Genomic DNA, 138,260 nt, shown 5'->3' with positions numbered 1-138,260 from the left:
ATAGTGTTTAGACTTGGCTGCCGATACGAAAAACCAAACGGCTAATATGCCACTCTTATGGGAAATTGCCTTGACGGAGATTTTGTGACAAACACTAAATAGCGTTTTTCTCGGAATACTTGATTTGGCATTATAGCCGAATTTTCAATTATGGGCAGAAATGCTGTATCAAGTAGGCGAAAACTTGTTTTACCCCTAATCCGACAAAATTCTAAATAATATTTTAATTAATTCTAAATGGCATTTTTTCCAATCAAAATTCAAAATTCCAACACCTCAATCTAATGTAAAATTTTCTGAGGATACCGAATAAGTCAAAATTGAGACCAAAAAGTGCCGCTATGGAGGCCTACAGGGCAAAAACTAACGTTGTAAAATGTTTGTTCTAGAAAAATCGTAAAACTATGAGAAAAACTGCGATTGGCCAAAAAGTTAATACCGTAGGCTTATAGTCCATGAAATTCCCTAACTTTTGACCTATAGGAGTATAGGTGTTGGAGGCTGTTGCAAAAAGATATTAAGGTTTTAAAAAATCTATTTTTGACAGTAATTTGCAAAAGCTAAGAGAAAAAGTCAAACCAATCCTGGATGTCTATAGCACATTTTGAAGGGCTTCAAAAGACCTTTCAAATGCATCTGAGAGAGTTGGAATTGATGAAGTTTTACGGAAATGCGAGCAATTTTAAGATTTTTCATGTGTTTTGGACCTCAAACTTCAATGCCCGTTTTACCCCACTTCCCTTTGTCGTAGAGGGCTCATATTTGGCATAAGTTCATCTCATATATAGACAAACAAACCCTGAAAGTTTCATCCAAATCGGAGCACCTCGATACGACCTCTAGAACAAACCGAGCAGAATCTACAAATACTGCCTCTTAAGCTGCTAGTTTTATTAAGGAACTATTCATCAAGGTTGTTAATCGATAAAATTATCGTCTGACGATAACGATAATGGTTATCGTTATGGTCGCCACGATAACGATAATCTTTCGTTATCGTTATTTCGATAATTCTATCGGCGAATATGTTATCGGCAATAATGGACGATAACTCATTTTTAAAATCTGTCTAAAATCAATTAATTCAACCATATCATATATTTTTTGAAAATTGAATAAGTTTCAAAGTAAAATATGTACTCAAAATTGATCACAAAATACCGTATTTATTCGAAAGTACTTAAATTTTCATAATTTGCAATATGGGTATCAAACAGAAGCAAAATTTTGTATGCTTTTTCAATTTATTAGATTTTTTTAAAAAACTAAAGTTTTTACAAATTACCGAATTTTTATCTAAAATACTCAAATTTTCAAAATTAGCAATATGGATATCAAACGAAGCGAAATTTTTCAATGCTTTTTCACTGCATCAGAGTTTTTTGAATTCCAAAATTTTCACAAAATACCGTATTTTTCAAAAGTTCTCAAATTTTCATGATTTGCAATGCAAACGAATTGAAATTTCTTATGATTTTTTTTATTTATCAGATTTTTTTTAAATACTAAATCTATAACAAATTTCTGTATTTTTTCGAAATCACTCAAATTTTCGTAGCGAAATTTTGCATGCTTCATACATACAATCAAATTGTGAAAGCTTCATCTAAAATGTTGCGTCGTTTGCAATTTTTTTTGTATTTTCGAAAAATAGTATTTTGTTTAAAAATAGTATTTAACAAAAAAAACTCTAATAAAGTAAAAAAGTAAACCAAATTTCGCTTCGTTCGATACCGTTATTGCATATTTTGAAAATTTTAGTACTTTAGAAAAATTTGGTATTTTGTGAAAATGTTTGTGCTTAAACAAAAACTTATGTGAAAACGCAATCCAAATTTTGCTTCGTTTGATACCCATTCGCATATTTTGAATATTGGAGTATTTTCGAAAAAAATACGGCATTTTGTGATTTTAAAAATTTTCCAAAAAAAGCTTTAAAAAAGTGAAAAAAAAATACAAAATATCGCTGCCTATAAAACTAATATTGTTTTAGTATTTTCGTAAAAATTTTAGTAATTTACAAAAAACTCTAATAAAGTGAAAAAAGCATGCAAACTTTCGATTCGTTCAATATCCATATTGCAAATTATAAAAATTTGAGTATTTTCGAAAAAATACGATAATTTGTGAAAATTTCAGTATTTAAAAAAAACTAATAAATAGTAAAAACATACAAAATTTTGCTTCGTTTGATACACATTGCAAGTTTTGTAAATTTGAGTACATTCGAAAAACCTGTATTTTGTGAAAAATTTTGAGAACATATTTGACTTTGAAACTTACTCGACTTTGGACGAGATTCCCTGTCAAAATATTATCGAATCTGAAAAATCAAGTAATAAAAATGGTCCATACCACCATAAATTGCAATGTCATTTTCAACATATCAATTTTAAAAATAATATTTGGTGTCAATTATTTTTTTAATTGGCTCGAATTAAAAATTATTTCATAGAAAAAAATACAAAATTAATATCGAAAATTCTGTAATTTTTCGTTACTCAACTGTAAACAAAATGACACATGTAATTTTATATGAAATTCAATATACTTTTTGAAGCTGCAATTACCCAGAAGGGTATTTTTTTCATTTAGAACAATTTTTTTTAGACAATCACCAAATTTGTAATTGATGTATTAATATAAGGGGTTTGCTTGTACCCATCACGTGTATCGTGATTTTACGAAAACACAACTTTGAACAACATGGTTACACTCTAAAAAATAACCCTATAAGTCAGAAAATCACGAAATTATTGCAAAGTATTGAAAACTATTGTCTTTTTTCAAATGTAAAAAAAAATATTTAGATTAAAGATTACGAAAAAAAAAGTTTTGCGGTGAGTAATTTTGAGGTGGACTGGTAATCTACTGTTAACCTGGTAATCTAAGCTGGAGATTACTCGTTTCATTCAAAAGACAATCATCTCATCTTTCACCATTCAAAACTACTATTACTAATCATCCAGGAATTCAAAGACATTGTCACACCGGCCTAACCCATCCCCATCATCTTCGGCACAGGTGAACGACGCACACTCGCACATTTTGTTGGCTTTGCTCATTGTTGATTCAAATCACGCAAACGGTGACCTACATCGGAACTCAATTATAATGGAACACATCGCACTGACTACCTCGCACCACCACCATCAGCGAAACGATAATGTGCGAAATATCACAGCCTGCTGCTTTGTAGTAAGTGTTGGCAGTTTGAGTTTAGGCCGAAAATTGCGTCACCTTTCTTTCTTTTGCCTATTTTCTGAGAGAAAGAAAAAAGAAAAGCAGGCCGGGGTTTATCGTTTGTTTTTTAAGGTCGTAAGTTTGCTTCTTTTTGACGTAGACTTACGTCTTTGTCGAAGGTACTGGGGTGTCATTCCAAAAAACCCGGGCCGAAGGCCCTGGATTACTGCGTCATCCGTCAAACGCTTATATCTTCCTTCCCTCTAATCGAATCGACACGATTTATGTGCCATTCGATTCGAAAATTATTCAGCAATTTGCTATAAAACTTTCATTGTTGGCAAAATAGTTTAACTATTGAAACAATTGAATGTTTTAAAATGTTTTCAAAATGCACAGATTTTGCAAGCAAAATGAGCGCTTCCCACTCACGGACGGGAATGTCAAGTACCTATTTTGAGGGGAAAATCATCCGAGCAACGCGACCGAGTGTCGGTCGCGAAAAAGGAGGGGAAGTAGCGGACCGAAAGGCCATACAAGAACGCGCGCCAGAGCCCATTCTATCATTCACGTCTCAGACGTCGGACCGGCAGCAGCAGCAGCAGCAGGAAAGCTCAGCCCAGAGCAGCAGCCCAGAGCAGCAGCAGCAGCAGGAGAAACCAGAGCAGCAGCAGCAGGAGAGAGGGACCAGAACTGGAAAAGAAGCGCGCATCGCCTTCTCGACGTCACCGTCAGCCAGTTGCCTCTCGATGGCCGGACCGTTTGGATCTTTCGTGGTTGCTGTGGTTCGGAGTTGCCTCACTCCCCGTCCCTCGTCCCACCCGGGACGAGGCATCAACGAGATGAGGCGCGCGCCTGCTGCCTTCCGCTGAAGAGCCTCTCGTGGGTCAAGCCGTGGTTGTGAAACAACAACTAGCTCGTCGCATTCGCGGCGAGCGTTTCTGAAAGAATTGCGTCGTGTCCAATTCCAAACTGTTGAAAGAGTTGCCCTCATCCCTCGTTCCACCCGGGACGAGGCAGCGAGCTAATTTGAATTTAAATTTCAGGAACAAATTTTGGTCTGGGGGGGCGACGGAATGCACAGCTTTCTGAGGCTGCTCTCGCCCCCAACCCCTCCCCCCATTCGGCTCGCTAAAATTCCTTCGTCTCTTTCTTTTCTCTCTTTGCCGTTCGAATGGGTGTTCCGTCCAATTAGGGGTCGGCACGGGTCTTGGCACTAAGGGTGTGTAAGTTCTGTTGGGTTGGGGAGTTTGGCTCTAAGAGCAAGAGATCAACCCAGATTTAAAACCAGCAAGTTTGCAAGAGTAACAAATCTGGGAAGATCTCTTGCTCTTAGGCTTGGCTCCCTCAGCGTTCGCCAGTCTGTCGTGTTCGGGGTTTCAGCGTTTGAAATTCGGTTGTGCGTCTTGAAGGGTCGTCCAAAAGCGCAAATTCAAAAGTAAGTTGGTAGAGTAGTCGTCCATAAACGTTTGGGTGGGTTGAAAGTGGTCTAAGGATGTTGTCAACTTGGGATTGTAAGTTGTCTATAAATGATTTCCTCCCGGGTTGCAAGTTGTCTAAGGATTTTGTCGCCTTGGGTTTGTAAGTTGTCTATAAATGGTTTCCTCCAGTGTTGTAAGTCGTCCAAGGCGTTTGTTTTCTTGGGATGCCAGGGCGTAGAACTTTATAACCATTCATAACTTAATCTTCTTTTCAGAAATTCAATAATCTTCAACTTTTCTTTCAGAAATTTGATCCTTTTTAGGACCACCCAAAACAATCACGAAAGAGTTAGCCTTGATCAATTCTGAACACTTAATCCTAATCAGGGGAACATAAATTCTATCATGCCAAGCAGTGCAACACACCTCGAATGGTGGATCTGAGGACGGAACAGCAAAGGCTGAATAATCACCAACTTGTAACGCACAGCGATATTTTGGAGGAGTTTCTGGATTCGACGGACCATAGCTCCAGTCTTATCAGTTTCAACGTTGAAAGTTTAAACGCTCATCATTTGGATGTTTCGACTGATTTCTTGCTCACCAAAGTCGATTTCCTGGCATTGAGTGAAACTTGGTTGAACAATTGTTCTAATGTGGGCATTGAGGGGTACCATTGTATCGCTGAGTTTAAACGTGCCAATGTAAGGGCCGGGGGGGTTGCAATTTTCCATAAAAATTCGTCTTCTTCGACGGCCATGCCTCACGATCTTGAGCAGTTAAGTGAGGAACATGATCCAATTTTACTCGAGGCTGATTCGTTTGGGGATATTTGTGCCACAAAAGTTTCAGAAAATGGGATTCAAACACTGTTTGTTGTTGTGTATATTTCGCCAAGTGCAACATACAAACAGAAAATTTCTTTCTTGATCCGGAATTTGTTCTGGTATGCAAAGCAGGACATCCGGATTGTTGTGTCTGGGGATTTTAACATTGATATCCTCAAACCGGAAAATTTGTAATTTGTTGATTTTATGAAAGAATACCTCAAGCTTGATCTGCTTTCCGATCCTTTACAGACAACGACATTTGGGCGCACATGCCTTGACCTTGTTTTTGGTAGAAATGTTCTAACACAGTCACGAAGGTATGTTTCGTATTTTAGTTATCATCGGCCGATTTTGACTTTGGTTGATACACCAGCAATAAAAAAAGGTGCAGGTGGTTATGTTACACATGACCAGTATGACAAAGAACTTTGCTAGATGATTGTTGAAATTTTCGATTAGAACGTCCGATCCAAATTTCCCCATGATTCCCTTATAATTACACAAGACAACTCTTTTGTGGTCTATTTCGTGGCTCTGAAACAGGCTGTTTGATTTGTAAAGTTTTAAGGCATAATATCAACGTCCTATCGAACTAAGGGGATGAAAATTGCAAGTGGAGCTGAACTGCCCTATTCAGGGCTCTAATTGATTACGAAATAGTTATTCTAAATTTCCAGAAACAGATTTCAGAAGTTTAACAGTCATTTTTCCCCAACTCTTATGGTTTGGCAAATGTCCCCCCATCGGAACATCCCCGGGGCGTCCGGCCACTCCGGATTGTGGCCACTACTGCTGAAATATCAAATTTCATGTCCAGTATCAAAATCCATAAAGTTTGATACCCATATTGTACCAACTCTTATGGTTCGGCAAATGTCCCCCTATCGGAACATCCCCGGGGCCTCCGGCCACTCCGGATTGTGGCCACTACTGCCGAAATGTCAAATTTCATGTGCAGTATCAAAAACCCTACAGTTTGATACCCATATTGCCCCAACTCTTATGGTTCGGCAAATGTCCCCCCATCGGAACATCCGCGGGGCCTCCGGCCACTCCGGATTGTGGTCACTACTGCCGAAATGTCAAATTTCATATCCAGTATCAAAAACCCTAAAGTTTGATACCCATATTGCCCCAACTCTTATGGTTCGGCAAATGTCCCCCCATCGGAACATCCCCGGGGCCTCCGGCCACTCCAGGTGGTGGCCACTACTGCCGAAATGTCAAATTTTATGTCCAGTATCAAAAACCCTACAGTTTGATACCCATATTGCCCCAACTCTTATGGTTCCGCAAATGTCCCCCCATCGGAACATCCGCGGGGCCCTCCGGATTGTGGCCACTACTGCCGAAATGTCAAATTTCATGTCCAGTATCAAAAACCCTACAGTTTGATACCCATATTGCCCCAACTCTTATGGTTCGGCAAATGTCCCCCCATCGGAACATCCGCGGGGCCCTCCGGATTGTGGCCACTACTGCCGAAATGTCAAATTTCATGTTCAGTATCAAAAACCTTAAAGTTTGATACCCATATTGCCCCAACTCTTATGGTTCGGCAAATGTCCCCCCATCGGAACATCCCCGGGGCCTCCGGCCACTCCAGGTGGTGGCCACTACTGCCAAAATGTCAAATTTTATGTCCAGTATCAAAAACCCTAAAGTTTGATACCCATATTGCCCCAACTCTTATGGTTCCGCAAATGTCCCCCCATCGGAACATCCGCGGGGCCCTCCGGATTGTGGCCACTACTGCCGAAATGTCAAATTTCATGTCCAGTATCAAAAACCCTACAGTTTGATACCCATATTGCCCCAACTCTTATGGTTCGGCAAATGTCCCCCCATCGGAACATCCGCGGGGCCCTCCGGATTGTGGCCACTACTGCCGAAATGTCAAATTTCATGTTCAGTATCAAAAACCTTAAAGTTTGATACCCATATTGCCCCAACTCTTATGGTTCGGCAAATGTCCCCCCATCGGAACATCCCCGGGGCCTCCGGCCACTCCAGGTGGTGGCCACTACTGCCAAAATGTCAAATTTTATGTCCAGTATCAAAAACCCTAAAGTTTGATACCCATATTGCCCCAACTCTTATGGTTCCGCAAATGTCCCCCCATCGGAACATCCCCGGGGCCTCCGGCCACTCCAGGTGGTGGCCACTACTGCCGAAATGTCAAATTTTATGTCCAGTATCAAAAACCCTAAAGTTTGATACCCATATTGCCCCAACTCTTATGGTTCCGCAAATGTCCCCCCATCGGAAAATCCGCGGGGCCCTCCGGATTGTGGCCACTACTGCTGAAATGTCAAATTTCATGTTCAGTATCAAAAACCTTAAAGTTTGATACCCATATTGCCCCAACTCTTATGGTTCGGCAAATGTCCCCCTATCGGAAAATCCCCGGGGCCTCCGGCCACTCCAGGTGGAGGCCACTACTGACAAAATGTCAAATTTCATATCCAGTATCAAAAACCCTACAGTTTGATACCCATATTGCCCCAACTCTTATGGTTCCGCAAATGTCCCCCCATCGGAACATCCGCGGGGCCCTCCGGATTGTGGCCACTACTGCTGAAATGTCAAATTTCATGTTCAGTATCAAAAACCTTAAAGTTTGATACCCATATTGCCCCAACTCTTATGGTTCCGCAAATGTCCCCCCATCGGAACATCCCCGGGGCCTCCGGCCACTCCAGGTGGTGGCCACTACTGCCGAAATGTGGTGGCCAATTCCAATTCCCGCTCATGCCGGCTGGCATGTCTTGGCGTGTCCATGCCTCCAGGCTATCTGCTCCCGGGCCTCCAGGCCATCTGCAAACGGGCCACCAGGCCATCTGCTCCTGATGTGGTCTCGTCGACGGCCCGCAACAGACTGAATTTTCGGGACCGACCGAGCCGAGTTTTGTTAATTTAGATCGGGGACGTATGCCCCGCCTTTTTGCACCCATTCTCCTACATCTCCTTATTCGCTTTTTGCCGCGTCGACGATCCGAAAATTATGAGGTAGAGTGGGGGTGATTTTAGATACATCAATCTCACGTCTCTACATTGACTGATTGGGAAACGTTTGTTCAACCAACCAGCGTGCACCAAAAAGAGGGGAAATTTGCCGAGAGGGGAATTCGTCACGTAACGTTTTCGCTTCGCGAAAATTTTGGATTGACACCCCGTATAGAAACCTTAGGACAAAGTTCTTTGTCAAAAAAATCAAATTTCGCACCACAATCATTCGCAAATACTACACGCTTTCCTAAACAACTTTGTCGGTTTCGCATCCATCAACAACGCTAGCACCTGCAGCATCCACCGCGGCCTATCACCCATCTGGACAGAACATCTCCCGGTTGCAGCCTGATGCCAAGACCGAGCCTTGCGACCAACGCCACCATCCAACTCTAATCGGTCCTTTTTAGGGCCACCAATTTTCTCACGAAAGAGTTCTGCTTGTTCATCATTCCCACCAAACACTACATACAATTTGAAAGAAAACCACCCCGAAATAACGCCCTTAGCTGAATTACATCTCCCATTCATGATCATATTCCGTAAATCTATTTAAAGAATATAGCTAATTCTTCAAATTAATATATGGAAAACCCACATGTCCACATATCTAAATTTTACGTAAGTCTACGCCATTCCGGTTATGTCTGTGACATAACTACTTTGACTTTTTTTAAAGAGGAGTAATGTACCAGCCAGCTATGGAAAGTGTGAGGCCTAAAAGCCTACAGCGATCATTTTCACGAGTATGTTTTGCATAAAACACCTCAATTTTAGAGAAAACTTGTGTTACACATACATACGATGACCACCCGCTGTGTACCCTTTTAAAAATTGCCGATTGATAAATTGCGCGAAATTTAACCGAAAGAAAAGCGAAATTGAATTAATTTTCCCTTTTTCGCGGCTACTGAACAATCAACAACAAAAAAAGGTAAGAAAACACAACAACAATAAAAAAAAACACAAACAATAGCACACCACTCTCACACACGTGCTCAACCGGCCTTTTCTTCATCTTATTTTTTAGTTTAAATTTATCGTAATCGAAATCGGAAGTCGGTTATAAAATCAAGAAAATCGAAAGTGGTAAGTTTCCGAGAGTAGGCCTTGAGCACGTCGCTCGGTTGGTTGTGTAGGTCCAAAATCGATCCGACATGGCGATATAATCAAGCGGAACGATTTTGTCTGTGTTTTGTTGCCTCCTCTTTTATAGTGCATAAGTTTGGCGTTGATGAAATTTCCTGTTGCTCCGCGTCAGAGTCAGATCACTTTTCACCTTTGCTGCTGTCGTCCGGGTTGGGAAAGCCTTTAAATGGGATTGTCTGTGTGTGCTTTATGGTTTCGAAGCATCATCTTCTGGCGGGGCTGATTGGAAAATGAGGAAATTTCCGATCGGTTTCATCTGCCGAGTGACCTTCAGGCGAGGGTTAAAGACCTTTTTGGTTTGATTTAATTACGTATAAATGTAGCATTTCTGAGAGGAAATTGTATGGAGAAATCATTATGCAACTATTTATCAGTGGTTTTAAACCTATTTCGTTCCATTACCCCCTAGGCTGATTTGCAAGAACTCCATTTCCCCCTCCCCAGTTTGAACCTATTGATGTCAATGCACAAATGTAACAATTTATTAAAAGATTGGGGATTCCATAACAAACATAAATAAACCATACAAAACAGAACAAACTTTGTAAGTCAAAAAATACATTATTTTGAAGTCCCAATTTTTCAAACGGGTGTTGTGTAAACGAAATGCAAAACCTTCAAAATATATTTTTTACCGTTACTTAAATAATAAAGTCCGTCAGTGGGGGTGACATTGGGTCTGGGGGGTGAGATTGGGTCAAAGTGATTTTTTACGGATTTTACAATTTCTCAGGTTCTTCTCAATGAAAATGAATTCTTTTGAAAGGGTTGTGTAGGGGACATCTTAAGATGACTTCGCTGAAAAAATCTCGTTCCTAGAACAAATCCTGTTATTTTGGCAGATGTCTAAAGTTGGGGTACGTTTTTGGCCAAAAATGACCTCTCGAAAAATCATTTTTCTAATATTTTTGTAAGAATTGCTCGAAAACTACCCAAATGTTTGAAAATCTCCACTTCAAACATTGTAGCGTGTCAATACGATTCCCTCGAACAAGAAACGCTGTTGGATGACTTGTTTTTACCATATCGTTGTATTTGAGCATCATTTTAGTTTCATTTGACCCAATGTCACCCCCTCTAAGGGGTGAGATTGGGTCAATTTTCAAACAATTGGCATTTAAGGTAGTGTTCATCAAAATCCACCGTATTTTGGGAAAATGTTAGTAAACTATCTAAGAACAAATCTACGTTGAAAGATTTTCAATGTTATTTAAATTGTTTTTGTTATTAAGAAAATACGAGAGGTGTATCGTTTTTTGACCCATAGTCACCCCCACTGACGGTATTAAAGAGCTGTTCCTATTTGATAGATCGCAAAACCCTAGAGTTTTATTTTATAAATAAAATGTTTTTCAAACTGCTCTTGATGTAACAGCACAATCAATCCTGAATTTGCAATGCTTAAAAAAATAAAAACAGAATATTTCAAAATCGCTCTGGTAAAGTCGTGCTTGCCATTTCATTAGGGCACATAACATTTTTAAGCAAGAGTGTATCCCTTTCACACCTTATGGAAACTGACAATTGAGTGAAAGGGATACACTATTGTTTACAAAAGTTATGTGCCCTTTTGAAATGTTAGGCTCCAAGTAACGAACACACGAGACTCGCAGAAATTAATAACAACATGTTTTTAAAAATGCACTTGTCATGATCGAACTAATTTCAAGAAATCGAGAAAATTATTTGGCCAATCAATTCAAGTGCTAAACAATCTCTGGAACAGTTCGTGTATGAAATAATTAAAAATAGTGATTTTTCACGGCAGAAAAAGTAAAATTACGCGGCATGCCTATTACAAAACATTTAAATTTCACGGTACTCTAACAACTGCTCAAAATTAACGTAAAAATGTCTTCTTTTAGCAAAATTACTAACGAAAAGGTGTCTTAAAAGTTAGCAGTAGTTATTTATTTGACATAAATTATTTATTTGAAAAAAAGGAGTATTGGATAAATCTTGAGAAACTTTGAAGGATTTCCGTCAGTGAAAATTACAAAATGGTTGTCAAATCTGATTTCAATAGGTATTATTTTACTATTCAATTGAATTAAAACACATTATTGATAATCAAAATATTTAAATGCAATTTGTTCAACGTTGTTAAATATCGTAAATAAATCAAAATAAATTTTACAAAAATTAAATAAAAACAAATTTTTACGTTTTCTTTCAAAGTAGTGTTGGTTGAAGTTCTTTAAAAATCTTTTTGGAATTTTGTGGACTATCTGCATTTTGTTGTATATTCTAATGAACAAATCCTTCAAAAAATATTTGTAGATCTGATATGAAATATTTTTTATTTGTAAACTACTTTTAAAATGTCTGAATAAAAAAACAAAGCTTAAATGCAATGTGTAGCGATTTATCAATTGAATATTTCAGATTTCGCGGCATTTCGCGGTATTTCCCAAATTTCACGCACAGGCGCGAATTTCATGGATTACGTGGCTTCCGTGAAATCGCGAAAAATCACTAGCTATAGAAATAATGTTAAAACTTGTCAAAATGGCATTGTTTAAATAATAGCTGCTTATTTAAAAAAAACACACAGAAAATAATTAACGAAATCCATATTTCTTTTAAATTAAACTGGTCATGTAAAAATTTGCAAAAAAACAACATTGGAAAAATATCTGAAGATCTTTAATCTGTTCTAAACTTCTAAACAAAATAAACATCAACATTTACGATTTAACAGTTTTGACAACTATAATTCTCTGCGAAATAGGCCGATTTTGTTTTTTTTTGTTTTTTTTATGGCTTTATGGCTTTTTTGTATTTTTTAATAAACTTTACTCTATGACCAAAAAAGCCATTTTAATTGTAATTGGTTCACCCATACAAGTTTCCATACAGTTTTGGCTGCTGTCCATACAAAAATGGTACGTAAATATTCGACAATCTGTAACTTTTGAAAGAATTTTCTGATCGATTTGGTGTCTTGGGCAAAATCGTAGGTTTTGATGAGGACTATTCTGAAAAAAAAGAGTACACGGAAAGTATTAAGTTTGTTGAATTAACCTTTTTCACAAAAAATCAACTTCTCAAAATCCACTTTTTTATTTTTTTATTTTATTGATATGTTTTAGGGGACAAAAAACAGCAACTTTTGTGCCATAGAGAAGTGTGGACAAAAAGTGTGCCACCAAGATATGATTTTTTGAAAAAAAAATGTATTTTGGAAAAAAAACTAAATTTTTTGCGTCAACATCTTTTGACATCAGTTTTTGATCAAAATCAAATTTGCAATCGAAAAGAACTTTGCTGATTTTTTGATAAAGTGCACCGTTTTCAAGACATACTGAAAGTTAAATTTTAACTGAAAAACCAAAAAAAAAAATTAATTCCCAAAAATCTCTGGACGTAATATTTGAACAAAACCGATTTTTTTATGAAAAAAAAAAAATTTCAAAAATCGGCATTTTTTCCGTGTACCTATTTTTCCAGAAACTTTGTCGAAGACATCAAATCGATCAGGAAATTCGTTCTAAAGACACAGATTTTCGAAAATTTACGTACCGTTTTTGTATGGACAGCTGTCAAAATTGCTTGGAGGCTTCACATAAAATGGCTTCCTAGATCAAAGGGAAAGCATCCCACAAAGTTTGAACCTAAACAAAGAATATCAATAAAATCAATTTCTGGTTTTGGTGGAGAATTGCTCAACACTTCAAAAATATTATAAACAAATGGCTTCTTAAAAAAACATATTTGAGCAATTCTCTGAGATTTCGGTCATTCGATTTTGTTTTGTATTTTTTGATCCGGCTAAAACTTTTTTGGTGCCTTCGGTATGCCCAAAGAAGCCATTTTGCATCATTAGTGAGTCCACATAATTTTCCAAACAAATTTGGCAGTTGTCCATACAAAAATGATATATGAAAATTCAAAAATCTGTATCTTTTGATGGAATTTTTTGATCGATTTGGTGTCTTCGGCAAAGTTGTAGGTATGAATATGGACTACACTGAAAAAAAATGATACACGGTAAAATGTTTTTTTTTTGTGATTTTTAATTTCATTTTTTGTCACTAAAACTTGATTTGCGTTTTCAAATTAACCATTTTTAGTTAACTTTTTTGAAAATAGTCACAGTTATTTATTTTTATAAAATTAGTGCTTTTGTCTAATCAACAAAGTTCAAAAAAGCAAAATATAGAGAATTTTCTCAGCCATTCAAAAATATTTGTTTCAAGAGTGGGCAAACTCTTGAAACAAATATTTTTGAATGGTTGAGAAAATTCTCTATATTTTACTTATTTGAACTTTGTTGATAAGACCCTTAGTTGCTGAGATATTACCATGCAAAGATTTTAAAACAGGAAAATTAATGTTTTCTAAGTCTCACCCATAACACACTCCATTTTCTAATGTCGATATCTCAGTTGATTTTTAAACATTAAAACATTAAAATTTATACTTAAAACCTTTGCCGAAAACATGTTTGATAAATTTGTTATTTTTATGCATTGATTTCAATTCTCTAACTCAATAGCAATACTTGAAATAGTCAATTTTTTTTAATTATTCTATTTGCTTAAAAAAGTCTAAATTGTGTTGTATGGATTATTTTAAGGATGTCAATATGTATTGTTTTTTTTTTTTTTTTTTTTTCAAAGGAAAACTGAACAGTTTAGTAATTATCAATGTATTAATGTTTGGCTTGATTGCCAAATTTTAAATAACCTTAGCTCATTACCATGCACTCAAAATCGTTCTCACATTAGCAAAAAATTCTATAATTGTTCGCTTGAAACTAGGTTGAACAGCTCTCATCGCGAAAACCCCGCAAAATAGTTCTCACAAGTTTCGATTAATTGGAAGAATTTCCTCATCAAAACAGTTTTCCCTTCTTCCTACACACTTTCGGTTAAGAATTTTACCCACCCCCCTTTCACCCCCTCATTTCCAAAACAATCGCGGCATCCTCCCTCCGGCAGCGATTTACTGTTGTATGTGCTAATAGTTGGCATAACCGTTTTTTTTTACTCTTTCGATCTCCGCGCACCGCGATTCTTTTTCGGCTCAAAACAAACCTGCCAACATGCGCTAGAGAGTGAGAAGTGTGAGGTGTGAGATCCGACCTGCTGAAACTGAGGCTGGCGCGTGAAATCAAAGACCAGGTGATTAACCGTTGCCGCGCTGCATTGAATGATGATGAATGATGGGGGATGATTATGATGACGATTTAATGATGCCGTGGATGCTGGCCATGTTTGCGATCGAATCGGACGTTTATTTTTCATGTAAGGTGTGTGAGTGTGTGTTTTTTCCACCCCACGGGTGCATTTGGATTTTGTTGATTTTCACAGCAATTTTTGCCGTCAGTTTTGTTTTCCAGAAACAACCTAAACAATCGTGTTTCGTTTTTGTAGTGTATTATTATGTAATCTCTAGTAGTTTTGAACCAACTAATCAACAAAATATTTAATTTGGATTTTCTGTCCAATTTGATGAATTTAAGTGCCATAAAGGGTGTTAACCTGAAGGTTATTGTATTAAACTATCTTTAAAATCTCATATTAGAAAAAAAATCACTATAAAAAATCAAACAATTGCACTTTAGCAAAAGCATTACGCGGCCTGTAGGTTCAGCTAGCAGCACTATGTGCATAAGGAAACGAAACCAAACAACTTTGCCTATGCAATTGTTTCACTTTTGTCGTTAATCATTACATCACAATGCCACTAAACGACCTGGTGTGTCTCTTTTTTTTTTTCAAACAACAAAGTCATTGGGTGAAAAAAAAGCTAGCTACACGTGGAATGAGCGTTTGCATGCTTCGACTCCGAGGCATTTTTTCAACTTTTTTTTTTGTGTTGCTGAAGAATCTAACGTCCACCTTAAGGGGGGTAGCTTCGTTCGTAACGTGTGCCCCGTACGAACAATCCAACAATTCCCCCCCGGGCGGGAGGTCCATAACCGACCCAGCAACGACAACAACAGCTCTACGATGTGTATAATACCAATGCCCAGCGGAGCTAATTGGAATTTAATTTGTACTATTATTGTCACTTTCGCTTATTTCTCTCTCCGGCAGCATCGTCATCGTCGACTTTTGTGGAGTCTCGGTTGCGTTGCGTTGCGATTCCAAGCCCCGATGAATCACTGCATCTTCTTCCTTTACGCGCATAGTCTGAAGTCTCCACGTTGAGCTGCTGAGCCCTGACGAACCGGCTGAGATGATCCAGCAAGGTACGGATTTTAGCGCTGTTTGCTAATAGCTCGTGTTCGATCGATCGACTCTGCTGATGTAAGGGCTTTTTGCTGTAACGTAAGACGTGCGATTTAGACCATTTGATGCTGCGAGGTTTTAAGTCGGGAATAAGATCCATTTTATTCGTGGTGGTCGTGGACCAGCACGAAATTCAAAAAGTGCAACGTGGATAGTGGGTGAATTATATATTAGTTAACTTTGGCACAAATGCACTTGCTCTTAAGTAACTTGAGGATAAATCAATTACACCTAAAATATAGAACAATTAAAAATCGTCTTGGAGAGCACGTTTTTCAGCATATTTTTTCTGAACGATTTGGTGTCTTCAGGAAACATGTAGGCTATGATTATGACTATTCAGAAATGATTTTTTTTTAATATCAAACGTAACCTCAGCATAACCCAATTCTGATACAAACTAATAATATAATTTCGTTGCCGGTTAGCGTGTATATAAATCTATCGAACGTATCGTCCCATAAAATTTGAAAAAAACATTTAACCATCAAATTTTTACCATTTTTACCATCAAAATGATGTTAATTTTTTTTCGAAAAGCATTTTTTCATGAAGCATTATTTCATGAAAACCTTTAAAAAATATGTTCAAAAGGTTGAGCAAACTTCCTACCATTACTCTTGAATACTAAGTTGAATAGACTTAGTTTAAACTTTCCAAAAAAGAGTTTCTTCTCAATGTAACCTCTAAATAAAACGTAATTGTGCTTTTCTGCCTTTTTCAATCAATGATCTTTGTATTTTTTAGGAAAGTTGCTCCATCCTGCATTTTTCGTAAGGCTTTTTTATGTTTTTTAAACCCTTCAAAATTTACTTTTAAACTTTAAAGTCAAAACATATCAAAGAAAAAGCGTGTATTTTTTCAGGAAACTCGACAAATTTCCTACAAGTTTGTCTTTGACTAATTTTTAAATAAATCGGCTTTTTTACAAACGCCTCAAACGCTATTTTCGAGTGCAATTGGCTCAATAAAAACAAAAATCACTTATATGAGCCAAGGATGATATGTTTACAAAGTTTCATTGTTTCTTTCTTTTTTTATGTTTTGATTTCATTCAAAATAATAAAACGTTTATAAAATCATAAAAGGAAAAGATATTTTATTAATTTTCAATACTAATTTCATTTTTCGACAGTTAATTCGTTGTAATTGTGTCTTAGATATTTAATAATATTTTATGGTTCAAAATCTCTCAAACGAACCTTTTTTTTTTATTTCATAAAGTTTGTCTTTTTCAGAATTTCGAGTGATAATCTTTTTAAACAGCGATTCCACGTCAAACAGGAAGTCTCCAAATCAAAAGAGCTCCATTTGGCTCAAATTTGGCATAAAAGTTCTTTAGCCAAATTAATAAGACCAGTATTTTTTTTGTTTGCTGATTAGCGTGATCCTATCCGAAATAGGGTGGTCCAAAAAATTGCGTTTTTCGTCGATTTTCGATTTTCATATCTCCGGAACGGCAGAACCAACTTTAGAGTGAGATCGAGATTCTAAACGAGAAAAAATCAACAAAATGCAGTTTTTTAATATTTCATCGCCGCCCATTTGACCGCCATCTATGATTTAAAAATTCTCAATCACTTTAGCAAAGTGAGAAAATGAGAAAACGAAAAAAATGTGCTTCGTTTATCCAAAGTGACATTTTTCCAAGGCCTTCCAAGAGCACTTTCCTGACATTTTGCGAGGTGGATCGATATATTTCGTCTGAGTCATTAAAGCAACCTCTTTTTGATTTTTTTTATTTTATTGTATATTCTTCAGAAAAATCGCTGAAAACCGATGGATTCATTTCCATCAAACTTCTTATGAGACTCTAAATTACATATTTGACCTCCCACAAAATGTTTCCGAACCGAAATTACGAAATTTCTATTTTTGTTGCGAATTATTGTTTTACTGCACCGCACATTGGCATTTTAATAAAATTCTAATTTGATTAAAAGGAACCCAAAAATGCTAAATTAGGTTGGGCTCGTTTTTAAATAATTAGAATATTCTTAAAATTGTAATGTGTTGTAATGTAAATTTGATTTGGAAACTAAACAAACTATAATTAAGACAGGAAAATTAATTTTAAATTAAGTTCATTTGATTGGACTATTTAGAATTTTCAAGTTTTAAACAAAATATTTTGTGTCCCTTATTTTTCGAGAACAGCAAGATTTTTGAAAAATATTTGTAATTTATTTTCTAGGTACCGTAAACTGGGGGACTTTGAAAGGTTTGATATTTTTCCGCCAAATGAAGAGTACAAATTAAGTTCGTACGGAATGGTATGGAATCATACTGACCGTGGTAGAGAAGTGTTCAAAGTACTTCTAGAAGAAGTTTTCATTATATTTTGAATTGTTCAAAAAGTTAGTTAACTATAATTAGGAAACGTTGATGAAAAGCATTATTTTATTATTCTCAAAGTGATTTTTTCAATGAACATGATTTTAAATCGGAAAACGGAATGCATTTTCGGATTCTTTGGACAATTTTCCACTAAGAAAAGGTAAAACATTACTAACTTAATAAATATGATGTGTTTTTGAAACATAATTAAATAAAATCTTCAAATTTGCAGGCATTTTAATAAGGAAAAATTTAATTGAAAATGTGAAAACTTTTCAATTCGTTCTTCGAATTCAGTTTGAAATGCAATATAAATCGATAAATTTATAAACAAAACTAGTTTTAACAATTTCAGGCAAAATTTTGACTTTTAAGCAATTTTACCTAAAATTCATATATATTTTTTTCTTAAAAACAATATCAGCAACAATAAGGTAGTAGTTTTTTTTTTTGTTAAAATCAGATTTGACAATTGACGTAAAAAAAACTATGACTGTCAAAGTCACCCCGGAGTTCAAAATAAGAATTTTCAACGCAACTATTTTTGTAAGCACCATGTTTTTTCTTTTCAAAAATAGTGCATGGACCTTGTGTGGTCTACCCCAGTAAATGCTTTAAAAATAAACAACAATGACAAAAACCATAACAGTGGGAAAAAAAATCCAAAAATAAATAGAAATCCTATCAATAATCATCCCGGTTTACGGTACATATCAATTTTAAATTTTTAATGCTTTAAAGCAAAGTTAACTTGACCCTCTACAACTTAACCACGCCTCTATACGGCCTTCGGTTTAAAAAAAATAGCCAAAATCCCATTTTTCAGCCAATTTTCGATCTTTACAAAAAAATAGATAGGCATTATGTCATGAGGTGGTAGAATAGGCCAAATACAACCAAAAACAAACACAAACTAAACAAGAGAAATGCAAATTAAAATTCTAAAAATGAAACAAGAAAAACATAAAACAAGAGAAGTAAAGTTTTTCGTAGAAAAAAAGATGCTCAAAATGACCTCCTCCTAAACACGGGAAAAATAAAAAAAAATCCGAAAAAATGGGCAGTAGAGGGTTAAGAACGAGTTTTTCACCGATGTGAAACAGGTCGTATCGAGGTGCTCCGATTTGGATGAAACTTTCAGCGTTTGTTTGTCTATGCATAAGATGAACTCATGCCAAATATGAGCCCTCTACGACAAAGGGAAAAGGGGTAAAACGGGCATTGAAGTTTGAGGTCCAAAACACATGAAAAATCTAAAAATTGCTCGCATTTCCGTAAAACTTCATCAATTCCAACTCTCTTAGATGCATTCGAAAGGTCTTTTGAAGCCCTTCAAAATGTGCTATAGACATCCAGGATTGGTTTGACTTTTTCTCATAGCTTTTGCAAATTACTGTTAAAAATGGATTTTTTTAAAACCTTTATAACTTTTGGCAACAGCCTCCAACACCCATACTCCCATAGGTCAAAAGTTAGGGAATTTCATGGACTATAAGCCTACAGTATTAACTTTTTGGCCAATCGCAGTTTTTCTCATAGTTTTTCGATTTTTCTATAACAAACATTTTACAACGTTAGTTTTTGCTCTGTAGGCCTCCATAGCGGCACTTTTTGGTCTCAATTTTGACATATTTGGAATCCTCAGAAAATTTTACATTAGATTGAGGTGTTGGAATTTTGAATTTGATTGGAAAAAATGCCATTTAGAATTAATTAAAATATTATTTAGAATTTTGTCGGATTAGGGGTAAACAAGTTTTCGCCTACTTGATACAGCATTTGACGTATTGATCATAGGGTAAATAAGATCTATTTCTTTTTTCAAAAATGTTTTATTTAATTATTTTTTAAATCAAAATTACAACTCCAATACTTCTAACTTACGTGAAATTGACCGAGGATTCCGAATATGACAAAATTGAGACCAAAAAGTGCCGTCTTCTTGGCCTACAGAGCAAAAACTAACGTTGTAAAATGTTTGTTCTAGAAAAATCGAAAAACTATGAGAAAAACTGCGATTGGCCAAAAAGTTAATACCGTAGGCTTATAGTCCATGAAATTCCCTAACTTTTGACCTATGGGAGTATGGGTGTTGGAAGCTGTTGCAAAAAGATATTAAGGTATTAAAAAAATCCATTTTTAACATTAATTTGCAAAAGCTATGAGAAAAAGTTAAACCAATCCTGGATGTCTATAGCACATTTTGAAGGGCTTCGAAAGACCATTTGAATGCATCTTAGAGAGTTGGAATTGATGAAGTTTTACGGAAATGCGAGCAATTTTAAGATTTTTCATGTGTTTTGGACCTCAAACATCAATGCCCGTTTTACCCCACTTCCCTTTGTCGTAGAGGGCTTATATTTGGCATGAGTTCATCTCATGCATAGACAAACAAACGCTGATAGTTTCATCCAAATCGGAGCACCTCGATACGACCTCTAGAACAAACCGAGCAGAATCTACAAATACTGCCTCTTAAATAGTTAAAAATTCAGAATGCAAAACAAGTGCTCACATTTGCAACATTTTTTTATTTTTATTATTATTATCATCAGCTCTATTATATTGTTGTTGATTCTATATTTTGGGCAGCATTAACCGATGCGGTCATTCGCAGTCATAATGATAAATCTGTTTAATTCGAAGGCACAATTTTCTACTAAACAGTTTCACCGGTCCAAGCCCCGCTCCAAATACCGATCATCAATCCAAATGTTATCGTTCCACCACACATGCCCTCGACGCTGCCCTCGGAATTTGTCCAACCATGTCAACCTGCAGCCATCAATCCTCCCAACGAGCCTCATTAAACCAAGCAAGGCCTCCTCCTTCTCCTCCTCCCCCCAGAAAAGATCGATCAATTGTTGACGATCCCTGAACAACAAAAACAACAACAATTCCTAAATATACTGCCCATCGACGAGCCCATGCCGATCCCACTGTGTGAAGCAAAGCTGTGTGGTGCTGGCCAAAAAGCCATTCACAGAAGAAGAAAGCATAACCACCTCTTTCTCTTCACTTTACTACCAGCACAACACACGATCACGATCACGAAGTCGGTTCGTTTCTTTTCGCCAAGTCGCCGCCGAGTCCGGGGTCGCTGTTTCTTCCACGACGACGGCGGCTCAAGTCAGTTTGCTTTTGCCCGTCGGAGAAATCGGATCTGCCAGTTGGAGTTGCTGCCGGTCGCCATTCCCGAAGCCGGTTGTCGTCGGATCGTAGTGTGCGTTGCTTTCCCGCGAGCGATCGCAGCCGAACAGACGTGGAATGAAGGAACAGTAAATAAATTCCTGTAAATTTACACACGCACACACATCACTGCAAAAGCGCTCGGCGTGTGATCGTGAAAGAGGAAAATATTTTCACCTGAAGTGCCGAAGAGAGTTTGGATGGAAGTGTAAAAAGTCGTCGGCGAAAAGAGAAAGATGAGCGGAACAAGATCGCCGACGTAAGTCGGTGACGAAGCATATACGTGTCAGGTTGAAGTGAAAACATCATCTTAATAAAGAGAAGCAAAGCGAAAAAATCAAGTGTGGAAAATCCGGGAAGAAATCAAATCGAGGAAAAATCTTCTGAGTGAAAACGAGAGAAAAGAGTGAACGATCGCGATCGCGATCAAGAGTGAGAGTGAGAATTCTTCTTTTCCTCAAATGATGCTGCCGCCGCGGTGAATGTTTTGTGGTTGTATTTATGCAAATTAGGGAGTTTTATTCCCCATCCCACCCCGACATCGGCTAGTTTCCCAACATTGTGGTGACCGAAAGTGAAAGAAACATAACACAAACGACAGCTGAGAAGAAAGAAGAGAAAAAAAAGAAGCAGAAGGGATGCTGAGAAGAGAACGCGAGAGATCAACGACGACGACGATCTTGAAGTAAAAGTGAAACTCGAGTGAAGGAATTTTCGAGTTGAGACGAAGTCGTAACAGCAGCCGCAACAACAACAAAAAGCTCAAAGAGGAGAGCGCAAAAAAGGAGCTTTTTTTGGAGTTTTGGGAAGAGAACAGGTACGGCGCGCGCAGCTTGCTCAAATGAAAACGAGGCAAATTTATGATTATTTATAGGTCAGAAAACGTGCCGCAGCCAAGTGCCAGTGCGCATTTATCATTATTTGTGAAAACGAGCTTTTTATCGCCATGATTGTGGCGAGGTGGTTTTCAAGTTGTTCATTTGAGGGAATGCTCTCGCGCTGAAGGAGTTGCGCAGCGTGAAAAACCTACGGAACGACTTCAAAAGCTCGAGTCCGAAGTGTGAAGAAAACTTGTGGCACATTTGTTGTGTTTACAGTGGTGTTGGTATTGTGAGACATGTAATAGGGAAAAACTATCAATCTTTGGGAGGTTAAAAGGAATAAGTAAAAAAAATTATGGGTAGGAATTGAAAATCTGTCAGTTGTACAAAATTTTCCTTTTTATTAAGAATCAAGAAACATAAAAAATGGGAATTAAAATTTAAATTTCTTTTTGTATTTATAAACAAATTTTAATAATGTTTGAAATATAATTTAAAATATACAATCTCAAAAGCATTAAATATAAAAAAACATGGTACATCGTTTATAATTCATTATTTAAAATAACTCCAAATTGTATTTTTCCAATCCTCTAATCAAATTTTTATTTTGAAATCTAAAACATTTAACTATGTTTGGCTGATGGGTTTTGATCAAAAGTGTCCTTTCCATGGAAAATATCATTTAAAAAAAAAAAACATTACAAACTAGCATTTTAAAATACTAGGGGTAACATAATTCTTCTTCAACATTTTCAAGAAATCTTTAGCAATATTATTATTATTCATTCAATTTAATGAATTTCTGTAAGTTACCGCAATTTATCATAAAACCTGTACGGTTGAGTTCAAGATATAACAAGTTCAATTTGAAAAAAAATGTTCCAGCAGTAAGTCATCTTCAACTTAGCTGAAGGATTTTTTTCGAAACACTAAACTGATAAATTAAACTTTGGACATGTTTCATTTAAAAAAATCAGGGATAAAGTACGATTTATTCATTTTTTTTTGTATTTGATACCAAAAATACTAGAAAGATAAATAGACATGAAGTCCGTAAACGTTTTGTAGTTGATAAGATTGTCGAACAATTCATGCATAAAAATAATAATATTCGATAAATTTTAATTGTTTTCCTTGTTGTATGGAAAAGATTTCTTGGAGATTTTTTGCATTACTTTCTAGTAAAATGTGTGAAACTAAATTCGATTTTTGTTATTTATCTTTGTATTCTACAGTTTCCATTATCTTCCCAATTGAAAAAAGAATAAAAACAGTTCTATGATAGTGAGAATGCAAAAAAAAACAATATTACAAAAATAAAAAAATAAAACTATTTTTTAACCTAATTTTAAGACAAAAAATAAGTAAAATTATATCAAATTGAAGCCCCGATTATCCAAACTTCGATTTCAGTCATTTCAGTCAAATGGTGGAATGGTTGATTGCAAGTTGATTGTCTTAAAAAAACGACTAAATGCATTTTTGCAATATTTCATCACCGCCATTCTGGCCGCCATCTTGGATTCAAAATTCTAAATCACTTAAGAGTAGTTAAGTGTGTGTGTGGTTTATGGGAATGTTCATGAATCACGTAATGAACGAAATTGATGATTTTTTGACTTTCAAAAAAATAAATTGATTTATGACAAAAAAAAATATTTGCATTAAAAATAATTTATCATGAGTAATAACTTATAAATTTTAGTTTTGGAAGAATAACAAGACCAAAAATATTAAATAAATTTTGGTGTTGACAAAATCGAGAATATTTGAAGAAATTGTTGCCAAAAACAAGACAGCACTTTAATAATGAATTAATAAAAAATATTGGTGTTCCTTGAATTTCGCGCCTTTTTTCCGAACTGTGGTCTCGAAATTAAAAATTTTGTAAAAAGTTCAAAACACCTTGAAAATCGTCATTAAACGTTATGCATTGTGTTTTAAATAGTTAACAATAACTTTTACAATTTTTTTTCAATAACTAAAATGTTTAAGCTTTTTTTTTTTTTGCTCTCATTGAACAAAAACTTAAAATAAAATTGGCATTGGCCTTATCTGAATAATAAAAATATTTTATCTGAAAAAATTGAAAATGTATTTTTTTTGGCTTAAATTTTTTTTTTGAGTTATACAGCTAATATTGGTCCAATCATCAATATTTTGAAGCAAATTAATGGATATTTTCGGAACTCTACGAAATATATTTATATATATTTTTAAAAAATCAATTTAAATAAAAAAATTTAAGTCAATTTGTTTCGCCTTTGTAATGAGATTTTGAAAAAATCACATGAGGCCAGTGTGGGAGTTCCGGAAGACAGCTCTTGATCCGGGGGTTATCAGAGCAGTAAAAGTAAATTTAGTAGTTACAAAAAGTTTATTTCTATTTTTCAAAAACATCGAAATATCAAAATAAAAAAATAGTTTCAAAATCAAATTATTCGCTCTACAGCATTGCCTTGGCGTTCTCGATTGCGAGATTCCTACTCGAAACTAGGTGTCCGAAGGCTTGATTGTTGAGGCAATTGCAAACCTCTTTTCACACCTTAGCTTCCATCCACCCTGGGATTCGAACTGACGACTTTTGGATTGTTAGTCCAACTGCCTATCAGCGACTCCACCGAGACAGGACCCAGGGAGACGACTCCTACACCTGGACTGAGCTAACGACCTAACCTTTTGGTTAGTCCGGGGCCAACATTTACTTTCCGTCCGACGGAAGGCGTGATCAGACAAATCTCGTCTCGAAAAATGCCACCGGGACCGTCTGGGATCGAACCCAGGCCGACTGGGTGAGATGCAATCACGCTTACCCCTACACCACGGTCCCGATTTACATTGCTCAATTTGATTCTTTTGTGTGTAAAAACTGAAATGAAAAAACAGGTATTTTTTCTGACTGCCCCTCACCACTAGTGTTCCAAGATCCTCTACGAAGGTGGGGCAACAATATGAGCGTTTTTAATAAAAATCGTCGCTTATGGACACCGCCAGACCAATTTTAGAACAAATTTCAGATGATGGTGGGGCAATTGCAGCATGTTGCCCTATTCTGTGCACATACATACATCACATACATACCAACATCTTTGGCGGAGACATCAAATCGATCTGAAAATTGGTTTTATTTAACTACAAAAGGTTTAAATAATTTTTATATAACGTTTAAAATTGTGTACACTAGGATATAACAAAAACGACTTATTGGTGGTCATTCAGTAGCATAAAAAATAAGAGTATACAAATTTAAATAACAAGCGAAAAAAAAAAATAACAAGCCTTGATTTCAATATTTCAATAAAAAATAGTGTTTTATAATGCATTATACACCTGTCCTATTGTTTGTGATGCTGTGATGCCGAAAATTCAAAATATTGTGTAATGAGCTCAAAAATGCTAAATAATTTATAAATGCAAACAAAATAATCTTAGATTGTTTTCAGTTCATTAGACTTCTATTTCATGAAAAAAAAGAAGTTTTAAAAAAAAATCCCCCTGATTATCAGACCAAATTTGAAGCGAGGAGGAGAATTTGAGGGGAAAACATAAAATTTGAAAATATTTGCAACTGCCTTATTGTTTAAGGGGTTACATACATGTAAAAAATCTCAAAAAATCATATTTCCGATTATTTATTAGATCCTTTCAAAAGATTATTTCCAATCACTCCTGAAAGTTTCATTAAGATATTACTTGATTTAAGTGAGTCGAAGACGATTTAAGTTTAAAGTTTTGCCATGCGCAAATCGAACCGTCAAACTTTGTGAGCGTTTTTCTCAAAACACCGAGTTGATTTGCGGGTGCCACGATATCTCTAGATGGGATGGACCAAATTAGCTGAAAGTGAGGACTCTCAAGACATATCCCGTGTGCATGACGAAGCCTGATTTTGAAATTTAGGTTTTTTAAAAATTACAAAAATCAAAAACTGTTATTTTTATCTTTTTTTAAAATAAACTTTTTGAGAATCGGCCTTCGTCATGCACACGGGACCCATTTAGTGAGTCTTCACCAAAATTTTGAGCCGATTTGGTAAACGCAGTATTGAGATATCGTGGCACCCGTTTTTTGAAACTGCTAACTTAAAATAGCTATATCTAGGCAATGGTACATCCAAATGTCTTCATATTTATTTTGTTAATAGATAAAATAGTAGTTTATGCAACAAGTTGCAAAAAGAGGATTTTTTCAGCACGAGTCGTACATTTATCCAACGAGGTTCACCGAGTTGGATAAATACGACGAGTGCTGAAAAAATCATGTTTTGCAACGAGTTCCATACAACATTTTTTGCAATTTCGAAAAACACCCATTGAGTGAAATTTTAAGTCGAATTTTCATGTATTTTGTCAATAAATCGTTTAAATCAAAAAAATGTTGAAAAGTGTTACTTTTCGAAACAAGTGCTGAAAAGTTCAACTTTTAAGCACCCATTTCAGTGCTGAAAAGTGTTACTTTTCAGCATTTATTTTGAAAAGTGTTGCTATTCGATTCTGTTATTTTTGGTACAGAAAAGTATGCTATTTCGTCGTTCAAGAATGACAGGAAAAGTAAGTAGTTTTGTGTGGTAGCAAACCCTATTTATGTTATGCGACCAGTCCCTAGCCCACCCCTGGTTGACAGTGACAGATCGAGCCTGTTCGGCTGATCTGTCAATGACAGCTCAAGCCTGTTCGGGCGCGTGAGAGCAGCCATCCCTGTCTCGTCCTCTTTCTTGTGTGATCCTTCGAGGAGGTAGGTTGGTTGCTGCTGCGGTCTTCCCTCGGCGGACGATTTGTTGGATCCAATATGGAGGCCACACATTGGCGACCGTGGCAGAAGTTTAGTTTATTCTTTTCTGCAGCAAAACAAGATTCAGCAAATCGTTCGCTGAGGGAGGAAATTCGTGTTATAAAAGTGATTCATTTTCTTTATGACGGAGGAGTTTTGAGGACAGTCCGCGGCTAAGTGAAAAAAACAAAATGGCGGTTACGAGCGCAAGACAATCATGCGAGGCACGCCGGAAAGGGAGCATTAAAGGCTGCGATTACCGTTTTTGTGTATTTTTTTTTTTGAATCGCGAGGGGCACGGTAGGCCTAACCGGCCTACCGTGGAAAATAGCCTGGAAGGCCGCGATAATCGGAGAGTTTGTTTTGTCGCGTGAGGCACGGTAGGTCGAAAGGGCCTGCCGTGGAAAGTAGCCTGGAAGGCCGCGATGATCAAACATTTGTTTAAACGCGTGAGGCACGGTGGGTCACTTCGACCTACCGTGGAAAATAGTCTGGAAGGCCGCGTTACTTTGAAAGTTGTTTGTTTTGTCGCGTGAGGCACGGTAGGTCGAAAGGGCCTGCCGTGGAAAGTAGCCTGGAAGGCCGCGATGATCAAACATTTGTTTAAACGCGTGGGGCACGGTGGGTCACTTCGACCTACCGTGGAAAATAGTCTGGAAGACCGCGTTACTTTGAAAGTTGTTTGTTTTGTCGCGTGAGGCACGGTAGGTCGAAAGGGCCTGCCGTGGAAAGTAGCCTGGAAGGCCGCGATGATCTAACATTTGTTTAAACGCGTGAGGCGCGGTGGGTCACTTCGACCTACCGTGGAAAATAGTCTGGAAGGCCGCGTTACTTTGAAAGTTGTTTGTTTTGTCGCGTGAGGCACGGTGGGTCGAAACGGCCTGCCGTGGAAAGTAGCCTGGAAGGCCGCGATGATCAAACATTTGTTTAGACGCGAGGGGCACGGTGGGTCACTTCGACCTACCGTGGAAAATAGTCTGGAAGACCGCGTTACCTTGAAAGTTGTTTGTTTTGTCGCGTGAGGCACGGTGGGTCGAAACGGCCTGCCGTGGAAAGTAGCCTGGAAGGCCGCGATGATCAAACATTTGTTTAAACGCGTGAGGCACGGTGGGTCACTTCGACCTACCGTGGAAAATAGTCTGGAAGGCCGCGTTACTTTGAAAGTTGTTTGTTTTGTCGCGTGAGGCACGGTGGGTCGAAACGGCCTGCCGTGGAAAGTAGCCTGGAAGGCCGCGATGATCAAACATTTGTTTAGACGCGAGGGGCACGGTGGGTCACTTCGACCTACCGTGGAAAATAGTCTGGAAGACCGCGTTACTTTGAAAGTAGTTTGTTTTGTCGCGTGAGGCACGGTGGGTCGAAACGGCCTGCCGTGGAAAGTAGCCTGGAAGGCCGCGATAATCAAACATTTGTTTAAACGCGTGAGGCACGGTGGGTCACTTCGACCTACCGTGGAAAATAGTCTGGAAGGCCGCGTTACTTTGAAAGTAGTTTGTTTTGTCGCGTGAGGCACGGTGGGTCGAAACGGCCTACCGTGGAAAGTAGCCTGGAAGGCCGCGATAATCAAACATTTGTTTAAACGCGTGAGGCACGGTGGGTCACTTCGGCCTACCGTGGGAATGGAATAATGTGTCTACATCGACTGCGAACTTGTTTTTTTCCTCTCCCTATTTTCGCAGAATTGCAACAATGCATTCAAAGCGTCGGTTCGTTCTCGCTCCCCGCCGCGGGAGTTACAGCTCCGACGGTTCAGACTACGAAAACTCGGTGATCAACCACTCAGGGAGATGGTTCGAAGACGACCTTGACTCGTTGGACGTTGCCGCAACGGAGGTTGTGGAAACGGCGGACAAGGCTCCGGATGTTGAAAGTCGGCTCGATCGGATTGAAGCTCTCTTCGCGGAGTTTGCCAATGACAAGTCTGGGGCCACGGAGCACCCTGTCGGCACCGTGAATAGACAGGCCGCTATCTCAACGCCTGCAGCGCCAGTCGCTGGAAACGGGGCGTTGGCCCATGTCAGCGGAAGCTGGGAGAGTCACGCAGCAGGACCGTCGCGTGGTAGTGGGAGAACATCGGTCGCGGCTATTCGTGTTGAACGAATGCCGACATTTCCATCAAATGTACCACCGGGAATGATGTGGGAGGCGTGGCAACGTTTCGTAGGGAACTTTAACATCGCTGCCGATCTAGCCCAGATTGACGACCCGACGAGCCGGTGTCAGCTCATCTTCCTGCACATGAGCGATGAGCTCCAGTCCATCGTGCAGGCCGCCGATCTTAGGCCTCCGCTAGGGAGACTGGACTGCTACGATCAGTTTCTACAGAACGTAGACAACCACTTAAGGACTGATTCGAACGCGGAACATCGGGCTTTCATGCGGATGGAACAAGCGGAAGGAGAGTCTACGTGGACGTTTCACGCCAGGCTGACGGAGAAAGTACGACTGTGTGACTACTCCCCCAGCGACCAGAAGAGATTTGTGTTGGCACAATTGCTCGACGGAATGAGAGATCAGAAGATGGCGGAGATGGCAAGGCTGATGAAGCTTGATGCTAATGCGGTGGTGAAGGCAGCCAACCTGGCGGAAACAGGTCCCAAGAAGCCTGGTTTTACCAAGGACGAGCCAAGACGCATCGAAGAAACGAGCGCGGGCGTTCCGGTGTCGGTGCAGCGGGTCGTGGCGAAGCGTAGCGGCGAGAATCAGCAAGCTGGAGGCTTTCGTAGACGACACAAGCCAGGAGATAATTTGAACCACGCCGTCAAGAAGTGCTGGAGATGCCGCCGTCCGGAACATGAGACTGGAGAGTTCTGTCCGGCATACTATCGGCGGTGCAATAACTGCGGGGAGACTGGCCACTTCGCTGTTGCTTGCCAGAAGAAAAAACGCGCCAACGCCATGTTCGACGAGGACCAGGACGACCGTCCGAGGAAGGTCAAAAAGGACCAGGTATAAACTGATGTTCAGTTTTATTGTTGTTGACCAATAAACGGGAACGAATCCCCCATCTTGTTAAGGGACTAGTCGTTTCATTCATCTCCTAATGTTTCCAGGCTGTAAACTCCATCTCGCGAAGTGACACGTTAATCGAGTGCCGGCTTGGATCATCAAGTCCGATCAGGTTCCTCATAGATTCCGGATCGGACGTAAACGTGCTGGGGGGGGCGGACTTTGACAGACTCGAGCAGGAGTTCTTGAACGGCTTGGCTGAACTCCGTTTCGTAGACCAGCGGACTAAAAGTCTACGGGCGTACGCTGCAGACGATCCCATGCGAGTCCGTTGCGTTTTCCGGGCGGTAATCGAGGTTGTCGGTGCGGAAAAGCCTCGGGTCCAAGCAGAGTTCTTCGTTGTTCCTCAGGGTCGCCAGTCTCTGTTGGGGCGATCAACGGCAAATGAGATCAAACTGCTCGAAGTTGGCCTTGCTGTCAACAATTGTGAAAACACTGAGCAGCACACAACTTTCCCGAAAATGCCAGGAGTAAAAATCAAATTTGCCATCGATCGATCTGTTCCTCCGATCAGAAACGCCTACTACAATGTCCCTGCGGCGTACCGCGAGGCTGCCAAGAAACGCTTGAAAGAGATGGAGTCACTCGGAATCATTGAGAGGGTCGAATCTGCTCCCGAGTGGATAAGTGGCCTCTCGGCCGTCCCGAAAGGAAAGAATGATTTCCGCTTGGTTGTCAACATGCGGGGCCCCAACAAGGCAATCAAAAGGGAGTACTTCCGGTTGCCACTGCTCGATGAACTGAAGGTGAAACTTCACGGGGCCGTTTACTTCACAAAGCTGGATCTGAAAAGCGCGTTTTACCACTTGGAGTTGAGTAAGGAGTCGAGAGAGTTAACCACATTTCTTTCGGAGGATGGCATGTACCGTTTCACGCGCCTTCTTTTCGGCGTGAACTGCGCGCCGGAGGCGTTCCAGAAGGAGATGTGCAGGCTTTTCGCGGGAATGGACAACGTGATCATCTACATAGATGATATCCTCATCTTCTCAAACAACATCGAAGATCTCCGGCTAGTCACGGCCCGCGTCCTCCACATTTTAAGAACCAACAATTTAACTCTCAACACCGACAAGTGCGAGTATGAGATGACACACATCACTTTCCTCGGTCACGAACTGGACCGTGAGGGCTTCCACGTGGACGAAGCGAAGGTTAAGGACATCCGCACTTTCCGGCATCCGGAGACGGCTTCTGAGCTACGCAGCTTCTTGGGGCTGGCGTCGTTTATGAGTCCTTACATCGAAAACTTTGCAGACATGAGCAGCCCTCTCTGGGCCGTATCCACCAAACCCACGTGGAAGTGGGGTCCCACCCAGGAGACAGCGTTCCAGAGGATTAAGGAACGGATCGCGAACTGTACGACTACGCTGGGGTACTTTTCGGATAGCGATGAAACGATCTTGTACACCGATGCTTCGCCCAATGCGTTGGGTACGTAAATGATCGGGAGATTATAAATAGCTTAGCTTAATGTTTTCATAAATATTTAAATCACAATCGATTACAGGTGCTGTCCTTGTGCAGCAGGCTGCTGGGGAACATCCCAGAGTTATCAGCTTCGCGTCAAAGGCCCTTACCAGCACTGAGAAGATGTATGCCCAGAATCAGCGCGAAGCTCTGGCTGCTGTTTGGGCAGTCGAACATTTTTCATTTTTTCTGCTGGGTAGGCATTTCACCCTTCGTACGGATGCCAGAGGGATCACATTCATTCTGGACAGGTGCAGAGAATACTCGAAGAGGGCGTTGACACGAGCCGATGGTTGGGCACTCAGGCTTACCCCATATCGCTACCAGGCGGAGTTTATACGAGGTACGGAGAACATCGCTGACCCATCTTCGCGCCTGCACGTTGGAGCCGATGACCCGTTCGACGAACAGCGAAGTCCTTGGGAAATTGCGGCACTGGAAGCGGGCCCTGTGGGATTCCTAACCGAGCAGGAAATTAAAGCAGCAACGGCAAAGGATGAGCATCTACAGCATGTGATTGACGCCCTGGAAACCGGAGTTTGGCCAAAGCATCTGACCAGGTTTGAGAGCGTCGCGGATGACCTTTCTGTTGAAGATGGAATCCTCGTTAAAACGGGGTGCGCAGTCGTTCCCTTCGACCTTCGATCAAAGACGCTGGAATTGGCCCATGACGGGCACCCGATGGCGGCTAAAATGAAGAGTATTCTGCGTGCGCGATGTTGGTGGCCAGGAATGCCGGCGGAGGTCGATAAGTGGGTGAGCTCTTGCAAGACATGTGCCATCAGTGGTCCCCCGGAGAAAACTACCCCGATGCGGCGTGCCAAGGTCCCTGAGGTTGTTTGGGAAGCCTTGGCCCTGGACTTCAACGGCCCCTACGCGAAGCTGAACGGGATTTCTATCTTAGTCATCATTGACTATCGTTCCCGATACCTCATTGCACGACCGGTGAGGTCAACGAGCTTCGAGGAGATGAAAACTCTCTTGGAGGAGCTGTTTGACAGGGAAGGTTTCCCGAAATACCTACGCTCGGACAATGGCCCACCTTTTAACGGGGAGGAGTACAAAAGGTATTGCTCCGAAAGAGGGATCAAGCCGGAGTTTTCGACTCCTCTGTTTCCCCAGCAAAACGGCTTGGCCGAAAGCAGTATGAAACTGGTCAACAAGGCGATGTCGAGTGCTTTGTCAAATGGGAAGAACTACAAGGAGGAGTTACGATCAGCGATCAATGCGTACAACGCGGCAGCTCACTCGGTCACGGGTGTAGCCCCTGAAGAGGTCATGCGTGGGCGCAAAATCCGGAGACGGCTACCGTTACTACACCCGGGAAAAGCTGAAATTGACGAAAAACGCTTCGAGGGAAAGGACAAGCGGACTAAAATGGCAGCAAAGCGTCGTGAAGACTCTCGTAGAGGTGCGCGAGACTGTCGCGTGAAACCGGGAGATTTCGTAGTTGTCGAGCGACACGTTCGCGCGAAGGGCGATACACGATTCGACCCTCAGCGATTCACTGTAATGAAGGAAGACAATGGAAGCCTTACTCTTTGCAACGAGGAAGGGCAAACCATTCGCCGCCATGTTACCCAGACCAGGAAGGTACATGAATGGCGTGACGAGAATCGCACGCCTGGCAGAGACGAAAGTCATCCACGTGACAGGGCCGAGAGCCATCCACGTGACGAGGACGTGAGCCGTTCGCGTGACAAGAATACTGGAGAAGACCGGGAGGTGTCGCGTCGTCCGACAAGGGAAAAGAGAGCCCCCGCCCACCTGAAAGATTTCGTTCAGGAAGTTCGGGAAAACTGAGTTGGAGTTAATTAAGACGGTTAAGAGTGTTGTATCAGCAAATAAACAACATGAAGTTCGTTCAACTTTTTTTTCTCTTAGAGAAGAGGGAAGATGTGTGGTAGCAAACCCTATTTATGTTATGCGACCAGTCCCTAGCCCACCCCTGGTTGACAGTGACAGATCGAGCCTGTTCGGCTGATCTGTCAATGACAGCTCAAGCCTGTTCGGGCGCGTGAGAGCAGCCATCCCTGTCTCGTCCTCTTTCTTGTGTGATCCTTCGAGGAGGTAGGTTGGTTGCTGCTGCGGTCTTCCCTCGGCGGACGATTTGTTGGATCCAATATGGAGGCCACACAAGTTTCACGACGGAATTGCAAAAATGTATATTTTAATGCCCTGAAAACAAATTAAAAAAAAATTGTGTGTGCTCATACCAACCCTTGACATTTTTGCCAATTTACATGTATGTAACCCCTTAATCAAAAAAATAATATAAATAATTGGAAATAGTTAAGACAACACTTTTGGATTCGATGTTATTTTTTATGATATATTTCAGAATACTCATGATTTTCTAATTCAATTTGTTTTTAATTTTTCTTAAAAAAAATGAATTATGAAGCTTTTCCATTTAAATTAGACAAGATTTGTGGATATTAATTTGGGTTAAGGTAATGATTTGGTAAATCTTCTAAAAGTAAATCAAATTAAAACTGTGCAAATGCTAATTACTTTTTTAGTTGAATGACACAATCAAGGTAACAATTTTTGTGGTAATTATTTTGATTAATTAAATAACAACATTTTATTAACACACGATTTAAATCCCCCTCCAAAGTCACAAAACATAACACTGACTGTACCTCATCCACAACTGCATGCAAACCCATACCCGGTCCGGTACCGTAATCTCGCGAGCCAGCGAAAGCAAAAACAGTAAGGCACATTTTCCACCAGCCTAGGCCCGCCTGACCGTGGCCATGGCCTGTGTCCAAGTCCAGCTCAGTGGCCAGTTATCACTTTATCGTTTTGACCACGAATCACTCTTCTTCTTCGTCGTCGTTTTTCGTCATCACCAACCGTCATCTTCTATCCAGCGAGGCGAGCCGTTTTCTATGCCAGTCAAAAAACCCAACCGCGAAAAATCGCAAACCAGCATCACCGGGCTTAGAGACTCTTGCTGTAACCAGCTGGAGATTGCGCCACCTCGCTGGGGGTGATGACGATTACCACCGTGCCACGCCATCCCAAGACCGTCAGGTTATCCGAAAATGTCGAAAAGTGAAAGGCCTCTTCTTCTGGTGGAGCAGCACTATTTTTTTTTTTTTTTTTTTGCTCAACTGCGTTTTTTTCCACCATGTGTTGATGGTCTGGTGGGTCAACAACGCTCGATTGACTCGATGTTTAACAAAAGAAAAAAAAAACGGGGAAAATTATGAAGAATGGTCGAGGCACAAGAACCACGTGGGGGCCATTTTCCATCATTCGAAAAAAAAAGAGTAACAAATGGACCGTTGATTGATATGCAAATTTTTGGGACCGTTTTCGACTGGGTGAGAATCGATCGATGATAAATCTAACGGATTTGAGCGAATCATTGCCGGAGTTGTTGATTTATTGGCAAGTTTCAGAGTTTGGTCACGTTTTGCAAATGATGAGTAATGGTGATTTGTTTTGATTGCCATTTATAGCGATTTGCATAATTTGGAAACAATTTATTTAACTGGTTATGCTAACGATTTCAATTTCAATTGCATTTGATAACAGAACAGAACGAATTCAGGCATATACCGGTTTTAATTTAGTTTAAGCGATATTTTGATTTCTGAATAAAAATATTAGGCTGGATCACTTGTTCAGATATTTATTAATTAAAAATAATAAAACACAAAACCAAAACAATGATTACTCAATCCTGTAGGCAACTTCCACAACCAAAAATCATTCAATTGTGCGTGACAAACCATTACCCGCATCATCGTCACCGTAAAATTGTTCGTCACACACACACGTCATTCAGGTATTAACTCATCGATGTGTGCAAGTGGCAAACAATTTGGCAGCCCCCAACCCATTGACACATCCATTCGCGTAGGAGCAATTAAACCGTCACAATGAAAGAGCAACTCACACACCAAAAATGAAAAAAAATAACAGAATAGGTGTACGAAACGTGAGCCACGTGACATTCCGCGCAATGGTTGTGTAACGAAATTCGGCTGAAAATAACCATTTGACAGCGACAGGCAGAAAGGGCGACAACAATTGTCATCACAGCAAGCTGGGAAGTTCCCAATTAGGATTGGATTTTTTTTTCGTGTGCGGATGTGCAAAATGTGGGCCAATTGTGATGAAAATAAGCTTTTTGCAATTCCATTGTGAAACTGTCAAATTTTCCAGTCCTTCTGGAGAAACGAAACGGCCTACTTTTCCCTACCAAAAATAACAGAATGGAAAATTAATACCTTTCAATAACAGTGCTGAAAACTAGAACTGAAATGGGTGCTGAAAAGATGAACTTTTCAACACTAGTATTGAAAAGTAAAATTTTTCAATATATTTTTCTGTTTTGAACTGTGAATTCACTAAACACATGAATGTTTAAAATAAAATTCTATTCAAGAAGCGTTTTTCGGAATTGCAAATAATGTTATAAGCAACTCGTTGCAAAACTTGATTTCGGTAAACCTCGTTGAATAAATGTACAACTCGTGATGAAAAAATAAACTTGTTGCATAAACTACTAGTGTGATTTCTGATTTCCAAAATTTCAATGGTGTGTTGACCTGCAACATTATTAGTTCTAAAAATGTTCAATCTGTGACAAAGATTATTTGAAATTTAAAAAAAATCACGCTTTTGCGTTAATTGATAACACAGTTCAACAAAAAATCAAATGTTTCTTGTCTCTGAGACGAGAATATGTGTTCCTAGTAGATTTTTGCCTGCTGAATCCGAATCCGGGTCCAGAATTGCTCCAAATGGTCCCAATTTTGAGATACGCCCGTTTGAAATGTTAGTTTAGGCCAAAATTAGCTACTTTGTCGACTATTTTACAAAAGAACTATTGAATAAACAACTAAACCAATACATGTATCTTAAAGTTCACGTTTACCCCTTTCTGAAACACCCCTGGTTTTTTTTTAAATTTGATTGTTCTACGCATATTTAAAGCCATTTTAATATTAGAATTTGACTAGCATGCAAGTTGGAAAAACTTGAATGAGAACCAACTGAAAATATAATTTTCAGATGGCTATAAATATGCGTAGAAACGATCAAATTTAAAAAATCAGGGGTGTTTCAGAATGGGAAAAACGTGAACTTTAAGATACATGTATTGGTTTAGTTGTTTATTCAATAGTTCTTTTGTAAAATAGTCAACAAAGTAGCTAGTTTTGGCCTAAACTAACATTTCAAACGGGTGTATCTCAAAATTGGGACCATTTGGAGCAATTCTGGACCCGGATTTGGATTCAGCAGGCAAAATTCTACTAAGAACACATATACTCGTCTCAGAGACAAAATCTTGTTGGACTGTGTAATTAAACAAGTTTTAATATATTTGCATTTTTGAAAAATTAAGATAATTTTACGATTTTTTTTAATTAAAAGTCAAATCATAAGTTTTTCCAAATTAAAATAAAGTAAAAGAGTACCGTAATCTGAAGTGAATCGGGACTACAGTCTGAATAGGGACAGCAGTTTCTAGAGCACTTAAAGCTTTTAAATTTGGAAATGGATGTACACATTTTGTTGGCCTGAGTCTGCTCTAACCGAAACCAACCAGAAAAATCAAAATATTGTGCTCCAACATACCGTACCGATTGACCCCAGTTTACGGTAGTTCGATTGGTGTGTTGTGCAATGGTGTAGGATATGATAAGGAACATTTTTTATAAAACAGGGTACACGGAAAAGGTATTACAGTGGATTCTCTCGTTGTCGATATTGAAGGGACCGTCGAGAGCGGGAGTTATCAAATTATAGAACGGAAAATCAAAGCAATCTATTTGAAGGGACTGAAAAATTTATTGACAGCTGGAGCAATATTGATATCGAGAAGATCGACAGCCAGAGAGTCCACTGTATCTTACTTAACTTTTTATAGCTAAAGGTTCAATTCTCAAAATACTTATTTGATATGTTTTAGGGGATTCAAAAAAACATCTTCTGAGCAATGGTGCAAAATCTTGTTTAAGAGATATGAATCTTTAGTAAAAGTTGTTTTTTTTTGCAAATATCAAAAACCTGGCAAAAAAATCATAAAAAAAAATAACAGCAAATTCGATTTTGCAATTCAAAAGTACTTAACATTTGTTAAATTTGTTTAAAAATAAAATTATTTACCGTTTCCAAGTTATAGCTTCTTTTTAGTATAAATTTTCGATTTCCTTTCGTTTTTTTTTTTTTTGCATTTTTAAATACTTGTGGAAAGCAATGCTGAGAAATTTGGCTACAATTTACTCTCCTGGATCTTTGTAAATCGTGCACTTAGTTTCTAAGATACAAACATTTCGAATAGATGAAAATGATTTTTGCTCGGTGTCACCTTATAAGCCTGTTATTTTTAACTGACGATGATATCTCGTAAACTATTGGCCGGATTTTTTATATTAAAATATGAAACTTATGAAAATTAAAATATTTCAAAAAATATATAATTTGGTCATTGAAACTTAATACAATTCTCCATTGCCCAAATCTAAACCACAACATTCCATTTGACGTATTTTCGTCGCAGATTTATTGCGCCATTTATCCCGCAACGTCAACCTCACAAGCCTCAACGACGAACAGGGATGCCAGATACACAGATTTGTCTGTGTTTCACAGACATTTGAGCTCATGTCAGACATTTTTTGAGGTGCACAGACTTTTTAAAAACTTCATTAAATTGTTATTTTGTAAAAATATCAATCGAAACTTATTTCGTTAGTCTTCAAATGCTTAAAAACACAATTTTTGATGGATTTCTATAACCGTAGATTGATATATTTGAATTTTAGACAAAGGCACAGACATACACAGACTTTTTCACAGACATTTCAAAAAATCATGTGGCATCCCTGACGACGAATTTACTCTGACTCAACTTTTCCGTCATCGGCCACGGTCAGCGTTATATAAGATCCGTCTCTTGGGCAAGCACGACCTTCCCCGGGCCAGCAGCAGCAGCAGGATGTGGTACAGTCAGTCCATTCTTCTATACTCTGCCGAGTCCAATCGCCGCCCCCAAACACTCTGGCCCACAGTACTGCTGGCCCGTTCGACATCGATTTGTTCGTGGCCACCACGTCGATGAGTTACGGTTTGAACAAAAAAAAACCTCTGAAAGTAAACCTTCCCATAGCGAATTTATTCTCTTTTTTTTGGTTGCGTTTCCTAAAATTGCAAGGTACTACTCCCTCCTCTCAGGTGGGCAGCAAAAAGCGCTAACACAATTACCCTCCCTTCTCCCCTTTTAAAACACCTCTTTGCAGGTTTTATTCTAAAGTGAGTTATATAAGCTCCACTTTCTTTTACTCCCGAGGGTATTGAAATCATTTGTTGAACACCTCGATTATTGCGAACGTCCGCTCGATTCGCGTAAGAAGCTCTAATCGAAGAATACACCGCGGGCATTAGGGTGGTACATTTTCTTGAACAATCTATCTGTTTTTTGATAATTATAAATTATAACAAAATAACTATTTCATTTTTAGTTTCAATAAACATTTTTTTTAAATAAGGAAATTCGCTATGAACTATCCTAAATAGATAATTCCCAGTGTGGCTTTCCCCCTCTCTTTCGGTCAACCGCTAGACTCCGCGGCAAGCGTTGATGGTTCTTCCTCTCTCCTCGTCCAAAAACTGGAAGTCTTTCCGTTCCATTCCTCCAAGATTCCCGGTAGAGTAAACTCGGGAGCTGCCCTCCCCCTTCTACCCCTCCCCCTCCCCAAATCTCCAATCGATCGATTCTGTGCTTTTGTTTTGCTTTCTCCTTAAGTTACGGTATCTCAAGTTTTGTGTTTTCTGCGCTACTTTAAGCGTTCAAGGAACGCCGATTAGATTGGATTCTTGGTTTCTAGATGGCTCGCTGCTCTCCTGCTTGTTCAACACGTTGCCACTTTGGTTGTTAACTCGAGTAGGGCTCTTTTTGCTACGCGATGCGATGCGATGTGAGAAGTTTTGGCAAAAGGGGAAAGGAATTAGAAACGAAATGTCTGGGGAATTATGAAGGTGTAAATTGGTTTATGATGGTTGGCGGAAGTCGCACATCATCTATTAGTGGATGATTGGATCATTAATGATTTATTAGGATTATTTGAGGAAAATTTGCATATTTGCCTTTAAAAAGACGGAAAATTATTATTTAAGCAGATTTAACAAATTACCAATTTAAGAAGAAGAAGAAAAGATAAAATTTTAAATCTTATCAGAATTTTATTGCAAAATTTCTAAGATTTTACCAATCTGTAATCCAAAGTTTAACTGGTTCAGTCAAGTTTGACCAGCTTCCAACCCAACACAAAAATAGTGATTTCAGGTAATTTTGTTTTCAGAAAAATGTGAGCTTTTCGCTAGCTTTAGCGAACTTTATTGCGTTTTGGCGATGTTTCCCATTTCCACATTCATTTTCATGATTTTTGTGATAATCAATTTGATTCTAGCTTCGATAAAACTATAGGCAGGTCGTAGACAAAACTTAAACTCGAAATATCTTAACGAATATTATTTGAAAAAAAAAATTATATATCCTGTTAGTTTTTTTTTTAAATGCACAAAACCTCTAATGGACAGTTATGCTTTGCTGGGAAGTTAAATAATACTGGAACCAATTTGTTGCTGATAAAAGCGTTTAATGACTTAACGAAAGTCACTAGAGGAGTATTTTTTTTTTAATAAAGCTTGTAGGATTAAAAATATATGTGAAAAGTGCATTTGAACAAACTTTTTTTTTACAAATATAAAAAAAAATCGTTTTTAAGTACCTGAATCAATACAAATAACGTTTACGGTTCTATTTTAAAGCAAATAAATAAATAACAAAATATTTCAAAAATAAAAACCTTTAACCGGGGTGACATTCATAGGATTTCATTTTATTTTAGGAATATTTTTCATCTGATAAGGTTTTTCTCAAGATTATTATTTTTAAAACATGTAGGGGAAAGTGGGGCAAGTGTAACAAGCTAAGGAAATGCTCGTTATAACCCATCAAAAACGTCAAAAAATCTGTCGGATTTTTTTATAATCATCTTATTCCAGGTCTTGACTAAGACTTTGATTGAACAAGTTTTTTAAAAATTCTGTTTTTAATGAAAAAAATTGATATTAAAAGAAATGATTTTCCGCACGTTCTTCTCAACTAGTGGGGCAAGACGAACAGCCCGTTGGGGCAAGAGGAACAATGCATGAAACAACATTTTAATTTGCTAACAATTAAACTTTTATCACTCAGATACATCAGATTAGAATGTATTTGAAACGATTCTTTAATTTTTAGATTAAATAATAATATTTTACCTAAAAATTTGACCGTTTTTACGAAAAAAAATTATTACTTTGATGAAAAAAAGGAAATTTGCATAATATCACTATATTTGCATGGACAATTTTTTTAACAATTGTTTTCCAGTTTTTAAGTACTTTCATGTATTTATTTCACAATAAAATATGTTGTTGCAGCAATTCGTATTTTTTTCCATACTAAAAATCCAAATGGTACACTTGCCCCACCTGAACAAGATTTTTTAAAAGCTCTCAGCAAAAATAACCAAAATTTAAATCATACTTTATAATAGATGCAAGTCATTGGTAGGGACACTACTAATCCAGGAAAAATAGCATTTTGATAAAATGAGCCTTAAAACGAACCCTAAGCCTTATTTTGTACTATCCAAATATTATATGAAAACAAAGGTTTTGAAAAAGCTTCATTAAATCTTATGCCCCGTGGCGTTTACGTCGTTTTGGCGGTTATGTGGTAGTAGAATCAGCTAATTGTATTGCTAGCAACAATTCCTCATACTAGAAATAATCAAAATTGTAAAAATTACGGCCGTACGAGCGATTGTTCTTCTTGCCCCATATGGTCATCTTGCCCCACCTTCCCCTACTGGGGTCGTGGTCGTGGGCAGCTCCCGAGTTTACTCTACCGGGAATCTTGGTGGAATGGAACGGAAAGACTTCCAGTTTTTGGACGAGGACTGGGGGGAGAACCATCAACGCTTGCCGCGGAGTCTAGCGGTTGACCGAAAGAGAGGGGGAATGCCCCACTAGGAATTATCATTTTAGGATAGTTCATAACGAATTTCTTATTTAAAAAAAAAATATTTATTGAAACTAAAAATGAAATAGTTATTTTGTTATAATTTATAATCATCAAAAAAACAGATAGATTGTTCAAGAAAATGTACCACCCTAATGCCCACGGTGTTTTCTTCGATTAGAGCTTCTTACGCGAATCGAGCGAACGTTCGCAATAATCGAGGTGTTCAACAAATGATTGCAATACCCTCGGGAGTAAGCCTCACAAATTCTATGCATTATTTTTGAAAAAAGTTTTTTCAATAGTGTTTAAAAAAATAGTTGCGATGAAAACTCTTATTTTGAATTCCGGGGTGACTTTGATAGTCATTGTTTTTCTTCTGAAAATTAGATTTAACTTTATTTTTTCGTCAAATGTACCATTACTAAGTTTGCTGATAGTTTTTTAAGAAAAAACTCAATGTTTATATTTATTTAACTAAGTTTACAAGCTTTTTAACAAAATATATATAATACAATTTTAGGTACAATTGTTAAAAAGTCATAACTTTGCATGAAATTCGTTTAAAACTAGTTTGGTTTATAAAATTATCGATTTATATTGCATTTTAAACTGAATTCGAAACACGAATCAAAAGTTTTCACATTTAGATGAAATTTGTTCATGCCTAGAAATTTGGAGATTTTTTTAAATTATGTTCCAAAAACACATATTATTAATTATTCACAAACTTATTATAACACACTAGCGACAAAATGAAGCCAATGTTCATAAATGATTCGCCTTCATACAAATTTAGCAACAATTTGTAAGGTTAATTTCAAAAAAAAATATTTTATTATTTTTAACACAGTGTTAATAGAGTCCAATTAGGCTGGTACAAATATTTTTAAAAGTTTTTGTCACCCCCCCCCCCCCCCCCTTCATAATTGGCCCGAAAAATCAGGGGGCAAAAAAAATATTTTTAAAATAAACTTCAAAATTTTAGTGAAAATTCAAGTGCAACCAGCTGAAATCAAATTAAAATACATTCTCCTGCGTTTAAAATCATTTTTAGCATGTTTGGGTTTATTAAAAAAATCTTAAGATTTTTTGAAATTTTCGATGCAAAATCTTTTTTTTCGATACAATTTTTTTTTGTCAGATCTTAGATTTTTTTAAAACTTATGATTGCAAAACAACTGAACTAGTGTAAAATGCATTTTAAAACACTTTTTTTATTTAAATGTGAAGAGTATGGCTTGTTATTTAAATTTTTATATTTTTTTATTTTTTTGCCCCCCCCCCCCCCCCCCCCTTTACCTCGGCCAGGGCCGAGGGACAAAAACTTTTTTAAATATTTGCATCGGCCTTATGAAAAAAAAATTAAATAGCTGAGAAAATTCACTATAAAACTTCTATTTAGACGCGAAAAAACGGACAAATAGTGCAAAAAATAGAAATTCAGAATTAGCACATACATTTTCAATTTGTTTTCCCAGAAGTCTTCATTTTTTAACTGAAAATAGCTCAGGAACTATCGTTCAGATTTTAGCAACTGCATTATTTCAGTATAAGTATTTAGGACTATCGGTCTGACTACCAATGCAAAAATCGAAGCAATATTTTCCAAGCTATCGTGAGTGAAAAAAGGTTTGATAGGAAAACACATTCTTATTTTAATTTCAATTTAATTTTTTATCAATTATTTAGCTCACCCCTTCTCTCTCCAAAAGCACCCAAAACATAAGGAGGCAAAACAATTTTTTCTCAAATAAAATTTTGATTAAAAAAAATTTGTTCAATTGATTGTCAACTTTATTAATACATTGCAAAAACATATTTCTAGATGTTTAATCAGATGGGGCACATTTAGACTTATTGATAGCATTGAAAATTTTGAGACCACAATTATTTTTGTTGAAAATTTCACTACAATTGTTCTTAATATTGCAGCTTTTTAGCAGTTTATAACAGCAATCTGCAAAATTTTTTTACAAAATAAATAACATGAACATTATCAAAAACTAGAAACACACAAAATGGATGTTTCGAAAAAAATAAAATTGTAGGGCTTAGTTTTTTTTTTTTTTGCAAACCGTAACATATTTTTAATTATTTAATTTCCATTGCATTTTCTCCTAAGAATGGGCAAATTATCTCCCAGAGGGAAATCCCTTGAGCAACAGAATTTTAAACTCCATTCTGGAGCTTAGGATATTAACTAATTTTTAATCATATTTAATGAAACTGTTATTGAACAAAATTACTGCGAATCTTTCTTAATTTATAGCCGTTAATTAAGTTTAATCAACAAAACATTAAAACCACTCATAGATAGGCAATACCCATAAACTGTTAAACCCAGCATAAATTAAAAAGAACTTTGAACTCGTTCGTCCAATCAATAAAATTCAACAGCTTCCGTTTGAACCACCATTCACAACCCGCGCCAATATAGTAATACTTAACTCTCACCATTTCGCACACTACTGCATGCGCCACAGCATCAGCAGGAGTTATCAAGCGACTGTAATCACACAGCCCGTTTGCCACGGTGCAACAGAGAGTGAATAATAGAAAAAAAAAACTTATTTTTTACTTTTCTTTTTTTTCAAAACTCACCACCACAGCAGCATTTTTTTTTCTTGTGCGCGGGCGACTTTGAAAAACAAAAATTATCTCACATTTATAAGAAGGCGAAACAGACGGGTTGGTGCTTAGAGGAGTTGGAGTGTGTTTGTGTAGATTGAAACAGACAGACAGACAGACAAACGAATGGTAGAAAGTTTTTTTGCCTCTCTCCTTTTTCGCTTCTTTCTTCGTCCAGTCCATTGAACGCGCGTAGTTGTACGGAGAAGGTGGTCATCATTCATCACCTTGAAGTTGGAATCGTTGCCGAGATTGACAGTCGTAACTCACTTTGAAGCTGATTTTTTTTTTATATTTGATTTTTTTAATATAAAGAATCCATTTAAAACTAAAAATATTCCGTTTCACTTTGAAAAACCTTCAAAATCTTCAAAATTGAAAATAAAATTTCAAATCTGTCTAAACATTGTGCACAAAATTTGATTTGATGTCTTGCCTGGCGAGACGCTCGAATTCACCATCACTCGATCACTCACTCACTCGTTCGCCGATGCAATTTGCTGCGCTTTGGAATGGAACAACGTGGAACGTTCGTTCGCGCACACAAACACGCACACACCAAAATGTGAAAGTGATGCAATTTTGGAGGGCGAAACCGCGTGTGCAGCCGGAGACGTTAGATTTTTCAAGCAAGATTAACGGGGCCACGTGTGAAACAATGGGTTTTGTACCAAGTGCATTCGCGAGTTTTTCCCGGAAGTGTTGTGAGGAGAAAAATTGAGCCATTTCAGGCAATTTTGCGCGAAAATTGTGTGAAATTAAAAATTGACGATAACATTTCCGAACTACAATATATTTCAGACAATTATTTAAACTGTAAAAGAAAAGTTAAAATAATTTTAAAAAAATCTTTCACGCCACACAGAATTCAATTCTATTTCATAAAAATCAACCTACAATTTGTTTTAATGATTTAGCAATTTATCGAACATTTTCTTAGGAACACGATGGTCAGATAAAAACTTATTTTTAAACATGCCAGTAGAGCGTCCAATTTCCCGTCCCGGGAAAAAAATTCCCGGGAATTCCCGGGATTTCCCGAAAAAAAATATTTCCCGTTTCCCGGGAAATTTGTAAATTTCCCGGGAATTCCCGAAATTCAAGCGAATGTATACATTTTCTTAAATTTTTGGAACTATTTTTTGAAAATGATCTGAAAAATAATAAATGAACAAACTCAACATGATTTTGTTCAATTAAATGTATTGTTTGGTTTATATTTAATTAATCAGATTATCAGAAATAATGATATCAGAATTATTTCTGATAATATTAATTTTTGAAGCAACTAGGAATAGATCTTGCTTAATGAGTATTAAATTATTACAATTAGGTAATTTATTAATAGATTGATGTTATTTCATCAACACAATGTTAAATCCTTACCTCCAAATTAAAATTGAGATTTTTTTACGTTTTTGTTTACCATGATCAAATGAGATGAAAATCGAATTTGTGCAAAAAGAATTAATACAATTGGTTGAGTACCTAGTACTAAAGAAATTACAGTTTGAAGTAAAAGAACTATGGAGCACTGGTGCAACTACAGGTGTTAGAGGGTTAAATGTGAAAAAATATAAGACTTTTTATGGAATGATGTTAATTTATCCTATAATTTAAATCATGTTGCGTAATAATACAAAAAAAATCATTGAAAAATTACTTTCTATTGTTTGATCTCAAAAAATGCAAAAATATATTCAAAGCTCGCTTCAAATATTTGAAAACATTGGGTTGTTTAGAGTAAAACCAACACTAAAAAGCTTTACCATTTGTTCAAGAGCTGAAACCAGTATTTGTCATGAAAAACATAATTTCTGCACGTTATGATTGTGGATTTTGCAATTTTATGATTGTGGATTTTGGATTAATTTTACTCACAGTAAAAAATATTTCTCATCAAAAAATACCAAAATGCATTTTCTTGTAGTCGAATGATTTTTTACATGCAGTCAAGCTGCTAATTGATCTTCACACTTATTTAATCCATTAATGTTGATGTCCTATACAATTTTGTTGCATAATATTAATTAAAACCAAGATCATAACAATTTTCAATAAATTTAAAATTTCCCGGGATTTCCCGGGAAATTTGCTGAAAATTTCCCGTTTCCCGGGAAATTAGTAACCCCGGGATATTGGACGCTCTACATGCCAGTTAAAATTAAGCAACATCTTTAAAATGAATCCTGGATCAACGTACCGTGATTTGTGGTTCCCGAGTTATCGCAGTTTGAAATCTTTCGGTTTCTCAATTTTTAAGAAAAAGGCGAAATTTTGGGTTGGTTCCAAATAGGAGGAGGGGACTATTGCTTTATGCATCAAATTTGAGAAAAGTTGATATCAAGAGCTGACATGTTTGTGGTGGAATGTTACTGTTTATTAAATTGAGTTGCCATTAATAAACCACAACATTCCACCTCGAACGTATCAGGTGGAAAGAAATTTTCGTTTCTTTGCTGGATTTTTTTTATTTCGTATTCTTAAAATTTATTGAATTCTTTAAAAAAAATATTTTTAGTTATTTTGTAATTCCCATCAAAATTGGTCCGGAAAATCATCCAAAAAATTTTATTTCGTAAAACTTGAAATTTTCAATAGAAATAGAAATCTAATCAACTGAAAACAATATAAAATGCCCTATTCTGCATTTTTGGGCTCGTTTGAAAATATTTTGAGCTGTTATGAAATTCCAATGTACATCACCGCAAAAACTTTGTTTTCTCGCAAAAATAAATTTTCGTCAATGATTTGAAATTTTGGAAACTTATCGACTTTGATCAGAGTTGAGGAACATAAACTTCAAAAAATATTTGCAACGGCCTAATTATGTTGTGAATCCGTTTAGTACAAATGTTACTAATTAATCTAGTTAGCAATCGATTGTAAATGAGAAAACTGCTTTTTGTAGACTAATGTACATTTTATTTCAATTTGTTACCATACCATCAAAATTTCCCCCAATAAGTTGCTGGGCAAACAAAATACTTGAAAAAAACTTTCATTCAAAATATGGTCAAATTGTATATAAACTATTTAAATTGCAAAACGTTTGGTTTAGCAAACAGCTGGTACAAATTATATTCAAATTTGTTGTCCCTTGAGCTCGACCAGTGGGGCAAAAAACTGATTTAAAATTACAGCCTTAAAAAAACTTTTTTTTTATTTTGAAACAAAAAGCTTCATTACAATTATAGTGCTTTCGAAAATTGCTCCAAAATTCAAAATTTGTAAAAATAGTTATTATTCTATTTAAAATGGAAACAATATATTGTGAATAAATTATATAAATAGAATTTTAGAAGTTTTTTCAATGAAACATTCAATGTTATTCAATATATACATTTTTAATCTCTTCGCAAATATTGATTTTTTGGACAACAGATCCAAATAAGACGAGAATCTTTAAGAATTTTTTTTTTTCATAGTTTCATTGATATTTGCAAATTTGTGACAGCAGCATAACAGTAAAAATTTAGGCATTTTGTGATACTTTTTGTTCTCTTTTATTTTAAATAAGACTTGAAATAAAAAAAAAATAGTTTTCTATGTTTAACGTCATGCCATGTTGAACAAATTATTTTAAAAAAAACTGAAGATATAACTTTAGTGAGGACTTTCTTAACATGAAACATCAAAAATATCTAGAAATTCATGCAAATTATTGTTTTATCAAGTGAAAATTTAAATAATTATTAATTATAACGTTGAAAATAATTAAACGGCTAATCTAAAAAAATATTTATCTAGTTTGTGAATAAAGTTTGAAAAATAACAAAAAACGAAAATGTTTAAGTAATTTTCAATATAAAATAACATTTAAGACTTCATCATCCCGGTACGAGAATCAAACTCACGACCTCTGGATAAGAAACTCAATGCGCCGCAAATCGACACAGTATGATTTTTTGTTGGGCTGCGTTTTATGCCTTTCACAAAAATCAATCCAAAGTGCTGAAATTCCATTCAAAAAAGCACTTGTTTCCCTTAGCATCTCATCAAACAATTTAAAATGCCCCAAATATGTTATCCAACAATCTAAATGTTTGCAAATTGCTCTTAACCACACTAACTCTATTGCCAATCAACACATGGAAATCAAACTCAAACTCAAAACTAATAAACCAAAATCACCTGTCGATCGATTGGCAGTGATTGTGCCTCATCATCATCACTCAACTAAGTACCAGCTCGTCCAAAACTTCGATTTGTACCATCGACCGATTATTACGGCACCAACCCACCAACCAAACTAGCAATTGTTGATTAGGGGAGGCCCCCCCTTCTCCCCCCCCCCTCTGATTCAATCCCGATCCCGACCGCGTCTAAATTTGCCCTATTTTTCCACCTGGCGCTGAAACCGACTTACCCACTTATTTCGCTGCTGGCAGGCGCAAGTTGCTGCTGCTGATCTGATAAGAAAAGCCTCAAACCGACACGAAACTAAAAAACAGCAAAACCGGGAGCCAGAGCAAAAATGTGGAAATTCTAACGGTGGAATCCTCCCGGGGTCTAGGCCAAGTCTCTCTCTCTCTCTTGCTGGTTGAAGATCTGGTTATTGGATCTTGTTTTTATTTTCGCGCTAACCTCCAGGTTTTGCGAACAAACTAAGTAGCACTTTAGCGGTGCACTGTCAGCGGCAGAAGCGATGCGTTCGAACGCGTGTGCTTAACCCTTGGGTGCCGGTTGATTGTTTGAACAAATATTGCAGAATTTTAACTAATCTTGAATTCTTTTGTTGAATCAAAAAGTCATTGAAATTTGGTCAAAATTATCCATGGTAGTTTAAGGGTTAACCCCTCCAAGTTTGGTGTCATGTTACTGGTCGCCGCGTCGTTTTACTCTAACCTAGCCGTAAACTTGCACATGTTTGGCCCCCTTTTCTCCTCAGCCAAGCTCCGTGTGCGCAAGCAACTGCAATTGCAATTCGAGAAGATGTACTTACTGCAAGCAAAAGGAAACAAGCAGAAGAAGAACAGGATGCACAGTTGTGCAAAAAGTAGGACCAACTAGACAAACAGACCTAGTTTTCTCAAGGTAGTCAACGGGAGGTGTCGACGTCTTCAAGAGCCGGTTTGACGCTCCGAGAGAAAGGAAATGTGGTTATTTGATTACAGGGTGGAATGTTCACACAGGCTGTCTATGAGTGACAGGTTTTATGCATGCACGCACTCGTTTGTTTAATAGTTATCGATGAATTAATAGGGTCGGTTTCAGATCGGTCGGGAAGTGCAGTAATTGAGATAGGAAGCGTTCGTCGCTTGGACGTTGAAGTCTCCCGGAGGAAATTGTTTATCAACGGTTGTTTATGATTTATGTATGGAAAGATATGTCAAGATGAGCAGATGAACAAAAGAACGCTGTTCTGAGTTGAGACGAAAAGATTTAGTTTTAAAGATTTAGATTTAGATAAAAATAAAATTAAAATGAAATCGTTCAGTTAGAAAATCACATTGAAATTTGAAAATAGTGTAAATTTGATGTAGTTTTGCTTAGAATCGGTCAAATAATCAACCTTATTCAGAACAGCTGTGTTCATTTTGCATATGTTTAACAAAAAGTTATATAATGTTATTTACAACAGGTTATTTCCAGTTGCCAAATCGGATTTTTTTATTTGGTTTTCAAGGTAGGTATTTCTAACCTGAGTACCATACTTAAATCATCGTACTTTTCTTTAAATAATTTCTTGAAAGTTTTAAATTCAAAATAATGATTGTTATCGAAAAACTGTTGTTTTTATATCTACACATTTTCTGAAATTTATTTTGAGAAGGACTAGTAATTTTTGGCAATATGACAGAAATCGTGAAATCCTTGAAACCTGGTCTGAAAGAAATTGGGTAAATACAGTGAAATCAATCAACAAATTTTATTCAATTTTTGTGTCCTCTGCCCTGGTCAAGGAAGCCCTATAAAAAAAAAACAAAAAAATCACAAGATGTATTATTAACTTGCCACTGTCTAATAATTTTCAAAGTTTATGTTTTGAAATATTTAATATTTCTGATAGAATAGTATATTTATAGTTTTAAGAGATTCTCTCTCTATGAAAATACATTAATTGTGAAGTGTCTGCTTAAAAAAAAGCGATGAGAACGTGATTGATATTGGAAATTGGAGAATTATAAATTTAAATCAATACTATTGAAAAGAGAAGAAAATTACATTTTGTTTTTAATTTAACATTGAAAATCGAACCAATAGTTTCCGAGATACCGCGAGTAAAAAAATAAGGCCTGTTCAACTGGCTCTGAAAAACTATTTTTCACAAAATATTAACATTAAGAGGCTGTTTCTCAGCAACCCGATCAACAGAGTCTAAAAGAGAAAATTGTAGAAAATTTTCTCAAGTTTTCAAAAATATTTTTCACATTTAAAAAAAATATTTCCGGTAACAGATTTTGCACCATCCCTAACTCTATCACAAACAAATCCCTTTTTTGTCCCCAAAAACCCTTAAAAAAAATCTAAAATTAAAAAATATATATTTTAAGAATTTAACTGTTAATAATGAAACGTCAAATAAAAGAAATCGAGATTTTCTCCGTGTGCTTTTTTTCTGTTAAATTTTCATGCCCATTTTGTATGACCAGCCGCAAAATAGCATGGAGCCTTGTATGGAAAAACTTGTGATGCATAATGGCTTCTTTTAACATAGGGGATGCAGTTCATAAAAAAAATATATAAAAATTTTAAATAAACATACCACAATTTCAACATTTTAATGAAACAGGCATGAAAAATGCACTAAATAGAAAAACAGTCGGTCTAAGTTTTAACGAAAATATTTTTTTGTTGAATAAAAACTTTGCGGTAGTGCACAATGAGAATTTACTAAAACTGACTTTTTTTTAAATCAACTCAAACATGTTAAAAATGATTATAAACGCAAGGGATTCTAAATTGTTTCAGTTATTACACTGAAAATTACGATAAAATTTTGATTTTTTATGAAAAATAGCCTTCTGATTTTTCGAATCGTTCTTGAAGCAGGAAGGGAGGGGGGACAAACACTTTAAAATATATTTGCAACAGCCTCTAGACCGATATAAATATCATTATATATTTTTAAACATGCCAAAAATGATTTCAAACTCAAATGAATGTATTTTGCACCAAAGTTTTAATTGAAAATTTGAACATTTTTGAAAAAATATTGTTGTTGCTCTCTGATTTTTCAAGCCGACGTTAAGGGGGGTTTAAACTTTACATAAAATTTGTATCAGCCTAATTAATTACAGAACATTTAATAGGTATGATTAACTAACAAATTAATATTACAATTAACATTAAAATTATTTTAAAAAACAATTTTTGAAAACGTGGCTTAAAATTTAACAATATTCACTTTATTTTCCTTGAGTCTTAAAAAAAAACAAAAAATTTAAAGCATTCAAGAATCAAATAAAAATTTCAAAAAATTCAATCAACGAACCTTTTTCAGATTGTAATGTTTGTAACTTGTAGTTAGATAGAAAAACTGAAATGCGACAAAATGTGTGACTTTTTTTTAGAATATGATTAGCTTTCTCGAAAAAGGTTATTATTCTACTTAAAAATAAACTTTTTTATAAATCGTCGTAGAGCTACCTTTATATATACCTTGCATTCAAGTCTCATGTTATGATTAGAAATTTATAAAATTGTTCAAAATTTATATTTAAAGAGTTTTTAAATTAAAAAAAAAATGGATCTGTGGGGAAGGCACCAACCACATAGTTAAGCTAATTTTTTAAACTTTCTATAATCAAGCTGAACAATCAATATTATTATCAAGGCGTATGAAAAATAAAAAAATATATATTAGGAAAAAACATGATTTGTTTGAATAACAAAATGCAAAGCATAAGGCTACCTCAAATCTAAAAGTTATTAAAAAGAAAACTAAAATCAACCGAAGACGAAACAATGCACTCACAAATTAAGTGAAAGACACATCCGCAAACGAGCTATTAAAAAAAACTTGTACATAAAATAGAGGAGGAAAGCCAACGCAGCCCTATCTCTTTTGCTTTGCCGTTTGATCATTCGTTATGGATGCATTTCTAAATTTATGGTCTGCAGCGCTTTTAATTTTAAAGTCTTGAGTTGAGTTTAGTACAGAAAGCTTAGTTACAAATGTACTTGACAAAAAAAATAACCAAAAAAAGATTTTTAAAGAAAACTAATTCAAAATTATCACTCAAAAGTTAGTCAAAAGTTGGATAAATCGTAACCAATTTTAATGACCAATTTTAAACATTCCATCACCTGATAAACATGAAAAGTAACATAACTTTCAATTGCTGCCATTACCTACAAGATGTCAGATAACATTATATTACCTCACAACTAGCTGCAGCAGCAACAGCTCGATTATCTCCTCCCGGGGCCCCAATCTAGCCCGAATCATCCGATTGTGGCAACACGATTCGCCACAATTTTAAACCCCTCGAGACTTGCATCCGCAAAGACTCACAATTTGGAGGAAAAACCGCGTGACTAAACGCATTAATGCACGGCGTCGTCGTCGCGACTTCAAGTCTTGGGTTGTTGTTGCAGGGTTTCGTAACGAGCCCAGGCATGCATTCATCATCAAGACTTTCTGCGCAAAATTGCGAAAAAAAAAGTTTGACGAAGGAGGTTGCTGATGCATGAAGTAGGCTTTGGATTGGTGTGAAATGGGAGGTGGTGACTCAGATGCGGTTTGAAGGTCTAATCCGGATCTGAATCAACTAAACAGAAGTCCGGGTTTTGTGGCATTTGGTGTGATGAACTTGATAAGTTGGTGGAGCAAATAATCTCTCAATTTAAATTTCATGAACAAACCAGCTTCAAATTGGGCCAGTTTCCGACCTTTTTTTCCGGAGGGCGTAAGCCAAGTCACGTGCAGCTTATGAGGAAACCTTCACAAATTTTGAATTTTAAATTCTATCACGCAAAAGCTCAATGTCACCCCAGCAAAACAATGGCAGTCGCATAAATTTATGTATGAGCAAAACGAGACAACCCCGCTGCTGGAACGAACCGACTCTTTTTCAGGAAGTGGAGTAAAACGTAACAAAGAGAAACCCCCTGGGCAGAAACCTCGGGCACGAGGAGAGTGAAATCCGTAATCTGGTTTGAAGAAAATAAATAAAGAGACGAAATAACCCAAAGGGGCGCACACACCACAAACCTGTGCGTGAGGGTTTGCGTACATGTATTGTAATGTTGTTGTTACAGTTGTTGATACCACCTCTTTGAAAGTTGCACATTCCTCACACGTCAGCGCGTCGAAATGACTTGGGCAATTTAATGTGTGAACTAATTCCGGTGTCACGCGGTCAAGCGCGGTCGGTTTCCTTTTTTTCTTCGGGAACTTTCGGTTTTCGTTTTTTTTAAGGGGAAGGTAATCGATCTTTTCCTTTTTTTTTGGATTCACTGCATGGAAGAATGGACAGCTGTGAAATCGGAGGAATTCATGATTATTAAAGGGTTGGAGATTAACGAAAAAAGGTTCGTCGTCTAATGCTGTTTAAGTCACCTACCAAAGAAACCTGATTTGAGCTTTATTGACAGCATAAGATGATACATAATACATTTTATTACATATTTTTAAACAGCAATAAACATTTTAATTTGTATGACAACAGTATCGCAAGATTATACAAAACAAACACGGTGAAAAATCAGCCCTTTTAAGATGTTCTCATCCGATTTTCAATAAGATTGTTTATCTATACAATTTTAGTATTTCAAAGAATATGCAATTCGAGATAATGATGTTTTTTGCTTCATTCAAGTATCTCTAGGCTAAGTTTCAGAAAGTTTGCTGATGTAGTTCTCGAGATACAGCCATTTTAAAATGTTATTTCCGACTATTTCAAAGAAAATCTATAAAATCATCACAATTTCAGCACTTTAAAGAATATGCATTTCGTGATAATGATGTTTTTTGCTTCATATGACTGTCAAGTATCTCTGGGCAAAGTTTCAGAAAGTTTGCTGATGTAGTTCTAGAGATACACCCATTTAAAAATGTTATTTTCGACTTTCTCTAAGGAAATCTATAAAATCAATTCAATTTCAGAACTTTAAAGAATATACATTTCGAGATAATGATGTTGTTTGCTTCATATAACTGTCAAATATCTCTGGGTAAAGTTTCAGTAAGTTTGCTGATGTAGTTTTCGAGATACAGCCATTTTATAATATTATGTCCAACTTTTTCGAAGAAAATCAATATATCGAATTCAATGACAAGTTTATTTCTAGAGTTTTTTTTTTAAAGGTCCTATAAACAAAATTTTCAATTTTTGCTTTTTGGGTGTTTTTAGAACTGCCTTGAGTCAGGGGTATTCAAAAACACCCAAAAAGCAAAAAGTGAAAATTTTGTTTATAGGACCTTTTCAAAAAAAACTCGAGATTTGTTCAGAGCCGATAGTTTACAGTCGTAAATAATATTTTAAAATGGCTGTTCCGCATATACTCAACAGTTATCAGAAGCAAATGGCATAATTATCTCGAAATGCATATTCTTTAAAGTGCTGAAATTTTAATGATCTATATATATATAAAATTTCGACGGTTTTGTTCGAACGCGAATCAGTTCAATACGGAGTGTCGGATCGAGGTGCTCTTTGTTGCGTTGGGTTCGTATAAGTCCAAGGAAGGTTCTTACACCAAAAAGTTACAACTTTGGCCACTCTGGAACTGATTCCAGAAAATCTGTAGATTGTATGGGAAAAGTTACGCAAAATTAAATTTTGATCAGAGGAAGCTGAATAAGCTAAAAAGTTAAAAACGTCAACAAACGAAAAAAAGGCAGAACGAAGTTTGTCGGGTAAGGCTTGTATATCTATATATATAAAAAATTTCGACGGTTTTGTTCGAACGCGAATCAGTTCAATACGGAGCGTCGGATCGAGGTGCTCTTTGTTGCGTTGGGTTCGTATAAGCCCAAGGAAGGTTTATATGCTAAAAAAATGCCACTTTGGCCACTCTGGGACCGATTCCGGAGCATCTGCAGATTGTATAGGAAAAGTTGCGTAAAATCAAATTTTGATCACAGGAGGCTGAATAAGCAAACAAGCTATACGTCAAGAAACAAAAAAAGACAAGACGAAGTTTGTCGGGTTAGGCTTGTATATATATAAAAAATTTCGACGGTTTTGTTCGAACGCGAATCAATTCAACACGGAACGTCGGATCGAGGTGCTCTTTGTTGCGTTGGGTTCGTATAAGTTCAAGGAAGGTTCTTACGCAAAAAAGTTACAACTTTGGCCACTCTGGAACCGATTCCGGAAATAATGCAGATTGTATGGGAAAAGTTACGTAAAATCAAATCTTGATCACAGGAGGCTGAATAAGCACAAAATAAAACAACGTCAAAAAACTACAAAAAGGCAGAACGAAGTTTGACGGGTAAGGCTTGTGATTTTATAGATTTTCTTTGAAAAAGTCGGAAATAAAATTTTAAAATGGCTGTATCTCGAGAACTACATCACCAAACTTTCTAAAATTTGGCCCAGAGATACTTGACTTTCAAATGAAGCCAATGTTAATATTTGATTACATGAAATCGTTACAGATTGTGTTTAGTTAATCATAATTGCATAATTATAGCATTTGTCTGCTACAGATTAAATCCTGTGAGATTTTAGCTGAGATTTCTATCGATTCGATGTTCCCATGCTAGAAAAAGAACCATTTAAGCCATGTTGGTCCAACGATCGAGATAATTGAACCCAAATTGTTCGGGAACAATCAAATTAAGCCAGAACTCCTCTTCCATGCCAAGACGAATCCCACCATCGATGGCATTTAGAACAAGTCCTAAACCAGAAATTCAACCACATCAGGACATAATCAGGCATAAAACTGGTCTTCTCGGCCTCTTCTTCCAGCTTCACTTCAACATCGTCCCAAGTCAAAACCCATTAAACATTCCTGTTTTTTTCTCTGCTTCTCTCCATTCTCTTCTTTCCAGGGAATCACCTGCCTTCGAATTTCATCAGTGTGTGTGTGATTACGTTCTGTCGTCCAACTCAATGAAGTCCTCGGAAGATGATCATCCGGCATCCTGGACCGCCGATGCCGCCCAAAAGCAGTTGTCGAACGCGCCGTCATCGTCGACCTCCGCCGCCAGTGATCGGTGAACGTCGCCGCTGAGGAGGACAAAGAGTCGTGTTTGCGCGAACGTGAGCTCAAAGAGTAAAGATTGCCATCAAGCCAAAAAGATTTATAAGATTGTTTAGTTATTAACTGCGCGCGGTTGAGCGCCAAACGAAAACGAAACTTCGTTGAAAGTGAAGCAAGCCAGAATGTCATCGAAGCGACGACTTGGCAGTGTGGCGATGAAGATCGCGCGGCAGGCGTACGTGTACGGCCTGATCGGGCTGTTGGCCGCGTCCCAGGTGGCGCAGGCCTGCAGCAGCAACTCACAAGACTGTCAGAACAAGTCGAAACGGTCGGCGTCGCCGATTTTGAACGACCCCGGGAAAGGTAAGGACTTTCTGAGTTTTGACAGTACGAACGCCGTTGATGTGGACCCGGGGAAGCCGGCGAGTCGGCAACGGAGCGGGAAGGACCTGCTCGACGAGTCGTTCCAGTTCAGCAAGAACCAGGCGATGAACTTGACGGGTCAGTCCCCGAACAATCTGAGTGGTAGGCAGAGCGCCAACCCGGACATTCAAGACATCATCACCGGGATCGTGAAGCTGCTGAACGGTAACGTGAATGTCCACGCGAACACGCAGCCCACGAGGAGACATTCCGCGACGCGGATCAACAATCGGGGACCTCCGCGGATCTCCGAGGCACAACCCGTGCCGAATGAGTTTGAGGGAGAACTCACGCCACCGACTTCGGTGAAACCTCCGTACAATTTTGAACGGCCAGACACCCCGGTACGACCATTCCTAACTGGAGTACCGATCCCGGAGCAGATCGTGCCCTCGATGCAGCAGAACTACCGGCCAGGGTTCGTGTCCCAAAATCGGCCACCGTGGCAGCGGCCCAAACCACGACCTCCAATATCTCCAAATCGGCGTCCAATGCCACCGTACAAACCATTCCCTACCAACGTAGACTTTGGTCGACCCGACGTCGATCGTCCAGCGACTACGACGACCTCCAGCGAGAGCAACTCGATCAGCGAAACCACCGAAAAGTCATCCCCGATGACGACGACCACCGAAAACGAACCCCACGAAACCACCACGGACACCTCGTACGAAGTCAAGGAGGAGAAACCGATCGTCGATCTCCCGAACCACAAGATGACCGAGGTGCAGTACACGATCGAATCTGCGCCAACTGAAACTACAGTTGACCCAACCCCAACCACTTCGGAACCCTTCCACACCGAAGTCCCGAGCGTGTTCGAGATCAACTCGATCGAGTACCTCCCATCGTCGACTTCGGAACCCCCAACCGCAAGTTACCCACTGGAACCGTCCACCAGTGAACCGACGACCTCCCAGGAGACCATCACCCCAACCCCTACCAGCACGATCTCAACCACTTCTTCGACCTCCGTCGTAGCCACCAACCATCGACTGGAAGAACCCGTGGTAACGTCAACCCCCTCAACGACCAGCTCATCAACACCAACTCCAGCCCTCCCAACATCAACCACCACCAGCACCGACTACCGCTTCCACCCCCGCCCCGGTCTCGTCCTCGACGACCCCGACTTCAAACCCGGCGGTGGCGGCCCCAAACGCACCCAGAACCTGTACATCTCCAAGCCGGAGATCCACTCCTCAACGGGCGTCAACCTGCCCAACTACGGCGAGATCTTCGACGTGACGCTGTCCGCCATCCAAGGCCCGGCTGGTTCCGGCTCGCAGCAAACCGTCAAACTGAACCCCTACGGACGGCGACCCGCCCCAATTCAAGACCCGGACGACGCCAGCATCATCCTCACTGCCAGCGGCAGCGAAGGCTTCGTCTCGATCGACGGCAAGCGCTCGTACATCGACCTGTTTGGCGACTCCAAAACCCAACCCCCGCAACCCGTGCCAACCACCACCGAGCAGATCCAACCGACCAAGGTCCACTCCGCACCCCCGGGCATCATCGGAACCGGCTACGCCGTCGCCGAAACGGAGTCACCCCCTCCAAAGCCCCCACAAGCACCCCCCTCCACCGCCCAATCCCCACCCCAACAACAACAACCCCAGCAGCACCGTCCCCCACAACTCCATCGGCCCAAATACCCCCCACCCCCGGTCCGGATCGACACCTGCATCGTTGGGGACGACTCGACCTGCGATCAAGCCCAAAACGAACGCTGCAAAACCGAGAGCGGAGTGTCGAGTTGTCACTGCAGGCCGGGTTACGCCCGGCGCAAGCACCGCGAACCTTGTCGGAGGATCGTCTCGTTGATGCTGTCGATGCGGGTGGACAAGATCTACGAGCGGAGGATCCAGTGGGACCAGGTGCTCGCCAACAGGGACAGTGAAAAGTACCAGCAGCTGAGCTACGAGGCGGTTAGGGCGGTGAGTAACGATCTCTAAAACCCCCAGAAACCTGGATTACTTTTTAAGCATACCCCATTAATCTAAAGCCAAATCTTCATCGTTAACCCGCGTAATTACTAACCAAAAAACGTTACTTAATCCACCCTTAGGTGGTTGGTGCCTTCCTCACATTAAGAGGGTAATGCTATCCAAAATAGATACAAAAGGGCGGACATTTCAGTGTTCTATCAACTTGATTCATTATTCATACCGTCAGATTGGGTATAGTCAGATCTTCATAATTCAGGGCTCTTATGTGCTTATAACTTTTGATAGGGTTGTCAGATCTGCAATCTATAAAACTCGTTGGAAAGGTCTTTTGATTACCTATCCAACGACCTGTCGCATGATAGATCCGGACAACGTTTTCAACAATATATATGAGATCCGGCCTGAAAAAAGTTCATAAATAACACTTAAGTGCGTATAACTTTTGATAGGGTTGTCAGATCTGCAATCTTTTGAACACGTTGCAAAGGGATTTTAATTACCTATCCAACGACAGGTCGCATGATAAATCCGGACAACGTTTTCATCGAAATATATCAGATCCGGCCTCTAAAAGGTTCATAAATAACACTTAAATGCTTTTGATAGGGTTGTCAGATCTTCAATGTCTTGGACGCGTTGGAAAGTTCTTTTGATTACCTATCCAACGATAGGTCGCATGAGAGATCCGGACAACGTTTTCATCGAAATATTCGAGATCCGGCCTCCAAAAAGTGCATAAATAACACTTAAGTGCTTATAACTTTTGATAGGGTTGTCAGATCTTAAATGTTTTTGACGCATTGGAAAGGTCTTTTTATTACCTTTCTAAAAATGTATAGCATGACGGGTTTTCTTACAAAAACCACCCTTTTTACAATCTTCCGGACTTTTGTTAAAATCGTTTTTTTAGCATAACTTTTGAAGTACTTTACTAAACTTCATAATTTTCAATAGGGACTTATGGAACCCCAAGACGAATCGAATGAGACCAAAACGGTCCAAATCGGTTAAGCCAGTGCTGAGATAATCGAGTGCATATTTTTTGGTGCACAGACCCACATCCCTACACACACACACACACAGACATTTGCTCAGAATTTGATTCTGAGTCGATACGTATACATGAAGGTGGGTCTAGGAGGTAAAACTAAGAAGTTCGTTTTCTGAGTGATTTTATAGCCTTTCCTCAGTAAGGTGAGGAAGGCAAAAAGCAAGTGCACCGAGCAAAAAAATAAATTGAAATCTACGGGTGGTACGCGGAGAGATATCGCCAAATTGGCATTGGCCGTGGAAAATTTCGAAGTGGCGCAGATAATTGCAAGCGCGCGCGCCGTAGGTGATCTATATATTTTCCATTTGGCGATTTTCACGCAGTTTCAATCTACAGTGCCGGTTGAATGATTTTGGATATCATGATTGAGAAGCTCAAAATCACTAACATTTGATTTCATCAAATGTTCAGGTTGATTTGAAAATTTTAAAAAACATTAAAACTTCAAAAAATGACCACATGGGTCAAATATGACCCGAAAATCAAAATTTCCAAAGCTAGGCTTTAATTTTAATTTGGTCATTAGAATTATTTTCCAATCATTAACTAAAAAAAGGGTTTTTCAAAATTTTAAGATTTTCAAAATCTAGTGTATTTTTTAAAGGTCCTAAGGCGTCTTTCATATGTTCAAAAAAATTAAATTTCTAAATCATAAATTCTAAAACTCAAAAATAATAAAATTTTAAAAACTAAGAAAAATATAAATTAAAAAATACGAAAATTAAAAATCTACACTCGGTGCAAGCTTGTAAAATTTAAATACGGATTTTAATCGATTGTTCGGACTCTCGCCAACATTTCACTTACGAATTATTTTACTTTTTTTTATTTAACAGTCTGGATCCGAAGCCTGATCATCCTGTTACATTCTTATTGGAATTCCATATAAACTATAACGGGGATTGCAGGCACCGGGTCCTGACTTTTAATAAGGCGGCAAAAAACTGCAACATTGGAGAATTACTGAAGTTCATGTTTCCGAAATTCTGAATTTCTGAATTTCTGAATTTCTAAATTTCTGAATTTCTGAATTTCTGAATTTCTGAATTTCTGAATTTCTGAATTTCTGAATTTCTGAATTACTGAATTACTGAATTTCTGAATTTCTGAATTTCTGAATTTCTGAATTTCTGAATTTCTGATTTTCTGAATTTCTGAATTTCTGAATTTATGAATTTCAGAATTTCAGAATTTCAGAATTTCTGAATTTCTGAATTTCTGAATTTCTGAATTTCTGAATTTCTGAATTTCTGAATTTCTGAATTTCTGAATTTATAAATTTCTGAATTTCTGAATTTATGAATTTCTGAATTTATGAATTTCTGAATTTCTGAATTTCTGAATTTCTGAATTTCTGAATTTCTGAATTTCTGAATTTCTGAATTTCTGAATTTCTGAATTTCTGAATTTCTTAATTTCTGAATTTCTGAATTTCTGAATTTCTGAATTTCTGAATTTCTGAATTTCTGAATTTCTGAATTTCTGAATTTCTGAATTTCTGAATTTCTGAATTTCTGAATTTCTGAATTTCTGAATTTCTGAATTTCTGAATTTCTGAATTTCTGAATTTCTGAATTTCTGAATTTCTGAATTTCTGAATTTCTGAATTTCTGAATTTCTGAATTTCTGAATTTCTGAATTTCTGAATTTCTGAATTTCTGAATTTCTGAATTTCTGAATTTCTGAATTTCTGAATTTCATTCTCAATTTTAGAATTTTTGATATAAAATTTCAGATTTCAGAATTTAAGAATTTCAGAATTTCCGATTTCAGAATTTCAGAATGTCTGAATTTTTGAAATTCAAAAATTCAGAATTTTAAGAAATTCATAAATTAAAAATTTTCGATTTTTAGAATTTTTTTTAACTTTAGAACTTCAGAAATTCGAAATTCCTGAATTTTAGAATTTAAAAAATTCAAAATTTCAGAATTTCAGAATTGCAGAATTTCAAAATTCATGAATTTAATAACTTAAGACTTGAGCAATTTCAGAAGCAAAGAAAATAAGATTTTCGACCACATCAAATATTAGAGTTGATTTGAAAAATGAAAAAAATATTTGAAATAGGGCATAGGAGCTTCAAAAATTTAAATATTCAATAATTCAAAGATTTTAAATCGTTTCATTTTAAAGGAGTAAAAAATCTCAATTTTAAGAATAAAGAAATTTTTAAATTAAAAAAGAAATCTGAAATACAAAAAAAAAGAAACGAGTCTACAAAAATGCTCAACTAGGCCTAACTAGAAAAGCTTAAAAATATTTTGTGTATGTCTTTAATGCTGTCAAAAACACAAAATAATAATTTTGAAGGTTGTTGCTGATTATGTATTGACATTCTTTTTGATCAATTACAAACTATAGTAATCAACTGGTCCACTATTTTCACAACCAAATTTGAATTTCCAAACTAAAATTGGTTTTTTTTTTCAATTTCGGTAAATCGGGACAAAATAAAAATGGAAAAATGCCGGAATGGACTCACTGATTCGATAGATCTGAATATTTATCGATAGTTTAAATTTTTGTCGAATAAAAAAAATGGGTATATTTGATTAAGGCATAATTTTGGTGTAACTATTATTTCTGAGAAATCCAAAATAATACCTTATATTTTGCTCAATATTTTGCTGTGTTGACTTAATTGTATGAAGAACATCGTTTTGGTTATAAGTACATACAAAGTTTCACTCAAATCAAATGATGATTGTTGTCCGAAACATTAAAAAGTTTCATTTAAACCTTTTTCTTGACACTTGCTGTAACGATAATTGCATCAAAGAAATAACATACATTGAAACTTGTTAGTTACTTATGCTTGTTGTGACTTGAAACAAGTAATAACCATCTTTCAACCATCAATGTACCCGATCGATACCATATCATTCGAAATCTACCAGCACCAGGCAACATCAAAGAGTACCCCCATTTCACGCACTAACTCTCACTCCAACCATGCTGCGCCAGTCCATATCGAGCGAAACCGGAGAAAAATATATAAATAATTGTACTTTACTCGCTTTTTCCCCCTCTCCCCCTCCCACAGATGGACTCGGCTATGTCGATGACACCATTTTCGGACGAGTTCATGGAAGCCCGGGTCAACGGAATCTACACCACGAATCCGGCCTCGCAAGGTCTGAAGGGTGTGTTTGTGAACTACACCGTGAGTTTGGACGAAAACGCCGAAACGCTGCGGCCCCAGCTCAAGGGGGACATTCAGCGGCACCTGCTGGGGGTCATCCATCGGCGGAACAACAACATCGGCAATTCGGCCCTGTACGTGGACAGTCCAACGGGGGCGGTGTCCAGTGTGCAGGACGTGGACGAGTGCACCTCGGACGAGCTGAACGACTGCGACAATGAGGCCAACTGTACGAACATGTTCGGGACGTTCCGGTGCGAGTGCGGGTTCGGGTTCCGGGATCCGTGGGCGGACCAGCCGATGCGATCTGGGCGCGAGTGCCTGTCGTGTCCGGATTCGTACTGCAACAACCGGGGAACGTGCCTGTACGACAATGCCAACGGGGGCAAACAGGTGTGCAACTGCATGGGCAGTTATTATGGGACGCAGTGCGAGATCGACGGGGAGGTGCTGGGGGTGGCTGTGGGAGCGTCCGTGGCCGCCGTCGTCATCATCGTGCTGACGCTGATCTGTTTGATCATGTGGAGGTGAGTTTGGTTGATAATAGGACTGATTTAGAGACGTTTACACTCACTTTGAGCAAGCATATGAAAAATACGTTTTACAAATTTAAAGTCGCAAAAAAACGAATCCAAAATTTCAAGCATGATTTTCAGCATTATTAATAAATGCTCAAGATTTTTTTAAATAAATACTATAAATCGACAACTGACTTATTTTAAATTCAAATATAAATGTTTCAAAGTATCAATCAATCGATTTAACAAGTTCTTTGTTTGAAAATTTTATTTGATTGCAACGTTGTTTGATCCCCTAAAGAATATTTTGCGAAGGGTGAAAAAAGAAAGGTAACTTGCTTCTTACAAAAGCAATATCTAGCTCAAAACACTTTTATTTGTATCGAAATTTTGCAGTTATAAAAATCCTTTGATTCTTTTTTTTTTTTTTTTTGTATGGGTGACATTAACTTCGAGAAATATTTTTAATGACCTAATAACCTACGATTAAAAATAAATTACTTTGAATTATTGTTTTTTTAATAGTTCATAATTCAAATCTAACTTAACTTTTAAAAAGTCTATAAATGGATATTTTTTTCTAATTTCATAGTTAAGACCAAATTATATTCTTTTTAATATTTGAAAAATTTCACAAAAGTTTCCGAGATATCGTCAGTTGAAAATTACAGGCCAATTAGGTGACGTGACACATAGAAAAGTTCATTTCCATCGATTCTAAATCAATTTTCAGAGTTCCAGAGAGAAAATTGTAAGAAATTTTCTCAGCTTTTCCAAAATATTTTCCAGGGGTGCTTTTCTTTCAAGATTTTTTTAATGCAAAAAAACGAAGAGAAATCGAAAATGTATACCTAAAAGTAGCAATACTTTGAAAATAAGGTGCTCTTCAGATTCAATTCTTTTGTTTTTTTTTTACAAATTCTTTTCTTAACAAGATTTTGCACTATCACGGCTCAGAAATTGCCTTTTTAGTCCGTATAAAAAAAAATATTTTGGGAATTGAAGATTTAGTAATTTAAATTTAAATATAAAATCATATTTTATCCGTATACCTAATTTTCTGCAAAGTCCTTATCAAAACCGACAACTTTGCCTAAGACACCAAATCGATCAGAAAATCCTTCAAATAAAAAAAATTAAAATTAAAAAATAGCAAAAAAATACGAAATTGTAGAGAACTACTATTAGGGGAAATTCTCGTATGTTTGGCAGGTTAAGCACTCGCTCCTAACTCTATCCAATTTGCTGATTTTCACTATTGAAACAAACTAATTTTGCAAAACTTTTGATAGAAACTTGCTTGCTCACTTCTTATTGAGCTATTTATAACTCGATTTCAGTCGAAAACGCTTTTACGCTGCCAACATTAGAGGCACGCTGGAATTAGATGCTGTTTCCCTACGTGAAATTAACCAAATTTTAAATTCAAGCATTGCATTTTAAAGGGTAAAAAAATCAAAATTTCAAGATTGATTTTCAAAATTTGAAGTGAAAAAGTATAACAATATGCTTTATACATCTTTATAGTTATGCTACTATCAAAACTTGGCAGTAATGAAAAAAAAATCATAAACATCTACTTCTTCAACCGATCTATGGTCCCAAAATTCATAAATTGTAAAAAGATTACAAAATCATTCATTGCTAAATTGTTCATAATCGATTTAAATTTTTTTTTAATGATTTCAATGCTGGTCTTTAATTTTTTCTTAGCTTAGAAATTTTGAAGGGATGGGACGGGTGGGGGTAGGGGGTGAACAAAACCCCGAAAAAAATGTAATGGCCTTATTATAAAGGGTTTTAGCCTATTTTTTACAATTCCAATCTCCTCAGAAAATGTGGTCCAGGAACCCATTTGGTATTTTTATTGGTGGTTTTATTGGTTATCCGAAGGTTTGTATATTTGTTAGGATGTAACAAATTTCCGATTTTTCGAAAAAAATGTCAAACTTTGAAGGTCTGTACCGAGCCCCGGGGTGCTCCAAACTTCAATGTTATATATACCAAAAGATGCGCAAGGATCTGGCCTACACGCTAGTGATGTTTTTGGTAAACGCATTGGTGGAAACGGGGCCTCAAAATTAGACATTTTAAAAAAAAAAGTGTTTTTACGGGTTAAATCCCATTTAAAATTGAAGGGCGGAGTTCCTGTTACGTCCAATCAAGCTCATATTTGGGATTTGGGCTCAGTATGCCCACCGGAACAAACCCCTGAATGCCCGCCAAAAACTCAATTTTGTTACACTCTAATATTTGTACAATCGAATAATGACAAAAAAAATCATTTTTTTTATTTTCTAGCTTGTAACATCGAATTCGAGTTGTGTAGCCCCATTTTAGTCAAATTTATATATTTGATTGCTTTTTAAAATAGTAGTTTATGCAACATGTTGCAAAAAGAAGATTTTTTCAGCACGAGTCGTACATTTATCCAACGAGGTTCACCGAGTTGGATAAATACGACGAGTGATGAAAAAATCAAGTTTTGAAACAAGTTCCATACAACGTTTTTTGCAATTCCGAAAAACACCCTTTGAACAAAAATTATAAGACAAATGCCCATGCATTGAGTCAATGCATCATTAAATCAAAAAAATGTTGAAAAGTATAACTTTTCCTAACAAGTGCTGAAAAGTTCAACTTTTCAGCATCCATTTTAGTGCTGAAAAGTAGAACTTTTCAGCATTTATTTTGAAAAGGGTTACTGTTCGATTCTGTTATTTTTGGTACAGAAAAGTAGGCTGTTTCGTCGCTCAAGAATGACAGGAAAAGTAAATAGTTTCACGACGGAATTGCAAAAAAGACTTTTTCACTATGATATCACCGCCATTTTGGCCGCCATCTTGGATTTAATTTTGTTTTAATCATTTTAGAGTAGTTTATCGGTCATACTGAGGCTCGACGATCAAAAATAAAACAACGAAAAAAATATATTTTAGTGATTCGATTATCCAAAGTGAAATTTTTATTTTATATACACGGAAAAAAAATCCTGACATTTATAAGACTTTTTACATTCTTTTTAATATATTATTTTTTGAGAAAATCTAAAAAACCTTCCTAAAAAATTTAAAATTCATGTTTACATGTAAAATAAAAATTGCAAATGAAAATAACTTTACAAAACTTTCTGATCCACATTTTAACAAAATTTTATTTAAAATATCTATTTTCAGCCGCAAGTGGCAACGCGAGCACAAGAACGCCATGGGCAGCCCCGTGTTCGGCTACATGGGCGGCGGCCAGGTCAAGACCCCGGTCATGGGCCAGGCCCCGTACCAGGTGACGCTGGAAGATCGCATGCGGTGGGCCCAGATTGCTGATGTGATGGCTCAGGCAAATCACTATGCGGTAAATGTATCAAAATTTCTTAAATTTTCAATCGAATTTAAGCATAACTAAACCTTTTCACTCTTTTTAGGCTGAACCAATCGCTCCCCCGCGGCCAGCTTCGGCCATGTACGGCTACCCGAATCTCCAGCAACTGGGCAACATGACCACGCTGAGCATGCACGGAACATTGCCACCGATGCATCACACAGGAACGCTGCCGCCGGTTCCACTGCCCAGGTAGGTCGCACGAAAAAATCAACTCAAAAAATGTCAATATTTCATCTCATTTATTCACCAAATCACACGTCACACGTCATTTATGCATGCGCCACCCACCCCCATCGAACATGTTAACGTGTTGTGATCACGCCAGCAGCGCTTTCTTCAACAGGGGTCTGGGCCTGAACAGGAACGGCATGCGGACTCTGGAGAACAGCAGCTCGAGCGAGGAGGAGGACCGGGCGGACCTGCTCGGACGGAACTTTAACAACGTGCCGCGGCCGAAGAGCCGGAGCAACGCCAGTGTCACGGTGGGTTTTTGGTTTTTTGATTTTTAAATTTATTTAAATTCATTTGATTTCATTTGAATTCATTTGAAATTCATTTGAAATTCATTTGAAATTCATTTGAAATTCATTTGAAATTCATTTGAAATTCATTTGAAATTCATTTGAAATTCATTTGAAATTCATTTGAAATTCATTTGAAATTCATTTGAAATTCATTTGAAATTCATTTGAAATTATTGTGGTCTTCATTGAAAATTCATCTCAAATTCATTTAAAATTCGCTATTATTTCGAAATCCCTCCAGTCCGGAATCTACTACGACGTGGACTACGCCCCAACCGGCACCGAGCAGCAGCTGTACGGCATCACGAGCAGCCTGGCCGGGGGCGCAACGCCGATCCCGACCTCGAAGGCCCAGCAGAGCAACATACCAATGAGCACGTACACGTCCAGCGGCCGGCCCCCGGTCCAGACGACGTACTACAAGTGAGGGGAAGTGAGACAGCAAAAAGAATAACAAGTCGCAAGTGTTCATCAGAAGAAGAAGAAAAGTGAAAAAATGGACTGAATAATTTATTGCAAAAAATAAGAAAGAAAATTACTAACAAGAATCTCACAAACGGAAAGAGATCGATTTCTTTACTGTCGAGAAAAAAAGGAAAAATAAAACTATTGTAAAAAGAAAGATAAAACAACAAAACATTCCTCTAATGCGTTTTAGTTTTATACGTTGTTGTTGTATAATCACTAAAAATCAACTGAACAAATTTCGGCAAGAAACAAAATTATGAGATTTTTTTAAAGGAAAATCAGATGTGAATTGAAAACTAATGCAAAAGTGCATCAAACAGAGTGTCAGTGTGAACAATTAGAAGATATAATTAAAAGTGAAGAAGAGAAGCAGGAAAACGTCTTAAAAGTGACAAAAGTGAAAAAGGAAGAATAAAAATAAAGAATTTTCCCTGAAATTGTATACTAGTAGTGAACGTGCTTTTTTTCCTTAGCGAATAGTGATCGAACAAGATATTGAAGCAAGTATTAATAAATAAAAGTTTAAGACTCGTGTTGAAAATGTAAAAAAGATTACCGGTTTAAAAACTGTTTCTTTTGTGAAGAAAAATATCACATCCATTTCGCAAATGTTTTCGGTGTTTTATCTTATTAAAAAGATGTTTGGATTTCCAATCCAAACCATCGAGGTTTCAAGTAGGAATCTTGCATAGAGACCGCCAAGGCCATACTGAAGATGTTTTTTTCATATTCTAAAAAAAACTTCAATAAAAAATTTATTTTATTTTTGACAAAAAATATGATGTTTATTCTTAATCTTCAGAAAAATTAACCAACAAAAACCCAAAATATAACCAAAAAGAATATTTGACATTTTGAGCCAATTCTAAGGGAAGATAAAAAATCTGCGAGCTTTCCTTAACAATTAGACAGTTTTAAAAGAAGATATCTCGTGTTTAAACAAACAATCCTCTAAGATTTGTCCAGCGTTTGTTATTTTGTTATTTTGTTATTTTGTTATATTGTTATATTGTTATTTTGTTATATTGTTATTTTGTTATTTTGTTATTTTGTTATTTTGTTATTTTGTTATTTTGTTATTTTGTTATTTTGTTATTTTGTTATTTTGTTATTTTGTTATTTTGTTATTTTGTTATTTTGTTATTTTGTTATTTTGTTATTTTGTTATTTTGTTATTTTGTTATTTTGTTATTTTGTTATTTTGTTATTTTGTTATTTTGTTATTTTGTTATTTTGTTATTTTGTTATTTTGTTATTTTGTTATTTTGTTATTTTGTTATTTTGTTATTTTGTTATTTTGTTATTTTGTTATTTTGTTATTTTGTTATTTTGTTATTTTGTTATTTTGTTATTTTGTTATTTTGTTATTTTGTTATTTTGTTATTTTGTTATTTTGTTATTTTGTTATTTTGTTATTTTGTTATTTTGTTATTTTGTTATTTTGTTATTTTGTTATTTTGTTATTTTGTTATTTTGTTATTTTGTTTTATTGTTATTTTGTTATTTTGTTATTTTGTTATTTTGTTATTTTGTTATTTTGTTATTTTGTTATTTTGTTATTTTGTTATTTTGTTATTTTGTTATTTTGTTATTTTGTTATTTTGTTATTTTGTTATTTTGTTATTTTGTTATTTTGTTATTTTGTTATTTTGTTATTTTGTTATTTTGTTATTTTGTTATTTTGTTATTTTGTTATTTTGTTATTTTGTTATTTTGTTATTTTGTTATTTTGTTATTTTGTTATTTTGTTATTTTGTTATTTTGTTATTTTGTTATTTTGTTATTTTGTTATTTTGTTATTTTGTTATTTTGTTATTTTGTTATTTTGTTATTTTGTTATTTTGTTATTTTGTTATTTTGTTATTTTGTTATTTTGTTATTTTGTTATTTTGTTATTTTGTTATTTTGTTATTTTGTTATTTTGTTATTTTGTTATTTTGTTATTTTGTTATTTTGTTATTTTGTTATTTTGTTTTTTTGTTATTTTGTTATTTTGTTATTTTGTTATTTTGTTATTTTGTTATTTTGTTATTTTGTTATTTTTTTTATTTTGTTATTTTGTTATTTTGTTATTTTGTTATTTTGTTATTTTGTTATTTTGTTATTTTGTTATTTTGTTATTTTGTTATTTTGTTATTTTGTTATTTTGTTATTTTGTTATTTTGTTATTTTGTTATTTTGTTATTTTGTTATTTTGTTATTTTGTTATTTTGTTATTTTGTTATTTTGTTATTTTGTTATTTTGTTATTTTGTTATTTTGTTATTTTGTTATTTTGTTATTTTGTTATTTTGTTATTTTGTTATTTTGTTATTTTGTTATTTTGTTATTTTGTTATTTTGTTATTTTGTTATTTTGTTATTTTGTTATTTTGTTATTTTGTTATTTTGTTATTTTGTTATTTTGTTATTTTGTTATTTTGTTATTTTGTTATTTTGTTATTTTGTTATTTTGTTATTTTGTTATTTTGTTATTTTGTTATTTTGTTATTTTGTTATTTTGTTATTTTGTTATTTTGTTTTATTGTATCGTTCAAATTTTTAGTTTTCTTTTAAGTTATTAGGTTATTAAGTTATTAAGTTATTAAGTTATTAAGTTATTAAGTTATTAAGTTATTAAGTTATTAAGTTATTAAGTTATTAAGTTATTAAGTCATTAAGTTATTAAGTTATTAAGTTATTAAGTTATTAAGTTATTAAGTTATTAAGTTATTAAGTTATTAAGTTATTAATTCATTAAGTTATTAAGTTATTAAGTTATTAAGTTATTAAGTTATTAAGTTATTAAGTTATTAAGTTATTAAGTAATTAAGTAATTAAGTAATTAAGTTATTAAGTTATTAAGTTATTAAGTTATTAAGTTATTAAGTTATTAAGTTATTAAGTTATTAAGTTATTAAGTTATTAAGTTATTAAGTTATTAAGTTATTAAGTTATTAAGTTATTAAGTTATTAAGTTTTTAATTAGTTTTTTAGTTTTTTAGTTTTTTAGTTTTTTAGTTTTTTAGTTTTTTAGTTTTTTAGTTTTTTAGTTTTTCAGTTTTTTAGTTTTTTAGTTTTTTAGTTATTTAGTTTTTCAGTTTTTTAGTTTTTTAATTTTTTAATTTTTTATTTTTTTAGTTTTTTAGTTTTTTAGTTTTTTAGTTTTTTAGTTTTTTAGTTTTTTAGTTTTTTAATTTTTTAATTTTTTATTTTTTTAGTTTTTTAGTTTTTTAGTTTTTTAGTTTTTTAGTTTTTTAGTTTTTTAGTTTTTTAGTTTTTTAGTTTTTTAGTTTTTTAGTTTTTTAGTTTTTTAGTTTTTTAGTTTTTTAGTTTTTTAGTTTTTTAGTTTTTTAGTTTTTTAGTTTTTTAGTTTTTTAGTTTTTTAGTTTTTTAGTTTTTTAGTTTTTTTATTTTTTTGTTTTTTTGTTTTTTAGTTTTTTAGTTTTTTAGTTTTTTAGTTTTTTAGTTTTTTAGTTTTTTAATTTTTTTGTTTTTTAGTTTTTTAATTTTCTTGTTTTTTAGTTTTTTAGTTTTTTAGTTTTGTAGTTTTTTAGTTTTTCAGTTTTTTAGTTTTTTAGTTTTTTAGTTTTTTAGTTTTTTAGTTTTTTAGTTTTTTAGTTTTTTAGTTTTTTAGTTTTTTGTTTTTTTGTTGTTTTTATACTTTTTAGATTATTATTTTTTAGTTTTAATTGTTTAGTTTGTTTAGTCTTTACATTTTTTTCTGTTTTTTTTTTCTTTTTTTTTTCTTTTTTGTTTTATGTGGTTTTAATAACATCTGAAGTTTTGTTCCCAGACAGCAAAAAAAAGAAAATGTCAGCAGCAACTTATTCCATATCACTATTTGTGGTAGCCGACTCTATTACATTGCAGCAACGCACACAAGACTGGTTTACTTTTCCCACCGCACATACAGATATGGTCTGTTATCGGCGAAGTTGCTCGCCTGCTGCTAGTGTATTGGTTGCGTTTGAACCGCGTTGAACCCATTTCTGTCTTATGTTGATTTATTAGTAATTTATTATATATTGTTTGAATTTTGAGCCTTAAATGAGTTCCTATGAACATATTTTTTTAATTTACTTTGATTTAAAAATAGACATAAAATTTCTATAAATATAAATGTTCAACAATGCAATCTTTTAATAAAAAAAACACAAGTACAATAAAAACAAGTAATAAAAGTTCATATTTGAACATAAAAAAATGGAGAAAACCCAGAAACAAAATATAATTTAAGTGAATAAATTGTGAGAAATAAATAAAATATAGAGAAACAAATAAAAAAAATAAAAATAATGATAATAAAAAGATAAAGCTAATAAATTGAAAAATTCAAAAAAAGTAAAAACAGAAAATGGATAAAAATTTAAAAAAAGAAGTAATAAAAAAAGGTTAAATTCACAAAAGTCTTCCAAATGTACAAATGAGACACTCTTCCAACCACAACCGTGTTTATTTTCTCTATCCCCAAAATCCGGCCCACTCCTCTCATTGCGGTCGTCTTTGTATGTCACTGTCACAGCCAGTCGTCCCGAACCGGTCAGTCATCAACGGACCGTGCCCATAAGTGGACCTGCCTTTATCTCGTGTTGCATTTACCAACTTCCAGTCCGCTCAGACTTATCAATTGTTTTTGTGATAAAAGTGTTCAAAATGGCCAGCGAACTTCCAACAGTTCTGAAGACCCTCTTCAGGTAATTTAACTCCTCTCTTTGAAAATTATTCCCCCAAATTAAACTAGTTCTTTCCCCCGGGCAGCCACATCGACGCCAACAAGGCCAAATACATCGCGGCCCTGGCGGAGACGGTGGCCATCAAGTCGGTGTCCGCCTGGCCCGAGTCCCGGCCGGAGATCTTCCGCATGGTCAACTGGGTCGCGGACCGGCTACGCACCCTGGGCGCAACCATCGAGCTGGCGGACGTCGGCAAGCAGACGCTGCCGGACGGCCGTGTCATCGATCTGCCCAACGTCATCCTGGGAACGCTCGGCAATGTAAGTTTGTTATCATTTTTTTCGAGGGGGGATTATTCCGACATGGCATACTTTGATTGATTGGGCTATTGAAATGCGATTCGAGTGGATTATGGACTCATCAGATACAATGGGAGCAAGTGAATCGTAGCAACCCTTTGGAGTACTTTTAAAGTTTCGAATGGTCACTATCGCAAATTCAAGGCCTACTTATCTGTATCTGTGGCAAATGGTTAATGGACCATGAAAACCGCATATTTTGACGTTATCACAACCGCACTTCTTGGAACAAAATAAAGTCTGCGGCTTAAGTCACGTTGGTATAGAAATATGAGAAAGTCAGACATTGTTCATTCATTGAGTCATTCAGTCTGTTTACGACCGGGGGCTTGCAATTTGATGCGCACTTACTACCGACTTGTGTGTAACAAAGTGTACGACCAGCATAACTTCGTTCAAGTGCAAGGTTTTTGTGTCGAATTGATCAAATTTCAATTGGACACAACGAGCAAGTTTTGGAAATACGACACTTTGTCCCTTCTTTTGTTTGCACTTTTAATCAGCTGATAGCTTATGCAAAGTGGACAACAAATCATTTTCTTTGAACAATAGGTCTATTCCCGTACTTGCAGAATTGCAGAATTTCTGCAGCTTCTGCAGAATTCTGCAACCCGCATAAGTCACTTTTTTGCAGCACGTTCCCGTACTTTTCAACTCGCTCTCTTCATCTCTCTCTTTTGCAGAAGTTCTGCAAGGAGAGAAGCAGCAAAAATTTTGCCTGGGTAGCGCGTTCCAGTACTTTTTCTGCAATATTGTACACAGTTGAGTGGATTTACTCAAATTGGGTATTAAAGTTATTTAATGATTTCAAAAAATTAAAATAGAGGGATTGACGAGGGGATTGAGAAAAATAGTAATTGAAAGGAGTTTGCCTCTAGAACGGGGGCATTATTTTTTTATTCAACTTTATATTTTATTTAAAAGCATGCACCATTTATTAGGTAACTAGAAATTAATTATGCTTAGGTAGAAATTATACATTAAAAATGATTCAAAACTTTTACATTAGGTAAAAAATAGTGAGGGTTGCAGGTACGTTTTACAAAAATAATTAAAAAATGACAAACAAAGGTACCATAAATACACGTTTTAATAGCAAAATGTTTGAAATATTATTCAGGAAAACATAAATAAATTATAAATGGATGTCACATGGAAGAACAACGGTGACGCAGCGAAATTGACAAATTTAAAAAAAATAAGTGAATCACAAACTCATAAATTTAGAAATCTAGACATTTAGAAATTCATGATTAAAAATATTTACAAAAAAAACTTATATTTTCAAATTGAGAAACTTAAAAAAATTCTGATATTTGAGAAATTTAAAAATGCAAATATTTATATCAGAAAAAAATAAATAAAACACAAATTCAAAGCCTCGTTCAAAGCTTGAAAAATACAAATAATTAAAAATAAAATATATCAAAATGTTCAAAATATCAAAAAAATCATAGATATATCAAAATGTTCAAAATATCAAAAAAATCATAATTTTAAAAATTCAAAATAAACTTAAAAGTTCCTAAACTTAAAAATTCTTATATTTTGAAATTCTGAATAAAAAAATCAAAAGCTTGAATATTTCAGAGTCCAGAACACCAAAAATTCAAAAGCTACAATAAAAAAAATAAAGCTGCTAAAAAATTTCAAAAATAAGTAATGTTTTAAAATTCTGTGAATCAAAAATTTTAAAATTCAGATATTAAAAAAATAGAAACAGATAGTACTCTATTTTCCGAAGAACTTGTCAAAATTTCCAACCTCTAAAACCTCTAATCTGAGCTTCTAACCTAAAATATGACTCCAATAAAAATTGTACTTTTTATGATTCAAGATGGCGGCATTTAAAAATTTCCGAATTTTAGAATTTAAATTTCTTAAAATAGAAGAATTCGACAAAACTACATCAAATTTTTTTGGTTCATATAAGAATACGAATTGGTAGCACCGTTAAAGGTACAATGTATTATTTGCCAATTAAATTTACCTATTATTTAAACACACATATTTAGTCTTTTCACAAACAATTGAAGATCAAAAATTATTTCTAAACAAATATTTATTTGAAATTATTAAACACAAAAGAAATGTGTCTTTAAAAGATTTTTAAAACAATCTGTTATTATAATATTTTTTTTTGTTGAGGTATTAGCCGTGCTGTAATACTGACTTTAGTTATCTTTTTTTGTCAGGTTAAAATATTAACACTAAAAAAATCGCTATATCATAATGTAGTTCAGCCTGAAACCCATTTCAATAAAAACAGACATTAAAAAAACTACCCCAAAAATCCATTAATTCAAAATATACAAACTTCCCTTCAAAAAGACTACTTCAATTTAGTCAATAAAACATAAAGTTTATTGCAACTAATAATTAAATTGATGATTTCACCCAACTTGCAAATTTTACGTAAGCGTGTACTCAACGTCCATCACACCAAATTGCAGTAACTTTTCAACAAGAAAGAGAAGAGAGAGCTTGCAGAAAAGTACGGGAACGGTTTTGCTGCAACTTCTACCTCTCTCACTGCAGAAGTTCTACCTGAGAGAAAAGTTACTTTTGTTGCAGAAAAGTACGGAAACGCTCTGCTGCCGTTTTTGTGCAGAATTGCAGAATTCTGCAGTACGGGAATAGACCTAATGATTCAACACAATTTACAGCTGCGCTTGGACGCAGTTTTGTTTGGACTGCGATATGCCACCCACCATTCGTCCGAGTCTCGATCGTGTCTCTTTGGGGCGTCATTTTAAGTTGCGGGTTCAGTGAACTCGCGTTCGCGCGAAATTTTGGCTTGCACTTTTGTCGCATGTGTTTGTTTGGCTTGTCTGCTTGACGGGAGCGTTCTTTTATTACGTAACGCAGTTAGGGGGGGAGGGGGTGTCGGTGTCTGTTACGAAATGTTACGAAAATTTGGGGAGGGGGGGGGTGTGCTGAAAAATTCTGTTACGTAACGCAAAATTTTCATTTAAGCACTCATAAAAATTTGCAAAAAGACCTTGCGTTACGCGTTACAGGGGGGGTAGGGGGGATGGCTCATCTGTTACGATTTGTTACAAAGGGGGGGGAGGGGGGTCAAAAATCCAAAATTTTGCGTTACGTAATAAAAGAACGCTCCCATTGAGTGGGTGCATTTAAGAGCCGCGAAGAAAGTGGGCAGAAAAATGCGTTTTAATCATTTTTGATAAAATGGTGATGTGGAAGTGAATCTTGTACATTTTATTGGTTTATAAAATTTAAAATAAACATGAAAACTTTTTCATACATTACCATCATCGATACACGAATCTTCCAATCTACGATAATCCTCTGAAATTACTTGATTAACGAGTTTATTGAAACAAAACCTCTCAGAATATGAAAACTTGTATGTACTGAAGTCTTTTTTTTTTGTAATATAGAAAATTAGAAGTAAAAGTTAAAAAAACTTTTTTATGTCCAATAAACCAAATCTTCAGTTTTTGCTTTTGGGGGTTTTTTAATACCCCTGACTCAAGGCAGTTTCAAAACACCCAAAAAGCAAAAACTGGAAACTCCAGAAATGCACAATACTCATCAATAAGTTCCTTCGTGGTTCTTTCATTCATGAACAATATTCACGATTTCGGGAATTGATTTTTTTCTGTGTTTTCGTCTAGTAATCTAATCATAATATTTACCTTTTTGACAGTATTAGGTCGTGGACCCACGAAATAATTCTATAGAATTTAAAAAAAAATCAAGATTTTTTATTTGTTTTTTTCAATTGGATGAAATTTTTCTATGTTACAAGAAGCCATTTTTCATCATTAGCTTTTTCCATTCAGGGCTCCATACAATTATGCGGGCTGGTTAACAGAAAGGGCTTTGCAGGGTGGCCACTTGCGTCAGGAAATCGGGAATAAGGTGGATTTCGTGATTTTTGTCAAAAAGTCGAGAAAAGTCTGGAATCCCAAGCATACTCTTTGGAAAATCATTTTCTTCCTTTTGAATAATTTTAACAATTTTTAAAAAATTTGATCAATTCGTTTTAAGCACAAAACAATAAATGTAAGTTTTCTTTGGTTATTTCAATCTATGAATATTGGTTTTGTTGACTTGAATTTTGAATCAAATGATGTTCAATTGATTGGAGCATTTTTGAACAAAACTGTTGGATTTTTTTTATTTAAATGATGAAGAAAACCTTAAACTTAAAAAATCAGCTGATAAATGTATATTTACAACTGAAATAACGTAAACTATTTTTTTAAGTGAGCTTTTTTCACAATTGGCCTACAAGCTCATGTGAGCCGCTCATGTTGGCCCGTCCGATAGAGGTTGATTTTGATTTATCAGAAAAACATGACTACCTATCAAATGAAATCCAAACGTTTCTCGTGTTTAATGAAATACAATTGAAGAACTTTTTTGCTTTTTCAAAATATGAAAAAAATGAAATTGATAAAAATTAATTTAGACCATAGACGAATCCAGTTTGAAATGGCCGCTAGGTGACCAATGGTGTTAGAAATGACAGCTTCCATGAATATGGAAGCTCAGGAAAACTCAATTTTTAAGCAATAAAATTTATGATAAAAGTATTGATTGATTAGGTGTACAAAATGTGTCTAGAATGATATTAAAATAAAAAATGTTCGAAAAATTAGCAATCGAAATAAGTACACCATTCGATTCAGCAGGAATTTGTGTGCACCAAAAATATATAGTTTTCATATGTTAAGTATTTTACTTTAAAAGAAAATTAACAAAAAGTATGAATATCGAGACATTTAGTATGGGAGCTGTCAAATCTCTCACCATCAAAAAGCAGCGTTGAGCTTTCGCTGGATTTGTCTACCTTAAATATGTCTAGACTACATTCTTAAAAAAACACAAAAGTAAGAGATAAAGCATGAGTTTTTATGATTTTTTTTTCGATCAAAATTGAAAACATCAAAGTGCTGACAAATCAATAAATCCACATGGATTTATAAAGTTAAATATCAATGCACACAATTAAAGAGGTACCAAAACAAACATGTCCTTTTTTACAAAACAAACATAATTTTTTGCTCTTCGATATTTTAATTTTTTAAGGAATAAAGCTGTCTTCAGGCGTTTCCAGAAAAAAAATTAATGATGAAATTTTAGGTTTAGTTATTTTAAAGTTTTTCCCATTTCCCTTTTCTAGAGTTCCAAGTTCTAGAAAAGTTGGGAATTCGAAAATGAGATTTGAGTGGCCACCCTGATCGAAAATCTGTATCTTGAGAAGGAATATTTTTATCGATTTGGTGCCTTCGGCAAAGTTGTCGATTATGATTAGGTATCTGAGGGAAAAAAGAAACTCTGAGGAAAAAATATGTGTACATCAGAAAAACTTTTCCCATTTTTTTTATTTGACTTTTTATCACTGAAAAGGTAATTCCCGAAATAAGTATTTTTGAATTTCATTGATTTGATTAATTTGATTTTTCTTGTGATTTTTGAAAAAAAAATCCTAAATACTTTCAAACAAAACATCAAAAATCATTATGCAAAATCAAATTTTCCAATTGAAAATTACTTCAATAAAAAGCACCAATTTCAAGTTATATAGACATATTAGGTCATTTTTTCTCAAAAATTGTTCAGTTTTTTCAACTGAAAAATACTGCATCAAGGAAAAGCACCTCTTCCAAAAATATTTTCGAAAAGCTGGGAAATTTGCTGCTTTTTTTGACTTTCGATTTTCAATGTCAAAAATTAAACTTCTGCTCTTTTCAACACATTTTTTATCAATTGTAACCTTTTTAATGGCTAAAAATACTTATTTTAAACATTTTCAAATGTCAAGGTAAATCTCTAAATTATTTTTGATGGAAAGCAGAAAAAAAAATATTTGTTTGACATTGAAAATCAAATCAAAAGTTTTCGAGACATCGCCATTTAAAAAAATAAAGGTAGATGACTAGATGACTATAAGATAAACTCATTTTTTTACATAATTTATACTTTAAGAACTGTAACCTTAGCAACTATCAGTCCGATTTACAAAGTCAAAAAAGATTTTTTTTCAGACTTTCGAAAAAATGCCGGGGTGCTTTTCATTTTCTTCTTTTTTTGTGTCAGTCGGAGCAAGTTTTTGGAGACATTTCAAAACAAAAAGATTTTTTTCTATGTAAAATACAGCAAAAAACACACACAAATTATGAAATTTTAGAAAAGCTAAAATTGTTGTTATGTTGAAAAATATGTTTAAAAGCAATCGCACATTTTCATTTTTTAAAGATTTTTTTGTATTTTTGGAAATGATATAATTTTTTTTAACACAAGGCTTGTTTTAAAATTGGACCAAATACTTCAAAATTCGACTGGCTAATTATAATAGTAGTTTTTCCCAGCTCATTTTTTAAGCTCAAGGATGTATAAGACGGGGATGCTTCGGCTGTCATCTGCATACAATGTCACTGAAGCCTAAAAAGTACCAAAGTTTTGGTGTCTAGTGTCAAAATTATGGGGAGTAACATGACGACAAGGGCGCAAAATCGAAAGGACGAAAATAATTTTTTTTTTCTTTATTTTTGTTTCGTTAGTTAAAATGAAATTAAATGTGTACCATTATCCGAGGCAAATCGAGACACATGGGGTGAATTGAGAAGTGATTTTAGCAATGTTTTTGCACAATATTTGAATATTTTTTTATTGGTTTCAGTTAGAATAGACACAAAACAACAAAATTAGTTTCTAAATTTGAACTTTTATGTCTAAAAACAGCTGTTCATAGAAGGCTTTCTTGTCGAAAATTCACCAACACATTCAAACCACGGGGTACCATAGAAATTGGTTTGTTTGACTCAAAAACATGCTTTCTTTTAAACGCAAATGTGGTAAAATGTACCATGCTTCCTCGAAACTGTATGGTAGTGAATACTAAATCATGTTTATCTTTTCTTTATTGGTTTTCTGTGTGTGCCTCAATTCAACTCCACAATATGGTAGCAAAAACCACGATTGGGCTTTCAATGCATGATGATTTGAGTGTTATCTAGCTTTAAACTTAATGTTACGATGAATTGTTTCAGGTGGAAGCTTTTGCTCAGATATCCCATTTTTTGGAGATGGATTTATCAAATTCGAGTTCTTGCCAATTTCAGAACAACATGTTTTAAAATGTTTATATTTATCCATTTATACTCTTTACTAAACTAAAATTTAAAGAAATCACCGATTCACATTTATTGGAAACTAGGTTCATATCCAACAATACGAAATGTCAACCGACAAGAGTAGATTCTTATTTTTTTTACTTTAATTTTTAAAGAGTAGGCATAAATAGGTGGGAAAAGTTATCCCGGAGATGGTTATCCCGGGAATAATTTATAGCGCTATGGCGGCCATCTTTATGGCATGCAGGATAACTTGTCATGGTTATCCCAGGAACAATTTTTAAGAAAGATTCCAAAACTTAAAAAACGAACAATTAACATTACCTGGACATGTTTCTTGGCAAAATTTATTGCCCTACATTCCTGGAGTATGAAAATTTGGATGTGAATGAAAAAAATTCCAGAAATATTTGAACTTCAAATATTTTAATTCAAAAATTCAATAAATTTGAAATCCTTCTAGGATGGGACTCTGGGTCATTTCCTGGACATGTATTTAGGCAAAACTTGTTGCCCTATATTCCTTGAGCATAAAAATACAACTTGGCATGAGGCCATGTGGAGGAAAAAAATTTCAGAAATATTTGAACTTCAAATATTTTAATTCAAAAATTCAATAAATTTGAAAATCCTTCTAGGATGGGACTCTGGGTCATTTCCTGGGCATGTATTTAGGCAAAACTTGTTGCCCTATATTCCTTGAGCATAAAAATACAACTTGGCATGAGGCCATGTGGAGGAAAAAAATTTCAGAAATATTTGAACTTCAAATATTTTAATTCAAAAATTCAATAAATTTGAAAATCCTTCTAGGATGGGACTCTGGGTCATTTCCTGGGCATGTATTTAGGCAAAACTTGTTGCCCTATATTCCTTGAGCATAAAAATACAACTTGGCATGAGGCCATGTGGAGGAAAAAAATTTCAGAAATACTGAACTTCAAATATTTTAATTCAAAAATTCAATAAATTTGAAAATCCTTCTAGGATGGGACTCTGGGTCATTTCCTGGACATGTATTTAGGCAAAAAATGTTGCCCTATATTCCTTGAGCATAAAAATACAACTTGGCATGAGGCCATGTGGAGGAAAAAAAATTCAGAAATATTTGTACTTCAAATATTTTAATTCAAAAATTCAATAAATTTGAAATCCTTCTAGGATGGGACTCTGGGTCATTTCCTGGGCATGTATTTAGGCAAAACTTGTTGCCCTATATTCCTTGAGCATAAAAATACAACTTGGCATGAGGCCATGTGGAGGAAAAAAATTTCAGAAATATTTGAACTTCAAATATTTTAATTCAAAAATTCAATAAATTTGAAATCCTTCTAGGATGGGACTCTGGGTCATTTCCTGGGCATGTATTTAGGCAAAACTTGTTGCCCTATATTCCTTGAGCATAAAAATACAACTTGGCATGAGGCCATGTGGAGGAAAAAAATTTCAGAAATACTGAACTTCAAATATTTTAATTCAAAAATTCAATAAATTTGAAAATCCTTCTAGGATGGGACTCTGGGTCATTTCCTGGACATGTATTTAGGCAAAAAATGTTGCCCTATATTCCTTGAGCATAAAAATACAACTTGGCATGAGGCCATGTGGAGGAAAAAAAATTCAGAAATATTTGTACTTCAAATATTTTAATTCAAAAATTCAATAAATTTGAAATCCTTCTAGGATGGGACTCTGGGTCATTTCCTGGGCATGTATTTAGGCAAAACTTGTTGCCCTATATTCCTTGAGCATAAAAATACAACTTGGCATGAGGCCATGTGGAGGAAAAAAATTTCAGAAATATTTGAACTTCAAATATTTTAATTCAAAAATTCAATAAATTTGAAATCCTTCTAGGATGGGACTCTGGGTCATTTCCTGGGCATGTATTTAGGCAAAACTTGTTGCCCTATATTCCTTGAGCATAAAAATACAACTTGGCATGAGGCCATGTGGAGGAAAAAAATTTCAGAAATATTTGAACTTCAAATATTTTAATTCAAAAATTCAACAAATTTGAAAATCCTTCTAGGATGGGACTCTGGGTCATTTCCTGGGCATGTATTTAGGCTAAACTTGTTGCCCTATATTCCTTGAGCATAAAAATACAACTTGGCATGAGGCCATGTGGAGGAAAAAAATTTCAGAAATATTTGAACTTCAAATATTTTAATTCAAAAATTCAATAAATTTGAAAATCCTTCTAGGATGGGACTCTGGGTCATTTCCTGGACATGTATTTAGGCAAAACTTGTTGCCCTATATTCCTGGAGCATAAAAATACAACTTGGCATGAGGCCATGTGGAGGAAAAAAAATTCAGAAATACTGAACTTCAAATATTTTAATTCAAAAATTCAATAAATTTGAAAATCCTTCTAGGATGGGACTCTGGGTCATTTCCTGGGCATGTATTTAGGCAAAACTTGTTGCCCTATATTCCTGGAGCATAAAAATACAACTTGGCATAAGGCCATGTGGATGAAAAAAATTCCAGAAATATTTAAACATTAGTTATTTTAATTCAAATATTTAATAAATTTAAAAATCCTTCTAGGATAGGACTCTGGGTCATTTCCTGGACATGTATTTAGGCAAAACTTGTTGCCCTATATTCCTTGAGCATAAAAATACAACTTGGCATGAGGCCATGTGGAGGAAAAAAAATTCAGAAATACTGAACTTCAAATATTTTAATTCAAAAATTCAATAAATTTGAAAATCCTTCTAGGATGGGACTCTGGGTCATTTCCTGGGCATGTATTTAGGCAAAACTTGTTGCCCTATATTCCTTGAGCATAAAAATACAACTTGGCATGAGGCCATGTGGAGGAAAAAAATTTCAGAAATACTGAACTTCAAATATTTTAATTCAAAAATTCAATAAATTTGAAAATCCTTCTAGGATGGGACTCTGGGTCATTTCCTGGACATGTATTTAGGCAAAACTTGTTGCCCTACATTCCTGGAGCATAAAAATACAACTTGGCATAAGGCCATGTGGATGAAAAAAATTCCAGAAATATTTAAACATTAGTTATTTTAATTCAAATATTTGATAAATTTAAAAATCCTTCTAGGATGGGACTCTGAGTCATTTCCTGGACATGTATTTAGGCAAAACATGTTGCCCTACATTCCTGGAGCATAAAAAAATAACTTGGCATGAGGCCATGTGGAGGAAAAAAATTTCAGAAATATTTGAACTTCAAATATTTTAATTCAAAAATTCAATAAATTTGAAAATCCTTCTAGGATGGGACTCTGGGTCATTTCCTGGGCATGTATTTAGGCAAAACTTGTTGCCCTATATTCCTAAAGCATAAAAATACAACTTGGCATAAGGCCATGTGGATGAAAAAAATTCCAGAAATATTTAAACATTGGTTATTTTAATTCAAATATTTAATAAATTTAAAAATCCTTCTAGGATAGGACTCTGGGTCATTTCCTGGGCATGTATTTAGGCAAAACTTGTTGCCCTATATTCCTTGAGCATAAAAATACAACTTGGCATGAGGCCATGTGGAGGAAAAAAATTTCAGAAATATTTGAACTTCAAATATTTTAATTCAAAAATTCAATAAATTTGAAAATCCTTCTAGGATGGGACTCTGGGTCATTTCCTGGGCATGTATTTAGGCAAAACTTGTTGCCCTATATTCCTTGAGCATAAAAATACAACTTGGCATGAGGCCATGTGGAGGAAAAAAATTTCAGAAATACTGAACTTCAAATATTTTAATTCAAAAATTCAATAAATTTGAAAATCCTTCTAGGATGGGACTCTGGGTCATTTCCTGGACATGTATTTAGGCAAAACTTGTTGCCCTACATTCCTGGAGCATAAAAATACAACTTGGCATAAGGCCATGTGGATGAAAAAAAATCCAGAAATATTTAAACATTAGTTATTTTAATTCAAATATTTGATAAATTTAAAAATCCTTCTAGGATGGGACTCTGAGTCATTTCCTGGACATGTATTTAGGCAAAACATGTTGCCCTACATTCCTGGAGCATAAAAAAATAACTTGGCATGAGGCCATGTGGAGGAAAAAAATTTCAGAAATATTTGAACTTCAAATATTTTAATTCAAAAATTCAATAAATTTGAAAATCCTTCTAGGATGGGACTCTGGGTCATTTCCTGGGCATGTATTTAGGCAAAACTTGTTGCCCTATATTCCTTGAGCATAAAAATACAACTTGGCATGAGGCCATGTGGAGGAAAAAAATTTCAGAAATACTGAACTTCAAATATTTTAATTCAAAAATTCAATAAATTTGAAAATCCTTCTAGGATGGGACTCTGGGTCATTTCCTGGGCATGTATTTAGGCAAAACTTGTTGCCCTATATTCCTTGAGCATAAAAATACAACTTGGCATGAGGCCATGTGGAGGAAAAAAATTCCAGAAATATTTAAACATTAGTTATTTTAATTCAAATATTTGATAAATTTAAAAATCCTTCTAGGATGGGACTCTGGGTCATTTCCTGGGCATGTATTTAGGCAAAACTTGTTGCCCTATATTCCTTGAGCATAAAAATACAACTTGGCATGAGGCCATGTGGAGGAAAAAAAATTCAGAAATACTGAACTTCAAATATTTTAATTCAAAAATTCAATAAATTTGAAAATCCTTCTAGGATGGGACTCTGGGTCATTTCCTGGGCATGTATTTAGGCAAAACTTGTTGCCCTATATTCCTTGAGCATAAAAATACAACTTGGCATGAGGCCATGTGGAGGAAAAAAATTTCAGAAATACTGAACTTCAAATATTTTAATTCAAAAATTCAATAAATTTGAAAATCCTTCTAGGATGGGACTCTGGGTCATTTCCTGGACATGTATTTAGACAAAAAATGTTGCCCTATATTCCTTGAGCATAAAAATACAACTTGGCATGAGGCCATGTGGAGGAAAAAAAATTCAGAAATATTTGTACTTCAAATATTTTAATTCAAAAATTCAATAAATTTGAAATCCTTCTAGGATGGGACTCTGGGTCATTTCCTGGGCATGTATTTAGGCAAAACTTGTTGCCCTATATTCCTTGAGCATAAAAATACAACTTGGCATGAGGCCATGTGGAGGAAAAAAATTTCAGAAATATTTGAACTTCAAATATTTTAATTCAAAAATTCAATAAATTTGAAATCCTTCTAGGATGGGACTCTGGGTCATTTCCTGGGCATGTATTTAGGCAAAACTTGTTGCCCTATATTCCTTGAGCATAAAAATACAACTTGGCATGAGGCCATGTGGAGGAAAAAAATTTCAGAAATATTTGAACTTCAAATATTTTAATTCAAAAATTCAATAAATTTGAAAATCCTTCTAGGATGGGACTCTGGGTCATTTCCTGGGCATGTATTTAGGCAAAAAATGTTGCCCTATATTCCTTGAGCATAAAAATACAACTTGGCATGAGGCCATGTGGAGGAAAAAAATTTCAGAAATACTGAACTTCAAATATTTTAATTCAAAAATTCAATAAATTTGAAAATCCTTCTAGGATGGGACTCTGGGTCATTTCCTGGGCATGTATTTAGGCAAAAAATGTTGCCCTATATTCCTTGAGCATAAAAATACAACTTGGCATGAGGCCATGTGGAGGAAAAAAATTTCAGAAATACTGAACTTCAAATATTTTAATTCAAAAATTCAATAAATTTGAAAATCCTTCTAGGATGGGACTCTGGGTCATTTCCTGGACATGTATTTAGGCAAAAAATGTTGCCCTATATTCCTTGAGCATAAAAATACAACTTGGCATGAGGCCATGTGGAGGAAAAAAAATTCAGAAATATTTGTACTTCAAATATTTTAATTCAAAAATTCAATAAATTTGAAATCCTTCTAGGATGGGACTCTGGGTCATTTCCTGGGCATGTATTTAGGCAAAAAATGTTGCCCTATATTCCTTGAGCATAAAAATACAACTTGGCATGAGGCCATGTGGAGGAAAAAAAATTCAGAAATATTTGTACTTCAAATATTTTAATTCAAAAATTCAATAAATTTGAAATCCTTCTAGGATGGGACTCTGGGTCATTTCCTGGGCATGTATTTAGGCAAAACTTGTTGCCCTATATTCCTTGAGCATAAAAATACAACTTGGCATGAGGCCATGTGGAGGAAAAAAATTTCAGAAATACTGAACTTCAAATATTTTAATTCAAAAATTCAATAAATTTGAAAATCCTTCTAGGATGGGACTCTGGGTCATTTCCTGGGCATGTATTTAGGCAAAAAATGTTGCCCTATATTCCTTGAGCATAAAAATACAACTTGGCATGAGGCCATGTGGAGGAAAAAAATTTCAGAAATACTGAACTTCAAATATTTTAATTCAAAAATTCAATAAATTTGAAAATCCTTCTAGGATGGGACTCTGGGTCATTTCCTGGACATGTATTTAGGCAAAAAATGTTGCCCTATATTCCTTGAGCATAAAAATACAACTTGGCATGAGGCCATGTGGAGGAAAAAAATTTCAGAAATATTTGAACTTCAAATATTTTAATTCAAAAATTCAATAAATTTGAAATCCTTCTAGGATGGGACTCTGGGTCATTTCCTGGGCATGTATTTAGGCAAAACTTGTTGCCCTATATTCCTTGAGCATAAAAATACAACTTGGCATGAGGCCATGTGGAGGAAAAAAATTTCAGAAATACTGAACTTCAAATATTTTAATTCAAAAATTCAATAAATTTGAATATCCTTCTAGGATGGGACTCTGGGTCATTTCCTGGACATGTATTTAGGCAAAAAATGTTGCCCTATATTCCTTGAGCATAAAAATACAACTTGGCATGAGGCCATGTGGAGGAAAAAAAATTCAGAAATATTTGTACTTCAAATATTTTAATTCAAAAATTCAATAAATTTGAAATCCTTCTAGGATGGGACTCTGGGTCATTTCCTGGGCATGTATTTAGGCAAAACTTGTTGCCCTATATTCCTTGAGCATAAAAATACAACTTGGCATGAGGCCATGTGGAGGAAAAAAATTTCAGAAATATTTGAACTTCAAATATTTTAATTCAAAAATTCAACAAATTTGAAAATCCTTCTAGGATGGGACTCTGGGTCATTTCCTGGGCATGTATTTAGGCAAAACTTGTTGCCCTATATTCCTTGAGCATAAAAATACAACTTGGCATGAGGCCATGTGGAGGAAAAAAATTTCAGAAATACTGAACTTCAAATATTTTAATTCAAAAATTCAATAAATTTGAAAATCCTTCTAGGATGGGACTCTGGGTCATTTCCTGGACATGTATTTAGGCAAAAAATGTTGCCCTATATTCCTGGAGCATAAAAATACAACTTGGCATGAGGCCATGTGGAGGAAAAAAATTTCAGAAATATTTGAACTTCAAATATTTTAATTCAAAAATTCAATAAATTTGAAATCCTTCTAGGATGGGACTCTGGGTCATTTCCTGGGCATGTATTTAGGCAAAACTTGTTGCCCTATATTCCTTGAGCATAAAAATACAACTTGGCATGAGGCCATGTGGAGGAAAAAAATTTCAGAAATACTGAACTTCAAATATTTTAATTCAAAAATTCAATAAATTTGAAAATCCTTCTAGGATGGGACTCTGGGTCATTTCCTGGACATGTATTTAGGCAAAAAATGTTGCCCTATATTCCTTGAGCATAAAAATACAACTTGGCATGAGGCCATGTGGAGGAAAAAAAATTCAGAAATATTTGTACTTCAAATATTTTAATTCAAAAATTCAATAAATTTGAAATCCTTCTAGGATGGGACTCTGGGTCATTTCCTGGGCATGTATTTAGGCAAAACTTGTTGCCCTATATTCCTTGAGCATAAAAATACAACTTGGCATGAGGCCATGTGGAGGAAAAAAATTTCAGAAATACTGAACTTCAAATATTTTAATTCAAAAATTCAATAAATTTGAAAATCCTTCTAGGATGGGACTCTGGGTCATTTCCTGGACATGTATTTAGGCAAAAAATGTTGCCCTATATTCCTTGAGCATAAAAATACAACTTGGCATGAGGCCATGTGGAGGAAAAAAAATTCAGAAATATTTGTACTTCAAATATTTTAATTCAAAAATTCAATAAATTTGAAATCCTTCTAGGATGGGACTCTGGGTCATTTCCTGGGCATGTATTTAGGCAAAACTTGTTGCCCTATATTCCTTGAGCATAAAAATACAACTTGGCATGAGGCCATGTGGAGGAAAAAAATTTCAGAAATATTTGAACTTCAAATATTTTAATTCAAAAATTCAACAAATTTGAAAATCCTTCTAGGATGGGACTCTGGGTCATTTCCTGGGCATGTATTTAGGCAAAACTTGTTGCCCTATATTCCTTGAGCATAAAAATACAACTTGGCATGAGGCCATGTGGAGGAAAAAAATTTCAGAAATACTGAACTTCAAATATTTTAATTCAAAAATTCAATAAATTTGAAAATCCTTCTAGGATGGGACTCTGGGTCATTTCCTGGACATGTATTTAGGCAAAAAATGTTGCCCTATATTCCTTGAGCATAAAAATACAACTTGGCATGAGGCCATGTGGAGGAAAAAAATTTCAGAAATATTTGAACTTCAAATATTTTAATTCAAAAATTCAATAAATTTGAAATCCTTCTAGGATGGGACTCTGGGTCATTTCCTGGGCATGTATTTAGGCAAAACTTGTTGCCCTATATTCCTTGAGCATAAAAATACAACTTGGCATGAGGCCATGTGGAGGAAAAAAATTTCAGAAATACTGAACTTCAAATATTTTAATTCAAAAATTCAATAAATTTGAAAATCCTTCTAGGATGGGACTCTGGGTCATTTCCTGGACATGTATTTAGGCAAAAAATGTTGCCCTATATTCCTTGAGCATAAAAATACAACTTGGCATGAGGCCATGTGGAGGAAAAAAAATTCAGAAATATTTGTACTTCAAATATTTTAATTCAAAAATTCAATAAATTTGAAATCCTTCTAGGATGGGACTCTGGGTCATTTCCTGGGCATGTATTTAGGCAAAACTTGTTGCCCTATATTCCTTGAGCATAAAAATACAACTTGGCATGAGGCCATGTGGAGGAAAAAAATTTCAGAAATACTGAACTTCAAATATTTTAATTCAAAAATTCAATAAATTTGAAAATCCTTCTAGGATGGGACTCTGGGTCATTTCCTGGACATGTATTTAGGCAAAAAATGTTGCCCTATATTCCTTGAGCATAAAAATACAACTTGGCATGAGGCCATGTGGAGGAAAAAAAATTCAGAAATATTTGTACTTCAAATATTTTAATTCAAAAATTCAATAAATTTGAAATCCTTCTAGGATGGGACTCTGGGTCATTTCCTGGGCATGTATTTAGGCAAAACTTGTTGCCCTATATTCCTTGAGCATAAAAATACAACTTGGCATGAGGCCATGTGGAGGAAAAAAATTTCAGAAATACTGAACTTCAAATATTTTAATTCAAAAATTCAATAAATTTGAAAATCCTTCTAGGATGGGACTCTGGGTCACTTCCTGGACATGTATTTAGGCAAAACTTGTTGCCCTATATTCCTGGAGCATAAAAATACAACTTGGCATAAGGCCATGTGGATGAAAAAAATTCCAGAAATATTTAAACATTAGTTATTTTAATTCAAATATTTAATAAATTTAAAAATCCTTCTAGGATGGGACTCTGAGTCACTTCCTGGACATGTATTTAGCAATCATGTAAACTACCAGAAAAACATATCAAATTTGGTACCTACTTTGTTCTAGAAGACCGGAAAAAAATCACTTTTTCGTGAAGTTTTAACACGTAGCCTTATGGGCGGGACAAATTTGACATGCGCTTTTCTCGGCTTGCTGTTTTTAAATATGGGACAGACCCGATTAAAGCGGCAGTGTGATGTAACGATTCTAATGCAATGGTGTACTATAAATGTTAATAAATGACAAGAAGAAAGTTAGACGTCATCTAACCTAAGGCTTTCTCCGGGATCCCTTCAAAAAAATGTCTGCGTTAAGGTTTGATTGGATTGGAATAAGAACCACGGGTTTGATTTGTCTGGAATCTTTTATCCTTTTTCGATCTATGTTTTCAGGTACAAACTTATGTGATATTTGTATAAAAGATCTTAAACTATGTGAATTCAACATTTCCTTTAACTGCGTGATGAACACTTGTCTAAACATATCGTAAGAATAATTGATTCGAATCATGATAAAAAAAAAACACACTTTCAATCCTGCTTAGCTGCAGCGCAGACGACACGTGCCTGCAGTTTTAGCGCACTTAATGCACGTCCTTAAACGGCATGTTTGACAGCGTTGTGCGTCGATTTCAAGACCGCAAAAGCTGCATATTTCGCGTTGCTTGCAATCTTTGATCACGGAACGCACGTATTCCGCTCGCTTCACGTCGACATTCACGCGTCCTGTGAATAAAGCAGATCCAGTTGCAATCTTTTCAGCAAAATTTAATGCGAAAATTCCGCAGCTGATGCCATCTGTCTGTTGGGCACATGGAGTATTTTTATGCTTAAGGAATATAGGGCAACAAGTTTTACCTAAATACATGCCCAGGAAATGACCCAGAGTCCCATCCTAGAAGGATTTTCAATATTATTGAATTTTTGAATTAAAATATTTGAAGTTTTTTCCTCCACATGGCCTCATGCCAAGTTGTATTTTTATGCTCCAGGAATATAGGGCAACAAGTTTTGCCTAAATACATGTCCAGGAAATGACTCAGAGTCCCATCCTAGAAGGATTTTTGAATTTATCAAATATTTGAATTAAAATAACTAATGTTTAAATATTTCTGGAATTTTTTTCATCCACATGGCCTCATGCCAAGTTGTATTTTTATGCTCCAGGAATATAGGGCAACATTTTTTGCCTAAATACATGCCCAGGAAATGACCCAGAGTCCCATCCTAGAAGGATTTTCAAATTTATTGAATTTTTGAATTAAAATATTTGAAGTTCAGTATTTCTGAAATTTTTTTCCTCCACATGGCCTCATGCCAAGTTGTATTTTTATGCTCAAGGAATATAGGGCAACAAGTTTTGCCTAGATACATGTCCAGGAAATGACTCAGAGTCCCATCCTAGAAGGATTTTTGAATTTATCAAATATTTGAATTAAAATAACCCGAGCAGGGGTAAATAACACGGGAATACCAAATTTTGGTATTACTTGGGCAAATAACAGCGACCAAAATGTGCCCTTGGTTGCCCAGTAATAGATGGTAAAATACCATGAAATCATACCAAAAGCTTGTATGTGGAAGGGCACAACAATACCATACCATGTTATTCCAAAGGTAAAATAATACCACAAAATAAAATCATTTCAATACCAAGTTGAGGTCTTCTGGATTTTTGAACATTGCTTGAATACCAAAACTTGGTATTGTCATGGTTTTAATTTTAGGTATTCCCGCGCCCTTGGAAAATCATATTTTGGTATTCCTGTGGTCTTCCACAAACATGATATTGGTTTGATTTCATGGTATTTTACCATCTATTACTGGGCAACCAAGGGCACATTTTGGTCGTTGGTATATGCACAAGTAATACCAAAATTTGGTATTTTCATACCATTTTTAGTGCAGCAGTTGCAGTTAGTGAAAAAAACGTAAATGATCCTTATGCAACAACCAAATCTACTCACCTGATGATTCCATGTTGTTTTTAGTGATATTCTTCACCACACCGAATGCATTTGTCATTGATGAACGGCTGTAGCTTCTGAAAAATAACAAGATTGAAAAATAAGTATTATTAAAATGAAACTGGATTGAAATTCACCAAAATTCAATGATCTGTTGATTGACTCGTTTTTCAAAGTATTTGGTTATCCCAACTTAGAAAAATTTTAACGTTTTTGAAAAAAATATTAGTGGGTATATCACAAAAAAAAATTTAAATCAGTTTTAACATTTTTGGGTTTCAAGTCAAGTTAGCGCAAAATTAATTATCTCGTCAAAAATTTAAAAAAAATCCATAGTTTCAGAGAAAATTGATGAAACCTTTCAATACCAAAATAATACCAAAATGTGGCATCCTGACTTAGAAATTTTTCCACAATGTCAAGTCATTTCTGTAGGGGGTATATCAAAAATGTTTAAAATCAAGTTTGAAATTTCCGGTTTTCAATGAAAGCATTCGCTTTGAGACATCATTTTAGCGCAAAATTAATTATTTTGTCAAAATTGGTCAAATTTTTCCCATAGTTTCAGAGGAAATTGATAAAACACCTTAATACCAAAATAATACCAAAATGTGCCATCCTGACTTAGAAAATTTTCCACAATTTCAAGTCATTTCTGTAGGGGGTATATCAAAAATTTTTAAAATCAAGTTTGAAATTTCCGGTTTTCAATGAAAGCATTCGCTTTGAGACCTCGTTTTAGCGCAAAATTAATTATTTTGTCAAAATTGGTCAAAATTTTCCCATAGTTTGAGAGGAATTTGATAAAACACTTTAATACCAAAATAATACCAAAATGTGCCATCCTGACTTAGAAAATTTTCCACAATTTCAAGTCATTTCTGTAGGGGGTATATCAAAAATGTTTAAAATCAAGTTTTAAATTTCGGTTTTCAATGAAAGCATTCGCTTTTAGACATCATTTTAGCGCAAAATTAATTATTTTGTCAAAATTGGTCAACATTTTCCCATAGTTTCAGAGGAAATTGATAAAACACCTTAATACCAAAATAATACCAAAATGTGCCATCCTGACTTAGAAAATTTTCCACAATTTTAAGTCATTTCTGTAGGGGGTATATCAAAAATGTTTAAAATCAAGTTTGAAATTTCCGGTTTTCAATGAAAGCATTCGCTTTGGGACATCATTTTAGCGCAAAATTAATTATTTTGTCAAAATTGGTCAAAATTTTCCCATAGTTTCAGAGGAATTTGATAAAACACTTTAATACTAAAATAATACCAAAATGTGCCATCCTGACTTAGAAAATTTTCCACAATTTTAAGTCATTTCTGTAGGGGGTATATCAAAAATGTTTAAAATCAAGTTTGAAATTTCCGGTTTTCAATGAAAGCATTCGCTTTGAGACATCATTTTAGCGCAAAATTAATTATTTTGTCAAAATTGGTCAAATTTTTCCCATAGTTTCAGAGGAAATTGATAAAACACCTTAATACCAAAATAATACCAAAATGTGCCATCCTGACTTAGAAAATTTTCCACAATTTCAAGTCATTTCTGTAGGGGGTATATCAAAAATTTTTAAAATCAAGTTTGAAATTTCCGGTTTTCAATGAAAGCATTCGCTTTGAGACCTCGTTTTAGCGCAAAATTAATTATTTTGTCAAAATTGGTCAAAATTTTCCCATAGTTTGAGAGGAATTTGATAAAACACTTTAATACCAAAATAATACCAAAATGTGCCATCCTGACTTAGAAAATTTTCCACAATTTCAAGTCATTTCTGTAGGGGGTATATCAAAAATGTTTAAAATCAAGTTTGAAATTTCCGGTTTTCAATGAAAGCATTCGCTTTGAGAAATCATTTTAGCGCAAAATTAATTATTTTGTCAAAATTGGTCAAAATTTTCCCATAGTTTCAGAGGAATTTGGTAAAACACTTTAATACCAAAATAATACAAAAATGTGGTGTTCGACCATTGACAAATTCTGCAATTTTGCAATATCAAAACAATACCTTAAATTGGTATGACACCACATTTTGCTCTTGCATAATCCTTAAGACAAATTTTTAAGGGTCCAGGAATACCAAAATTTGGTATTGATACCAGAGAAAGGTATTATTACGCATTTCCCTTGTTATTTACCCATGCTCGGGAACTAATGTTTAAATATTTCTGGAATTTTTTTCATCCACATGGCCTTATGCCAAGTTGTATTTTTATGCTCCAGGAATATAGGGCAACAAGTTTTGCCTAAATACATGCCCAGGAAATGACCCAGAGTCCCATCCTAGAAGGATTTTCAAATTTATTGAATTTTTGAATTAAAATATTTGAAGTTCAAATATTTCTGAAATTTTTTTCCTCCACATGGCCTCATGCCAAGTTGTATTTTTATGCTCCAGGAATATAGGGCAACAAGTTTTGCCTAAATACATGTCCAGGAAATGACTCAGAGTCCCATCCTAGAAGGATTTTTGAATTTATCAAATATTTGAATTAAAATAACTAATGTTTAAATATTTCTGGAATTTTTTTCATCCACATGGCCTTATGCCAAGTTGTATTTTTATGCTCCAGGAATGTAGGGCAACAAGTTTTGCCTAAATACATGTCCAGGAAATGACCCAGAGTCCCATCCTAGAAGGATTTTCTAATTTATTGAATTTTTGAATTAAAATAACTAATGTTTAAATATTTCTGGAATTTTTTTCATCCACATGGCCTTATGCCAAGTTGTATTTTTATGCTCCAGGAATGTAGAGCAACAAGTTTTGCCAAGATACATGTCCAGGAAATGACTCAGAGTCCCATCCTAGAAGGATTTTCAAATTTATTGAATTTTTGAATTAAAATATTTGAAGTTCAAATATTTCTGGAATTTTTTTCCTCCACATGGCCTCATGCCAAGTTATTTTTTTATGCTCCAGGAATGTAGGGCAACATGTTTTGCCTAAATACATGTCCAGGAAATGACTCAGAGTCCCATCCTAGAAGGATTTTTAAATTTATCAAATATTTGAATTAAAATAACTAATGTTTAAATATTTCTGGAATTTTTTTCATCCACATGGCCTTATGCCAAGTTGTATTTTTATGCTCCAGGAATGTAGGGCAACAAGTTTTGCCTAAATACATGTCCAGGAAATGACCCAGAGTCCCATCCTAGAAGGATTTTCTAATTTATTGAATTTTTGAATTAAAATAACTAATGTTTAAATATTTCTGGAATTTTTTTCATCCACATGGCCTTATGCCAAGTTGTATTTTTATGCTCAAGGAATATAGGGCAACAAGTTTTGCCTAAATACATGCCCAGGAAATGACCCAGAGTCCCATCCTAGAAGGATTTTCTAATTTATTGAATTTTTGAATTAAAATATTTGAAGTTCAAATATTTCTGAAATTTTTTTCCTCCACATGGCCTCATGCCAAGTTATTTTTTTATGCTCCAGGAATGTAGGGCAACATGTTTTGCCTAAATACATGTCCAGGAAATGACTCAGAGTCCCATCCTAGAAGGATTTTTAAATTTATCAAATATTTGAATTAAAATAACTAATGTTTAAATATTTCTGGAATTTTTTTCCTCCACATGGCCTCATGCCAAGTTGTATTTTTATGCTCCAGGAATATAGGGCAACAAGTTTTGCCTAAATACATGTCCAGGAAATGACTCAGAGTCCCATCCTAGAAGGATTTTTGAATTTATCAAATATTTGAATTAAAATAACTAATGTTTAAATATTTCTGGAATTTTTTTCATCCACATGGCCTTATGCCAAGTTGTATTTTTATGCTCCAGGAATATAGGGCAACAAGTTTTGCCTAAATACATGCCCAGGAAATGACCCAGAGTCCCATCCTAGAAGGATTTTCTAATTTATTGAATTTTTGAATTAAAATATTTGAAGTTCAAATATTTCTGGAATTTTTTTCCTCCACATGGCCTCATGCCAAGTTGTATTTTTATGCTCCAGGAATATAGGGCAACAAGTTTTGCCTAAATACATGCCCAGGAAATGACCCAGAGTCCCATCCTAGAAGGATTTTCTAATTTATTGAATTTTTGAATTAAAATATTTGAAGTTCAAATATTTCTGGAATTTTTTTCCTCCACATGGCCTCATGCCAAGTTGTTTTTTTATGCTCCAGGAATGTAGGGCAACATGTTTTGCCTAAATACATGTCCAGGAAATGACCCAGAGTCCCATCCTAGAAGGATTTTCAAATTTATTGAATTTTTGAATTAAAATATTTGAAGTTCAAATATTTCTGGATTTTTTTTCATTCACATCCAAATTTTCATACTCCAGGAATGTAGGGCAATAAATTTTGCCAAGAAACATGTCCAGGTAATGTTAATTGTTCGTTTTTTAAGTTTTGGAATCTCTCTTAAAAATTGTTCCTGGGATAACCATGACAAGTTATCCTGCATGCCATAAAGATGGCCGCCATAGCGCTATAAATTATTCCCGGGATAACCATCTCCGGGATAACTTTTCCCACCTGGCATAAATGGATGAAAATCAACTTTTTAGTTCTTACAATGAGCTCCAGGTCGAAATGTCGAAAATTGCATTTTTTTTTAACTGAGATGCTTATAACTTCCGTTAGATTTGAACAATTGGGATGCTTCATAGTGCTCATATTTAGCCCAGATGTTAGTTATATAAGTTCAAACAACCCCTGAATTTCAGGCAGATTGGTGAGCACCTCAACGTCCCTAACAATGGGCTATGCCCTGTTCGTGGACTCGCTCTTAAGGTTTCCCAACAACATGGTTGAGCCTCGGGTTGAGCTCACATATTGGTTTAACCGCCTCAAATTTTAGATTTAAATTAACATTATGATGATCTGTAAGTTCATTGGCCAAATAAGAATTTGCGGAAGACATTTCAGAGGATTTGAAAAAGACACCTGCTGGGAAGCTTTGACTGAGACCTGATGCTAAACATATAACGTCATGATTCGAAATCCGGACACATAGTAGCATATCATTTTTGTTATAGCTGACAAAAAATCATGTAATAAGTTGGAAATGAAGAAATATCATCAGGATATAGTATTAACAGTCAGTTTTAAGAGAATGCATGCAAAATATGTCTTTTCTAACAATTTTTCATCAGAATTTGAAAATTAAAATGACTTGTTGTGCTTCGAATCCCGGACACTGATAAAAGCTGATTCGAAACCCGGACACTTTTGCTTCGAATTCCGGACACTCGTTTTTGCTTATGAACCGCCAAATTTGGACGGAAATGTAAGTGAATGGCATTCTTTAGGTCTCAAATAAGCTGTTAACATCAAAACAATCAATATTTTATATAAAAATTTGCTAGAATTTAAGGAAATCTAAACCATAAATTTCTGCTTTGCCTTCCCGGTGCTTCGAACGCCTATGAAATATTTCACGTGAAATGTTTCGCATTTTTGGTAATCTTATAATTTTATTTTGTTTAATTGTTTTGACATTAACTACAGCGTTCAAACAAACTTTAAATGAAAGTTGATGTTAGAATTCATCAAATAACCCATTTTTGACATTTATAATGCGAACTTATACCCAAATAATTGATAAAACAAGATGAGTCATGACGTTATTGTTGTTGGCGGCATTTTTGGTTTATTTTAATGAAAAGAATCATTCTGAGCAGCTACAGGATTATTTTCAAAAAAAAAAAAATAAGACTTATTATATTTTGATTTGTGACCCTCTGAAATGTTATTCCCGAAACAGCGCCACCAAACATTTGGTGGCGGCTTCAGCAAGCTACGTCAGTATCACGGGCCTGACTGCGACAAACAAACAAACTCACAAACAAAAAAAAACTTTTTGACAGTTTGTTTATTTTCCTGCTTTTTTTTGCAGAAACGTCAGCCTGCAAACCTTTGGCTTTGTTTGTTAGTTTGCCGCAAACAAGTTTGCGAGTTTGGCAAACTTTCATGCACAAAAAAGTGTGAGTTTGTTTGCCATAGTCTAATACCTCCTTCAGTAACCGAAAAGTAGTTAACAAAAGGTTAAGTTAGTTATGTTACATACATGACCAGAATGACAAAGAACAACGTTGGCTTAAAATAAATTTAAAAAAAAAAAACTTGGTGGGTTGCAGTTTTTTTCCGGAGTTGGTACGTGAGACGCAAATTCTTTAAATGGTGCAAATTGTGACACCACAGATATGAGCTTAAAGGACAAAGTTCTTTGTAAAAAATGTGATTCGACTGTCTAAAGACACGATTTTTTAAAGTTTTATCCCTTCTTTTAGTTGTGATAATGTAACAAACAGCTTGCAAATACTCAATATTTGGATTGGTTAATTTCTATTTTACATTCAAGAATGCGGCCGTCCCCATAAAACCAATTGAGTGCATTTCAAAACAATGGATTATCTCAACGGCATGCGTTCTTATCTTATCAGGCTTCTGCTATGTGAATGTACTTCTGCTTTCTGTTGAACTTGAAACTAAAGCTTGCTCTCTTGAGCTAACAATTCTTATCGATTGTTCAAATAAACCATATCTAATTCTCTATTATGAAACAAAATTGCAGGACCCCACCAAGAAAACCGTCGTCCTGTACGGCCATCTGGACGTCCAACCGGCCCTGCTCGAGGACGGCTGGGACTCGGAGCCGTTTGTGCTGACCGAGCGCGACGGCAAGCTGTACGGGCGCGGTGCCAGCGACGACAAGGGCCCGGTACTGGGGTGGATCCACGCCATCGAGGCGTTCCAGGCGATTGGGGAGCCGGTGCCGGTGAATCTGAAGTTTGTTTTTGAAGGCATGGAGGAGAGCGGGAGTGAGGGGCTGGACGAGTTGCTGTTCAAGCGGAAGGATGACTTCTTGTCGGGAGTGGATTACGTGTGCATTTCGGACAATTACTGGCTGGGGACGGACAAGCCTTGTATTACGTATGGACTGCGGGGAATTTGCTACTTTGACGTGCAGGTTGGATGCGCTGGGAAGGATCTGCACAGTGGCGTGTTTGGAGGGACTGTTTATGAGGCCATGAACGATTTGGTTTATCTGCTGGGGACGCTGGCGGATAAGGAGGGCAAGATCTTGATTCCGAACGTGTACAAGGAGGTCGCTCCGTTGTTGCCGAATGAGCAGGAGATGTACGACGCGATTGACTTTGACGTGGATAGCTATCGGGATCAGTTGGGGGCGACCCAGCTGCAGCACAAGGAGGACAAAACGAAGATCCTGATGCACCGTTGGCGTCAACCGAGTCTGTCCATTCACGGTATTGAGGGTGCGTTCTATGAACCTGGGCAGAAAACGGTCATTCCGAAGAAGGTCATCGGCAAGTTCTCGATTCGAATCGTGCCCGACCAGACGCCGGAACTGATTGAGAAGTACGTGAGCGATTACCTCACGGCCAAGTGGGCGGAACGTGGCTCGCCGAACAGCTTCGCCGTACGAATGGCCCACGGAGGAAAGCCCTGGACGGAGGATCCGAATCATCCGCATTACCAGGCGGCCCGCGATGCGACCAAGCACGTTTACAAAGTCGACCCGGACATGACGCGCGAGGGCGGTTCCATTCCGGTAACGTTGACGCTGCAGCAGACCACGGGCAAGAACGTGCTGCTGCTGCCGATGGGCGCCTCGGACGACGGAGCTCACTCGCAGAACGAGAAGATTGACGTTCGCAATTACATCGAGGGGGTAAGTTGACTTAAGGAGCTATTAGACTATGGCAAACAAACAAATTCGCACTTTTTTATGTTTGACAGTTTGCCAAACTCGCAAACAAAGCCAGGCTGCAGGCTGAGCAGAGCAGGCAAACTGCCATACTGTCAATTTGTACCTTGAAAAGTTGTTTGCGAGTTTGTTTGTTTGTTTGCCGTAGTTTAATACTTCCTTTACATTTTGAAGGTTCCTTAATTATTAATAACATTTTCATTTGACAGACCAAACTGCTGGGAGCCTACCTGTACGAAGTGTCCAAGATCAACTGAAAGAATAACCTGCTGTGCGGTATAACCATCACGAAATACACATCACCTATTGTTCTAAACAACCCTCACCGGAAGTCATCACTCCAAAACTAAAAACACACCGAAAGCGTCCCTTCCAAGCACAATCTTTATTTAGGTTAGGAAATTGACCAACAACAACGACTACCGGAGAGAACAGAACATAAATGGAAAGAGGCCGTAACGCCGTCTATGACCACGAATCGCCGTACTTGTTCTTCATCTGGGGCTGGCTCGGCTGCTGCGGCTGCTCGACCCTTGCTGCTTCGCGCCTGATCTGCGGCGGCGTCTCCTCCTGGACCGGGGGCGCCCGGTACGGCGCCTGCTGCCGGCGGATGTAATCTTCCCGATTCTGGCGGCGCAACTCCTCGTACGACTTGGTCACCGGGGGACTCGGCGGAAGCTGGAGGTCTTCGTCCAGCTGGCGGCTTGCTGGAAGGGGAAATGCAGCGTCAGAAGATCGTTTTAGTGGATTGCGGACTAGATTTCGTCATGTTGATGCTCCATTTTTTTCAAGGGGATAAGGGAAAATCTCCAAAAACTTACAATCAATCGTTGGCCGCTCGTTATCGTCCAGTCCGGCGTACTGCGGCACGTGGACGTCCAGGTTAAAGTCCCGCCGGTAGTGATCCCCGGTGACGGTATCGCTCGGCGTGGTCGGTCCAAACGGAGACAGCATGCTGCCGGCGCCGAGGCTCTGATCGGGAAGCCTAGAAAAAACAAATCGGTCGGAGTCTTTCTTCACAACTTTCCACCAAAGAACTTACAATCGCTCGACGCCCGCCGCGCCGCCCTGGCGCCGCTGCCGGATGATGTCGGCGAGGCGCGAGTTGGGCAGCCGCATGATCTTGTCGGCGCATTTGCTCTGGTAGCTCAGCTTGCCCAGGAAGTACCCGAACGTGACCCCGATGAAGACCTTCGGACCCGCGCCGAAGCGAGCACCGCCCTGCAATGAAGCGAGGAGGATCTTCTGTTAGCGACTTGTTCGGTCCAAGCTGTATGAATGGTTGACCAATTTGTACCTTAAAATCTACCAACACGCTAGCTGATCTGCGCTCGTAACCACCAGTATCGACCCGACTAGCTAATGTATGGCTCCAACACTTCCCACGACCGTTACGTTTGAGCGTTATTCTAGGATATTTACGTTTAATAGTTTGCTTGTTCTTCCGCGAGGCTAACCAATAACAATGACAATGCACGGGAAATAGAGATTCATCACAGTTTGTAGTAGTAAATTTGGCAAAGTGACGGTCGTCGTGACGTTATTGCTCGTCCGGGGTCGGCTGGTGCTCGCGGACGTACTCCTTCGGGAAGAAGCCCACCTTTTCGAGCGTTTTGCCGCGCCACCAGCCCTTGCTGTCGCCCTCCTTGCCGATGATTACGACGTGACAGCCCTGCTTCAGCGGAAGCTGGTTCGACTCGGTAGGGGAAAAGTCGTACAGCGCCGTGGCGATGACCTCCTTGTACGGCCACTGCAGCGTCTGGTTAAGTCCGGCAAAGTTCTCGCCCAAATCGTTCCGCTCGTAGAACGACACCAGCTCGACGATCGTCTTAAAGTGTCTCCGCGTTGATAAATAGTACAGAACCATTAAATTGTCCTGCTTTTTGTATATCTTCATGTGCTTTATAACCTTACTATCTGTTTTCAAACTTAACGCATAAATCGTCTCGTACGAGTTCGATGCACCTTGTGGACGGACCCGTAGCAGATACGTGCCACTTTTCTTCTTCTCCAGCTTGTGCGTTGCAGCGTCCCGATCCATCGAGCCCACAAACCAATTGAACTCCGACAGCAACCGATCGCAGACCGGCGGCGGAGACTGGTTCTGCTTGCATCTCCCGGTCGACGAAATGCACCCCTTGTGGACAATTATCTCGCAACACTTGCACCGATATCCCTGGTGGATCTTGCCCTTCAGAAACTTGGAACAGTGCCGGCAAACCACCGGAGTCTCAAAGGTACACACGTAGAACATGTGGTCCGTGTTCCGACACCCAATCGGATCCAACATCTCCATCGCAATGTCAAATGCCCGCTTCCACTTGTCACGCTCCTCCTCCGTCTTCATGTACAGTGTAAATGCCGTAGATTGCGTCTTCCGTGCCAGCAGTAGCGAGTACTTCAACCTTCCGTCCCGGCCCAACGTCCGTCTGGAATGACATATCTCGACCCGGTAGTCCTGCAGGTTGTGCGCCTCCCGGAACACGTACTGCCCTTCGCCAATTTTGGTATTCGAGTTCTTCACCAAGATCATAACCTTCTCAAACACGAACGCGTACCGATGCTTCGTTTTCTGATCTTCGTGCGCTTTGATGTTCAGCTCTCCGTCCAGCAGTAGCCGCCCGTACTGCTCCAGATTGTTTCCACTGGGTAAATTCAGATCTAAAATACTTTCCTTAACCTTCTGTATAACGACTAGATGCTCGGAATCTCGTTTGACTTCGTTGGAATATTGTGCAACATCCACCATGGCCTCTTTGGCCCGCTCAAGGCCACGGAAATCTTCATGCGACGGATTCGTTTCCTGGACTAGCTTGTCCAGCAGCAAATGATACTTCAGAATTCGTTGCATTGGCACAGAGAGAATGTCACGCAGCTGCAGTCGCCCACCGCTGTGCTCTTTTTGGCATTGGTTAACGACCTGTTCAATGTTGCTGGTCTTTTTGCACACATCCCGCAGCGCATCCGTTGCGTTGGTCATGCTGGAACAATAATCACCATATATTAGGAACGGTTCCCGGAACTCCAGAAACACACTGCTCAGCTTTATCTTGGCGTCCGTCGCCGTTGCCTCGCGCAGCTTGCTCAGGAACGTCTCGTGAATGTCACACAACTCTCGTATGCACGGAAATATAACACGTATCACATCTTTCTGCAACACCCGCTCCAGCGGTTGCATAAACTTATACTTTAGCGCCATTAAAGCCTCTAAATAGTTAGTCTCGGTATCCACCAGCTCTTTTATAACAAAGTCTCGCTGCTCGTAGCTGATGATCGACGAGTGCTGATTCCGGGTAATTTGTATCGAACACAAATCCTGGTACACCTCCTCCACCTTGGAATCGTGCTCGTCGTGGCCAGCACACGTCATGTGATTCACCGTTGCGACGTGCAAATCCTTGTAAATATCCTCATCTGAGCTACTCTTGTCGGTTTGCGACACTTCAAAGTTGAAACCAGGAATGTTGGTGAGAGTTTGAGCCTTCCGACACTGGGACAGCTTCGAGAGCGTTACCAGAACGCGGTGAAAGTTGGACAGGTCGTACAGCATCGTCGGCTCGAACAAGTCCGAATCCTTTAGGCCGAAGCTTGACTTACATATCTCCAAAAATAATTTTATATTCTGTACGCACAAAAAGTGTGCCATCTGGGGTTTGCGGTTAAAGTCCCGCATATCGAACGACTGCGGGTCCAGAAAGTTGAGCAGATTGCAGAGCAGCACTCCGTCGCGCAGGATGGCAGCCAGCGTTTTGATCTCCGACTCCGGCTGGTTCGCAATATGATCCGCCGGAATAATCCCACACCGGGTCAGCCAGGCCGCGCACTCGCGCCACAGTTCGTCCATTAGCGCCATTGTTTGCTGGTTTTGAATAGTTTGTGAAGAAATTTGTGCGAAACTCGCCACGTAAGCCAATTCGAAGAAAACGGTCCACCGGAATTCGCTCCCAAGTCACGTACGATGCACCACCTTTGGAGCGCCTGTTGCGTTTTGCGTCTTTTCTGTTCTCGTCAGAATCAGCTGGCCCTAATCGCGCGCACCAGGTGACAGCTCCTCACCACCACAAACAAACGCCTACTCTGCCTACTCCGCGTGTGGGTGTAGGAACGAGCGAGACAGCAGCTCGAATGTTTATCTCACTGCTGCTCAGCTGTTCTCTCGCACGGGCTCGAGCGGAGGAGGTGGGCCGCCATCTTTGTTCTGCGCTCCAACACTGCGAAAAAAAAAAGAGTGCCCCCTGCGGATGTTGGCAATTTGGCCTTGGCCGCCAACACTTTGGGACCGTTGTTTTTTACTTTGCAGAGCGGACGCGGCACGAAAACGGCGCGAAAGTGACGGTTGTGCGTTCGGCCGGAAGTTGCGACACTTTTGGGCACCTTTGGCGAGCGATAACGACGGGTAAAAAGCTTTTTTCTTCACAGGAAACTTGAAAGGGCGATTGATTGAGAGTGAAAATGAGCTGACAGTGACGGGTGTGTGCAGGAAAATGTCGGCCGTCCTCCAGCCAGCCAGGGTGTGCAACGGAATGTCAAACGCGTGTGGAAGTGACAGGTTGGGTGCAACGACGAGGGGTACGATTGGATTTAAATAAATATCGGTGATATCATTCTTAAATATTTTTTTTCCTTTTCAAAAGCCGAGAAAATTTTCCATAATTTTTCATTTATTCAATTTAGTTGATCAAACTCAGCTGCTGAGATAGTAAACTTGCAAAGAAGGGAAATTAAATAACATTATTGTTTCAAGGTTTATCAACTATTCAAAAAAAGACTATAATTATTGTTCCGAATTTCAATGTAAAAAGTAAACAGACGGAAAATTAAGATTAAAAAAAAGCATTTCAATAATTTAAAAAATCACGACTTGCATAATCTTAATTTTTGTAGGGATGATATTTTTTAAGTTTGTTTTATTTTAGGTTAAGAATTGTAAGTTTATTTTATTTTAACTAGATTGTGAATAAATTGTACCCTTCTGGAGTTTTTTTTAAAGGTCCAATAAACCAAATTTTCAGTTTTTGCTTTTTGGGTGTTTTTTAGTACCACTGACTCAAGGTGGTTTCAAAAATACCCAAAAAGCAAAAACTAGAAATTTGGTTTATTGGACCTTTTCAAAAAAAAAAAAAAAAAACTCCTGCCTTGTGCTTCACTTCTCAATTTCCTCAAAAGTTTGACCAGAAATATTTTTTTTTTGTATTTTATAAAAACAACAATAAAATATCATCAACCGATTGATGTTCTTTCAAGGGGTTCGCTTATAAAAAAAAAATCAAAGCCATAACGAAATTTGAGATACAAAAACTCAAAAATACATAAATTTATGAATAGTCATTAAAATAGGCCTGCCCAACCTTTTCGGCTCAATTTTCACATTTTAGATCGTAAAAATTACAATTGTTAATTTTTTCATGGTTTCATTGATGGAATCGGTTCTCAGATGACCAGTGAACATAACTTTGATAAAATTCTGAAAAAAAAAATTGCAGTTCGTTTTTATGTAAGTTTCAAGTGAAAAATTGGTCCGGCCCGCGGGCCGGATTGATTTTTGACGTAAAATGTAGATAAAAACGACTTGTATAAATATTTTTTCAAACTTTTATCAAAGTTATGTTCACTGGTCATCTGAGAACCGATTCCATCAAAGAAACCATGAAAAAATGAACAATTGTAATTTTGACGATCAAAAATGTGAAAATTGAGCCGAAAAGGTTGGGCAGGCCTGCCATCAAAATTTCAGATGTACCAATTCAAAAAATTCAAAAATTTTTACTTTCATAAAATTCAAATTTAGGTCATTAACAATAAATACTAAAATTTAAATTCAAAAGCATGGAGTATCATAAAACAGAAAAAAATCAACTTTTAGGCTAAGTACGTACATCGGATTCGTGAACACCCTAAGAAAAGTTGACAGTTCGGTTTGAGCACGTTGGACGGTTGTAAAAAAAAAAAAATCAAATATTGTAAATTCTTGATTTGAAAAAAATCAGTTACAAAATCTTTAACTTGTCATTTTACAAAACTTTAAATTCTCAAATTCCTCAAATTCCTTATTTCTTGAATTTCTGAATTGAAAATCATTTAATGCCATAATTTTAAAAACATTTAATTCAAATATTCCTATTTTTTTATTTTCTGAATTCTTAAATTCCTTAATACTTAAATTCTTAATTTCTATATACCTATTTTTTTAAATCTTGAATGCCGCCATCTCATTCTACAAAAAAAAAACAGAAAAATTTGAGAAGAACTTTTTTTTTGATTGCATTAGAAATTTTGACGAAAACTTTGGACAAAAAAGTAAGAACTGCTTAGAACAGATCGTTCAATTTTTGAGTTTTTGGAATCTTAGTTTTTGTTAATCATTTTTAATTTCTAAGAATTTTATGTTTGTAGCATTTTAATAAGTATTTAAATTTTCAATATTATGAACAACTAAATTTTTTAATTTACAATTTTTGAACTTTTGCATTCCTAAAATCATAGATTTTTTGAATATTTTAATACATGATTTTGAAATTTTAGAAATTTTTTAATTGAATTGAATACATGGTTTTAAAATATTCGAAATTTTAAAATTTTAGAGTTAAGATTTTTTTTAATTTTCAACCTGCAATTTTTTTTTTAATTTTTGTTTTTAAATTTTGGATTTTTAGATTTAGTGTATTTCTTAATTTCTGTATTTTTATTCATCAATTAAAAAAAAACATATTTTGTTATGTCTCAATATTTAAAAAAGATGTTTTTAAGAATGGTTACATATATTTATTTTTTATTTCTTCATGTTTCTGAATGTCTTAATTTCTGTGTTTGTGAGTTTTTGACTTTTTTAGTTTTTTTAATTTTTAAATTTTTTTCCGAAAAAAATAATTGTTAGGTTTTTGCCTTTGCATTACTTAATTTCGAGCAAAAAACTTAATCTTTCGATTTCAAGATTCTGCGTTTCGAGATTCTGCATCATAAGGTTATTCAGAATTTTCAATATTATTTTACATCGAATACAAAATTATTGATTCGTTTGTAATTTTCAGTCGCATTCAAATTTTAAATTATTGGAATTTTTCATCAAAACAATTTGCAAACAAGCACCGCACGGAGATACCTCAAACGTCACTTTCCATTTCTGTTATTTTTCAATCATTTTGTGACACTTTCCTTGACGTTTGGGGTTTGTTAAGTTCATTCCGATCTCCGTACCAGCCTTTATAATTTAGAATTTGTGGAATTCTAAAATTTTACTTTCACAAAATTTTAAATTTTATCAAAGATTTAAAAAATCAAAAATGTATATTTCAAAAATATTTAAAACAAAATAATTTTAAAATTAAAAAGAAATTCAGATGACCCAGGGCGTCAAAAATTAAGCCGAGACAACAAAATAAAAAAAACTTAATTTTAAATATTACAAATTCTTAAAATTTAAATTCTAAGAATTCAGCATTGTTAAAAAAAGGACTAAATCAACACAAATAAAAAAATCAAAATACAAATACGATAAAATTCCAAATTTTAGAACATAAAAAAAATATTTAAAAATGTTGGAAGAAGTTTTTAATGTATTTTCTAAATCCAGAAAATTGAAATGCATGGTATTAAAAAAAATCAAAATGTCGAAAAAAAACTAATTTTAATTTATTAATTTCAAAATTGAAAACCAGAAAATTAAAAAAATACTTATTTCAGAAATAAAAAAAACATACTCAAAAAAATTATTATTAAAAAATAAATAATAATTGACTCAAAGAAATCAGAAACGAAAATAAAAAAACTATTATAAGTTATTGCACACTTTGCACCAAATTCTCCACTCTTGCAAATCATAACTGCACACCAAATATTTGCACACTTGAAATCCTACCCCTTCTCCCCCCCTTTCGCCTAGAGTGGTGCGTGTCTCGACTGAGCTTTGTTGCTTTCGACCCTTTCGACCACTTTAGAACAGTTTCAAACTAGGGTGTGTGTCTTGGATAGTTTTTTTTCTGCTGTAGTTTGAGGTGTGCATTTTGTTGGAGAGCTTTCTACAAATTGCACGATTGTCTAAAAATCTCTGAAATCCGCAATATTTAAAGAAAATTAAGATAACAAAAAAAAAAATTTGCTTTTAAGAGATCGTTTGACGATTAGTTTTCTTTAGCTTACTTGTACTTGTTACCCTTTAGTTGGATCCTTTGTAACTTTTCTAAATTTCCTAAAGTGTCATCCTTGACCTGATTAACAGTGTAAACTAACAATTCGTGCTTGCCATTTCATTAGGGCACATAACTTTTTTAAACAAGAGTGTGTCTTTTTCACACCTTATGTAAACTGTCATTTGAGTGAAAGGGATACACTATTGTTTACAAAAGTTATGTGCCCTTTTGAAATGTTAGGCTCCAATTTGTCGTATCCAATAAACCAACAAATACGAAAAAAATATACAAAATTACTTTCTTGACGTAGCCCCACGTCAAAGAAAACAAATCAAAAACATAAACTTCTCCCGTCGGAAATTCCTACCTTCAAAAGACCCCGCTGGACCGCGTAGTACGTTCCCAACCCGAACACGGTTCCCAGTGGGAGCGACCGTTGGAAGAACGCCTCCCGGTTGCACTCCTGCAGCACCTTCAGCTCTTCCGGCGAAAATTGATAGTTCTTCAAGAGAAAAAAAAAAGAAAATGTTACGATTTGTGAGTCCGCATGAAAATCAGCTCTCTACCAATGCATTTCGCTGCTGCTCTTGAAAGTTCGGCTGCGGGAACGGTTCCGTTCTGTCCATGGTTCAAAATTTAGCTAATTTCACTTTTTATCACTGAAAATTTTACGCAAAATCACTCAAAAGTTGCTCATGCTGGCGTAATAATGCTTGTTGTTGTCCCGAAAGTGCCGCAAATCTCAGCTGACTTTGACGTTTTCGACGAATCACCCCTCGCTTCACACTTCAAATTTTTTGGCAACCCGGCCAATCTGTCAGCTGTCAACGGCGCGCGGAGACGCATTTTTCGGAGCGAAAAGTGTAAACACAAACAAGCGTTCTTTTCTCAGTCGGTCGGTCGAAGGTTCCGTGTTCCGTGTTTTCGTTCCGCCGGTAGTTCCGCGGGTTGCTGCGCCGCCGAAATGGGGCTCGACTTTGAGGTGCAGGACTACATCAAGACGCTGAACAAGAACTGTCCGCCGTTCAAGTGTCCCAAGTGCGAGAAAAAGTACAAATCCGTGGTCGGGCTGCAGTACCACTTGAAGAGCTTCGACCATGACAATCCGCCGCCGGGGACACCACCGGCTGTGGTGGTTGCTGCGGCGGTGGCACCGGTGCCAGTTGTTGCCGAGGTAGCTTCTCCTGCGGAGAAGGATGGGGAGGGTGGTGAAGGGGGAGTGGAAGAGGACAATATCCCGGAAGTGGCACCGGAACCGGTTAAAAGTGAAAAGCCGGCCGTTGCGAAGCCGGAGAATTGCGACACACCGGTGAGGAGGCCACCGGCAAGTACGAATAAAAAGAGCCATAAGAAGAAGGTCGGAACGCCGAAGAATAACAAGGCCCAGCAGGTTGTGGCCAGGGAATCGTTGACCTACGTCGAGCCGGACGGGTTGATTAAGATTGAGTTTGGCGGGAAGAACATCAACATTCCGGTGGACGAAGAATTCGGGCTCGTTTCAATTGAGGAGACCCGCGCCAAGCTGCTCGATCCGGACACGGAGATGTTTGCCGTTCCGCCACCGACGGAACCGGAAGTGAAGCTTCCCGAAGGGATCTTCAAAGAGATGGACGATTACACGATCTGCGATGCGCCGGCTCGGCCAACGGCGTACATCCGGTTCATCGAGAAGAGTACGGAGGAGTTGGACGGGGAGGTGGAGTACGACGTTGACGAGGAGGACACGACCTGGTTGGGAATTATTAACGAGAAGAGGGCGGGGCAGAATTTGGCCCCGGTGCCGGTCGATTCGCTGGAGTTGCTCATGGATCGGTTGGAGAAGGAGTCGTACTTTCAGGCTGCGGTCACCGGAGGTCAGAATGGAGGTGCCATCGTGGACGACGATGCTGTTTGTAAGTTTTGCTGTTTTTACTTTTCATTGGAGAATTATCGCTCCTCAACTTGGCGACATTGCGACTAACTGCGACAACCCTATACTGGGGACCTGATATCCAAGGTTTTTTTTATCTACCCCAGCAACAACAGATGACCTTTTACTAAAAGTGAAAATCTTAAAGTATTATAATTTAGCCGCAATTCTGGCAAAGCAAATACATAAATTCAATTTTTACTACTTTATTAAAATCAAAATTAAAAAAATCGGACAATTACAGAAATTCAAAAATGTTGCGCTTTGAAACTTATTGGATTTTTAAAGTTTTTTTCAATTGAAAAAAATATTTTCTTGAACATTTGAGTTATTTAAAAATTGAAAAAATATGTTGAGACTCCCCCATTCTGTTGGTTTTACTTCCAATTATCACAACATGACAAAACCCACTAAGCAATCTGCAAAAATCTCCGTCTCCAAGCGAAATGAAATAAAAAAAAGAATCAAAAAAAATTCAATAGTTTGAAAATTTAGGAATTTGCACATAAAAAAATTAAAAAAAATTAAATAAAAATAAATGAAATTGCTAAAATTTCAAGACTAGACGTGAAAATAAAAAAAAATACAAATTTTTAATTTATAAACCTTAATAATTAAAAATTAAAAAATTCAATGTTTTAGAAAATTTTAATTCTAAAATCCAAAAAAAAAATCATCTTTAAAATTATAAAAAAAAATATTCTTAAGACTCTCAAAACTCTTAAAATTCTTAAAATTCTTAAAAATTTTAAAAATTCTTAAAATTTTTAAAATTCTTAAAATTTTTAAAATTCTTCAAATTCTTAAAATTCTTAAAATTCTTAAAATTCTTAAAATTCTTAAAATTCTTAAAATTCTTAAAATTCTTAAAATTCTTAAAATTCTTAAAATTCTTAAAATTTTTAAAATTCTTAAAATTCTTAAATTTCTTAAAATTCTTAAAATTCTTAAAATTCTTAAATTTCTTAAAATTCTTAAAATTCTTAAAATTCATAAAATTCTTCAAATTCTTCAAATTCTTCAAATTCTTCAAATGCTTCAAATTCTTCAAATTTTTAAAATTCTTAAAATTCTTAAAAATTTTAAAATTCTTAAAATTCTTAAAATTCTTAAAACTTTTAAAATTTTTAAAATTCTTAAAATTCTTAAAAATCTTAAAATTTTTAAAATTCTTAAAATTCTTAAAATTTTAAAATTCTTAAAAAAAATTAAATTCTTAAAATTCCTATAATTCGTAAAATTCTTAAAATTTGTAAAATTCTTAAAATTCTTAAATTTTTTAAAATTTTTAAAATTCTTAAATTCTTAAAATTTTTATAATTCTTAAAATTCTTAAAATTCTTAAAATTCTTAAAATTTTTATAATTCTTAAAATTCTTAAAATTCTTAAAATTCTTAAAATTCTTAAAATTCTTAAAATTCTTAAAATTCTTAAAATTCTTAAAATTCTTAAAATTCTTAAAATTCTTAAAATTCTTAAAATTCTTAAAATTCTTAAAATTCTTAAAAATTTTAAAATTCTTAAAATTCTTAAAATTTTTAAAATTCTTAAAATTCTTAAAATTTTTCAAATTCCTAAAATTCTTAAAATTCTTAAAATTCTTCAAATTCTTAAAATTCTTAAAATTCTTAAAATTCTTAAAATTCCTATAATTCGTAAAATTCTTAAAATTCTTAAAATTTTTAAAATTCTTAAAGTTCTTAAAATTCTTAAAATTCTTAAAATTCTTAAAACTTTTAAAATTTTTTAAAATCCTTAAAAATTTTAAAATTCCTAAAATTTTTAAAATTCTCAAAATTCTTAAAAAATTTAAAATTTGTAATTTTTTTAAAATTCTTTAAATTCTTATAATTCTTATAATATAAGAATTTTAATTCTTAAAATTCTTATATTTTTTAAAATGCTTACTGGATTTCCTGGGCCTACATCAAATTAAACTTAAAAATTTCAAAAAATAAAATCGACCAAAAATGACATGGGACAATAGGGTGTAATAACAAAATCGATTTTCCAGCACAGCAATTTTTCAGTTCCTTTAGAGGTCCTAAACAACTCCCCAAAGTTTGAGAACGATTGGTTCAGTCCTAGAGGGTGACGAGCGGGAATTCCCGGGAAAAAAATCACGGGAAATCGACCATTTTGGACCTCTCGATTCCCGGGAAATTTGGTCGAGACTCCCGGGAAATTTTAAACTTATAAATATCGAAGCAAAATTATATAAACTAATCAGAAAATTATTTGGAAAATTCTAAATTGTTTAGAACATTGGATGTTCAATGTTCGATGTTCAAGTTCGAATAAACCAATTCTTCTCTAATCTTCTTATTCAGAAAGTGTAAATTTTAAATTCCAATAATTATAATTGAGAGAAGCCAAAAAAAAATGAGAAAAGCTAGAAGTTCTATTTTCATATCCTCTCTCGAGTTTAGCAATCCTCATTTTTTTAAATTATTATTCTAAATCCCTAAGTTAAATTCTGTATCAAGGTATTTTTTTTAATGTCAATAATTCATTTTGTGTTTCACGTCAACCTCAATATTAAATTATATTTTGAGGGAAAAAACTCTGGCAGCCTTTGTAAAGTTATTGTTTGCCAATTGTAAACATTCGGGTTTTCCTAATAACTGTAAATATTTCTTCAATTAATATTTACAGTTAACGGTGCACATCAACCAGAGCTTTTGCACCCAGATTTTTGTTACAGACATTTTAGTATCTTCAAAACTACGGGTACTATCGAAATATTTTTATATTCATCCCCTAAAGTACTGTCCACCAAGTAATTTACAGCAAAGTTTCAGTAATTTTACAATCCCGTAGTTGCAGGATAAGTAAGTTTGACAGTTTTGGTATAAGAAGACAACAACTTCCTTCGTTGCTGTGCACCCTTAAAAAGGAAAAAAAACAAGTTTAAATTGTTGTTTGAGACGTTATTTATCATATTGCAAAAAAATCCCGATACTGAGAAATTATATCTGGAGTTTTTTTTGAAAAGGTCCTATAAACAAAATTTCAAATTTTTGCTTTTTGGGTGTTTTTAGAACCGCCTTGAGTCAGGGGTATTCAAAAACACCCAAAAAGCAAAAATTTGAAATTTTGTTTATAGGACCTTTTCAAAAAAAACTCCAGATATATTATTCGTAAACATTTTGAATTAAAATTCCCAGTCAAAATCATAAGGTAGATATAGTCCCTCTAATTAATGAGGATACTTCAATTAACGTTTCATAGAATTAGTAAGAATCAATTATAAGTTAATTCATTAAAAATACTTTTTTTTCCTTTTCCACTATTGGCATAGTCAAAAAAATAACTCCCGGCAATTCCCGGGAAATGGCCAAATTCAACTCTCGATTCTCGGGATATTGAAAATCTCGAGAATCGTCACCCTCTATTCAGTCCTCACATTGCGCAAAACAATTCAATTTTCCATATAAATTTGTATGGGAAAAATCTTTTTTTTTTTTGAACTTTGATATTTAAAAAACCACGTTTTACGTTATATCAAAACCGGATTCAAATTTGGATGCCCTGGAAGGTGCTCTACAACTTTCCCGAAGAGAGTATGGTGCTAACTTGCTCCTGAAAGAAGATACAGCGTACTCAAAACTCGTCTAAAACGTGATTTTCGAGCAAAAAACACGTTTTAGACAAGTTTTGAACACGCTGTATCTTTTTATAGGAGCAAGTTAGCACCATACTCTCTGCGGGATAGTTGTAGAGCACCTTCCAGAGCAACCAAATATGAATCCGGTTTTAATACAGCGTGAAACGTGGATTTTTGAAATATCAAATTAAAAAAAATGGTTTTCCCCATACAAATTTATATGGAAAATGTAATCGCTTTGCGCAAAGTGGGGACTTACCCAATCGTTCCCAAACTTTAGGGAGTTGTTTAGGACCCCAAAAGGAACTGAAAAGTTGCTGTAAAGTAGTAGTGTTACGTCCAATCAAGCTCATATTTGGCATTTGGGCTCAGTATGCCCACCGGAACAAACCCCTGAATGACCGCCAAAAGTCATTTTTGTTACACTCTAGTGCACAGCAAATAAAGGAATCATTACACTACCGCAAACAAACAATCAAGCTCGCAAACAAGGCAAAATGTATGCAGGCTGACGTTTGCACAAACAAATCCATGCAAACAAACAGAGTAGGCAAACTGTAAAAAAGTGCGAGTTTGTTTGTTTGCCGTAGTGTAATAGCTCCTTAAGGAAGTTGTTGTCTTCTTAATCCAAACAATCTGATTGTAAAAATAGTTTGTACTTTAGGGGATATATAACTATATCGATAGTTCCCGTAGTATGTAGCAAAAATCTTGATGCAAAAAACTCTGTTCGATGTGCACCGTTTAATTATTTTTTTGCCGGTTGATTAATGCTTTCAAAATTAAAGTATATATATAAATCAAAATTTGAAGTAGATTAGAAATAATATATATTTATTAAAAAAAATTCAATTTCAAACTAAACAAAAATTTCGTCAATCTTTCCAGGCTGCATCTGCATGGACGGCGAGTGCCAGAACACGAACGTGATCCTGTTCTGCGACATGTGCAACCTGGCCGTGCACCAGGACTGCTACGGCGTGCCGTACATCCCCGAGGGCCAGTGGCTGTGTCGGCGGTGTTTGCAAAGTCCGAGCCGCTCGGTGGACTGCGTGCTCTGTCCGAATACGGGCGGGGCGTTCAAGCAGACCGATCAGAACCAGTGGGCGCATGTGGTGTGTGCGCTGTGGATTCCGGAGGTTCGATTTGCGAATACGGTGTTTTTGGAGCCGATCGATTCGATCGAGACGATTCCGGCGGCGAGGTGGCGGTTGGTTTGCTACATCTGTAAGCAGAAGGGGATTGGGGCTTGCATTCAGTGTAATCGGAGTTCGTGCTATGCGGCGTTTCACGTGACTTGTGCCCAGCAGGCTGGCCTGTGCATGCGAATGGACCAGGTTCGTGGGAATGACACACATCCGGTGGTGGTCCAGAAGACGGCTTATTGTGACACGCATACGCCGATCAATGCGTTGGGATCGCCGGGGGATTCGGGTGGGGAGACGGATCCGAGGGAGATTTGCCGGGAGAAGATGAAGAAGGCGCGGAAGATGCTGGCCATGAAGAGGACTTCGGCGCCGGTAATTTTGATTCCGACGATTCCGACGAACCGGGTCGATGAAATCTCCTCGTTGGTCAACATCACAAAGAAGCCACAGTTTATCCAGCGGCTGATCGCGTATTGGACGTTGAAGCGACAACACCGGAATGGAGTTCCGCTGCTGCGACGTCTCCAGAGTCAAGGCCCATCGCAGAGTGCCCCTCCGTTGCCACGGGACAAGTCGGACGGATCGCCCGACGCTCGCGAGTTGTACCAACAGCTCAAGTACTGGCAGTGTCTCCGCCAGGATCTGGAACGGGCCCGCCTCCTCTGCGAACTCGTTCGCAAGCGTGAAAAACTCAAACTGATCCTGATCAAAACCAACGAACAGTGCGTCATGACCCAACTCAACCCGATCGAGTCCACCCTGCATCGAATCCTGGACCAGCTCGAAGCCAAGGACGCGCAAGAAATCTTCCGCGAACCCGTCGACACCGAAGAGGTCCACGACTACCTGGACATTGTGAAGCACCCGATGGATCTCGGCACGATGCGGCAAAAGCTCAAAACCGGCCACTACTGCAGCATCGAAGACCTCGAGGCGGACTTCCTGCTGATGTGCAACAACTGTCTAACCTACAACAACAAAGACACCATGTTCTACCGGGCCGGCGTCAAAATGAAGGACGCCGGAACCATCATCTTCCGCACCATCCGGAAGGAGCTCGAACGGGCCGGAATCCTCGAAAAACCCCATCCCCAACAGCAACAACAACAACAAGCCATAGCTGCGGCGCCAACGCCAGTGCCAGCACCAGCAGTCGCACCAACACCCGCACCAGCACCAACCCCCGACTCGGAGGATTCCCTCGCGGTGGACATTGAGTCGGAGGTGGCGCTGCTCGCCCAAGAGCCGCCCAGCCTGGAGTTGATAGAGAAGATGCAGCAGCAGATGACCAAAGCGGGCGGAATCAAGCACGGGCTGTCGCGCTCGAAGAGGGTCAAGCTGATTCGGGCGGAGATTGCCAAGGTGAAGCGGGCGCTCGCGCGCGAACCGGACAAGATTGTGGCCGCCGCGGTGAAGGAGGTGCCGGCGCCGGTTATGGTGAGTGGTATTTGCTTAATTATTCATAAAATTTTGGGTAAGACCACAAGGTTTGAGCAAGATCCCCTTGAATGGGATTCCAATTCAATTCCCGCTGGCCGGCAGCGAAATTATGGAAAACTATAGTTTATATGGTCTGAGTCGCATTGAAAACCTTGAAAAATATTTGCAACGGCCTATTTCAAAAATTAAAAAAATAGGAATCCTAAAATTGAAAAAAAAACTCTCAAAATTTATAAAAATATACTTTTTGAACTGAAAATTCTAAACTTCATAAATTTGTAGATGTGAACCTTAAAAATTTTTAAATGCTCATTTTTTTTAATTTACTCCTTTCTAGATATTGAAATTTTTACATTTTTTTTAAATCTTTATATTTTTATTTTTAGATGTTTTTTGTTTGATATTTTTTGGAATTTTGATTTTTTTATTTTATTTTATTTTTAATTCTTGAATTAGGTCAATAAAAATTGAAATAACAAGCATAGTCTCAACATATGACTAAAAAAGAGTTTTAAAATGCATTTACACTAATTCAGTTGTTTTACAATCATTAGTTTTCAAAAAATGTAAAATTTGACGAAAATAGAAATTTTAGCGAATAAACAGCATTTGCGGTGCTGCACATCGAAGATTTAAAAAAAATTAGGGAATGCATTTAAAAAAAAGCTAGGGAATGCATTTAAAAAAAATTATGACTTTCAAATATTTTTTTTTAATCTTCGATATTTTAACTTTTAAATTTTATATTTTCGAAATTTAAATAAATGTATTTTTTAAATTATTTTAAAATTTAGGTCTTTTATTTTTTATTTGTTTGCTCTGACATTTTTATTTTTAAATATTTGAATTCAAAATTTTCATATATTTATGCATTTATTTAGAAAAATGTTTTTTTTTGGTAATTTTTTGAAATTTTTAGTCTCAAAATTTTTGTTTTTAAATTTTTGAAATTATAATTTTTGATTTTTGACTTTGGCCAAAGTCGAGAGACAGGAAGTAAAAAAATATATTTTTGAAAGAGTTCAAACATGCTAAATAGAAAAAAAAGCAGGCAAATGCAATTTTAAGTGTTTTCAGTTGATAAAACTTCTATTTTCAGTAAAATTTTGATTTTTTTTTGCGGGGCTTAGTTAGCAAAATTTAAAATAAAAAAAAAACAAAAAATCAATAAAAATTATTTAAAACAATTAACAAATTTTAATTGAATGTTTTTTAATTTCAAATCAAAAAATTGCAATTTTTAGATAATTATTTCAACTCAATTTCTCGACTTTTTTTGATTGGGTCCTATAAACATATGAAAGACAATAGGTTATAGGACCTTTTCAAAAAAAACTCTGGATTTAGTTATTATATTTAATTGATTTACCTTTTTTTGTTTTTTTTTATATTTTTTAATCAATTTTTTTATTTTTTATTTTTATTTTTGAACTTTTAAATATTGTTTTATTTCAATTTTTAACCCCTAAATTTATAATTTTCTTTTTTTTATGATTTTGATCATTAGTTGTTTGATCTTTGTTTTTTTTTTATTTTGTAGTTGTTTATTTGTGAATTTTTAATTTTATTAATGTTTAGTATTTTGAATTGCAATTGAATTTTTAATTTCTAAATATTATTTTTTTCATAGTTTATGTCGCAGATTTTTTAATGCATTTTAGAACACTTTTCTCATTGAAATGTTGAAACCGTGGCTCGTTATTTCAATTTTTATATTTTATTTTTTTGCGACTGCTTGATTAGTTTTTAGATCCTTGTTTTCTTTTATTTATATTATTTTGAATTGTTATGGAATTTGAATTTGTTGAATTTGTTAAAATTGTTATTGAATTTCTAAATATTATTAAATTTTTATAAATACATATTAAAATGCAAAATTTCTTAATTTTCTGATTTTTTAAATAAGCATAGGTATTTTAAATTTAATCAATATTACAAATTTTAATTTATATAAATATAAGAATTGTAGTTTTTTTAGTTTTAATTTAATCTTTTTTTGTTTCAGTTATATAAATATCAGAGGCGACTCGTCCACCTGTCCAACCTGTTCATTGAACAGGTAGCCGATTTCAAGCGGATAAATTTTATTAAGTATCGCAGAGCTTTTCAAACTAGCAAATTACAATTACAATTTTTGTTTGAATATAAGCTCACGTAATCAAAATCAACGCCCTATGTTCAGCAGCGCTGCATGCACCGAAAAAGCTTTGGCCCGCCACCCTTTACTCTTTCCAACCCACCAATACTAAAGCGAAAAATGCGAGCCCTGCGGGCCACGCTCAAATGCTCGTCGCGTTCACAACGACCCTCTGAACGTCGGGGAAAAAATCTCCATACAGAAAAACTTCAACACATGTAAAGAGCTTCCTATTCACACGCAGCGGCAGTATCGAGGTGTTGGTAAATCTGGTTCAAACTGAGAGCGTGAACTGACAGCATTTTTTGGGAGAGAGCGAAATGCCACCCCCAGGCCCCTGCCGACTCAGCTGACTCAGCTCAGCAGGGAGCTGCATGCAAAAGGTAAACAAGCCAGCGCGGTGACAGCACGTTGAGAGCGTGAATAAATGAGAGAGCGCGAGAGCACGACAGATATTGCTCTATATTTGGCGCAATTTTAGGCTTCAGGCTGTTTTGCGCAGACTGGCGATGGCTCGTTTTAAAACAGGAATGTTCAACTGCGCGCGTTGAACATCTTCGATCTTCTTGGTTACTAGTGGATTTTTGGTCTACTGGAAAGTGATGTAATGTTATGTTTAGATAGTGTGATTGATAGAATGAATTGAAACAAAAAAGTGATGTGCTTTTTCCAACATTACTGTCATCTGGGAATCGAGACACATGAGCAGAATTATGACAGTAGATTCAACCATCGTTTTTGCCTTTCTTACTAAAGAAAGGTATAGGTTTTTATTTTTCGGATGGTTCAATTTAAAGCGGAGGTAGTCCAAAAAAATGTGTAAATTCGTTTAAGATTTGATGCCATTAAATGCTTCAAAAACGACTGTGCTTATTCAGACTGTAGTCCCGGTTCACTATAGTTAAATATATATTGTAGCATGAATTTGTTCTGAAATATCTTTTTTTCACTGATGTTAAACAAATATTTTCATTATCTCGGATTCAGGTCAATCTAATTTTATTTTTAAAATAATAAGCCCTTCTTTTTATTCGGAAATTGAAAATATGAAGACATAACAAACAGTGGAAATTATCTTTGGCAGCATAGTGAGTAAATTCAATTCCCTAAAAAATTGATAAACTACCAAAAGCGATACGACCTGCTTCTAAAAAGTAAAAAGTAAAATGAGATTAAAAAACATTTTTGAATGCAAAATGATTTTTTTAATAGCTTTGTCCTCAAGTAACCAAGTTAACTCAAAATAAGTTGGGCTTAAAAAAGCCCAACAAGCAGTTTTCTTTTGTGAAGGATGTGGTATTTTTTTGTGAAAACCCTGATGAATAGTTTTCCCTTGCTGATTAAGTCTTAAAAATAAATTTTAACGAGATAAAAAAAAATCAATCATAATTTCAGTTATTTTTTGCATAAACAGAAAATTATAATAGTATAAAAATAATTTAAAAAAAACAGAAAAATAAAAGCCATTGGAAACATGAAAACTTTGAAAACATTTCTTAACATTGAACAGGTGCTTCATTCGGGCACGAGTCGCCTCTGATAAATATTATTTCAATTTTATAATTGCTTTAATTTGAAATTTTATAAAAATTTGAATTTTTAATTGCTTAAATGTTAGAATTTTAGCTTTTTGTTAAATTATTAAATTTTGATTATTTTTTTAATTTTTGGGTCTAGTGTTTTCGATTTTTTAAATATTTAAGTATTTTAAGCAGTTTCATAAATAGGGTATTTGTCTCTATTTTGGGCCTAGTACCTATTTTCGGTCTACCAAACTTAATTCAACGAAATTGAGCATTTCAGCAAATCTGGCAAAGATCTGCCACTTGAGAATGATTCGTGCTGTCATTATCTTCATTTTGGTGGGCAAGAATAGTACACTTTTTCCTCTTAAATTAGAAATAATGCAATAAATATATCACTCTTCACATTTTTCTTAGCAAATTGCAACTTGCCCATTAGGTCCAAAATTTTCACCACTTTTGCTTACCGCTTCTTGGCACTCAGCGTCAAGGCGTTCATCGCTCAGCACACGAATGAGAGCCGTTCCCCGGATCTCCAACCACGGGCAATGTGTTTCGTGGGTTGCACAATCCCATTGCAAAAACAATCACTAAACTGCCACCAAATCAATAAAATAACTGATTAAATTTGCTTCGTCCATATCGGTGAGAAATGGATATATTTTCGGTACATTTGACAATTCTACAAACTGTGCCAGTGTGTGTGCGCTTCTCGAATTTTACAGTCTTTCTTGCATATTACGAGCTTGATGTTTGGCTACGCAACAATTGTTTAATTATGTTTAAAACTCGTAAAGAATTATATAAATCATGTCCAAGCTAATTATGCACGTAATGCAAGTGAAATCAATCATTCTAATGTTTATTTGTGGCTTAAAACATCACAATGATTTAGCTTATTTGTCGACCGAATTTGTGCGGCTGTACTGTACGAGCTGGGGCTGAACCGTACGTCAAAAAAGTTCGCCACGTGCTTCGAGATTTCAACCAATCAGAAGGTAGGCCGAAAATATGCACAAACAAGGTCGTATGCTAGGAGCAATATCCCCAAAATAGGGGCAAAAAGTGTTTTAGTTTTTCGTGCTTTTACAGCGATATAAGGTATATTTATCAAAATGTTGATAATGTACGAGCTTAAGCATTAAAAAACCAATTAATTCATGTATAACAAACTAGGCTGCCAATAGAAGCCTTCGAGAATGCATCAAATTAAAAGTGCGTTCTGCTTAGTAGGCCCAAAATAGGGACAAATACCCTATTTGAATTTTAAAATTTTGCTACTTTCAGATTTTTATAATTTAGTTATTTTAGAACTCACAAAAGAAAACACTTATTTTACTAACAAAATTTAAAAAAATATCAGAAAATACAGACTTTCGAGTGTTTTCACAGATTTTCCTATGGAAAGCCCCTACATTTATATGGGGACTTGTATGATGAAGCTGCTCAGACTCGTGCTGAAAAAATCTTTATTTTGCAAATTGTTGCATAAATTACTATTTTTACATAATTGGTAAAAAAGATAAAACAATTTAATGCTATAAAACATTTTACAAACATTTAAATACCAAATTTATTATTATGATTTTTACCCATTCAGCCCGAAGTACCTGTTCTGGAGACGCCCAAAAAGCAGCCGTCGGAACCGACGACCTCAACCGCAAAGTCACCCAAATCCCTGCAGACTCCACCCGCCAGCCCGCTGAAGATTCTCAACAACAGCCCGTCGCCATCCGGCGTCAATCGACGGTATTTATTCTGTCTTTTTATAATAAATGAAATTACTAAATTAATTTAATTTCCTCAGAACGGCCGTCCTGTTCACGCGCAAGGCCCAGGCGGCCCTCAAGAAGCCGGAAACGCCCTCGAAGGAGGAGGCCGTCATCGCGGAGACGACCGAACTGCTGCTGCAGGCAAAATCCACCAAAAAGACAACCCGCGGCAAACGGTCGTCGGGCAAGTCGTCCTCGTCCTCGCAGAGCAAGCAACTCGTCGAGCCGGGCTCTCTCGGCCTGCCGGGACCATCCGGCAGCAGCAGTGGACGAAGATCCGGCGGTGGTGGTGCGGATTCGGGGGAGAAGAAGAGCTTCGAGGCCATTCCGGACAGCTTCCGGGTGTACCGCGGGGGGCAGGACCGCGAGATTTCCGACTCGGACGACAGCAATCTCAGCTTCACCGGAAGCACGTGCAGCAGCTGCAGCGGGTTCAGCGGAAGCGGAACCGAGTCGGAGTTTGGGTGAGTTTTTAGGGGGAGGAGGTTCTCAAGAACGCATGGTTTAACACACGGTTTCTCTCCAACAGCTCCAGCGACGACGGTTCGTTCTGCGACACGGAAATGTCCACCAGCGAGACGGAACCGTTTCCGGAGAAGCCGCTGCTCGAGCCGCTCAAGCTGGTGTGGGCCAAGTGCCGCGGCTATCCATGGTACCCGGCGCTCATAATCGATCCGGACATTCCGACCGGCTTTGTCCACAACGGCGTGCCCCTGCCGGCTCCTCCCGCCGACGTCCTCGCCCTCAAGGCCAACTATCCGGACGAGCAGGTCTTTCTGGTGTTGTTCTTCGACGCCAAACGCACCTGGCAGTGGCTTCCGGCGGCCAAACTCGAGCTGCTCGGCGTCAACAAAGAGCTGGACCAGAGCAAACTGGTCGAGTCGCGGAAGCCCACCGAACGGAAGGCCGTCAACAAGGCGTACCAGGAGGCGCTGCACTACCACAGCCAGGTCTCGAGTGCGGACGGGCCGGCGGGGAAGTTGTGAGGCCGGCGGTATCAGTTTGCAACGACGACGACGGCGGATTCCGATTAGGTGTCATCATTGTTGAGGTGTGGTGTTGTTTGTTGCACAAAATTCAAATTGAAAGAAAGATGAAAAAATTTCACACAGGAAGGCGATTATTATTATATTAACGTTTAACTATTAATATTATTATTATTGAATGTTCTTGTAGAGCTAGGACACGCGCTTTTAGATGCTTAAGACTAACAAGTGTACTATTTATGATGTAGATTTCGTGTTTTATCACCCGATTATGAATAAAATACTGATTGGCATCAAATATTGGTGACTTTGGAGACGTATTCTGAAGCTATCCGAATTTTGTCCGAATCCAATACGCTAGCATAGCAAGTTCAGAAAAATGCTGAACAAACCATTTGTATCAACCGTAAGTGTATTTTAGAATTTCATTTAATTAAGAAGCTTTGAATTTTAAATGTTTCGATTTCCAAATTCTATAACTATGAAAATCTAAATTTATTTCAATTATTTAATGAATCTATTGTTTTTTTATTTTAAATTTAGAAATATTCAATTAAAAATAAATATACATACTTGAAACTTTAAAATTCAAGACGTGTAAATTTTTTTTAGTTTTTGGTCTGTCGGTCTGTTTTTTTCACATCTTTCGTCAAATTTTTAATTTGGGAAATTTTTCAACAATAAATTATATTTTAGAATTCCTGAAATTTAAAAAAATCCAATTCTTGGAATTCAGACATTATCCTTTAAATTTACAAAGCTAATAAATTTTATATTTTTTAGTCCCAAAGAATTTTTGAATTTGAAATTTACAGTTCTTGGAATTTTAGCATTAAAGATTTCCAGAGTTTTTTTTGAAAAGGTCCTATAAGCTATTGTCTTTCATATGTTTATAGGACCTTATCAAAAAAAAGTCGAGAATTGAGTGTTAGGATTTATTCGAAATTTTAGAAATTTTGAATTTAGGTCAGTCTGAATTTTTAATTCTTTTATTATCAAATCTTTATTTTGGGAAATTTTTAAACAGTAGATTATTAGATTTAAAAAAATCCATTCATTAAATTTTCAAAATTGTTAAATTTAAGATTTTCTAATTATATTTTAGAATTTTGAAATTTTGAATTTTAATTATCAAGAATTTTTGATTTTAAAATTTAGTATTCTTGGACATTTAAAATTTAAGATTTAGGTATTAGGTTTTTTATTCATATTTTGGAATTGTTTAATTTAGCTCGGTCTATATTTTTTTCTTCTTACATTATCAAATTTTGAATTCAGGAAATTTTTAAACGATGAATTTTAAAATTTTGAAAAAATCCATCCATTATTTTTTTTAAATTGTTAAATTTTTAAGATATGTTTTAGAATTTTGGAATTTTAAACTTTTTAACTCTAAGAATTTCTGAATTTGAAATTGACAATTCTTGGAATTTTCAAACGAAGGATTTGGGTATAAGGATTTACCAGAAATTTTTGAAATTTTGAATTTAGGTCGGCCAGAATTTTTTAATTCTTTCATTATCAAATCTTGAATTTGGGAAATTTTAAACAATAAATTATTAAAGAAAAAAACCCATCCATACATTTTTCAAAATTGTTCATGTTTAAATAATTGAATTATATTTTCGAATTTTGGCACTTCAAATGTTGTTAGCCCTAACAATGTTTGAACTTGAAATGAAGAATTGTTGGAATTTAACTATAAATTTAAAGAATTAAAAAATTCCATACATTTAATTTAAAAAAATATCAAAGTTTTTTGGAAAAGAATTTTGGAATCTTAAATTTTATTTTTTTTAACCCTAACATTTTTTAATATGAAATCTAGTCTTTGAATTTAAAAAAAATTAAGATTAAAATATTATGTTTTTATCAATTTTGAATTTCGGTCGGTCTGAATTTGTTACTTGTTACATCAAATCATGAATTTGGGAAATTTATAAACAATACATTTTTAGGTTTAAAAAAATTAATCCACTAAATTATAAAAATGTAAAATTTTTGATTTTTTAAAGTAATATTTAAGAATTATGGAATTTTACATTTTTTAACCATAAGATTTTTTGAATTTGAAATTAATTCTTAGTCTTTAAAAATTAAAGATTTAGGCATTAAGTTTTTTTATTTAATTTATGGAATTTAAAAAAAATTAAATTTAGGAAGGTCGGTATTTTTTACTTCGATTATCAAATTTGGAAATTTTTCAAACAATGAATTTTCAGATTTACGTATTGGGTTTATTATTTAACTTCTTCCATTATCAAATTTTGAAATTGGGAAATTTTTAAACAATGATTTTTTAGATTAAAAAAAAACCTTCCATTAATTTTTGAAAATGAGTAAATTTAAAAGATATCTTTAAGAATTTTGGAATTTTAAATTTTTCAACTCTAAAAATTTTTGAATTTGAAATTTACAATTGATGGAATTTTTAAATGAAAGATTTGGGTATAAGGATTTATCAGAATTTTTTGAAATGTTGATTTCAAGTCGGTCTGAATTTTTGAATTCTTTCATTATTAAATCTTGAATTTGGGAAATTTTTAAACAATAAATTATGAGATTTTACAAAATCCATTCATTAAATTTTCAAAAATTTTAAAGTTTTAATTTTTGAATTATTGTTTTAGAAATTTGGAAATTTTTTTTTAGCTCTAACAATTTTTGAATTTGGGATATTTTTAAACTATGAATTTTAAGATTAAAAAACATCCATTCATTTAATTTTAAAATTGTTAAATTTGTTTTTTTATTATGTTTTTAGAATTTTGGAATTTTAAATTTAAATTTTTGAATTTGAAATCTAGAATTCTTGGAATTTTAAAATTGAAGATATTTTTTTTAATTTTGAATTTCAGGTCGGTCTGAATATTTTACTTCATTCATCAAATCTTGAATGTGGGATATTTATATACAATACATTTTGAGATTAAAAAAAAAATCCATGCCCTGAATTATAAAAAATTGTTAAATTTTTGATTTTTTTAAGCTGTATTTAAGAATTTTTTAATTTTAAATTTGTTTTACTACTCCTTGAAATGTTTTGAATTTTACAATTTCTAGAATTTCATTTAAAATTTTATTAAAAAATTTAAAATTTCATGCAAAATTCTAGAGTTTTGTGAAGTTTTATTTGACATTTTAGAATTACAGAGTTCTTGAACTTCGCGACTATTGCGACATAACAAACTGGCTTGGAAAATAATAAAAAAAAGTTAGCAATGATCAACAAAATTTTAAAATTTTGAATTAAATAATTAAATTTTTTAGATTTTACATTTTTAATTTCAGAGCCTAAGTTTCAAAAATTTAAAATTATAAGTTTTTAGAATTCTTAAATGTTAAAGTTTCACAATTTAAGAATTGTTAAATCAAAGAATTTAAAAATGGTGTAGTTTTCTTTCAAGGTACAATATTTTTTTTTTGCATTTTGGGTTTTTTAAATACCCCTGACGGTGTTTTTGAAACCACCTTGAGTCAGCGACAAAAACTTTAAACATATTTGCAACGGCCTTTGTATAATGAATTAAGAATTATTTAACCCTATCAGGCCTGATGGGTAAAAAATCAAAATTTTCTAGGCTAAAATTTTCGTATGAGCACTTAAATCATTTTCCCATCATCACCTGAAAAAATACTTTCAAAATTCAGACCTGAAAGGGTTAAACAAATTAAGAATATTAATAGATATAAGAACATTAAACATTTTAAAATGTTTAAGAGTTTTAAGAATCATAAAATATATTTTTTAAAGAATTACAGTCCAGATTATCCGAAGATCGATTATCCGAAGGTTTGTATGGGACTTTGGATAATCGAAACACGAACAAAACATTTTTTTTCTTAACTAACTAACTTTAAAAAATATTAAATTGGGTCCTAAAACGAGGCTTAGATTGCGGATATTATTGTTCACTGCGATAAAGCTTATTTTTCTGAGTACAATGACCCTTTGTACGCCCACAAAGAGTTAAAAATGGATTTTAAAATCAATTTTGAAAAATTAACCTCGCGGGTCCTTCTTAACAGAAAAGCTCCTACTTGACAGTTCGTTCCAAGGGGACCATAGTTGATCCATCGAAAAAATGTTGTCTTCTCATTATTATTTTTTACATTAAAATGAAAAAAAGTGATCAGAAATGGTTTTTAATCGTGTTTTTTAACGTTGTACATACAAATTGAAATAGGGCTTTAGTACCCAATTGTGTACTACCTGACTAAAAAAATCAGAATAAACAAACCCCAACCCCACTTCAATTGCTTTCTGCACTGCACTGTCGATTCTCTCTGCGCGCTCTTTTCAAATTTTCACCAACTCTCTCACGCACACATACGCACATTTATTTTTGACATTCTCTTCCATTCCACACATTTCGTGGAACATTTACGAATAATTTTTGAAAATGACCTATGTCAAATTGCTGTAAAAACCGTAAAAACTGTTAACATTCAATTAATATCTATTTATTTAAGTTGTATAAGTTTTCCATACAAAATTTTTAATTGATGCAAACACAAAGTTCATAATCTGTTTTCTCAAAGAGCAAAAACAGACATCGTTCGCACATTTCGCCCATTTCAAACATTACCCATACGCAGCGGACATTTTTTATCTTCTCTCTTTTCTCTCGTTTTCCCTCCCTTGCGTTCGTTTGACACATCTGTCATTAGCGCCCCACAGCTGTCATTATCGCGCAGCAGAAAAGAGAAGAGGAAAATTTTCGTTCCTCGGCCCGAGAGTTTAGCGATTTTTTCAGCGTGCGCGTTCCGTTGGCAAATAAAAGTGGCCATTCCGCCGTGTGTTTGTTCCGTGGTGTCCCGTGGTTCAAAACGAACCATTCCCGTGTACTTTCGGCTAGCTCGCGTTGTGACCGATTCCAGTGCAGTGCGTTGAAAGTAAAAGAGCATTTTTGGGGCTGCTTGAAAAGAAATTTCCGAGGAGGAGAAGGAAAAGAGTGATTTTGCACCTGGCTTCGGAGCAGATTCGTCAAAAGGCAGCGTCGAAAAGGGGAAAAGCCTCGTCATGGATAAGAGAAAATTATCGTAAGTACCCTGCGGGGCCCTGCGAAACACTCAATCAGGTGGTCAAGCGTTGAAGGCGCAGTCCTAAAAGTGCTGGAAGTTCCCACGAAGAACCCTCTGGCCAGCAAAAGGGGGGTCGAGGAAAGGGAAGGGAACCACGGGGACGGAGAAAAATCGATTTCCAAAGAGCGGAAAGCACGAGCCCTGTTTGCTCACGGAGGAGGAATGATTCACGCAAAGAGTTTAGAAAAATTTCAGCCACGTTATAAGGCAGATTGTACACTTTTTTTTATCAGCTGAACAAATTGCCGATTTAAAAAATGCAAATTAATGCAACGGCGCAGCGGGTTAATTGCTGCTGACCGTGGGGAAGGGAAGGACTGAAGCGATGGAAAGATTGGTCGATTCCAGATGGAACTGGACTCGGGAGTTTTCTGTGTGAGAGAGGAAGAGATTTCGTCCGAGAGATGTCCTTAAAAGTACCAAAAGGGGATGAGGGGAAAGTTACACATAGCAGGAGAGTGTGTCCTTTGTGGCCACTCGAGCACAAGAGTACAAGGTCCTTTGCAGGCAGCAGGGCTAATGTTTACTATCGTATCGCGGCAGGATGTTTTGTAGTAGGGTAGGATTGTTGATTTTCAGGCACTTACTGCTTTAATGTGAAATTTGTAAAAATCGATTGAAATCAGCATTTTTGGTCAAGTATGAAAATGGGCTTGGCATTTTTCAAGATTTTCAAAGTCATGTAAAGTGTGAACTCAAATAACAATGTTTATTGACTAACCGTAAACAAACTGTAGATTGGAAATACTTAAAGCTATGTGTTCAAACAATTCTACATGGTGTGAATCATTAAGTTTCATTACTCATTTACTAGTAAAAGTGCCTTGGTATAGAGTTCAAATATTCAAAGAATCATTGTGTTTGTTTGTTCTTAATTCTTCATATTACTAACTTGTTCCCTGGGCCTTGTAAAGTCAAGGGGCATGATTTGATCCTAGTGCATTAGTTAAAATTTGGGTATACATTCTTTTTTATAAGCACTATGGACACCACTTCATGCTACGAGAACTCGCTTTGGCGTAGCCCCAGGGCTTAAGCGTTGACCGATAAGCTGTCTTCGTGAACTAGGTAGTTCTCCGATAGTGAAAATATCACAATTGCACAAGACACCGCTGCTTCTGTGACTTTTTCACTATCACAATGTGGGATTTAGGTGGGACTTCAGGATAGTACAATTGTGTTGTTGCTTAGGATTAGCATTTAAAATAAATCTGTATCCTTTCCATCCTTTTTGATGTTAAATTTAGTTGCAATTGTTAAGTTAGAGTAATGCTGTCATTAAACTTTGATTGATGTAGAATTCTAGGCATTCGTTTATGTCAAATTGTTCATAGAGTCTCGATCAATCAATAATGTCATGATATCGGACAAAATTCGTTGATCTGTTGAACTAACGGTTTTCGGATTATGGTTGTATTGACCATTGTTGCGAATCGAGGAATTACGGATCTTTTGACGTAAATGGTCATTTCTTTTTAAAATCGCGATTTCTATCCTATTTGTATATCAGTTCACAATTTTTTATTGTTTTTTTTTTTTATAGAAGTAGTACTACAACAATTTAAGGGAACGTTTAGTTTTGAATATTAAGTTTAGAGGATTTTAGATAAAAATTTAGATTTTCAATCCAAAGTAGTTAGCAAATGAATATTTGGACTTAAATGAATAATTGAATAAGTTGGACTTATGAATAACACACAACTGTGCATTTATTCTAGAGTCAGATCCATACAGCGTCAGTGTTTATTTGGTCGAAGTGTACTAATTCATTGGCAGATCTGGTTCTAGTTGTAATGTACGACAAGACTACTGACGGACGTGACAGGACGAGGGCCCAGTTTAGAGGTTTCAACATCAACGATGTGCGGCTGGACCACCCTCCCAAAAAAAAAAAAAAAAAAAAAATTCTTCATATTACTAACTTGTTCTTTTTTAAAACGTCATTTGTCATTTTTCTTTATGAAAAAATCAAACATGTAATGTGAAGAATTCTTGCAAATTTGTTAATTAAATCCCCTCCCTTCTGCGATTTTTACTCATGAAAAATAAAAATGGCTTGCAAAATCCTATTCTTCTTTCAATTTAAGTCATTTTATTCTAAAATTAATCAATTTATTAAATAAGAAAGTTAGGATTGCATTGTTTTTCCATTCTACTCATTGTTCATAACAAAACTGTGACAATTTATAATGAAATTTGTTTATACATACCGATATTGAGCAATTCCAGACCAAAACAGGAATTTTCAGATACTTTTGTCTCGACTAATTTTTGTGTAACGGTCCTAACATGTTAAAAAAGACTCACGAAAAATGTAGGAGCAACTTTTCTAAAAAATATAAAAATCGTTTACTAAAACTGTTTTTTTGAAAAGTGCTCTAAACGTCAACATTGTCAAACTTATGGGAAATTGGACGAGCTTTCCGATAAAAATATTTTCGTGTCTGAAAAATCAAGTCTGTCATATAGAAAAAAAAAATATGCCAAAACCTCTGTTTTTTCCACAATTTATTTTTAAATTGAATTGAATTGAATTGGGTTTTTTTTAAAGGGTCCTATAAGCTATTGTGTTTTATATGTTTATAGGACCTACTCGAAAAAAAAACTGTTGATATGGAGACTTTTATTTAAAATTGTCTGGAGAATCGATTCCCAGGTTTTAAAAATTTTGACGTTTAGAGTATTTTTCAAAAAAAAAAAAAGGTTTAGTAAATACTATGAATACAAAGAGACGAGTTGTTCCTTTTAATTCCGCTATATATTATATAGCGGAATTAAAAGGAACAACTCGTCTCTTTGTATTCATAGTAATGCATTCTGCTAAAACGCTCAACCAAACCACAAGTTTAGTAAATGATTTTTATATTTTTTTAAAAGAGAGTTCTAGGGTTTTTTTTAATGGTCCTATGAATAAATTTTTTTTTGCTTTTTGAGTGTTTTTAGAACCGCCTTGAGTAAGGGGTACTCAAAAACACCCAAAAAGCAAAAAATGAAAATTTTGTTTATAGGACCTTTTAAAAAAAACTCTAGAGTTGCTCCATCCCACATTTTTCGACTTATAAACATATTTTTTTTTTATAAAAGTGGCTTGTTTTTTTCTTTCAGTGTATTTTTTACAGAAAGCTCGTATATTTTCCTACAAGTTTGTCTTTGACCACTTTTCGATACGATATACTGCCGCTTTAATCGAGTCCGTCCCATATGTAAAAACAGCAAGCCGAGAAAAAAGCATATCAAATTTGTCCCGCCCATAAGGCTACGTGTTAGAATTTCACGAAAAAGTGGATTTTCTCTGGTTTTCTAGAACAAAGTACTAAATTTTATTGGTTTTCCTGATAGTTTACATGATTTTGAACCGAACTGCATCATTACCTCAATATTGACGAAAGTACATATGGGACGGACTAGCTTCGAGCGGCAGTATAGGACCTTTAAAAAAAAAACTCTAGAGTTGCTCCATCCCACATTTTTCGACTTATGAACATATTTTTTTTTATAAAAGTGGCTTGTTTTTTTCTTTCAGTGTATTTTTTACAGAAAGCCCTACAAGTTTGTCTTTGACCACTTTTCGATACGATGCAACAAAATTTCGAAATAAAGAAATTCCAAAATACAAAAAAAAACAATTGAGAAATAAAAAAAACATTATTAATTGATCTTAAACTAAAAATAAAACAAATTTCAAAATTCTGAAGCCTAAAAACTCGAAATAAAAACTCTCAAATACATTAATTCCCAAACCTCGCTTACTTTTTCAAAAGTTCCTATGTACAAAATTGATTGTTTTGAAAATTACTCTTGAAATCCTAAATTCTTAATATATAAATTTCTTAAATTATTGAATTCGTAATTTTTTAAACTCTTTAGATCCAAAATTCTTAAATTCCTTAAAATTCTTTAATTTTAAAATTTTAAAATTCTTTAAGGCTGGAATTCTTTAAGTTTTAGATTCTTTAACTCTTAAATTGTTCAATTTTTATATTCCTAATTTTTTAGTTGAGCTGAGATTTTAAAAAAATATAAAAAAAAATAGAATTTTAGAGCTTAACAAAATTCTTAATTTTTTGATAAATTTTTGAATCTCGGATTTACTAAATTTAGATTTTTTATCTTGGATTTTTTGAAATTTAAAATTAATGAATATATTCTGATTTTTAAATTTTTTTGTTGAGATTTGGAATTTTTGAATGTTAATATTTTTGAGGTTTTTTTAGTGTTAGGCTTGATTTGAAAATCATTGAAAATATTTTTATTAGAGAGATTGCAATATTTTACAAAAAACATTTTTAACACTGAAAATCGGACCAGCTAAAATGGAGGCTAGGGACCATCCATAAACCACGTGGGCACTTTTTTGGAAATCTCAACCTCGCCCCTTCGTGGACAATTGCCAATACAAAAACAAACTTTTTTTATGAACCATGATCAAATCGCCATACCCCCCGCCCCTCCCCAAAGTGTCCACATGGTTACACAATTTTAATTTTTAAGGTTTAAGTGAACAACATATGTTCAGCAACCCTGGGCTTTGTCATAATGAGTGTCATAGGTTTGATGCTTGTTTGGCAAAGAGTATGATTTGATCCGATGTGGAATTAAAATCGAAGTTTTCAGTATATTGCTGAAGCTTCCATTTTTACACTTGGACACCACTTCATGCTGCGAGAACCCACTTTGGCGCAGTCTCAGGGCTTAATCGATGGCCGGTAAGCTGTCATCGAGACAAGGAGGTTCTCCGATAGTGGAAATATCACATTTGTACAATGAACCGCTACATATGTGATTTTCCCTATCTTAAAGTGGGTGTCAGGTTAGGATGCGGGTTTTTAAAAATTTAGTTTTCGTAGAATTTAGGATTTTAACTATAAATATCAACTTTTTATACTTTGCCTTTAGTTATTTAGGGGCAAAATTAGTAATAGTAAATTTAGTAATTCTGTCAGAATCGGTGATTTTCATTCGAGTAGCATAAAAACCATTCTGATTTGTCAAAATTTCCATAGAGTCTCGATCAATCAGTAGTGGAATGATATCGGACTAAATTCGTTGATCTGTTGAACTAACGGTTGTCGGATTATGATTGTATCGACCATTGTTGCGAATCGAGGATCTACTGGAATTCTGGCGATCAAATGGTCGTCTCTTTTTCAATTCAAGACTTGTAAAATATGAACTGTTATTATTTTTTTTTTTTTTGTTTTTTTTTTAAGGAAGTCAGACAGGTTTTACAAGAAACTTTTTTTTTGCTATTAATTAAAATGTCGGGGATTTGAGATAAGAGTAGCTTTCGGATAGCTTGCTTTAAATCTTGTATTCAATTCAAGTTAGGTAGTTATCCGTAAATGAAAATTAGGACTTATATGAATAATTGAACATTTTGGACTTATGAACAACACACAACTGTGCATTTATTCTAGAGTCAGATCCATACAGCGTCAGTGTTTATTTGGTCGAAGTGTACTAATTCATTGGCAGATCTGATTCTAGTTGTAATGTACGACAAGACTACTGACGGACGTGACAGGACGAGGGCCCAGTTTAGAAGTTTCAACATCAACGATGTGCGGCTGGATCACCCTCCCAAAAAAAAAAAAAAAAAAAAAAAAGTGAACGACATATGTTTAGCAATTGACTTATTTGACAGTATTTCAAAATATCTTAAATTGACTTATTTTTAACCTTAAATCAACCCAATCATCAAAGGGTAACATAAAAACGATTGAAAAATGATTTTAGAAAAAAAAATTAAAAAAGTTACTTAATCCATGGTTGATCCCTTTCTCATATTATTCCAGCCTTGAGTATTATATTGAACAGAATTCAAAAGCTGACGTAAAAACGTATCATTTTCATCGAAATATCTGTGATCAGGCCTCCAAACAGTGTATAAATAACACTTAAGTGCTTATAACTTTTGATAGGGTTGTCAGATCTTAGACGTTTTGGACTTCTTTCAATTATCTAACTAAAGATTGATCGCATGATAGATCCGGACAACGTTTTCATCAAAATATATGAGATCCTGCCTAAACAAAACCGGATAAATAATACCTAAGTGCTTATAACTTGTTTTGGGATCGTAGAAAAGGTCTTTTCAATAGACAGGTTTTCTTATAAAACCACCCTTTTAACAATCTTTCGGAATGTAATCAACTTTATTTTATTATTTAGATGGACGGATGGAAACTATTTTTATAATTAAAAAAGGCATTTTTTTCTACAAATTTTACCTAAATATGGTATAACTGGAAAACGGTGCCTGTCTTCCGTTTCCGTCGAGTGGACTGTATTTTCCGCGGCCTTTTTCCCGATTTTTCTTCCGCAGTCGGATCGAGTAAAAAAACGCGCGTCTTACTTTTTCGGTTACACGCTAAACTCTGTCCCTTTATTTTGAAGTAACTTTAGATACACGGAAAATAGAAAAAACAAATAAAAGTAATTACACAGAAGGTGTCAAACGTTTTCTCGCTCAGCGTACATCCTCCCCACGTTGAAATGCACGTCCGCGTTTCAATCCTCCTCGGTCGTCTCCTGGTCCAGCGGAAGCAGGCAAATCTCCGTCACGCCTCGCTTGCACTCCCCCTTCGCCGTTCGCAGTGTCACCACCCTGGTGATGTTGTCCTTGCCGGGATGCAGTGCGATGATTCGGCCGAGTTGCCACTGCATCGGCGGAGCGTTCTGGTCGTTGATCAGCACCAACGCGCCGGGTTGTATCTTGGTGATCTTGAACCACTTTTGGCGATTCTGCAGCTCCGGCAAGTACTCCGCAATCCACCTCTTCCAGAACTGCTGCTGCATTGCTTGCACGTGTTGCCAGCGGGACAGCGTCGACTGCTTCAGGTGGAAGTAGGACGGCTCGGGAATCGCGCGCATCTCTCGCCCGATCAAAAAGTGTGCTGGGGTCACTGCGGTCAGATCGTTCGGATCGTCGGAGCACGGCGTCAAGGGCCGCGAATTCAGCACGGCTTCGATTTGCACCAGCACGGTAGTCAGCTCTTCGAAGGTGAGTTTCTGGTTGCCGACGACTCGCTTCAGATGATGCTTAACAGATTTCACACCCGCTTCCCAGATCCCACCGAAGTGCGGGCTGCGTGGCGGGATGAAGCTCCAGGTGATTCCGTGGCTGCTGCAGAACTCCTCCACCTTCTCGATGTGCTGCTCCTCGGCGTACAACTTGGCCAGTCGCTCGAGCTCGGTCTCCGACCCAACGAAGTTCGTCGCGTTGTCGGAGTGCATTTTGTTCACCAGGCCTCGACGTCCAGTAAACCGCCGCAAGGCAGCGAGGAAGGCATCCGTCGTCAGACTCGAGACCAGTTCCAGGTGTATGGCTCGCGTGCTCATACACACGAAGAGGGACACGTACCCCTTCGTCATCATCGGCCTTCGTGCTGCGGTCAGCGACTTGATCAGGAACGGCCCTGCGAAATCGACACCGGTGTGGAAGAACGCAGGGGCTGGTTGGACTCGGTAGGACGGGAGGTCTCCCATCAGCTGGGCCGTCTTCATCGGGTTGACTCGGAAGCACGTCACGCACCCTCGAATCAACTTCCGGATTGTCGTCTTCACGTTCATCGGCCAAAAACGCTGACGAATCAGCGCGAGCAGGCCCTTCTGGCCTACGTGGAGGTTCTGTTTGTGTTCGTGGCGAATGAACGATTCTGTGACCGGGTGCTTGGCAGGCATCAGGATCTGGTGCCGGCTGTCGTACGGCACGAAAGCTTGCTTGATTCGACCGCCAACTCTCAGAAGGCCGTCGTCGGGATCAATGAACGGGTTCAGTCCTCGCAGGCGATGCGTGTGGTTTTCCTTCAACGCCAGCAGCTCGGCCTGGAACGTTTCCCGTTGCATCAGCCGCAGGGTCAACTTCAACGCCGCGTCGCGCTTTTCGCTCGACGGTTCTCCCTTTACCAGGACTTCTCTTCTCGTGATGATGTAGTTCGCAAACCGCACCACCAGGCTCATGCTGCGAAGTCGGCGGAAATCTCCGAGCTTGTCGAAGATCCGCAATCGATGAATAGGCGCCGCTAGCGCCAGACACTTCGTGGATCGCAATCCCGGGAGGTCCGCGCCGTCGAGAAGAGGGGGCTGCACTACCTCAATAGTGCGATTGTTCATCGACACCGGCCCGTCCTTCCAAATCACCCGTTGGAGCAGGTTCTGGGGCATCACCCCTCTCGAAATGAGGTCGGCAGGATTGTCATCCGTCGGAATGTAACCCCACCGGTACTTACTGGTCAGCTGCTGGATTTTCCTCACTCTGTTCGCCATAAACAGTTCCAGGTTCCCGGGCTTCTTCGCGATCCAGCTTAGCACCACTTGCGAGTCACACCACAAGTTCACCGAATCGAAGCAAACATCGACGACGTTTGTCAGCTTGTCAATCAGTTCAGCAAGAAGCAGCGCACCTTCGAGCTCGCCCTTTGGCGTGCTGATTTCTTTCGGGACGTTCTTGACCTTCTTCGGGAGGAGCTTGGACTTGCTGCAGATCAGCCGCATCGTGATCTCGCCGTCCGGGTAGATGTTGCGTGCGTACACGCTTGCGCCGTACGCATCGTCCGACGCGTCGGAATAACCGTGGAGTTCCACGCGTTCGGCTCTTTCGTCGTAGACCCACCGGGAGACCCGGAAGTCGTTCAGTGCTGGCAGCTGCTTCCGGAATCGACGCCACTCGTTGGCAACGTTCTCTGGAACGGGATCCAGCCAGCCGATGTTCTTCAAAGTGCCAACCTTCCGCAAGATCAGCTTCGCCGTTGTCACCACCGGACCAGCCAGGCCAAGTGGATCGAAGAATTTGGCAATTTCGCTGAGGATCTTCTGTCGCGTCAGCGGCTTCGTCTCCTCCTCGGGTGGCAGCACGCTGAAGGTGAACCAGTCCTGCGACGCGTTCCACGCCACACCCAGCGTCTTCACGACCGACTTTGCAGCCGCGTCTTTCAGGTCGAACGTCGTACCCCAGAGCTCCTCCGGGATATCTTCCAGAATGGCTGGATCGTTCGCGCACCATTTGTGCGCGTCGAAGCCGCCGGTGTTCAGCAGCTTGCGCAGTTCCCGACTCAGCAATCGGGCATCCTCCACACTCTGCGCTCCGCAGAGCCCGTCGTCCACGTAGAACGATTTCTTCAACGCTGCAGACGCCAACGGGAACTCTTTCACGCCGTCTTCTGCAAACTGGTTCAACGCCATCGTCGCGTGAAACGGTGATGAGGCCAGGCCGTAAGTCACCGTCTTCAGTTCAAACACCTTCAGCAGCTGCGACCGGTCGTCGCGCCACAGAATTCGCTGGTACGGCGTGTCTTCGGGGTGCAGCTCAATCTGGCGGAACATCTTCGGGATGTCGGTTGTGAAGACGTACCGGTAGCAGCGGAAGTTCAACAGGATCGACAGCAAGTCGTTCTGCACCGTTGGACCAACCTTCAGCGCGTCGTTAATGGACACTCCCGTCGTCGTTTTCGCTGAGCCGTCAAACACGACTCTCAACTTCGTTGTTGAACTGCTGGGCCGCAAGACGCAGTGGTGCGGCAGGTAGTACGAGGATCCAGGTGCGTCGGACGGACCGACCTCGACTTCTTTTATGTGGCAAAGCTGCTCGTACTCGTGGATGAACTTGGCGTACTCTCCTTTCAGATCGGGCTGTTGGTCCAGCCGCCGCTCAAGACTCAGGAAACGACGGATCGCCATGTCTCGTGAGTCGCCCAGGTCACTCTTCCGCTCGTTGAACGGCAGTCGAACGACAATTCTCCCGTCAGGCTTGCGGTTGTACGAGCTGCGGAAGTGTTCGAGGCACTCGTCAGCTGTCGAAGTCACCGGTCGTCGCAGGTCTTCAACTCCTTCGATCTCCCAAAACCGGTTCAGCAGCTTGTTCAGCTCTTCGTCCTCGTTCACGGTGCAGAACGTACGTGCGATTACGGGTATACATTCCGACATCACGCCACCAACCACCCAGCCGAGTTCGGTCTCGCTGAGTGACGGGAGGTTCGCCGCGAGTTTGACCCTTCCAGACTTCATGAGGTCCCAGAACACGCTAGCGCCGAGCAGCAAATCGACGCGACCTCTCTTGTTGAAGCTTGGATCGGCGAGTTCAACGTCGCGGGGCAGATCCCATCCAGCAACGTCGATCGTTTTCGTAGGCACGTCGCCGGTGATCTTCGGTGCTACCAGCAGCTCAAGCTCGGCAGTGAAGTTGCCAACTCGAGACTTCATCGTCGTTCGGACCATGTGGTTGATTCGCGTAGTCCCTCCGTTCAGCCCACTTACTTGGTAGTCTGCCCGCTCCTTCTTGATCGCCAACAGGTTGGCGCATCGCTCCGTGATGAAGTGGTTTTGTGAGCACGAGTCGATCAACGCCCGGCACAGATACGGGACGCTGTTTCCGCCGTAGACCAACACCACGGCCGTCGAGAGGAGTGTCTGTTTCGTGGGAGCTTCGGTTGTAGCGCAGAGCGTCAAACTCTGCGTCTGCGACGTTCCGGCCACGACTGGTGGCACCACTTGAGGTCGGGAGTCGGCATTCGCTTTCGGCGCATCCGCCGCCGCCGTGTTCGGAGCGGCCTCCGGCTTCTTGTCGGTGTGCAACATCGTGTGATGCCGCTTGCTGCACTGCTGACACGTGCGCGTCGACGTGCACGCAGCCGTACGGTGTCCCTTCTTGAGGCAGTTAAAGCACGAACCGCACTTCCTCAGGTGGTTGTACTTTTCGTTGACACTCTTCGCCTTGAACTGCTCGCACTTCTGCAGGTCGTGTTGCTGGTCGCACATCGTACACTTCTCGTCACTTGCAATCACCAGGGCCTTCGTCTGCTTAACCGAACGTTGCGGTTTCACTTTCTCAACGGGTTCACTACACTGCTCCACCAACTCCAGCACTCGACACTTCTCCTTAAGGAACGCCATCGTGGCCGCGTAGCTCGGCAACTCTCCGGCCCTTCGCAGCGACTCCCACGACTTCCGCGTATCCTTGTCCATTCGCGCCGCAATCAAGTTCAGCAGCATCTGCTCTCCCAAACCGCTCACTGGAAGCTGGAGGTTCTTCAAGGCTTCGGTGATCTCGATCAGTTTCCGGAACTCAAGGACGTTGTCGCGGGTGACCTTGGGCAGCGAGAACAAAGCATCGATATGCTTGTTGATAATCACTCGCTTATCCTCGTACGTCTCGACCAAGAGCGCCCACGCCGCCTCGTAATCGTTGTTGTTAATGATGTCCTGATCGATCACGCCTTCCGCCTTCCCAACCAACGAGTTCCGAAGGTGGTACAACTTCATCGACGGAGCCTCGCCTTGGTACTGGTCCATCACGCTCTTAAACATACACTTAAACGAGAACCAGTTCTCGTAAGTGCCGTCGAACT

The 138,260-nt window shown here is 36.4% G+C and overlaps 7 protein-coding genes across 12 annotated transcripts; 4 read left to right on the top strand and 3 right to left on the bottom strand.

The window, feature by feature from the left end:
• Positions 1–21,344: 21,344 nt before the first annotated feature.
• Positions 21,345–68,209, top strand: LOC120427562 (proteoglycan 4-like). 6 transcript variants are annotated; one of them, XM_052709715.1, is made up of 7 exons: positions 21,345–22,174; positions 56,048–58,562; positions 62,670–63,295; positions 66,463–66,643; positions 66,708–66,856; positions 66,996–67,149; positions 67,433–68,209. In XM_052709715.1, exons 2-7 carry the CDS (start codon positions 56,382–56,384, stop codon positions 67,616–67,618), a joined length of 3,477 nt encoding a protein of 1,158 aa, XP_052565675.1. In that variant the 5' UTR covers positions 21,345–22,174; positions 56,048–56,381; the 3' UTR covers positions 67,619–68,209. The 6 variants fall into 6 exon arrangements, with proteins under 6 accessions (XP_052565675.1, XP_052565674.1, XP_039448375.1 ...); XM_052709714.1 differs by having other exon boundaries at positions 66,993–67,149; XM_039592441.2 differs by having other exon boundaries at positions 21,347–22,174; positions 66,463–66,637.
• On the top strand, positions 30,221–33,556 carry LOC120426659 (uncharacterized protein K02A2.6-like). Its single transcript, XM_039591451.2, has 2 exons — positions 30,221–31,391; positions 31,468–33,556. Exons 1-2 carry the CDS (start codon positions 30,221–30,223, stop codon positions 33,228–33,230), a joined length of 2,934 nt encoding a protein of 977 aa, XP_039447385.1. The 3' UTR covers positions 33,231–33,556.
• A 3,963-nt stretch (positions 68,210–72,172) lies between the features above and the next one.
• Positions 72,173–99,501, top strand: LOC120426984 (cytosolic non-specific dipeptidase-like). Its single transcript, XM_039591803.2, has 4 exons — positions 72,173–72,333; positions 72,398–72,632; positions 98,027–99,145; positions 99,391–99,501. Exons 1-4 carry the CDS (start codon positions 72,293–72,295, stop codon positions 99,436–99,438), a joined length of 1,443 nt encoding a protein of 480 aa, XP_039447737.1. The 5' UTR covers positions 72,173–72,292; the 3' UTR covers positions 99,439–99,501.
• A 46-nt stretch (positions 99,502–99,547) lies between these two features.
• Positions 99,548–108,034, bottom strand: LOC120426631 (OCIA domain-containing protein 1-like). Its single transcript, XM_052709728.1, has 5 exons — positions 107,874–108,034; positions 107,675–107,809; positions 100,224–100,402; positions 100,003–100,166; positions 99,548–99,888 (listed from the first exon to the last, which is right to left on the bottom strand). Exons 1-5 carry the CDS (start codon positions 107,931–107,933, stop codon positions 99,647–99,649), a joined length of 780 nt encoding a protein of 259 aa, XP_052565688.1. The 5' UTR covers positions 107,934–108,034; the 3' UTR covers positions 99,548–99,646.
• LOC120426977 (protein vav-like) lies at positions 100,479–103,702 on the bottom strand. Its single transcript, XM_039591799.2, has one exon. The coding sequence runs from the start codon at positions 103,032–103,034 to the stop codon at positions 100,722–100,724; it is 2,313 nt and encodes a 770-aa protein (XP_039447733.1). The 5' UTR covers positions 103,035–103,702; the 3' UTR covers positions 100,479–100,721.
• Positions 108,035–108,165: 131 nt separating the features above from the next.
• On the top strand, positions 108,166–121,864 carry LOC120427223 (bromodomain-containing protein homolog). Its single transcript, XM_039592097.2, has 5 exons — positions 108,166–109,199; positions 113,713–115,409; positions 120,673–120,821; positions 120,880–121,308; positions 121,374–121,864. The coding sequence occupies exons 1-5, from the start codon at positions 108,272–108,274 to the stop codon at positions 121,828–121,830; spliced, it is 3,660 nt and encodes a 1,219-aa protein (XP_039448031.1). The 5' UTR covers positions 108,166–108,271; the 3' UTR covers positions 121,831–121,864.
• An 11,561-nt stretch (positions 121,865–133,425) lies between these two features.
• LOC120426640 (uncharacterized) lies at positions 133,426–138,204 on the bottom strand. The gene has a single exon (XM_039591431.2). It carries the CDS (start codon positions 138,202–138,204, stop codon positions 133,426–133,428), a length of 4,779 nt encoding a protein of 1,592 aa, XP_039447365.2.
• Positions 138,205–138,260: the final 56 nt, after the last annotated feature.

Source organism: Culex pipiens, chromosome 3, assembly GCF_016801865.2.
Source record: "Culex pipiens pallens isolate TS chromosome 3, TS_CPP_V2, whole genome shotgun sequence".
NCBI classification, from domain to species: Eukaryota; Metazoa; Arthropoda; class Insecta; order Diptera; family Culicidae; genus Culex; species Culex pipiens.
The sequence above is the reverse complement of the archived record's forward strand: the minus strand, read 5'-3'. Positions and strand labels throughout refer to the sequence as shown.

Bases quoted from the DNA above. Each gene is read 5' to 3' on its own strand.
- LOC120426659 (XM_039591451.2), top strand. From the start codon at position 30,221: ATGCGAGTCCGTTGCGTTTTCCGGGCGGTAATCGAGGTTGTCGGTGCG. The intron at 31,392-31,467 runs GTACGTAAATGA...AATCGATTACAG, and splicing joins TGCTTCGCCCAATGCGTTGG to GTGCTGTCCTTGTGCAGCAG.
- LOC120427223 (XM_039592097.2), top strand. From the start codon at position 108,272: ATGGGGCTCGACTTTGAGGTGCAGGACTACATCAAGACGCTGAACAAG. The intron at 109,200-113,712 runs GTAAGTTTTGCT...CAATCTTTCCAG, and splicing joins CGTGGACGACGATGCTGTTT to GCTGCATCTGCATGGACGGC. The intron at 120,822-120,879 runs GTATTTATTCTG...TAATTTCCTCAG, and splicing joins CCATCCGGCGTCAATCGACG to AACGGCCGTCCTGTTCACGC.
- LOC120426977 (XM_039591799.2), bottom strand. From the start codon at position 103,034: ATGGCGCTAATGGACGAACTGTGGCGCGAGTGCGCGGCCTGGCTGACC.
- LOC120427562 (XM_052709714.1), top strand. From the start codon at position 56,382: ATGTCATCGAAGCGACGACTTGGCAGTGTGGCGATGAAGATCGCGCGG. The intron at 58,563-62,669 runs GTGAGTAACGAT...CCCCTCCCACAG, and splicing joins GCTACGAGGCGGTTAGGGCG to ATGGACTCGGCTATGTCGAT. The intron at 66,857-66,992 runs GTAGGTCGCACG...TGATCACGCCAG, and splicing joins CCGCCGGTTCCACTGCCCAG to CAGCGCTTTCTTCAACAGGG.
- LOC120426984 (XM_039591803.2), top strand. From the start codon at position 72,293: ATGGCCAGCGAACTTCCAACAGTTCTGAAGACCCTCTTCAG. The intron at 72,633-98,026 runs GTAAGTTTGTTA...ACAAAATTGCAG, and splicing joins TCCTGGGAACGCTCGGCAAT to GACCCCACCAAGAAAACCGT. The intron at 99,146-99,390 runs GTAAGTTGACTT...TTCATTTGACAG, and splicing joins TTCGCAATTACATCGAGGGG to ACCAAACTGCTGGGAGCCTA.
- LOC120426631 (XM_052709728.1), bottom strand. From the start codon at position 107,933: ATGGACAGAACGGAACCGTTCCCGCAGCCGAACTTTCAAGAGCAGCAG. The intron at 100,167-100,223 runs GTAAGTTCTTTG...TGTTTTTTCTAG, and splicing joins GCGGCGGGCGTCGAGCGATT to GCTTCCCGATCAGAGCCTCG. The intron at 99,889-100,002 runs GTAAGTTTTTGG...TTCCCCTTCCAG, and splicing joins CGAGCGGCCAACGATTGATT to CAAGCCGCCAGCTGGACGAA.
- LOC120426640 (XM_039591431.2), bottom strand. From the start codon at position 138,204: ATGGACCAGTACCAAGGCGAGGCTCCGTCGATGAAGTTGTACCACCTT.